Source organism: Acomys russatus, chromosome 15 (genome assembly GCF_903995435.1).
Source record: "Acomys russatus chromosome 15, mAcoRus1.1, whole genome shotgun sequence".
Classification (NCBI taxonomy): Eukaryota; Metazoa; Chordata; class Mammalia; order Rodentia; family Muridae; genus Acomys; species Acomys russatus.
The window spans coordinates 9,391,048-9,533,693 of NC_067151.1; the positions used below are offsets into that span (position 1 = coordinate 9,391,048).

General features: G+C 44.8%; 5 protein-coding genes, 1 non-coding gene and 3 pseudogenes across 7 annotated transcripts; 5 read left to right on the forward strand and 4 right to left on the reverse strand.

Annotated features, from left to right (window-relative positions):
- The first annotated feature begins 24,422 nt into the window (after positions 1-24,422).
- Positions 24,423-25,714, forward strand: LOC127199141 (igE-binding protein-like; annotated as a pseudogene).
- A 9,267-nt stretch (positions 25,715-34,981) lies between these two features.
- On the forward strand, positions 34,982-36,433 carry LOC127199609 (heat shock cognate 71 kDa protein-like; annotated as a pseudogene).
- Positions 36,434-43,120: 6,687 nt separating this feature from the next.
- Lrrc31 (leucine rich repeat containing 31) lies at positions 43,121-51,694 on the forward strand. Its single transcript, XM_051157749.1, is given in 9 exon segments — positions 43,121-43,160; positions 45,771-45,914; positions 48,910-48,974; positions 48,977-49,082; positions 49,246-49,290; positions 49,293-49,412; positions 50,857-50,969; positions 50,971-51,051; positions 51,659-51,694. Coding segments are annotated over 9 exon segments (750 nt in total).
- Positions 47,210-48,155, reverse strand: LOC127199142 (charged multivesicular body protein 3-like; annotated as a pseudogene).
- Positions 51,695-55,584: 3,890 nt separating the features above from the next.
- On the reverse strand, positions 55,585-67,160 carry Lrriq4 (leucine rich repeats and IQ motif containing 4). The gene is made up of 5 exons (XM_051157025.1): positions 66,139-67,160; positions 60,296-60,469; positions 58,679-58,817; positions 57,748-57,944; positions 55,585-55,792 (listed from the first exon to the last, which is right to left on the reverse strand). Exons 1-5 carry the CDS (start codon positions 67,156-67,158, stop codon positions 55,640-55,642), a joined length of 1,683 nt encoding a protein of 560 aa, XP_051012982.1. The 5' UTR covers positions 67,159-67,160; the 3' UTR covers positions 55,585-55,639.
- Positions 67,161-68,897: 1,737 nt separating this feature from the next.
- Positions 68,898-95,900, forward strand: Lrrc34 (leucine rich repeat containing 34). Its single transcript, XM_051157027.1, has 11 exons — positions 68,898-69,547; positions 72,270-72,390; positions 74,242-74,363; positions 74,463-74,527; positions 75,741-75,824; positions 83,733-83,861; positions 86,601-86,696; positions 89,571-89,725; positions 90,061-90,216; positions 91,387-91,513; positions 95,191-95,900. The coding sequence occupies exons 1-11, from the start codon at positions 69,505-69,507 to the stop codon at positions 95,392-95,394; spliced, it is 1,302 nt and encodes a 433-aa protein (XP_051012984.1). The 5' UTR covers positions 68,898-69,504; the 3' UTR covers positions 95,395-95,900.
- A 7,660-nt stretch (positions 95,901-103,560) lies between these two features.
- Mynn (myoneurin) lies at positions 103,561-120,612 on the reverse strand. Of its 2 annotated transcripts, XM_051157019.1 has the most exons (8): positions 120,525-120,612; positions 119,419-119,715; positions 116,267-117,063; positions 115,239-115,398; positions 108,525-108,703; positions 107,626-107,709; positions 106,501-106,587; positions 103,561-104,214 (listed from the first exon to the last, which is right to left on the reverse strand). In XM_051157019.1, the coding sequence occupies exons 2-8, from the start codon at positions 119,682-119,684 to the stop codon at positions 103,952-103,954; spliced, it is 1,836 nt and encodes a 611-aa protein (XP_051012976.1). In that variant the 5' UTR covers positions 119,685-119,715; positions 120,525-120,612; the 3' UTR covers positions 103,561-103,951. The 2 variants fall into 2 exon arrangements, with proteins under 2 accessions (XP_051012976.1, XP_051012977.1); XM_051157020.1 differs by lacking the exon at positions 107,626-107,709.
- A 1,321-nt stretch (positions 120,613-121,933) lies between these two features.
- Positions 121,934-122,006, reverse strand: Trnav-aac (transfer RNA valine (anticodon AAC)). Its single transcript has one exon. It is a non-coding gene; the product is annotated as a tRNA-Val (tRNA).
- Positions 122,007-124,086: 2,080 nt separating this feature from the next.
- Positions 124,087-126,407, forward strand: Actrt3 (actin related protein T3). The gene is made up of 2 exons (XM_051157024.1): positions 124,087-124,289; positions 125,359-126,407. The coding sequence occupies exons 1-2, from the start codon at positions 124,087-124,089 to the stop codon at positions 126,272-126,274; spliced, it is 1,119 nt and encodes a 372-aa protein (XP_051012981.1). The 3' UTR covers positions 126,275-126,407.
- Positions 126,408-142,646: the final 16,239 nt, after the last annotated feature.

Below are 142,646 nucleotides of genomic sequence, written 5' to 3' on the forward strand. Positions count from 1 at the left end.
AACCACTGGCATGGCTTTGGGGTGTAAGAAAGGATTATGTATTGGGTGCAGTATCCACTGTGTGCTCAGATTGCCCACATTGGTACATTTTGGTGAACCATACGGACAGGCTTTGGCTGGATAGTAGTTGTGATTTTGTTTGAATTTGTTTCAAGAACACATAGTATGATGTTAGGAGTAGGTGAAGATGTTTGAAGTTTGGCACTGTTAAATGGCCTGCTACCTGAATCTCCAACAAGGAATTACCGTTAAGAGTATTGTTTTAAATCCATAGAAAAATTTAAAAGGGAAATAAATCTCCCAGGTACGTATGCCCACCTCCTGTATAATTATCCCTGCTACCAACATCCCTACCAGAGTGGTACCTTGCTACCTATGCAGTGATGACCTTAGAGTCACACAATAGCCTCTGTCTCCAAGGGACATCCTAGGGTACCAGACACTTTGTAGTTACATAGCACTGCAGTGACAAAATGGATGTTGAGACAATTGCACAATAAAACTGTCTGGCAGAGAAAGGGAGAGCATGGCTTACATGTGCCACACACTGTAGTTTTAAAGACACTCATGAACATATTATCTGCATGGCCAAAGACTTTTGTTTTGTTTTTTTGAGACAGGGGTTCTCTGTGTTGCTCTGGCCATCCTGGACTCACTTTGTAGATCTGCCTGGCCTCAAACTCACAGCGATCCGCCTGCCTCTGCCTCCCGAGTGCTGGGATTAAAGGTATGTGGCACCACACCCTGTGACATTATATTTTGTAATTTAGTCCCAGGAGCTGGAGCTGAGCCATTTGTTGTGCTATCTGTTCCACTTCCTGTCAGACATGTTCAGAGCCTGGCAAGATGGCTCAGTGCTTAAAGGCCCTTGCTGCAAAGCCTGACCAGTTTGATTCCTGTGACCTACATGGTGGAAGAAAACTGACTCCAGCCATTAGTCCTTTGACCTCTATACACACACACACACACACACACACACACACACACACACACACACACACACACACCGAAAAACAGACATACATACAGAGACAGACAGACAGACACACACACACACAGAGACAGACAGACAGACAAACAGACACACACAGAGATAGACAGACAGACAGACAGACACACACACACACACACACAGAGGCACATGCACACACACTAAAATGTAATAATGTTTTCAGAAAAACATTAAATGGACTTATTTTTAGAGAGGAAGCTTTAGAGCCTCTGCTTTGTGGCTTCTCAGGAAACGGCCAGAGACCAGATGTCTGAAACAGTGCCTGGGAAGTGCTTCAGGAAAAGCAGCACTTGACAAGCCCAGAGCCCCCGCCTCCCGTCTGCCTCCTGTGAGCAACTCCTTCAGCTCCTGACCAAACATTTCAGCCACAGTTACATACAAATCTTCTCTTTGTGTTCCCTACCCTTCTAAGGAAAAAAAAAATGCAGCCAGGATTCACAAAAAACAACAAGGTATTTCCAGCTTTTAACTAAACAAAATGTCCCTTGGTTCACTAGAGACAAACTCTGATCAAAGTCACATGCTTTGTGTCACACCTTGTGGCCACAAACCCTGGCTCATGCTGTGGACAACAAAATGCTCCTCGGAGGGGAAAACAAGTTTCTCGGCTGGTCACTGCAATGAGCATAGGAGCGCTGTGGCTTCCTTCAGCTCTCAAAAGCCTCAAAGAGGCTCCTGGGTAACCAGGCCTCCAGCGTTTCTGCCAAAACCAGTTCATCAAAAGCACAAACAACTGCTAGGATGTCCACTCATGTCTTCTGTGAATTGTATGGTTCTTTCTGTATAGTGCAAAAATACGTGGTTTCTTTCTTTTTTATTTTAAAAAACAAGAGCTTTAAGTTTTTCAAATTGCTAGACCCTTCCCCTTCCTGCTTACGTCCTGTTGCCCTTTCAAAAAGCCATGAAGGTTAGGGCCAGGTCTACAAGGTGAGTCCTGAACAGCCAAGGCTACATAGAGGAACCAGAGGGAGAGAAATGCTGGTGCTTAGCTCACTTTCTCCTTGGAAAGCCCACGAAAGGCATGAGTGCTCCCTGGTAAAGGGTTGTCTCCTCAGTGGAGGAAACGAAAGCCAGCTGTGGATGAAGCTAATGACCTGATGACCTTTGCTATCTGTAGAGACATCCCTTACCCAAATCCCCCAGAAGGTTTTATCTTCAGACTCTCCCTCCCCAGACTTTTATCTTTAGCTTTGTTTCTCAGTCAATAGAATCAATCCTTGGGGAAGACGTCATGTGACGTACTTTATAGGCTGCTGACCTCTATGTTATCTTGGTTAGAGACCACACCTGATCCCCTAAGCTACTGGACCCATGTTCTTCGTAGAGGTCACATGTACTTTGGAAAGGAGTTTCCATGTAGCTATGCCTTAAGCTTTATTGTGCACCTGGAACTGGGATGGTTGTTACCTGGAAACTTCTTTCCAAAATTATACTGTACTTAAATATGTCTAAAACAAACTGCCTGGTGTCAGAAGGTTGAACCAGCCTGGCTAAGTCTAGCTGAGGCAAAGTTTCCTTCTTGCGGCTCAGCAGATCATTTTGCTGCCAGTTGTGACTCTTGCAGGGATCCCACATTCCCTCTTTAGTTCAGCCTTGTAGACACACCCAAAGATGTGTTTCCATGGCGATTCTAAACCCAGTCTTGTTAACAATGACGACTGGCCATCACATCCTGTCTCAGAAACAGTGGGAGTTTCTGTCATGCAGTGGGAGTTTTAGCCTTGGTAAAGGCTTCCTAAGACAGGGCCATCAATCAGGGAAAGAGCCGTTCGGCCTTCCAGCCTTGTTCCTGAGAGATAGTTCTTAGCTATATTGGTTGAAATTGGTAAGCTACTGCTGAGCAGTCGAAGGGTGGAGTGAGAGTAACTAAGAAGTGTAGCTGGGGTCTGACTTTCACACATACTCTGGTGCCTCATATTTGACCATGTCCCTTGGAGGGGGAGACCTGGTGGCACTCAGAGGAAGGATAGCAGGTTGCCAAGAAGAGACTTGATACCCTATGAGAATATGAAGGGGGAGGAAGTCCCCCTCAGTCACAGTCATAGGGGAGGGGAGTAAGGGGAAAATGGGAGTGAGGGAGGAATGGGAGGATACAAGGGATGGGATAACCATTGAGATGTAACAAGAATAAATTAATTTTTTAAAAAAGTAAAAAACAACAACAACAAAAAAAAGAAGCGTAGCTATGGAATAATGCGCTTTTATCTTCCAAATGCTGAAGAAACCAAGCAGACCCATTCTAGCCTTTGGAAGAAGTGTAAGGGCAAAATCAGTGCCATCTTCTATATGTAATGTATATTCTGCAATTAACGATGGTCTGTATGAGAGCTTGTCCTCCAGGTGACTCTTCTCCCTGCGTTCTGGGAATGACACCTGCCAGCAGTCCCCAGAAACTCCACTGGAGCGAATACATATAATTAGATCCCAGTGTTCCTCTGAGCCAAAAGACTTTCCCTTCCAGACTCAGCCTCCACCCAACCTGCCTAAAGATCAACATTCCTGTGACCCACAACTTCCCTGAAGATCCAGACTCCACCCAACCTGCCTAAGGGTAGACATTCCTGGGACCTACCACACCCTCTTCCCTCTATAAGCCCATTGCCCTTGAAGCTCGGGGTCACTCTCCCGTCCTGCTGCATCAGGAGGGATTGTGATCTGAAGCTCTGAACCTGTAATACAGGACCCTGTGTTTGTTGCACTGGTATCGAGTCCTGGTGGTCTTTTTGGGGGTCTCGCGATCTGGGTGATCTCAGTATCACACTGAGCGATCTCGGTATTACAGAAGCACCAGCAGGTTTTCATAAGCTGACATTGCCCAGAACACGTGAACATGAGTTTGGAAAGAGAAAATTCTTTGTTCATGAACGGAGGCAGCTAAGGTCAAAGGAGTTAACCCTACTCCTTCAGCAGACAAAGGGTCACCCAGATTTAATATAGAAACAGCAATAATGGTAGCTATTGCTTCTTAGACACTTAGTCTATTTTGCCCCTATGCCGAACCAGCCAGAAGTCTACTTTATATATCTGGAAGAGTACAGCGAGGCCTTTGCTTGGTTAGTCTCAGACTCCAAGACATCAGGGCTGCTACTGCTGTGAACATAATTCCCACCTGTCCAGAGAGCTACTAAGCACCTGTCCTACAGAGAAACGAAAACCCAACTACTACTGAGGCTATCAGTGTTGTCCCATTTGACAAGAGCCCCCCAGCTCCTCAGAAAAACAAAAACAAAAACAGGACAATGAACTTCAGTAATTACATGTTCTTCAAATATCAGGATCAAGAACCGCAGAGAAAAATGTGACAAACACAGGAGCAGTTTGAGCAGCTGGTTTACTTTGAAATAAGACTTACAGTGTGCCTTGAAGGAGAGGAGAAAAACGTAGCAGGCCTTGGGAGAAGAGTTCAAGAGCAATGCATGAATCCTCGCTGCCTTACCATTTCTATAGGTTTCAGGAATGTACCCAATGTTCCTGAGAGGAGCAAGCTACCGGGGAACAAAATGTCCTGTAAGACTTGCTCCAAAGGCTTGCGTGGAGAACGTCTTCAGCTTTTAGAGGATGCTTTGAAGGAAGAGAGAGCTGAGAGCACAAATATAGTGATATGATGGTAGCAGCCACAAACTAGGCCACCTAAAGCCAGGACAGGTGTCACTAATCCCAGCAGGGCTGAGGAAGCTCCAGAAGCCAAGCGGGTGGGTTATTTTTGGAGGCTACTGGCAAACAAGGAGACCTTGTAACCCAGGAACCTATCTGGAAAGTTCAGGCTAGTATGACTGCCCTGAATAGGGACAGAGAGATCAGTGTCATGGCTGAATTGTGCCCCTCCCCCATCTGTGTGCTGAAGTTCTAACACGAGTCATCTTAGCATGTAGCTTCTCTGGGAGATCGTGTGTTGATGACGTAATACGGTTAAGAATGTTGTGATGTTTATTTTTGTCAGCACCACCTGGAGTTGAGTCTCAATGAGACCTAGTCTACACTGGGTTTTTCTATAGGGCAAGTCTGTGGGGGATTGTCTTAATTAAAGTTAATGGCTGTGGAACAACGTAGCCCACTGCAGGTAGCACCATTCCCTAGACAGAGGTTCTGAACTACGTAAGACCAGAGAAATGGAGCTGAGCGCAAGCAAGCAAGCAAGCAAGCAAGCAAGCAAGCAAGCAAGCACATACGCATCCAGTCTCTTTGCTCTTGGCTGTGGATGAGATGTGACTAGATACTTCAAGTTTCTGCTGCCTTGACTTCCCTCAGTGATGGATTGTAACCTGGAATTATGAGACAAATAAAACCCTTTCTCCCCTCAGGTTGCCCTTTGTCGGGGTAGTTAATCACAGCATTATAAATTAGAGCTGGGTGTGGTGGCACACACCTTTAACTCCAGCACTCAGGGAGGCAGAGGTGGTAGGCAGATCTCTGTAAGTTCAAGTCTAGCCTGGTCTATAAAGTGAGTCCAGGACAGCCAAGGATATACAGAGAAACCTTGTCTTGAAAAACCAAAACCAAAAGCCAAACCAACCAACGAAACAAAAAACCCAAAGAAATTAAGCTCGGACAATAAGGTTATTGGAGTGAGCGGTAATGACTTCTATTTAAAAAAAGCTTGAAGGCTGGGTGTGGTGGCACATACAATGTAGTCCCAGCACTTGGGAAGGCAGAGGCAGGAGGATCTCTGTGAGTTTGAGGCCAACCTGATCTACAAAGCGAGTCCAGAACAGTCAAGGTACACAGGGAAACTCTGCCTCAAAAAACTAAATCAACCAAACAAACAAACATATAAAACTGCAGGGGTAGGGTGGGGCCAGGGGAGAGGGGTCTCTCCAAACACCTTGGCCAGCATTGGGTCCATGCATGTGAGACAAGAAGGAAATCTAATTCAAAACAACTCAGTAAGCTGGTGTTGGTTCAAACTTCTAGAGTCTGATACCAGCAGTTTATTCCAGGTGTATTTAAGCACAGTACAATCTGGGAAAGGGTCTCCTCGTGATAATTAATTCAGTGCCCTATGTACGACAAAGCTTAAGACACGATTACACTGAAACTCTTTGTAAAGCACGTGTGAGCTCTTCCATAAAGATGGATTCTATAGGTTGACTGAGAAACTATGCTCAAAATAAGGGCATGGGGAGAATGAGTGAGTCTGGGGCAGCCCGAGGTGGCCTGGCCATACAGATAGCTTGTTTTTTGAGACACGGTTTCTTTCTGTGTCCTTGGCTGTCTTGGACTCGCTTTTGTAGATGCACATTTATTTTTAAATAATGGGACCTGGGGAAGTGCTCTTCAGCACTGATGCCTGGCCTGGTCCCGCAGAAGCAAAGTGAAGTGGGTGAACCTCAGCAAGTGTCAGAGTATCATGCCCTCAGCCTGTACCGTTCCTGCACAGTATTTAACCGAACGCATCCAGCATGGTCTTGCTTTCCTTTCTAAAGTGGACGTCCTGGACAAGGCGGTCATCAAGACTATTGTTCCGTCTCTTATTTATTTATTTATTTATTTATTTATTTATTGTGTGTGTGTAAGTGTGGTTGTGCATGTCATAGGGCACATGTGGAGGTCAGAGGACAACTTTCAGGAGTCAGTTCTCACCTTCTACTGTGAGGTCTGGGGTCAGCTTAGGTCAACAGGCTGGCCCTGCCGGGGCTTTGCCTACCAAGGTCTTACCCAGCCATTCTCTCTTTTCTTGACATTTCCTCAGATATGAGACCACACGGTGGTTAATAGGTCCACTCGACCTAGTTTTGTTGCTGGATTCCACCAGAGCCTTCACTGTGCTATTTCTGAGGAATATATTCCCTGGCATGATTAAGAAGCTGGTTACTGGCTGTTAGCCATTAAGGTTTTTAAGAACTGATTTTTTTTCCCCATTGTGTTTGCCCATTGCTCATGACTCTGTATTACATAGTATGTTATCATACAAACACGCATGTACTATACACTGACCGGACCCCCTCCTCAGAGCCTCCTCTCCAGCCTGCCCCTTCCCCCCCATTACTCCTCTGTTTTCTTCTACTTTCTTGTCACGCATGCTGACATGATTTCATGTAGCTGTGTAAAATCTGAGACTCATAAATGAGATTAAAATATGCCACGATTTGTCATTTTTTGATTGGCTTAATTTATTGTCCCTAGTTGTATTCCTTTCCTACTGATGACATAACTGTTTTTGAATTTTGGCTGGGAAAATTCCCCCGTTGCTAGGTACCTAGGCTGGTCCCATGACTTGGTTACTGTGGGTGAGGCTGCAGCGAACATTGTTGTTCAAGTATCCCTGACTTATGTGCACTTTCAGTGATGGGCTACACACCCAGGTGCGGCCCAGCTATGGCACAGCCATGGGGTACACACCCAGGTGCGGCCCAGCTGTGGCACAGAGATGGGGTACACAGCCAGGTGTGGCCCAGCTGTGGCACAGTGATGGGGTACACAGCCAGGTGTGGCCCAGCTGTGGCACAGTGATGGGGTACACACCCAGGTGTGGCCCAGCTGTGGCACAATCATGAGGTACACAGCCAGGTGCTGCCCAGCTGTGGCACAGTGATGGGGTACACAGCCAGGTGCTGCCCAGCTGTGGCACAGTGATGGGGTACACACCCAGGTGCTGCCCGGCTGTGGCACAGCGATAGGGTACACACCCAGGTGCGGCCCAGCTGTGGCACAGAGATGGGGTACACAGCCAGGTGTGGCCCAGCTGTGGCACAGTGATGGGGTACACACCCAGGTGTGGCCCAGCTGTGGCACAATTATGAGGTACACAGCCAGGTGCTGCACAGCTGTGGCACAGCAATGGGGTACACAGCCAGGTGCTGCCCGGCTGTGGCACAGCGATAGGGTACACACCCAGGTGCTGCCCAGCCCTGACACAGTGATTGGATACACACCCAGGTGCAGCCCAACTGTGGCACAGCGATGGGGTACACACCCAGGTGCTGCCCAGCTGTGGCACAGCGATGGGCTACATACCCAGGTGTGGCCCAGCTGTGGCACAGCAATGGGGTACACACTCAGGTGCGGCCCAGCTGTGGCACAGCCATGGGGTACACACTCAGGTGCGGCCCGGCTGTGGCACAGCCATGGGGTACACACTCAGGTGCGGCCCGGCTGTGGCACAGCCATGGGGTACACACTCAGGTGCGGCCCGGCTGTGGCACAGTGATGGGGCACACACCCAGGTGCAACCCAGCTGTAATACAGCAATGGGGTACACAACCAGGTGCGGCCCAGCTGTGGCACATGTCATGTGCCAAAGGTTTTTGAGAACGCTCCATGCTAATTTCTGTGGTTGCCAGGCAAGTTTACACTCCCATCTGCAGTATATAAGTGTCCCTTTTTGTCACCCTCCATGCCAGCTTTTGCTGTTGTTTTCTTGGTGACTGCTGTTGTGATTGGGGTTAGGTGGAAATCAGTGTACTTTTTATTTGCATTCCTGTGAAGGGTAGTGGGTTGGACGTTTTTAGCTATTTGTATTTCACCCTGTGAGAACTGTCAATTGATTTAGTCCATTTATTGATTGTTTTTTTTTTTTTTTTTTTTTTTGTTTTTCGAGACAGGGTTTCTCTGTGTAGCCTTGGCCATCCTGGACTCACTTTGTAGACCAGGCTGGCTTCGAACTCACAGCGATCCGCCTGCCTCTGCCTCCCGAGTGCTAGGATTAAAGGCGTGCGCCACCACGCCCGGCCTATTGGTTTTTTTTTTTTTTTTTTTTTTTTTTTTTTTCCTTGCTGAAAACTCCACTTTTATTATGGATAATTTAATTAAAAGAGACAAATTCCAACAGTGAAGTCGAATGTACAAATTATGTTGCTACACCAATCGTAAACACCAACAGGCACACTCTTATAAATTAGACTTTGTCTCCTGACCCCATGGGATCATATGGAAGTAAATACCAGCCAGGATAATATTTCATGGAGTTCATGGAGGTACGTTAGAATGAATGAGTCAGTCTCTCTCTTGCTTTTGATTTTTGTTTGTTTGTTTTTTTGAGACAGAGTTTCTTTGTGTACCCCTGGCTGCCCTGGACTCGCTCTGTAGACCAGGCTGGCCTCGAACTCACAGAGATCCACCGACCTCTGCTTCCCCAGTGCTGGGATTACAGGAGTGTGCCACCATGCCTGGTTTTTTTGGTTTTTGTTTAATAACGTTGTTTTGTTTGGATGAGAATCCAAAAAAAAAAAAAAAAAAAAAGTCTAATTTGTGCTTGGTCTATGTTTCTTGGTTTTTCTTTTAAACTCTTGTTTTTCTTCCTCATTTTTCTTGAAATGCAGTTAAGAAAACAGCCATTTGAAGCTGTTTCACATTAGGTTTTCCTAATGAAGACTTTTTTTTTTTTTCTTTTCTCGAGACAGGGTTTCTCTGTGTAGCCTTGGCTGTACTGGACTCACTCTGTAGACCAGGCTGGCCTCTGCCTTCTGAGTCCTGGGATTAAAGGCGTGGGCCACCAAGCCCCGGCCCTAGTGAAGATTTTTAAAGTATTTTGTGGAGAAGGACACACAGATTCTTTGGAGATGGTCAGCTCATAGACCAGTAGACCGTAGTGACAATTATGGAATTTTGGTTTCTTTAAACAACACAGAAATATTATAAGAATGTGCTTTTATTTTAATCCCAGGTGTAGGGTTGTGGGGCTGCTTTGAACTGTCTGTAGTAGCTAACTGTGATTTGCCTCGTGCTCTAGCAGATGCGTGGGTTTGCCCATTGTAGATAATTTCTGTGATTGCATGATGTTTGGAATTCTGGGGACTTTTCAGATGATACATAAATGCGAGTGCCCTGAGAGGAGGCGTCGGTGGTTGTTGGTCATGTAGGGGGGTTGATTGCAGTTCGTTAGTAGCCATCGTCAAAGAAGAAACAAAAGGAAAGAAATTAGATTCAGGGATTTTCCTGATGCCTCTCCCCTTTGCCTGTTTTTCTCCTATCTAGTGTTAGGGGGTGAAATGGGGAGGGGAATAAAGGGTAGGAAATAGAAGAACCCACAAAGTAGCAAAGACCAGCTACAGTATACAAGTGTTTAATGAAAATTTCCTAAAAGAAAATATTTTTCCTTTTTGTACGGAGAATACAGTTCAGCAGTCGAATGTCTGCCTAGCCTGTGTGGGACTCTAAATTCAATATCCAATGTGTGAAATATGCACGCATATTTCACATAAACATATATTTAAAGAATGAATCTCTCACTTTGTTTACATATTTATAAGTCACAGGTCTACCCTGTGATTTAATATGCTGTACATATTCTGAACTATCTCCAAGCAAAAACTGTAAGTTACTAGGTCAAGATTAAATTATGTTCTAAAAATAGTAGTCTCTTCTGAGGACACTGGGGCAGCTCTCTCAGTTACTCAGTAGAGCAGAGAGAAAGACCTCAGCCATGGCAGACCTTCGCCTGGTAAGAAGCCAGTTGTCATAAAAGAGACCAGACTGTTGGCCTCCTGAGGAGCCTGGGGCTCACAGCCCTGTTTCCTGCCAAGAGTCAGCTGAAATCCCTAGAGCACCCTGCCCCCCACCAGCCTCTGTAAACATCCAGCAGTTTGGTGAGCAGGCCTGAGTTGCTCTTGTGAGTACCTATGAGGCTGGCTTCCCACCTACAGGATCAGAAAATGGCCTCTGTCTGAGAGGGTAGCATTTGAAATTGGACAAGTTTGACCTCGTTAAAAAGAATTAGAACAGCCAGACATGGTGGTACATGCCCCAAACAAGAGAGAGAGAGAGAGAAAGTCATCAAGCAAGAGCAGGTGATCCTTTCTATGTTGGAAATGGAGCTGAAGAATAAACAGATGTGGCCAGCAAGATGGCTCAATAAGTCAAAGCACTTGTCACCAAGCCTGATTAGCCTGAGTCTGATCCTCCAGGTCTGGTGGCAGGCAAGTGCCTTAACTTACTGACTCATCTTGCTTTCCAATGCTCCTAGATTTGGCTTCATCATCAGGAGCGGGTTCTTCTTTGCATTTCTGTGTTGACCAATTTAAACAGTAAAATGTAAGGGGCTGGAGAGATGACTCCATGGTTAGGAACACTGGCTGCTCTTCCAGAGGAGTTGGGCTCCATTCCTAGCAACTACATGGTAGCTCACACCCATTGGTAACTCCATTCCCAGGGGTTTTAATGCCCTCTTCTGGCATCTGTGGGCACTGCACACATGTGGTGCACAGACATAATGCAGGCAGAACATCCACGCACATAAAATGAAAACGAAGGAAAAATAAATAAAAATGAGGGGAAACATCAAATTGTTGTAATATTCATCTAAACTGCAAATGTTCGTGCATATCAATCTGAATCCTGTTTTAAAAGCAAGAGATATCAGAAAGTGTGCCTAGTTTGGAACCAGTGTGGCTCTGCCTGTTGTTTCTTATCTGTTCCTGTGTCTGACCTCACAGACTTTTGTCCTCTAAAAACATTCGAGACCCAAAGCAGTATTTGGCTTTTAAAATGGTGACTGCATTCTCTTCCTTCTTTTAGTAAAGGTATAAAAGTAAATTTGAGGCTGAGCACGGTGGTCTACGCCTTTGATGCTAGCCTTCTGGAGGCAGAGGAAGGTGGATCTCTGTGAGATCAAGGCCAGCCTGGTCTACAGAGTGAGTCCAGCACAGCCACAGTTACACAGGAAAACCCTGCCTTGAAAAAAGAAAGAAAGAAGCCGGGCGTGGTGGCGCACGCCTTTAATCCCAGCACTCGGGAGGCAGAGGCAGGCCGATCGCTGTGAGTTTGAGGCCAGCCTGGTCTACAAAGCGAGACCAGGACAGCCAAGGCTACATAGAGAAACCCTGTCTTGAAAAACCAAAAAAAAAAAAAAAAAAAAAAAAAAAAAAAAAAAAAAAAGAAAGAAAGAAAAAGAAAAAGAAAAAGAAAGAGAGAAAATTTGAACAAAAGAAAAAGTTCTCCCCTGACAATTTCTATTTCAACTTAAGCATATAAATTTTGCTTAGTTGAACTTTTGGGTATATAAGAACTTGGGGAGCCTTACAGAGTAGGAACCTTGTAAGGGGTAGTGGACAGTTTTAAGTGGTTCATCACCTGCAGTTTGTGCTGAAGCAATCTCTCCTTTGAGTTCTTCCATTGAGCTCCATATGCATGCTGTGGCCTGCTAGCCTGTGCTCATCTCCTCCACAAAAAAATCTAGGGTTTTCATGTGAGGGAAAACATACTGCATGTATCTTTCTGAGTCCAGTTTACCATGCTTATTCACAGCTTCATGCATTTTCCTGCGAACACCATGATTTCATTTTTCTTTGTGGATGAATAAAGCTATATTTCATGCATATCATGCTATCTATTTCATACATACCATGTTGATATTACCTCTGAAATTATTTTGTTTCCTGACCACTGATACTACCTATATTTAAAATGCATAGAGCCATGAATATAGGCAGTCTGGGGCAGGGTATACAACTTGTTTCCTCAGCTGTCAAGGTACTTCCTTGAGGGCAAGAGCCATGATTATCTATTGTCTGTCTGTCTGTCTGTCTGTCGATTTGTCTATCTATCTAGAAAGATAAGTTATTTATTAGAACGGCTTCCAGGCTGTGGTCTGGCTACTCCAACAAAGGCTTTCTAACAACAAAAGTTGCAGAAATCCAGTAGTTGTTCAGTCCATGAGGCTGGACGTCTCGGCTGGTCTTCATTGTACACCAGAGTCCTGAAGAAGCAGGCTCCAATGGCTGTGAGGGAATGCACTCGCTAACAAGAACAAAAGCAAGCAGGCAAAGGGCAAGCAAGCTTCCTCCTGCCACGCCCTTTATCTGGCCTGCCAGCAGCAGGTATGGCCCAGACCAGAGATGAGTCTTCCCAACTCAAAAGAACCGGATCAGAAGTGGCTTTTTCTACTTCAAAGGATTTAAATAAGAAAAAAAAAAAATTCCTCACAGATGTACTCAGATGTTTTAGTTAATTCCAAATGTAGTCAAGTCGACAACCAAGAATCGGCATCACACATATATTGAATAAACTGTGATTGGTTGCTGATGCAAGTTGTGTTCTGGCTCAGAGAACGGGAACATTGGTACAAACACGGGTCATGTGTGACAAAGGAACTAAATCCATTCTGGTGAAAGCAATGACTAGTTGACCAGCCTGCTTGCATAAGCGAATTCTGTTTTAGCCCCAAAGCTCATGCTCATAGAGATATATCCAGTAAAGCCCAGTGCTTAGAACTGCCAAGTTAAAAATGCCTGACAATACGTGCTAGGTGACAGCAATAGAGCAAAGGAAACCACGTGCTTGGTTCAGGAGGTAGGAGCTCAAGCCAGCAGTTACAGAATTACCGGGGCTTCTCTCCCTCCTGGGCAGGAGGAGGCTGCAACCCCCAACTTCTGTTGTATACTTCTGCCTATAGTTACCCATGTCCTACACCATCCTTATGAATTTGGTTGACCTTATGGTCTGCTTTGACCAGTGAAATGTTCATAGAAGTGACATATGTCATGCCCAGGCAGAAGCAATTAAGCTACCACAGGCCAGTTCTCCAAGCCTCAGTGGCCATGGGTGTTGCGTTAAAGGCAATGCGATTAGAGCAAACAGGAAGACTGTGTTCGTTCTAATTCTGCTCACTAAGGTGTCCGGCCTTGGGCAAAACACTGCTAGACACTGGCATTATGTCCCTCAGGCAAAGGCTCTTTTGTACAGATGTTCCTGTCTGGCAGGATAGAGAACACAGAGGTAATTGTTAAAGAAGATTCTAGGCTAAGGTTCTGAGGAGTGGAGGCTTGTGGTAAATGTGAGGCAAAAAAAGGGTGGGACAGGAGGAAATGGGAGAACTGTCCGTGCGGAACAGGAAAGGACAGGAGGGGGTGGTAGAATTGTCCATCAGGACGAGAAAGGAGCCTTGATGGCTCTTCCACCTCCTCCAGCCACTCTGACCACCTGGCATTCTAGGGCATTAGGTAAGGTTCTTCAGCGAAGGCCAGGATGCACTCTGGCTCGATTAAGTAGAAAAAATGATATGTCATGGGTCTCATGGGATAAGTATAGGCACTGTAACTGATGGCTTACAGAAAAATGGCTTCTCTGCCTTATTTCCAGAAAGAATTCCCAAAGCCTCCCTAGGTGACTGGGTTACCAAGAAAGTGATGGAGACATTATCTGTTTAAACCAGAATCAGCTGCCATGCCTTGGGGGGTAAAAGCCGAATGAGCTAGGAGATTGTTCTCCTCAGTTGCTAAGCCAAGGCTTGAACAAATACAAGAAATTAGCCCAAACCAAGCCACATCAGAACCTGGGAAATGTCTTTTTACTTGTTAGCTTCTGTAGCTGGGACAGCCTGAGGGGAGAGTTAAGATCAAGCACCCACGTGGAACAGGATGGAACAAGAGAGACTGAGGCTGGCTGGCAGTCTCCTCTCTTTGCAGTCTCCTTGCCTTTCTGTTGTCTTCCTCGTCTCAAGGATGAAATCACAGCAAAGGGCATGTTTCCCCAACATCACGTGCATTTGGTCAGATCCTGTGCATTTCTGTGTTTGTGTGCCTGGCTTTAGGAACAGTAGCAGCAGTAACAGTATAAAAGCTCCATTGCAAAGGTAAAACAAACCTTTTAAAAACCATAGTTCTAGGTCAAGTATGTTTACTTTGCTCCTTTAAAAATTCTTTAAGAATATCATATTTTTATGAATTATTTGAGAAGTTCATACATGCACGCAATGTTTTTTTGACTGTAGTTACCCCTCACTCTTCCTTTTAACTTCTCTCAGATCTACTCTGCCCTGTTCCAACTTCATGTTCTTTGAGGTTTTTTGTTTGTTTGTTTTTTAACCCATCAAGTCCAATTTGTTCTACTTATGGGCATGGAGTCATCACAGGAGTATGGCCTAGTTATTCGTAAAGGAAACTGATTTTCCTATTCCTAGAAGCCATCGATGGCCATTAACTCGCCAGCTAGGGTGTCAGGAGCCCCTTCCCCTCCATGCTAAAATGTCGGCTGCCTTGCTCTAGTGCAGGCAGCACAGCTGCAACGGGTCCATCTGGGCAGCAGTCTGTCTTCCAGAAGACACAGTTCTGAATCTTACAAAACGGTAAGTTCTCTTTCCTCGATAAGTGAAACGTCCAGTGCTGAGAATGGGTCACTTGAGTTGAGTTATTGGCCAAAGGGGTCCCCTGGAAATCCCCGAGCAACCTAGGCTATTGCCAAGGCATTGCTTGCTCTCTCTAGGCTGAATGGTAAGGCCTATTGCTAAAGGCGACGCTCACACATCTCACTGAACACAGAGAAGTTGAGCTGGTGACTAGCTACAGCCTTCATCCCTACTGATTACTGTTCGTGGTACTGGAAGGAATTCTCTGCACTACCAGAGGATAAAGGCAACCACCAGCCCTTCACCAAACTCCTCAGTCTATAATGGTGACCTGTCTGCAGGATATGCTGGTACAACAGAAGCACAAAGGTTGTGAGGGTAACCAAGCGCTCTTTGATTGGGTTTTAAGGCTAGCTCCATGAGAAGGAACTCGTGCCTGACACTTCTCAGGTGGCCAAAAGCCTGAGACTAGATGGGTCATGGCCTCGGACAAAACCAACTACTGCTGTTCTGCTAAAGGGACATAGCAACACAATGACTCCTAACGACATATTGCTCTACACATAGGGCAGTGCCTTGAGCAGACATCATCAGAGAAACTTCTTGTAGTATATGGCAACTAAGAACGACACTCAGAACTGGACAATATGCAGAGAGTGAGAGGCTTTGAAACCCTCACTCCTTAGTGGGGTGTCTTCAAACTCCCCTCAGGGACCAGGGAGCCATGTGGAAGAAACAGCCTGTACAAGCTCAAGTCAGACAGGGTTGCAGGGCTGAGAGGGGAAGGGACACAAGCTCCCATCCCTAACCAAGAAGCTGTCTCCAACTGACATCCGCTTGCAAAGGAAAAACCAGCTTTCTCTAGTGGCATCTAATGGAGTCTAACTGAGTGTATTAACTATACTTCAGGGTAGGCCCCATGTCCAGCAGTAGATGGCCAGCACAAAAAAAATTCAGTGGTATTTTTGTAAACTTTTGTCTCATATTGTTTTGTTTGGGTAGTTGTTTTTGTTGGTTTTGATTGGTTGTTTTGTTGCCCCCCTCCCCTCCCCCATCTTACTGGTCCTTTGCTCGTATACTATGGTTTCTGGTTTAGTGTTTTGTGGAGTTTCTTTCTGTGTTTGTGTGTCAATAACTCTTGTGCCTCGGTTCTTTTTCTTTAAATTCTGGTTTGTTTTGTTTATAAAGAGAAACAAATACGGTGTGGAGTTGGGTATGTGGTAAGGTGAGGAGGACTTTAGTGTGGGTAAACTTGAGGGGTGCAAAGAGCCCTGGTCACAGTCGACAGGAGATCAGTTTGAAAAGAAACAAACTAAGCCTTCCATGAAGGCCATGCCTCCTGTCCTACTGTCACCACCAACAAACCAAGGGCCTAACTCACACCTTCTGCTTACCCAGTAACAGAAACTCATTCCCTGGAAGAGTCTCTGGCCAGGCAGCGCGCCTGAAGTGAGGGGGCAGCCAAGGCACCAGAATGTGCTCTGCCCAGTGTCCACTCCTGATGGGTCCCTCTTGGGTCTTTAACGAAGTTGTTTCTGAGAGCTGGGAGCACTCCACACTCCTCGGGATGACTCCTGCAGCTGGGAGCACTCCACACTCCTCAGGATGACTCCTAGAGCTGGGAGGACTCCCCACTCCTTGGGATGCCTCCTGCAGCTCAGGGTTTCTCTGCTGTTTGGCACTTCTGGCAAAGGAAAATGAGGGCACCGGATGCCTGGAAGGTGTTGGAACCCTGTTGTTACTGTTAGTAACTCCAGGTTACTTTGTTTTCACCAAAACGCCTGGACCCTCAAACCTTGGCTCTTAGTCATCAAACACAGCACCTCGCCTTTCTCTAACCGCCCTTGTGGGTCACGGGGATGGAATCCAGGACTTCATGCACTCGGAGTACGTTACCTCCATGCTACATCTCTGGAGCTTCAGCAATCATCACGTCATATCCTGCCATGCTTTTCAGATGCTGAATGTAAGCTGAGCACCCCATACTCCACAAGAACAGACACAAAGGGGAAGGAGCAAAAACGGTTAGCACTAGCAGCTAGTTACAAAGACAGTGATTAGCGAGCTCCTGTGCAGAGGAGAGTCCGGCTCTTGAGGGGGGGGGGGGGGCACCTTGGTCACCTTAAGGAAAGAGGCATGTGTTTTGTCTCAAGGTTCCATCGTGTTGAGGAAGGCTGGCAATGAGGATGCGAGGTGCTGGTGTGAGTGGCCGTCCTCCAGGCCGCAACCGCCATCTTGGGGACTCAGCTGTGCCCTCTTACAAAAAGACTTCCCAAGCTGGGCTTGTTGGCTATTTGTATCTTTTTACGGTGGTGGTGGTGGGGGGGGGGGGGGTGGGGTGGGGCAAAAGAGGGGTCATAAGACCCTCACCTGAGTATCCAACCACCCCCTACCACCTGTTGGACATAACGCCGTATTAATCACGCGTAGCCTCGGGGAGAGACCAGGGTACACAGGCCAGGGAGGAAAAAGGAGGGGGGCTCCATCCAGGCCAATGAGGGAAACCCTCACCCTGCAGGACAAATGCAGGCTGCTGGGGACGAGCAGCCACTCACCCGCAGGTGACTCTCTCTGTGTGCTCTGTGAGGAAGCCCAATGGACTGCAGCTATATCATGGCTCAGATTGTTGTTGGGGCTTTAGCTGGAGGAAAGGAATTTTAACAACAGGTGCCTGTCATTTTGTCTTCAGTTAGGAAGGGAAAGGAATCAGGGGAAATGACTGCAAATATTTTAAAAATAACAGTAACAACAAAATCCCTCTTTTAGTTCTTCGAGGCCCCAGCCTATGGTACTGAAGACAGTGCCCCCACGCTCCATTTAAACCTCTCTAAACACTACCCCTGGCTGTGGAGAGTTGTTTCCCAGGTCACTCTACATCCCTTGGGTTCACAATGAACACTGACCATCATATGAGAGAGGCCTAGAGCTTACTTCTGTTCCCAGAAGCACTGTCAATGAGAAGAGCAAGAAAGCTAAGCGGGTGTTCCCCGAGGCTGTCATCAACGGTAGCACATAGGAAAGGCCAATTCGGTGTTTTCAGTTTTGTTTTTGTTTGTTTGTTTGTTTTTTAGGTTTTTTGAGACAGGGTTTCTCTGTGTAACAGTCCTGGCTTTCCTGGACTCACTTTTGTAGACCAGGCTGGCCTCGAACTCACAGAGATCCACTTGCCTATGCTTCCCAAGTGCTGTGATTAAAGTCATGCACTACCACGCCCAGCTCATTTTGGGTTAATATTTCACCCAGAACCATCCCTAGGTGCATATATAAAAATTAAAGATTAATGACATGGGGGCAGAAAGAACAGGGGGAAGGGGAGAGAGAGAGAGAGAGAGAGAGAGAGAGAGAGAGAGAGAGAGAGAAGAAAGAGAGAGTCACGTGGAGGGTCTGTCCTTTTATATGGCCCTGGGCAGGGCCACGCCCCCATGGCAGGTAAGCAGTGACATCACAGGTAGGCAGACTGAAGCAGAATCCTAACAGCTCTCCTCTCTGTCTCTCCTCTCTCTCTCCTCTCTCAGGTCTCGGGTGGCACTCAGAGGAAGGATAGCAGGCTACCAAGAAGAGACTTGATACCCTATGGATTTTTTTTTTTTTAATGCATGTAGTACTTCTGCCAAAACCACCATCCATGGATTTGCAGAATGCCTATTCACGGTCATGGTATTTCATACACTCTTGCTTCTGACAAAGGCATTCCCTTCACAGTCAGCAAACTGTGGCAGTGGGCCCACAATCATGGACTCAGTGAGGCTTACCATGTCCCTCATCCTCCTGAAGCATCTGGCCTGATAGAATGATGGAATGGCCTTTTGAAGACACAGTTTTAGCATCAATTAGGTAGCATCAGCCTGAAGGGCTGGGATAGGGTTTTCCAGAAGGCTGGTATATGCTTTGATCGGCATCCAATATATGGTGTGGTTTATCCCCTAGCCAGGGTCCATGGGTCCAGCATCCAAGGGGTGGAGAAGGGGATAGTTCCACTCACTCTCACCCCTAGTCATCCACAAGGAAGAATTTTTGGCTCCTGTTCTTCTGACCTTTTGTTCTGCTGGCCTAGAAGTTTTGGTAGAGGTGGGAGCGCTACTGCTAGGAGCCACAGCAAACATTCCATTGAACTGGAAGCTCAGACTTCTCCTTGGCCACTTTGGGCTTCTGTTGTCCTTAAGCCAATAGGCTAAGAAAAGGAATAACAGTGTTAGGAGGAATGGTTGATCTAGATTACCAAGGGAAAATTGTACTGCTTCTCTAGGATGGTGGTGTGTCCACAAAAGATTGTGTCTAGAGTGCAGGAGATCCTTGAGGAAGTCAGTGCTACCATGTCCTGTGATTAAAGTCAATGGAAAATTACAACAGCCTAATCCAGGCACAGTGACACAGAAGGGAAGGCATGGGTCACTTCTCTAGGAAAACAGCCAAGACCTGCTGAAGTGTTTGCTGAGGGTGGAGGAAATACTGCCAGAAGCCACGTAGGCAAGGCTTCAGCTAGCAAGTGAGCTTCCTGGAGGCACTCCACTGTTTTGTGTGGCCTGAGATAGCTGTTCCCTGGAAGGCATGGACCACAGGGGCTTTGTCCCAGGATGCTGATATGCCTTTCCATGCTTGCCTCTTATATATGACATGCTGTAATTGGGTGTGAGGGAACTCTCCCTGCCTACTCCTTCCTGGGTAATTACCCACTCTGGTTGGGCAGATTTCCTGCAAAATCAGTATAAAGATTTACTTCCATATAATGATATTGTTTGGATGATTTGATGGTTTTATAATTCCTGGTAATGATTTCATAAAATTCCTGATTTGTTTCAGGTAATTTTAAGCCCTCCTCCAGAACAGTGAAGGCTGCACCTTTGTGTGTTACAAGCACATACATTGCACTAGGAAGAAGAACAGGCTTGGGACACATTTATGATCAAGGAAAAACATTCATTCTAGGTTAGATCGAGGGATGAGGTCACAAATCTTGTTGTGCACCATGATTTTAAAAAAGGCCACTAACATATCTCCTTAGATCACGCTGACTGTGTCAAAGCTGGACTTTGACAAAATACAGAGTGGGTAGTAGAGGAGGGCAGTTATAAAGAGCAGCTAAGGCCATGTGACCAGTTACAGACACAAGTATTATAACTGACATGAGTGTTCCTGTCATGTTTTGTTAAGAATGTGTTTGTACAGATCACCTGTTTTCTTTCCTTGGTTTTCTTATCATGTAATTTAACATCAATTAGGAGATTATCAGTGGCTATCATTCTTGAGCTTGAAATATTAAAAGAATGCCCCTGAAGGGATGTCGCCACCTATTCTAAAATCTCTAATGTGTTTGAAGTCATACAGGGGATAGTTGTATCATGTTGGGCTTAATTATGGCCTGTTACATATATAACACATTTGCAATTGTATGTGGAATAGTTATGCCATGTTAGGTTTAACATGACCTGGCTATTGTTTTCATTTGGAAATTAAGCATGATCTAAGGAGATATGACTGTCAGGTTGACAAAAGGTGAACTTGTGGTGCCTATTCTCGGTTGTCAACTTGACTACATATGAAATTTACTAAAACTCATGTGTCTGGGTATACCTGTGACGGATTTTTTCTTTTCTTTTCTTTTTTTCAGATTTTTTTTTTCTAGTTAAATCATTTGAAGTGGGAAGAACCACTTTTTTTGTTTGTTTGTTTTGGGTTTATTTTTTTGATTTTTTTATTTGTTTTGTTTTGTTTTTTTCAAGACAGGGTTTCTCTGTGTAGCCCTGGATGTCCTGGACTCAATTTTTTGACTAGGCTGGCCTTGAACTCACAGAGATCCATTTGCCTTTGCCTGCTCGAGTGCTAGGATTAAAGGTGTGTGCCACTGCCCACCCTCACTGAAGACCCACTTTTAATGCAGAACTTGTGAGGTGGGAAGATACACCTTTAATCCAGCTATTTCATTTGGGATCCACCTTAATCTGGGCCATACCTTCTTCTGGCAGCCTATGTAAAGCCCTCACTCTGCCTGGCAAGTCCATTTCTTTAGCAACGCTAAAGCTTACTTCTTTGGGATACTAGTGTATACTGAGGAAGAGCTGAGACATCCTCATTGACTGAACAACTGCTAGACTCTTGGACCTTCTGTTGGTAGACAGCCATTGTTGGAGTAGCCAGATTAGAATGGACCAACACACACATAAACACACACACACACACACACACACACACACACACACACACACAAACACACACAGACACAATACGTTTTGTTCCTCTGGAAGACCTTGACTAATACAATTTAATCATAAACATATATTTTTGGTTTTTTCCCTGTAGTTAATAATTGCTTCACTTTTTAGCAAAAGCTTAATTGATATATAAACCATACAAAGTGCAATTTAATAACTTAATTTATATAATTCAATGCCTTTAAGTTTTAAATTTTTATTATTTATTTTAAGATTTATTTATTTATTATATGTACAGTGTTTTGCCCACATGTATGCCTGCATGGCAGAAAAGGACACCAGATCTCATTACAGATGGTTGTGAGCCACATAGCGGAAGAGCAACCAGTATTCTTAACCTCTGAGCCATCTAGCCAGCCCTAAAAACTTATTATTTTTATTTGTCTATACTCCCTCAGACCAGCTCCAGGAAAAGAGAAGAGAAAGTCTTGGTGGTTTGGGGTGGGGAGAATTGAGCAGGCAAGGAACAGCTGGTTAAGGGAAACCAACTGTTGGTTGAACAACTAGCTAGAAGAACTAATTGTCGAGAAGAGATTGAGGAATGAAGAAGAAAAAAATATTAGTCCAGTCATAAATTGTGATGCAAACTGAAAGGTCTTCTAGCCCAGGAGCACTTTATTTTTCTTCTGCGTTCCTTGTTTCCTTGGGCTAACTCCAGTACTTTATGTAAAATTAAAATCAGGTTTTTAAAAAAATTACAAATTACATCATGATTTTCTCATCTTTTATAATCAATGGAGCCTTTAAAAATCAACAAAGCAAGAAAACAATCTAACAAAGATATACAAACAGTTCTGTATAATCTACAATAAGGCACATAGCAAAAATCAATCAATTTCCAAGCAATGGTCAGCATGATCTGATTATTATTTCTTAAACAATATGTGGGAAAGTTTAATCATAAACGTCCCTGGGTGAAAGCCATTGTGTTTACATGATTGTCATAACAACATAGCTTGAAACTAAAGGTCATTACCACAGAAATAAACATGACTTACTTCCAGTCCCAAACCAACATGTGTGCTATCCAAGCCTAGGCTAACTGCCAAGGAGCCCTCTATTGTAAAATATCTGTAAGGCATGATATTCCAGTCCCACTTTCTATTGCTTTCAAAGTGGATTCTAAAAAAACAAGTTTTATATTTCTACACCTAACAATATCTAAGCAGGTACTGTTATGCCGAAGTTCTAATCTTCTTTTCTGTCAGTTTCTGCTTGGTTGTTCACAATAGTCAGAGCCAGGACGCTCTCATTGCCTCAAGCCTTTGGCCAGATGCCTTCTTTCAACATCCTCTGTGGGAAAAATTTTCAGTGTGAATTTCATTAGGACTGATAAATAGAGAAAAGGCAGTTTTAGGAGAAAAAAAGTAGATTTCAAAGTAGTTTTTAGGTAAAATTACACCTGGACCATTCTTCATGTTAAAGGGCAGTGGTGATCAGCTGGAGGCCTTTGGAACTTTGTCAAGCAAAGCCTCTATGACGTGTCCTCTTATCCATGACATTATATGTTTGGATATTTTGCCTGCACATGTGTGTGTGTGTGTGTGTGTTCTTCAGTTGTGTGCTTAGTGCCCACAAAAGCCAGAAGAGCATGTCAGTTCACTAGTCATCCCTATGTCACTCCACTCCCTCTCAAATTCACGACCTCTGCCTTTTCTCTATCAGTCCTGCAACTTGCTCTGTAGACTTGTCTGGCCTCAAACTCAAAAGTCCATCTGCCTCTGCCTCCTGAGTGCTAGAATTAAAGGTGTGTGGCACCACTATGGCCACCTCCCTGCTACAGCTAAGTATTTTTTTAAAAAAACATTTACTCAAAGTATTTTGTTCTTTTAAAAAAATTTTACTGTACATGAAAATGCTTTTTTAATTTCATCTTTGGTTTGTTCATTGCTAGTGTACAGAAATTCAGCTGATCCTTGCATACTGATCCTGCTTATTAATCCTAACGCATTGATTGTAACTTATTCCTTTATTTCAAAACTTGCTGTCTTCTGTACTTATTACAGTTTCATCCATGAGTTCTGGCAGAAACTCAGCACTCTTCAGTTCCTAACCCATCTTTCCCTTCCCTCAGGTTAGTGAGCTATCCCCCATAAGGGCTTCCTCTGTTTCTCACTGTGAATGGACTGGCTGCTCCTGTCCTTACTGCCTGCCACTCGGGGAGTTCCTCTTCATTCTTGCCAGGTTGAATACAATTACCTCTTCCTTCCCAACAACTTCTCCCCCCTGTGAGAGGCCACACTCACATTCGCCATTACAAGATGGCGCTGACATCCTGTGTCCCAAACTGGTAAACAAGTAATCTGCGCATGTGCGAAGGAACTTTCCACTTGTTGTGCTCTGCCTCTCCCGTGGCGTCATATCGCCTGATGAGTAACAGCCAATCAGGGACTGACACATCCTAAGCAGAGAACAGTTTCCTATATAAGGGATGGGTTTCTGCTGTTTGGGGTCTCCATTTTACTTGTCGTAAGCTTATGCTCTCCCTCTTAAGACACATTAAAGCTTTACTGCAGAAGGATCCTGTGTGTGCAGCGTCGTTCTTGCTGGCGAGACGGTAACGTGAGTCACATCTGGTGCCGAAACCCGGGAAATTGACCACACCATCGTCAGCACCTTCGGAGACCCCTTGACTTCAAGGAGGATTCAGAACTGCAGGGATAGGTAAGTTCGGAGAGGTATGCATATTTCTGAATTTCTTGGGCCGATTCTAGGAGTGATATTTTTTATTTTTTTACTTGTAAAAAATTGCCTAGAGGATGACAATTGCAAGAGGGCAGTAGAGGAAGGACAGGTCGCCCTAGAGGAAGTTCAGGATAGCATGTCAGAAACCGAACGTAGTGAGAGGTTGGGTGCGCACAAGAAAAGGGATACCCGTAAAAGGAAAGAAGCTAAGAACCCTCCTGTAAAAGGAGTGCAGTCCCCTGATTCCCCAGAAGGGACATCACAAGGACTTTACCCATTAAGGGAACTTGAGGCATTAAATATTGATAGCTCTGCAAGCTCTAGCCCCAATGCCTCTGACAATGAGGCTCTTGATTCAGAGGAAGAAGCAGAGTTAGAGGAGGAGGCAGACAAATATGAGGAGGAGAGATACTACCCAGACGAACGAGGAAATAATAAAAAACCCTCCCATAACTCCTCTCGTAGGGTAACACCCACCGCTCCTCCACCCTACGAACTGCGGTCTGGATTTTCCTTTTGGCCGGAAAAGATTCGTAAAAAATTATACATTTTTTTTTCCTGTTTTTGAAACAGAGAACGGGGGACGGGTACATGCCCCCGTCGAATATAACCTAATTAAAGAATTGGCTGAGTCTGTCCGCAAATACGAGGTTAATGCAAATTTTACCCTGGTAATGTTGGATAGAATTGGCACTGGCACCTTAACTCCTTCTGATTGGCAGATGGTAGCAAAAGCCGCACTTCCAGACATGGGTCAATACATGGAATGGAGGGCTCTCTGGTATGAGGCCGCTCAAACACAAGCCCAGGCCAATGCTCTTGCCCTTACTCCTGAACAGAGAAACTGGACCTTTGACTTGTTGACAGGTCAAGGTCAATTTACTGTGAATCAGACAAATTACCATTGGGGAGCCTATGCTCAAATTTCACAGACAGCTATTAAAGCCTGGAAAGCGCTTTCTAAAAAAGGGGAGGCTAATAGGCGCCTTACAAAAATTATTCAGGGCCCTGAGGAATCGTTTTCCGATTTTGTGGCCAGAATGACGGAAGCAGCAGGACGTATCTTTGGAGATGTTGAGCAGGTGGAACCTTTTATTGAACAGTTGATATTTGAACAAGCCACTCAAGAGTACAAAGCCGCCATAGCCCCTAGAAAAAATAAGGGCTTACAAGATTGGCTCAGAGTGTGTAGAGACCTCGGAGGACCGCTTACTAATGCGGGCCTAGCAGCTGCTATCCTCCAGTCTCAAAAATGCCCTGCTGGTAAAACCAACCAGAGGACTTGCTATAACTGTGGCAAGCCTGGACATTTTAAAAAGGACTGCAAAAACTCAAACAGAAGGGGAGAAACACCGACTCTCTGCAACCGTTGTGGCAAAGGATATCATAAGACTAGCCAATGCCGCTCGGTGAGAGATGTACAGGGGAGACTCCTCCCACCTATTAACAATCAAACTGTGGATAACAGCCAGGCTACCAACGCGCCAAAAAACGGGCCGTCGGGCCCTCGGTCCCAGGGCCCTCAAAGATATGGGAACCGGTTTGTCAAAGCCCAGGAGGACAACAGAGTGGACCTGCGTGCCGCCTCCGACTTCTTACTAATGCCACAAATGAATATCCAACCAGTTCCTACAGAGACCATTACACCTTTGCCTCAAGGAACTGTCGGCCCTCATACTGGGTCGAGGCATACTTACCTTACAAGGCTTAATAGTGTATCCTGGAATCGTAGATAATCAACACTCTACAGAGATTCAAATTTTATGTTCTAGTCCAAAAGGAGTTTTCTCAATTTCAAAAGGGGAATAGAGAGCGTTCTTCCCTCAGTACCAAGAGTGGCCATTTCCATGGCACTCTTTACCCTAAATTTTTTAAATCTAGATGATAAAGGCCATACTGCGGCAGAAAGACACTATTTAGAGCCCAGCAGGCCAAAAGAAATGGTCAAATGGAAGGATGTTCTGAGTAACAAATGGAAAGGACCGGATCCTATTCTTATAAGATCCAGGGGAGCTGTGTGCGTTTTTCCACAGGATGAAGACAATCCGTTTTGGGTACCAGAAAGACTTACCAGAAAAATCCAGACGGTTCCAGAAGATGCTGATACTCAGCCTGGTGATGACCCAAGTGATAATAACAAAGGGGGAACAACGCTGGGGGATCATGTCAACATTCCCACTCCCGATGCCGAATTGGACAACAGAATTCGAGCAAACATTAAGAGAATTAAGAACTGCCATCATTCAATTTAATTCCACACGCCTGGATCTGTTGCTTACAGAGGGACTTTCGTCATGGATATCTTCGGCTTTCTCCTTCTTTAAGGAATGGGTTGGGGTTGGATTATTTGGAGCTGCGATCTGCTGTGGGTTAGTGTTGACCCTATGGTTGGTCTGTAAACTCAGGGCTCAAACAAAAAGAGACAAGGTGGTTATTGCCCAAGCACTTGCAGCAATAGAAAGTGGGACCTCCCTGATATATGGCTATCCATGCTTAAGCAATAAGTCGCTGGCTGCTCAGCTCCTGCACCCTCAGAGTCTCAGCTCATTGCACGAGGTGGAGTGAGTAAGTTTCAGCAGCCCTGGAGAGTTGCATAGTGAGGCATTGCAGTAAAATGGCTCTGTGGCAATATGAGCTATTTACCTCTGTCTCCACTCTCTTTAATGGGTATCTTATTGCTTCCTAAATAAAGGAATAGGGGGAGACGGCGGCTTGGCGGGCAGCCTTTAAGTCCTAAATAAGGGCAATGAGTTTTCTCTCTCTCTTTCTTCTCTTTGCGTGGCCTTTGCACTCGACTGGGCCTCGTTGCCATTGCACGTCGAAAGGCACCCTATATCTACGTGCACCCAGTGGCCGTTGCACCCCGCGGGGAAAATTGCCCATTGCACGTGGGATGGCACTGAGTGGTACCTCTAAAATGGTCCTCAATTGGTTGGTCCAGAGTCATGCTCCAGCCTTGATCGGACCATTTCCTTTTCCTAAGCTCATTGCCCATACAACAAACTGTAGCGAGCTGCGAACCCGATGTGGCGCCAGTTTTCACCTTTTCTTTTAGTTAGGCCTTTAATTAAAAGAGAAGGGGGAGATGTGAGAGGCCGCACTCACATTCGCCATTACAAGATGGCGCTGACATCCTGTGTCCCAAACTGGTAAACAAGTAATCTGCGCATGTGCGAAGGAACTTTCCACTTGTTGTGCTCTGCCTCTCCTGTGGCGTCATATCACCTGATGAGTAACAGCCAATCAGGGACTGACACATCCTAAGCGGAGAACAGTTTCCTATATAAGGGATGGGTTTCTGCTGTTTGGGGTCTCCATTTTACTTGTCGTAAGCTTATGCTCTCCCTCTTAAGACACATTAAAGCTTTACTGCAGAAGGATCGTGTGTGTGCAGCGTCGTTCTTGCTGGTGAGACGGTAACGCGAGTCACACCCCCCCCCCTCGGTTTTTTGAGACAGGGCTTCTCTGTGTAGCCTTGACTATCCTGGACTCACTTTGTAGACCAGGCTGTCCTCGAACTCTCCTAAATCCTGGGATTAACGGCGTGTGCCACCACTGCCTGGCAACAACTTGTCTCTTAACCAATAGTGTGGCAAGACCTAAGCCCTGGAGGCAGTCCACTCTCTGAAATAAACATTGGCTGCTGTTGGAACATCTCCTGGCAGCCAGACTCCTTTCCCTTAGCAGTACTTACGCCTTTCGGCATCTCTCTCTCAGAATCATTACGCTTACTAAACATGTGTTGGTGTTAACAATTATGGATAAATTTTCTTAGTTATGCAATGTGCTAACTCAGTATGTGAATTATAAGCATTTTTGTTTGTTTCATTAATCTTTTTATGAGTTTCAGTGTTTGCTTTAGGTTTCTATTTTAAGGAATCCTATTATTAAAAAGGGTAGTTTCTCTCTGTCTTGCACTTGTATATTTCACTTTCTCACTATCCCTTTTTATATCTTCAGGGTAATATCCAAAAAATTGTTTGATACTTGTTTTCCACACCAGTAGAGTCTCCTCACCATGGTGATATGTTGGACTTATGGATTCACTTTTTAAAAAAAATACTTACTTAAGCCAGGCGTGGTGGCGCACACCTTTAATCCCAGCACTTGGGAGGCAGAGGCAGGCGGATCGTTGTGAGTTCGAGGCCAGCCTGGTCTACAAAGTGAGTCCAGGATGGCCAAGGCTACACAGAGAAACCCTGTCTCGAAAAACCAAAAAAAAAAAACTTACTTAAAAATGTTGTAGTGTGTGCATTTGTGTACGCACATGTACACTGCAGGCACAAGTGAATGCAAGTGTCTACAGAGGCCAGACACCTCTTTACGGCTGGGATTACAGTGGTTGTCAGCTGCCCAGTGTGGGTTGACCCTGAGTCTATAGTGACATATAGTATAGACATACTACAACACAGGGTCCTTTGCACCCCTCAAATTCATATGTATTGAAGTTCTGTCTCCAGTGCTACTGTAGTAGAGGTAGAGTATTTTGAAGCGACCGCTTGAGGCCTTGAGACAATAAAGGTAGGACCCTAATCTGATAGGACTGTGAAAAGGAGGGAGAAGCAGAGGTTACTCCATGGATGTAAGGACACAGGAGGAAGGCAGCCAACTGCACAGTAAAGGGAGAGACTCAGTAACCAACCGGGCAACGCCTTCATCATCGCTGTGTCTTCCTCGTCTATGAAAATGGTTTTGTTGTTGTTTCTTTAATACAGGTGTTCCGATGTAAACACACAAAGCTAAAGATTCAAAACTGGAATCCACCTATAAGAGAGAGTAGGGGCACTTGTCACGGTGGGGATGAATTATCTCATTCAGAACGGTTATTCCACTCCGCCCATTTGCCTGCATTTGCCTCATTCCATTTTCTTTGCAGCTGAATAAAATCCCATTGTATGAAACGAAACATCAGGAAAAGCAAGCGGCGGTTTTAAAAGTGAGCTAAGACACTGACTAGCAAGATTGCAAAAGGATTACAAATGGCTAAGAGGTATTCCTTAAAATGTTCAGCATTGTTAGCTATCAGGAAAAATGCATACTTTGAGCCGGGCATGGTGGCGCACGTCTTTAATCCCAGCACTTGAGAGGCAGAGGCAGGCAGATCTCTGTGTGTACAGTCTGGTCTACAGAGTGTACACACAGCCAATGCTAAACCATGCCTCAAAAAACAAAAACAAAAAACAACAAAGAAACAAGAAAAAGAACTTTGAGACTTCATTTACCCCAGTCAGAAAACAAATGACACAAATGCTGGCGTGGGTGTGTGGAAAGGGCAACCTTATTCACAGTTGGTGGAGTTCTCACAAAGCTAGAAATGGAGCTACCTTATGTATCCCAGGCTATACCACTCCTCAGCATATACCCAAGGGAGTCTATGTCCTGCCATAGAGATGCTTGTTCATCTATGTTCACCGCTGCTCCATTCATGAAAGCCAACACGTATGCCAAGTGATGGATGGAGAGAGAAAACACAGCCTAGTGGGTCACCGTGCCTCCTCTAAGTGTACAGCTCGTACAGCTCGGCGGTGTTAGATGTGGTCAGGCTGTGGTGCAGCAGATGGCCAGAGCCTTCTTCTTGTCCCATTTGGCAGACCCGAGCTCCACATCGACCTCATGCTCTTCATCACGTCCCTGCTACCGGGTTCCTGTCAAGCAGCCCCTCCTGTTTGCGCGAATTTGACCATTTTAGAAACTTGATGTAAGTGGTCACTTATAGCTTCTGTTTTACGGCGACTGGCTTACTTCCTGTTCACCATGGGTTTACATGCAACAAGGTCTCTTTTCCTTTTGATGGACTATGTTTTGAAGATGGAGAAAATGCATCTCTCTTTGATAAGCAACAATGAAAGCACAGTGTTCTACCTGCATGCATGCCCGCAGGCCAGAAGAGGGTATCATGTTGCATTACACAAGGTTGTGAACCACCATGTGGTTGCTGGGAATTGAACTCAGGACCTTTGGAAGAGCAGGCGGCACAAGCCCTGAGAAGCACTCACAAAAAACAAAGCAAAGCAAAGCAAAACAAACAAAAACCCAAAGTATGTTAAGTCCAAATATGGTGACAACAAAGAAAATTACTCCTAGCCTATTCAAAAGTAATAAATTAAAAAAAGCTTACGCAAGAGAAATATATCAATTTGAATTCTTCTTGGGATTTCATGGAAAATAATCTTAACCTACCAATAATGTATGAAATGTTAAAGGTAACTGCTGAATCCGTACTGTCAAGTCGAAAGTGAAAACGCGGCCCTTAGGTTTCTCAGACACATTTTGGAAGAAAAAAAACAAAAACAAAAACCCGTTTTCTGTGTGTGAGTCTAGCAACATCTTGCTCAAAAGACCGTGCAAAGAAACATGCACTTGCTTGCCCTTAGCTGTGCAGCTTCTTCTGTGGGCTCACGAGCCGCCGTCCTCCACTCCTCGCTGGCCTTCGAGCTGTTGGCTAATCTAGCTCTTCGGCCCTTTTATTTGCTCTTCCTTTCTCTGGGCTTCCCTGGCCCTTCACTCGCAGGCAGGTGAGCCTCCACCCTGCAGACAGCCTGGGTGGGGTCGTGGTTAGTCAAATGCCTGCGAGGACACACCATCTGACAAGGCTAGTTAACGGGCGGGGTTCCAGTTGATTAAATGTATACTGTGATATATCATCTGATGATTTTTTTTCTCCTGAAGACCTAGGGAGTTGGAGTCCATGTCTTTAGGAACAAACAAACAAACAAACAAACCAGCCCTGAAACCATTTTGTGCGCCAGCTCTCCAAATAACAGCCCTGCATAGGTCTTCTAAAGGTGAAAAGATAAGCCTAGAGGTAAGTCTTGCGTTGGCACTGGAAAAGCACTACAGGAAGATTGTGGATAGGGAGATGGTGGTAGTGGGGCTGCAGATTATGGCTAGGTTTAGGAACCCGTCTCTGTAAAAGTCCTTCTCTTGGGAGCTGGAGAAATGGCTCAGTTCTTCCAGAGGTCATGAGTTCAATTCCCAGCGACCATATGGTGGCTCATAAACATCTATAGTGGGATCTGATACCCTCCTCTGGCCTGCAGATGTACATGCAGGCAGAGCACTGTATACATAATAATAAATAAATCTTTTTTTAAAAAAAGTCCTCTTTTTTACCCAATCCATGAGACTCTGGTGAGCTGCGGGGGGGGGGGGGGGGGGGGGCGGTGGTGGAGTGCCGCAATTGTCTGGTTCTATTTCTGTTTCCGGCTATATCGGGGATAAAGGGTGCTCCAACGTAAAATGTAAGCAGAGCCAGGTGTGGTGATGCACATCTTTAATCACAGCATTCAGGAGACGGGCAAGTGATTAAAGGGGGAGAGGAGGGAAGAGGGAGGGAGGGAGGGAGGGAAGGAGGGAGAGAGATCAACGTTTTGAAGAAATAGAAACAAATACAAGCTTATTTAATTTAATTTTTTTCTTTTCAGGTTTATGTCTCAACTCCATATTCACCTGACATTTTTCTTTCCTTTCCCCCGCTTTACTGCTCTCTGTAGTTAACTCCTGACACTGCTGCTCTCCCTGTGCAGAAGTGGTCTCTAAGGAAGGCTAAATTCCCGGGGGCGGGGGGGGGCGGTGTCTCCCCTCCCTCATAGCCTGGCCCGATGATGGGAAGGGCTAGAGTCCACCAAAGAAGCGCTTCGTCACTGAACCTCTTTAGTCTAGAACAGTAATTGTCTAATGACATTTTAAAAAATACTCAACTACTGAATTAATTCATTAGTGCCAGCATGTTCTTAAAGAGGCGGTTGGTGCCGGAGAGGACCGGAGAAAGCAGGAATATGGCAAAGGGATACAAGGCGGTGAGGTCACCTCTGGGGCAGCTTTGCAAAAGGCCAGCCCTGTTTAGAGGGATGGGAAACCCTTCCGCACCAGTGGTTCTTTTTACGAGGAAACTGTAATCAGAACAGTCATTTAAAATGTTTTATTCCTTCTCAAGTCTCTGATGGGGTTGAAGGCCAGATAGTTTCGTCTTACAGTTAAGCTTAGTTGTTTAGGGGTTAAGATGTTTTTAGGTCTAGATAGATGTTTTAAATTGATAGAGATGAGATAGGATAGATATTGACCATCATTCAGAATTTTAGACTCACCAAGATAGGAAAGATGTTTTCCTCAAGATTGCCAAATACAAATAGTCAAAACACTATGAATGTAACATTTATATAATTCCTGATTGGTTTGTGGTTCTTGTTGCTATATGTAGTTTATTATATATGTAACAATATAAATGTGTATGTAAAAAGAGAAATATAATAAAATATATAATAAAATATATAATAAAAATATATAATAAAAAACTGCTAACATAAAATGTATTGACACACTTGATTCCCTAGCCAAAGTGTTCAATGATCTATGCGTCAGACAACACAGTGGGGCAGAGCCTCACACTCAAATCTGCTTTGATTTTGATACCCATCTGTTGGTTCCTGGATTCTGGATCAAATATCATTCCTATTTGTATATTAATTATTAACAACCATGAAAACAGAAGAGGTTGAGAGAAGGAAAATATGTTTTGTGGGTTGATGGTCTGGTTCTTCTCAGAAATCCTTGGAAACAGAAGCCTCCGGAAGCTGTCCTGTTGAGAAAGGCCACACTCAGCTTGACCGTTAGTGGAATGAGGAAGAAACACCTGTCAGGTGAGAAGCTAACCCCAGAGCTTATTTGCAACAAATTCCTCAGAGGCCCAAAACTCAGGTCTTCCAAGGCTGAAAGCAGAAAAGAGAAAATTTACCTTAATTAAAACTGACCCCCAGCCTAGGAACATGCCCCAGAAAGTGTCCAGCATGGACACTGGCTGGTTTGACTGCTGGTTGTTCAGTATTCTTATTTATTCTCCTGTGTATAACATATTGCCTGACTGTATGTGTGTGCACAGGAGCATACCTGGTGCCCACAGACAGAAGAGGTTCTCTGCAAGAGCAGCCAGTACTTTTAACCACTGAGCCATCTCTCCAGCTTCTGATATTTCTTATTTTTTTTTTTTTTAAGAATAATTTTCTTTGATAGAGATCTTGTGAGTTAAAATAACACTCACATTAGTTTCTGTGGTATGTACTTATTACTTGACTTAAACGCTTTAGTTTGCCTTTTACTTTTATATTATGAAAGATGGCATAACACTACAGAAGGTCCACAAAAGACCCCTAATTTCTTTTCATTAAGACACAAATGAGCAGAGCAGTGGTGGTGCACGCCTTTAATCCCAGCACTCAGGAGGCAGAGGCAGGTGGATCGCTGTGAGTTTGAGGCCAGCCAACAGAGTGAATTCCAGGACAGCCAGGGCTACACAGAGACACCCTGTCTTGAAAACACCCTCCTCTTCCTCCTTCTCAACAACAACCACAACAAAACACAAATGATAGGGGCGGTGGCAGTGCAGGACTTTAATTTCAGCACTTGTGAGGCAGAGGCAGGTGGATCTTTGAGTTCAAGACCAGTCTAGTTTACTTGCTGAGTTCCAGGACAGCCAGAGCTACACAGAGAAATTATGTCTTGAAAACGAGAGAGAGAGAGAGAGAGAGAGAGAGAGAGAGAGGGAAAGAGGGAGAGAGAGACAGAGAGAGAGAGAACGAGCACGCACACACACATACACACAAAGAGACAGAGAGACAGAGAGAGAGAGAGAGAGAGAGAGAGAGAGAGAGAAGAAGAAGAAGGAGGAGGAGGAGGAGGAGGAGGAGGAGGAGAAGGAGAAGAAGAGAGAAGAGAGAAATGTGCTTTTCCTTTTTAAAAGTTAATTTTATTACTTGGAGATGTATATAATGCATTCTGATTACCCTTATTTCTTTCTTTCACATCCTAAAGATAACTCCCTTCCCTTTCAGTCCCTGTCCTAGATTCATGACTTTTGATTTGGTTTGTGGCCCATTTAGTTTAGCCAGGTCTGTCTGTGTGACTTTGAGATCAGAAGTGTCCACTGGAGCCTGGTGAGGTCACCAGTGGATACACACAGGAAAGCAATAACTCACCCTCTTCCTGTATCTATTAATAGCAAATGGTTCAGCAGCGAGTGAGAGAGTCCCTCCACCCCTCCTTCATCTGCCCGCCCCATGCCTGGGTGGGCCCTGTTCTTACAGCCTGCCCAGAGTATGTGTCAACAGCTGCAGTAAGCACCTGGCTGATAGCTGTCTTTCCCCAGCTCTATCTTCTAGCTCCTACATATGTTCTTTTCACAGGTTGACTTTTTTGAGATAGGGTCTTAACAATGGAGCTCAGACTTACCCGAGACTCTTGTGTTTAAGTGATTGCTACAGGTACCCATCACTACAACTCTGATCTGATTTTTTTTTTCAGGCCTTTCCATTTTGCTGTGAAGGCATAAATTTATGCTCAGTCAGCCAGCAAACATTTCTTTTTAATTTTTAAAGGTTATTTTTGTGTGCAAGTCTTTTACTCTTGTGTATGTGTCTGTATGCTCACTGTGTATGTGGAACCCACGGAGGCTATAAAAGGTCATCGGATCCCCCAAAACTGGAGTTACACGTGGTTGTAAACCATCGTGAGGGTGCTGGGAACTGAACCTGGTCCTCTACAAGATTATCAGATGTCCCTAACCACTGAGCCATCAGCAAACGTTTATCAATTGCCTTCTCTGTAACAGTCATTATCCTGTTAGAAACAAAGATGCAAATGCAATGTTCATTATAGATGCGGCATAGGAAAAGAGCAGAGCAAGCCAAGGGAGGCTCAAAGTGAAAGCAACTCCAGATTGCTTGAGAATCCAGGACAGACATGCTAAGGCTGGGCACCAGGAGACACTTAGGAAACCAGTAGGAGAGGCAACTCCCACGGTTGTGCCCACCCAGATCCTCCCCTTGTTCCCAGGATTCTCCATCCTCCATTTGAGGTGTGTTTCGGTGACACCTTGGCCTGTCCTTCCCATTCCTTCTTTCAATGCATTTCAGCCCCTAGAACCAGGATTACAATAAGTGAGAATAAATGTCGCTATACCCCTCTCCGAAGCCATGCTGTATGTAGCTTTCAAACATTGTCAGGGCTCATTAAACATGGTGGCTGCTTCCGGGGATTTGTATGGTGTCACTGACAGCAGAGCTGGGCCCGGGTGTAAGGAGCATGTCTGAGGGACCCGCAGTTGCTGTTGATCATGGTGCCACATACTCCTGCGAGGGTGTCTTCCAGTCGCACCAGGTGTGTTTGTTTTTCACTGACCCAGAATGTTTAACTGGGGATGCCATGAAAACATAAGGTTTCAGTGAGCCCCGCCCACACAGTTTGTGATGCCACATGTCTGATGGGTTCGATGATGCTGTCTGTCGTTCAGTCTGATAGGAAGCCCTGGCTCTTTGTGATGGTGAATGATGCAAGTGGGCCCATGGTCCAAGTAGAAAACAAAGGGGAGACAATTGTGTCTACCCAGAGGAGGTGTCTGCTATGGTTCTAACAAAGACCATAAAGACAGAAGAAGTCACACAAACCTATCTTGGGAAGCCTGTGACCAGTGCTGTGATCACTACGCCAGCTCACTTCAGTGACTCTCAGTGACAGACAGAAGAAGCTGGAACTAGTGCTGGCCCCAGTGTACTTACAATGACCAGTGAGCCACCTGCTGCTGCTCTTGCTTACGGCATAGACAGGAAGGTGGGAGCTGAAAGGACTGTGCTGATGTTTCATTTGATGTGTCAGTCCTCAGTATTAAGGTGGGAACTTTTGAGGCCAAATCTACAGATGGAGGCATATTGGGTGGAGAAGACTTTGATAACTGAAAGGTCAACCATGTTATTGCTGAGTTTATTTTATTTTATTTTTAAAGATTTATTTATTATATATACAATGTTTTGTCTGAATGTACACTTGCAAGCAGGAAGAGGGCACCAGATTTTATTATAGATGGTTGTGAGCCACCATGTGGCTGCTGGGAATTGAACTCAGGACCTTTGGAAGAGCAGGCAGTACTCTTAACCTCTAAGCCATCTCTCCAGCCCCATATTGCTGAGTTTAAACAGAAGCACAAGAAAGAAATCAGTGAGACCAGAGAGCTGCCCATCACGGCACACTGCTTGTGCACGGGCTAAGTGCACCCTCTCCTCCAGCACCCAGGCCAGAATTGAGATCGATTCTGTCTGTGAGGGAACTGACTGTTTTTGTTTGGTTGGTTTTTCGAGACAGGGTCTCTCTGTGTTAGCCTTGGCTGTCCTGGACTCATTTTGTAGTCTAGGCTGGCCTCGAACTCATAGCGATCCGCCTGCCTCCCGAGTGCTGATATTAAAGGTGTGCGCCACCACACCCTGCTGGGAATGGACTTCTATACCTCCATTACCCACGCTGGATGAGAATCGAGTGCTGGCCTGTTCCATGGCACTGTGGACCCTGTAGAAAAGGCCTTAAAGATGCCAAACTAGACAAGTCACAGATGCATGATGTTGCCCTGGTAGATGGTTCTCCCAGAATCCCCAAGAGCCATAAGCTGCTGAGAAACTGTTTCCGTGGGAAAGAACCAAAAGCAAGCATTAACTTTGTGAAGTTGTTGCTTCTGGTGCAGCTGTCCAGGAGGCCAAAAAGATTTAAAAAATAAAGAATTTGCTTGAAATTAAAACAAAATGAAACAAACAAACAAAAAAGATTCGGTCTCAGGTAGTGCAGGCTGGCCTTGAACTTGTAATGTAGCTGCAGAAGACCTGCTCTTCCTCTCTCTGGCTCCCCAAGTCTGAGATTACAGGTACACACTGCCACACTCACCTTTTGTTTTCTTTGGGTGGGGTAGAGAAGAGAGATAATAGATATGCTCAAATCATTTTACACTTACATACAAGCATACACAAATAGAATAGTATAGCGTTTCTTGTGGCCACCTACCATTAGTAATTATCAGCTCAGGATAGTGGGTTTTGCTTTGTTTTGCTTTTGTTTTTGAGCTACCCTACTTCCATAGGATTGTTTGGTGTCAAATACCTAACACAATTGTCTTACCAGTATGTAAGTTACATGTACTTTAAACATTTCTTCTTCTTCTTCTTCTTCTTCTTCTTCTTCTTCTTCTTCTTCTTCTTCTTCTTCTTCTTTTCTTGGGTTTTCAAGACAAGGTTTCTCTGTGTAGCCTTGGCTGTCCTGGTCTTGCTTTGTAGACCAGGCTGGCCTCAAACTCACAGTGATCCCCCTGCCTCTGCCTCCTGAGTGCTGTGATTAAAGGTGTGCACCACCACGCCTGGCTAAACATGTTTCTTAAGAAAGAGACAGTGTGCTCCTTTGAAAGGGAGACTGCCTATCAGAAGCTCATTCATGTTGCTTCTCAAGTGTGTACTGAGTAGCAGAAACTGCGATCCGAGGTCATCACTGCAACACTGACCATCCAAGTCACACCCAGCTTCTTTGCAGAGCTCCTTGTCCCACCTGGCTCTCCTACCTGCCTCCTGAGCTCCGTTGCCCTCCTAGGTCCCTTGGTCCCTTGCTTGGCCAGCCGGCATACTTCCTCACTCCTTCCTGCTCCTTCTAGTTGCTCTCCTGCCAACCTTCCCTCACACTGCCTGCTTAAAATCCCTTGTTGAGTCTCTCTTGCCTTGGAGAGAAAGTCTACACTCCGAGATGTACACATCCCACAGAATCCCAGCTAACTCTTAGGACTTCTGCCCTTCCCTGGACCTCCCAACTCCCATGCATTCCTCCTGTACTCCCGACCGCTTAATTTACTTGTAATTTCCTGACTTGTCCTGTTCTCCCCAAGTAGCATGTACCCAGAAACACCCTTCTTTGTAACACTATCTTCCCTTCACTTTCTTTCATCACATCCACTCACCTAGCTGGTCACACTTATATTTTAAGATCAACCCCAACACTCTTGGGACCCACGAGATGGCTCAGCAGGCAAAGACTCTTGCTTTTGGTGACCTGGTGACCTGAATTTGATCCTCAGGGCCCACATGGTGGAAGGACAGAGGACTAACTCCCACACGTTGTCCTTTGATTTCTGCGTATGTGCTGTGGCGTGTAGAAGGTCCCCTTCCCCAAAATAAATAAATGCAATAAAACAAAACAAAAGCCTACTCTGTTCCCTGGAGCCATCCATGAACCATGCCAGAGTCCCCATCTCTGGATCTCTGGGGTGCTTGTTGTCAATAGGTGCCTTCTGCTTCCGGAAGTCCTTTCTTCTTCATTTGTCTCCTTCATGCAGCGGTGCTTTGAGCTCGGCTGCTTGTCATCTTGCTCCCTTGGACTGTATCTCCTGTTACCCACGGATGCCAGTGCTTCCCCGAAAGCCTCGGGCTTCCGAGTTGTGGGCAACAGAAGAAAACAACAATTAGGTTCAATGTTTAAGAGAATGACCAAGGGAGCACCGCTGAGCTCCCCAACTCACTCTGAGACCTTCCAGCTTTGCCCAGAGAGAAGCCACCAGAAAAGAGACTCCACTGAGCACAGGCCCCTCTGTTTTACACATGAGTGTGACATAAGAGATGCTTTGTAGAAAGGGGCAACAGACTAAGCCAAGTTGAACTGCCCACTGTGCTGAGGTGCCAAGGGCCGCTCATAAGGAGCCTCTTGTTTGTTTTTGATAAATACATAATACGCTGAGTTACTTGGCCACTAAGGACCTGTGAAGACAATATAAATTATTTTTTTTCACTGAACAAATATTTACCCAGTGTCTCTCAGATCCCCTAACCCTGGGGTTCCCCAGGAAGGTTTAATTGTTCTGGTCCAGGGAAACAGGTCAGGCATGAGACGCATCTGCTCCGTAGCTGAGAAAGCCAAGGCTGAGGGAAGCAAGGGAAGCTGTATCCATCTGACACACTTGGGATTTGAACCAGGTCTTCCAACAGTGCTGCCTCAGGGGCCTGTGGTGCCCATGTGTTTATTAGACTGAGAAGAAAAATTTAGACCTGTTAGTTCAGAGGTCACTGTTAATGACTTTTAAGAAACTATTTGGATACGTGATTGTGGCAACTGGAGGGTAAAGAGCAAACTGACGTTTGTGGTTCAGAGGTTGTCCTGGTAAACACAAATAATCCTTCCAGATACTTGACAGTAAAGGGAAAGATTGGCAGAACAGTAGCTTGAGGGGAAGGAAGGAAGGAAGAAGGAAGGAAAGGAAGGAACTAAAGGAAGGAGGAAAGGAAGGAAGGGAGGGAAGGAAGGAAGGAAGGAAGGGGAAGGAAGGAAGGGAAGGAAGGAAGGAAAGGAAGGAGGAAAGGAAGGAAGGAAGGAAGGAAGGAAGGAAGGAAAGAAAACTTTGGTAAGGTTGGAACTTATAAGTATGATTGTAAGTTGTACCCAAAATGAAACAGAACAACAACCCAAGCCCTTAAAAACTGGTGAGAGAAGGGCCGGAGTGCTGGCTTGGTTGTTCAGAGCATCTGTTGTTCTTGTAAAGGGCCTGAGTCTGATGACCATGCGTGCTGCCATGGGCACCAGGCAGGCATGTGGAACACAGACGCACATGCAGACAGGACACCTGTACATATCAAACAATAAAATCAAATAAATCTAAGAATAAAACCAGAAAGACACAGAAATCACACACACACATACATAGAGTGGGCATTCTGAATTCAAATGCTGGCTCTGCTTCTTGCTGTTGGGGTTATGAGTCCTCTAGGTCCCAAGTCTCTGAAATAGTTTAGTTGGGATTATAGGGGTTGACTTTGGATAAGATGCTCTGTGTTTGCTCGCACGATAGATACAGAGGTTCCTCCTTGTCCCCCTGGCCAACTCAAAATTAAAATTGTTTTACTAAGCAATCGTGAGGCATAGTAAAAAAAAAAAATTCCTTGTTTATCTAAAATCTGTACTGGCTGGGCTTGGTATTTGTGTTTTTCCTACAGCTTCCCGCTCTGCTAATCGTCTCCAAAATACCTTGGCTCCAATGAGCCATGATAAAATTTAACAGGCCACCAGGTAGACCTGAAATGATGTGTGGTGCTGCCCCCTACTGGTGGGCTATGGCAACACCACCCACCTTAATAGTGTGTCGTCTGTACAATGTGGGTTTTAAAAACAGGACCTCAGGTCATAGACACACAGCTAAGTGGAGTTTGGTTACCTGACTCCTTTAGTTTAAACTTACGATGACGTTAGTTCTCAGCAGCACCACATGCATTCCTCCTTAGCTATGTGTCTTTACAACTTCTGTGTTCTAAGTCAGTCTTGCTATGCAGTCCTGGCTGGCCTAGAACATGCTATAGTGTTCTCAGACTCAGTGTCTCAGACTCTTGGCAGTCCTCCAGGCTCATCCTTTCATGTGATGGGATTACAGATATGTGTCACCATACCTGGCTGGTCTTCTACTGTTTCGTTAGGGTGCGTAAAAATATCTCTACATTGAGGACTTACAAGTGTGTCGGATTTCAATATGCTATGCATATCTCTTTAAAACTGCACGCTTTCACTTAACAAAACCATGTTAAGACCACCACCAATACATACATGCTCTTTTGTTATGACAAAAGTATGTTGTGTGCCTTAACATGCAAATACATGAAGGATTGATGTGTAATTGGTGCTTAGTAAAGTCACATATATGTATGTGTGTGTGTTAATATATAGGCTATATGCATATACATTAGGTTTATTAGCATGGTGTTGTTAGGAAGAGCTTGGTGGCGTGATGCATAAATCATCCCTAATAGTGAGGAGGACACATGATGCTTTCTGAAGGCAACCCTGCTTGGCGAGTAGAGAAACTGCTGCAGCTCTCTCTGCACCCAGTTGTATGGTCTGTGTCTGGAAACTGACCTTTACATCTTTGCTCGCTCCCCAGTGCATCTGGAATTCCCTGATAGTGGGATCTGCTCCTGCCCTTCTTCCCCGGGTTGGTTTTGGGAATTAACATTGCACTGGCCAGAGAGACAAATGTTTTTCAAACAGCACATCTTTGAAATGCTAGACCAGCTGCGCGGTGCACAACCCAGTACCGTAGCTCAGAAGACCTGACTACCTCTGGCAGTGGCTTTGCGGCAGGGAGGGGGGCAGGGGATGGGGGGGTGCAAAGAGGGGACAGGACGGGACGGGAGGGGCGTTGCGGGGTTGGGGGGGGAGGACGGACACTGCAGTCAGCCAGCAAGCCTCCTGCGGACGTCCACCGCCCACCGGGTTTTCCATGGCTGCGATGTGCTTCTGTCCTGGTGAGACATGGGCCCCAGCGACCTGTCTCGCATTGCCTCTTGCCGCTGCTCTGCTCTGCCTTCCCACGCTTGCCACTGCTGTAGCCCTCACATGTATCTGGCTCGGTGGGATCGGATCTACGGGATCAGAAGTTCAAGGTCATCTTTGACAACTTAGGCTCCTAAGCTCACTGTTGTGAAACAGAACAAACACCAGGCATTCCAACAAGGATCACGTTATTGGGGTTGTTTCTTGTTTTACAGCAAGAGGCACTGGTTTCTTTGACCAAATAAAAACTTTCTGTGGTTGCTTCCCTAAAATAAAGAAAGAAAGAAAGAAAGAAATCTGTTTTTCCTAAAGCTTTACAGATTTGAGCTGAGCCTGTTTTCTTCCTCGGCAATTTTTACCTACCTAGTGACTGCATCTTGCTCTTTGAGACAAATCTGTTCCCGAAAATTCTGAAGTCAGCAGTCTAACCCATGAGACAGGGCCCTGCAAAGAGTTTAAAGGGGTATTGTCTCATCCAGAATCGTGGAACAGAGAGTGTAGCTTCTAGCAATCATTGATTATATCTTTTATTGACAAAAGTAACAATGTCTGTTGCTGTGGCTGCCTTGGGTGGTCAGGAGCCCTTCCTCCGCACATCCTGCTTGAATTCAGCCTCTCAGAGACCTTAAAGTGAGCCCCCGAGGAGACTGCATATGTCTGCCAACAGAGAGATACCACAACTGTATTCTAAATTAGGCATCCTCAACTTAGTCTTAATCTACACAGGGTGCAATGGGAAACAATTCTCTGGACAAAAAAAAAAAAAAAAACAAAAAAACAAAAAAAACATCCCAGATCAGTGTGACTTGCTCTTGTGAGCTCTTGGTTTACGCTTACACTTCACCGGTGTGTTCTGGCTGGACCTGCCACTGTGGAAGGGGCAGACTCCTGTGAACTGGCTCTTCTCGGAAGGGCAGCGCATTTGTCACTTTTCTATTGCTGTGATATAATGCTGTGACCAAAGCAGCTAATGGGTTTTTGTTTGTTTGTTTGTTTGTTTTTTAGGCTTATGGCTCCAAAGGCTTCAGGTCCGTAACTTTGGAATGGAGGTAGCAGACGTGGAGACTGGAGCAGCAGCTTGGAGTGCACATCTCCAGCCACAAACAGGAAATAGAGAGTGTGCATTGGAAACAGCTCACGGCGTTTGAAACCTCAAAGCCTTCTTTCACCAAGGACACACCTCCTAAGTCTTCCCAAACAGGTCTCCTAACAGGTAACCAAGGATTCAAATGCCAAAGACTTACAGACATCTCAGTCAAGCCACTGCAGCCACCAATCATGCTCATGAGGGCTCCGCCTTCATTAATTACCTGATAAAGATTCTGTCTTTCTCATTAAAAAATTTTTTAAATTATTTTATACATATAGGTGCTTTGCTCCTGTGTATATGTGCGTGCCATATGCCTGGTGCCATCAGTGCCAGAAGGAAGCATTGGATCACCTGGAATTGGAGCTACAGATGGTTGTGAGCCATTCTATGGGTGCTAGGAATTGAGTCTGGGTCCTCTGGAAGAGCAGCCAAAGCTCTTAACTAATGAACCATCTCTCCCACTCAAGATCCTGTCTCTTGGTACTATCACACATTGGGATTAGATTTTAATGCTTGCATGAGGGAGGAGAGGAAACACAGATATTTAGATATTAATTTTAATTAAAATCTATTACATTGCCAGGCATGGTTGCTCATGTTTTTAACTCCAGCATTTGGGAGGCAGAGGCAGGTAGATTGTTGTGAGTTCGAGGCCAGCCTGGTCTACAAAGCAAGTCCAGGACAGCCAAGATAACATAGAGAAACCCTGTCTCAAACAAACCAAGAAAAAAAAAAAGAAAGAAAGAAAGAAAGAAAGAAAGAAAAGAAAAGAAAGAAAAAAAAGGTATGCCATTTTGGGACAGGGACCTTAAAAATGCTTTTAATTTACATTAATGGTTTTATTTATTGTGTGTGTGCATATGCACGTGTGTGCCGTATCTCATGTGTATTGGTCAGAAGACACTTGAGAAAGTCAGTTCTCTCTACACAACACAGGAGGATCTCAGGGTGAAACTCAGATCTTTGGGCTGAGTAGGAAATTCATACTCTCTGAGCCATCCCACCAGCCTCAGGATGGCGTAATGGAGAGCTATAAGCCAAAGCCTAAGGGATCAGAACCATGTGAGCTTCTGGAGATGCAGCCAAACCTACAGAACTGGGCTATTTGAGCCTCAGGTCCTGTGTCCCAGCCAGTCCTCAGGGCACTCTGTCGGAAGCTGCCTCAGGTCTTGTGTCCCAGCCAAACCTCAGGACACTCTGTCGGAAGCTGCCTCAGGTCCTGTGTCCCAGCCAATCCTCAGGGCACTCTGTCAGAGGCTGGCTTTCCCACTGACCCATGCTTTGAGTGTGGTAGTCATATTTTCTTTATGACGTTGCCACCAGGAAGGGGGCTTGACTTCCTTTATACATTCAAACAAAAGTCGGAACGAAAGCACTCAGCAGCTGACTGAGGGTCTGGTGTCAGAAGAGCAGGTTGTTTCTTTTCCTGTATTTTTGCCGTTGTTTTTTTTCTTATGTGGTTTTGTTCTGTGTGGAGTCTGGTCACGGTGAACAGGGTGCAATGAGTGTAGTGCTTTGGCTGCTGCTAAAAGAAAGAGGCTCTTGCTGGAGATGCAGACTCTGACCTGAGACCACAGATGCCCAGTGTGCTGCCTCCCAGGCTGTCATCCTTTATGGTATAGACTTGGTATGGACGACTGCTGCAGCCTTCAAGCACGCCTTGTCTCCTCCACTTGGCCGTCTCCACCCTCGAGTCTTGTTGGTCCTCAAGCTAAAGACGCTATTTGAAAATTTTCCTGCAGAGGGTAACTGCTCTTTAGCAAGTATGATGAAGACTCCGAGAAGGCTGTACCCACAAAACCATCACTGTCCAATCATGCATTGAGAGGCCTGGTTATTTAAGTCTAGCCACAGGCTTCAGTTTCTGTTAGTTCAGAGCAGGCCTGGGCCTTCGTTCCCTGGAGGTGGGTTAAACAATCACTGGAAATGCTGCAAAGAATAGCCAGTCAACAGGAGACAGCCATGACCTGGCCAGAGGAAGAGAAGATTTAAAAATGGTCTTTACTACTTGGTTAAGAAAGATATACTGCCGGTCTGGAAATCTTCTGCCTTATGATGAACTCATGACCTGATCAGAGTTGCCCATGTTTACTAAATTTGCCCCAGCTTTCTAGTTTAAATGGTTACTAACTCCCCTTTGGAATGTAAATGCTTGTTTAAAAAAAAAAAAAGAGTATGAGCTCACGGGGTGGGGGGGCGGGGGTTGGTGTCACCATCGTGTCTGAGCGGTGACGACAGCATGCTGGATTTCTGCAGGGTAAACACTCTTTCTTGTTTGCAGGCTATCTGAGTCTGGGATCTTTTCTTCAGCACATTCTGGACCCTAACAGTATAAGATAGTACTGGGTGAGGTGGTGGGTGCATGCCTTTAATCCCCACACTCTGTGATGCATAGCATGTTACAGGTCAGCCAGGGTAGCATAGTGAGGTCCTGTCTCAAAATAAATAATAATCAATAACTATAAGATAGTGATGAGCATCAAAGAACTGCCTTATGGAGATGGCTTCAAATATGGCAAACCAGCCATTGGGCAAAATGTCCTCGGTTTGGCCATAGATAGAATTCTGCCCAAAAAAGGGCAAGCGTGGATGCAGGCAGAGTTGATGGCCAAACTCTGCCAAGACAAGGTAAGCAAGTCCTCAATAGTTCCTACCTCACAAATATGTCTGACAGATATATTGGGCCAGAAGGCTGAAGAAGATGCTCCAACATTACAGAGTTTTGGGTGACTGTTCAGCAAACTGTCTCTGTCAATTTCTCATTTTGGAAGCTGCTAACCTGCACTTACTCCTTACTCAGATAGTTAATTTTATTCCTTCTCGAGTCACTGATGGGGTTGAAGACCAGATAGTTTAGTTTTACAAGTAAGCTTAGTTGTTTAGGGGTTAAGATGTTTTTAGGTCTAGATAGATGTTTTAAGCTGATAGAGATGAGATACGATAGATATTGACTTACATTCAGAATTTTAGACTATCAAGATAGGAAAGATATTTTCTTCGAGGTTGCCAAATACAAAATAGTCAAAACACTATAATGTAACATTTATATAATTCCTGATTGTTTTGTGGTTCTTCTTGCTGTATGTAGTTTATTGTATATATGTATATGTATACATATATACATATATAAAACTATAAACATATATGTAAAAAAAAAGCTAGTGATGTCTGGATGATCAAGATAAGAAAGAAAATGTACAGACATTCCCGGTCAGCCTGGCCCTGGAACATTCTCCAGCTTTCAGTCCACTAGCATGGACATGGATGCATGTCAGAGGCACTGTAACCAAGAAAGAGCAGTTCAACAGTAACACCTGCAGTAGTGGCCACAGGAACAGAGTCGCCAGTTCTACCACAAGGTTCAACAATGACATAGAAAGTTCTGTAGAATCTTGTGAAGATATCACTGTGTTTACAGAGTACTTTTTTTTTTTTTCAGAAATAGAAAATAACCCAAGAAATAGGAAATGTAAATAAGGCGATTTCCTCACTTGCGAGCAAGAGACCCTGCTTTGTAAATGTCGACATGGCTGCCCCTGTGTTTTCATATCATTCAAAACTACAACCTGTGTGCTTAGATGCTGAGCTCTACTTACTGTAAGTCACAAATTACACAGGCAGACTTGCATTTTCTCCCGCCTGCTTTAGCTGCTTTTCTGCCTTTCCTCTCAGACTTGGAAGAACCAGATGTTTCCCGGAATGATTTTGTCAGTGCACCCTTCCACTCGCTCAATCAACAAACATATCTTGTCAGCAAGCTGAAAGTCCTGAGGCTGCGTAGAGGCAGAATTGCCACTGAGGACCTTCAGACACTGGGTATGGGGACTCCTCCTTAACATGTGACTTCTCTTTGCATGCCAACTTGAAAAATAAGTAAAGACAGGGCCTGGGGAGATGGCTCAGTTCACACAAAGCTTCCCTTGCAAACATGAGGACCCAAGTGTGAACTTCAGAACCCAGGAAAGCTGAATATGGCAGCACAGGCTAAGGATCCCAGTGCCATGGAGGCAGAGACAGGAAGATCCTGGAACGCTGGTCATCCAGCTCGGACCAGTGAGAGGCAAGCAAACAAACCGGAGGGGGACAGAGGCACCTGATGCATACACAACACCAGAGGCTGTTCTGCAGCTTCCTGTGTGTGTGTGCATGCCATGCAGATATTTACACAGATTAAAAACGTAACAATGAAAACAGAAGGGGGCTGGACAGATGGCTCAGAGGTTAAGAGCACTGGCTGCTCTTCCAAAGGTCCTGAGTTCGATTCCCAGCAACCACATGGTGGCTCGCAAACATTCATAATGAGATCTGGTGCCTTCTTCTGTTGTGCAGGTGTTATATGGAGGCAGAACACTGTAAACATAATAAATTAATAAATATTTTTTTAAAAATGAAAACAGAAAACATGACTTCACTTGAAGCACCTTTTCAACTTGACCCCTTAGGGGCAAACCACTCAGGGCTGTCTCAGCATGGATGGATGGTCAGGGGCATGCTGGGAAACATGAGGATTCCAATGAGACCTTGAGTGACTGCTGAAAAGCTCTGTGCCATGGACCCCAGCTTGCCCTGCGCTCTGTGGACAAGAACAGGGACAAAGCTGCCCAGAAAGCTGCCTGCATGCCTCCTAGAGGTGGCTCTTGCAAAGCCAGTTCACTCTGGGTCTCACGACCTCACCTATAAAACAGAAGATTTGGAGTACATAACAGTTAATGTGCTTTTAAATTCCAAAATGATACTTACCTCCATTATTTTTCTAGTCCACTATAAATTTTTTTTATCAAAATGAGTTTTTAAAGCTAAAAATTCACCTAACTGAAACCAAAGCCTCAATTAAGTTACACACCAAATAAAATAAAATAAAATAAAATGTGTGAAAACTCATATTGTGTACCCAAATGCTTTACTGAAATGTTCGCTGGTTTATTCACTCTTTTCTATTTTTTTTTTCAAGAGCTAAAGCAGAAGTTTATCGACATCCACTTATATAGTATTTTATACACACACACCAGCACAGAGTCCTCAGCAGTCCATCTGCTCTTCTCAGATTGTTTCATGAGAGAATGAGTTTCTTTGCCCTCCCCCATGGAAGACACTTCTGCTACTTACGCTCTTAAAAATAATGCATTGGATCACCCCACCTTCATAAAAACAATCCTTAAATCCTCTGCAGACAGTGAAGATAACCTAGCATAGACCCCTCTCCAAAATGCAATGCTTCACAACAGAGGTGTAGTGCAAGAGATACAGGAAAACGGTGACTCCCCAGAGGCTGTGCCCATACCTAAGGGAGGACACCAGAGAGCTGAGACCCCCACTGACTGGCCCTAGCTTCGGAGTGTGGCCAGCTGGGATTGCATGGCCTCCAGGTCTTCTTCATCCTCATCCTCCTCTCCCTCTTCTGAGGCAGCCATCGCTCCTGCAGGTTCAGGCTCAGGAAGGGTGCTTTGCCCAAGGCTCCTGCTGTGATTTCAAAGAGGATTCTGTCGATCTCCATTTCTGCTGCTTCTTCCATTTCTTCCTGATCATCCATGCTTTCAAATGTGTCCTCCAACGTCTTCTCTATGATTCCAGCCTTCATCATCTCTTTGGACAGCTCCTGCATGGTGGCCTGGATTTCTGGGATCTTCACAAGACTCTGCATAGCCTTCATCACTTCTGTGCTCTTGTGCAGGGAACCAGCTACTCTTAGGACCGCCAGCTGGTTCTTCATGCCCATGAGCACAGAGTTCATGTGTGCTTTGGATGCATAGAGCTTGCTCACAGACTTCCTTGACCTGATCATCTCCTTGGCCAGAACCACACAGACTTCCTTTTGGCCCTTCTTGGCTGCATCTTTCACAGACCGTTTTACTTTCTCTTCTTCTCTTTGGATATCTCTTATTTGCCTGTCAATGACTCTCATTTCCTTTCTGGTCTTCAATGACCATTCATTGACCAGCTCTTTGGGAGGTTTCTCCTGGGTTTTTCCGAACAGCCCCATCATGGACCGAACTCCTCTTTACCCCTTCCGACTTTCCCATTCCCTGCACCCAGGCAGGTCGCGGGCAGCCGCCTGGGCGGGGCTGAGAGGAAGGGAATCTGACTCTTTTCTATTTTAATGAATTATTGTGGTCATTCCCATATCTTCAAAGATTTGTGCTAATCAAATAAATGCCAAATATCTCTTCTCTGTTGGTCCCTTGAGAAGGTCTCAAGAGTCCTGCACCTCTTGCTGGTTGCTGTCCCACCTCTGTTGCTTTCCCTGTGAAAAGGTTTCAGACTAGAAAAGGCTGAATCCCACCCCCACTCTCCTCATGGCCCATGGCTGTGGCCATGGTTAGTGCCCAGCCAACTATTAGTGGTGACCGGCTATCACTGCTCCTTCAGTGGCAGCCATTTCAGTGGCTTGGTACAGTCTTGGTGTCAAAGCGAGCTTTACCACTGTGGCGGTCAGTTTCCTGCTTGCTTCTCTTCTACCTGAGCCCAATCTGATGCCAGGGAGCGAGGGTGGAGGAAGCAAACAGGATGCGACAGACACCGACCACCACAGAAGAGCCCAGCAGAGTCTGGGTGGATTATTTACAACTGCGGTTTTGCTCAGGGACAGGTCTTCCTGAGCTTTCAAAGGGCTGGGGCGCTGCCCCCTGCTCACAGAGGCACTTACTCTATAGTTAGGGATAGGAACTGGGCCTCTTTCTTCTCTTAGTTCCCATCAGCTAACACATTATCTGCGCTAGCTTCCATATTCCCTAAATACTGGCTGTTTTGATTGTGAGTGACATCTCTGCCTTTAAGAGGCAGCACACTGAGTTCTGGGGATGTTCTGTACCAGGAGACACTATTGAAAGGATATGTGAACTTGAAAAGCTGAGTTTATACTGGAACAGCAAAGTGGGGGGAGGGGGCAGTTGCCTCAGGTTCTCCTCACATTCCAAAAAGGGAGCAAGATTCGAACACCTGAACTTGCAGACTGTGCCCTTACATCACAGGATGGAGTGTTTGTGGGTAAGTGGGATTCAGAAGAGTTCTTCCCAGAAAAACATAGAGGATGCCTGTGATTGATTGGCCGCTGGGAACTGTCCCAGGGCACAGGGGGCTACAGTAGACCTCCTGCTAACCTCTGGCTTCCTCATGGACACTGTCTCTGTTTGCATTTATTCCTTTTCAGGCCACCTGCTACAGAAGCTGCCAAGCCTTGAAGTATTCGACCTGTCATTAACAGAGACATTGGCAGCAGTCTAGACATCGCAGCACAAGGATAAAAAAGTACTTCAGGCCTGAAGGTATTGCAGTTACATTCCTGTGGCCTATCCAAGAAGAGTGTTAGAATACTGGGTGAGTTAACAATGGTTATATTTAAGATTATGCATGTAAAGCATAAAATGTATCATATATTAAGGTTACTGAGATAGCTCACTGGGTAAAAGTACCCAAGCCTGATGACTACCCTGTGCCACAGGGTCATGGTGTGAGGAGAGAACCAACTTCTGATCTCCACACATCTACTATGGCCTTTACATACTCCCACTCACACACCCACTCACCCCCCACACTCATCTACACCCCACACCCACACACACCCATTCACACACACCCACTCACACACCCACATATACCCACTCAAACACACCCACTCACACACACCCGCTCACACCCATATACCCACTCACACACCCACTCACACATTCACACACACTAAGACACGCCCACACACACCCACACTCTCACACCCATACACCCACACTCACATACACACGCCCACTCACACACCCCACACAATAGAAATAAATGAGGTATTTTTAAATGTATCACAAAGCATAAACATATAGCATATGTTATTTAAAACCTGTTAGAACATATAAACTTAGTCTTTGTTTTTTTTTTTTCATTTATTTGCTTCAGAGCTGGGACTCGAACTCAAGGCCTTCATGCATGCTAGACTTATTTGTTTTTAAAATCTTTCACAGTGACCATATGCTTTATTACAAAAAGAAACAGAAAAACAAAACAAAACAAAAGAGCCCTCTAAAGTCAGATTTGGCAATATAGTCCTGAAATCCTAAAAGCTGAGGAAGGAAGGCCAGAAGGTGAAGGCCAACACAGGCAACCTAATGAAATAAAATAACAAATAAATAACTTTTAAAAAGTAGAAAGAGGAAAAGAGGATGGGGTATCTTGGTGGTGGGACTCTTACTTGCTCAGCCTGTGTAAGGCTCTAGGATCAATAGCACGGAACAGACAAGCTTTTAAATGGACTTGTTTTGAAAAGGCGAAATCTAGGGTACTGGCCGGACCCTGGACCCTGGGTAGGTTTACTGTCGCTGTGGAAGACGTCAGGGTTATTTTGTGCTCAGTGCTAGGGAAGTATTAATATTGGTAACGTAATAATAATGGCTCCCGTGACATCTATGGTGAAGACCTAGGTATAGAGTTGCCTTATTACAGGGAATGACACTGTTTCTCCCGGTGACTTTCAGAGCCTGCGGCATTCCCCTTACTGGCCGCCTGAGTAAATCTAGGTCAGTGCTCAAGTGTAGTTGGCAGCATAGGCAAATGCCCGCATAGACAAGCACTAGTGGCATCCAATCGAGAGACAGAGGGCTTGTGACGTCATTGTTTGGTCTGTTGAGGCTTAGTTGGTTGGGACTCTGCCCTTACCCCCTTTGGCTTCAGCAGGACAGCGTGTAACCCCCTCTCCTGCTTCCCGCTCCCTTCCATCGCCCCTTCCCACTGCCTCACAGTATGAATTTCGGGCCTGGGGTTGGGACCTGCTTTGCAGATGATGCCCTTGCAACCTTGGCTTTGCTGAGGACACTGGGTCGCTCCTGCAACAAGGACCTGGGTGGAGGCTCTGAGGATGCTCGGCGGGCCTTACTGACGCATCAGGAAGTCCAAGCCCCTCTACCAGTGCTCACTCACAGCAGATGATGTGATGTCATTGAGGAAGTATGCCCTGCGGGGGCCGAACCTGAGGGTATGCCTGGAAAGTTAGAGACTTGAGGCGTAGCTTAAATTCACTGGTCAAGTAATCAGAGTTCTGTGTGGGCACTGAGTGCCTAGAAAGTGTTAAGGAATCCAAATTTCGTACTTTAAGGAGAAAAATGTGAACTTCGCTTGCTTTTTAGAAGCAAGTATTGTGCCAGATCTTGAGACCTGCCCCCCCCCCCCCAAAGAACCAGAAAGACCCGAAACCGCTGTAATTGCAAGAGGAATCTTTAATGTTTCAGCTCAATCTGGATTGCACCGGACATCAAATCAATAGTACTGGGAAGCGACTTCTGGGGCATTGGGACCTTTTATACGTCCCTTTCCTCCTAATGTCCCTAAAGCAGGGGGAGTCCTAGTTTGGCAGTCATCTACTGGTTGAGTAAGGGGAGTCTACTGTCCAAAAGGTGACACCCCCCCACCCCCGTGGCTTAACTTTCTTTGTTCACCACTTTGCCGGGAAGTGTCTGTTTTTCTTAGTAACCCTATCTCCAGTGGGGCAGGTCAGTTGCTAGGTAATGCGGGCTCTGGTGGGGCTCTTCCTTGTAGCTCAAATCTCTTTACCTTTTCAAATCTCCTTTTTCTTATCTTTTAAGTCTGTTTCTTTAAAGAACTTTGTGACCCTCAGATAGGCGCCCCCGGGGCCATTTGGGGTTGGTTTTAATGGCCATTCGGTGGAATCCACTCCCTGGGTTACTCCCTGGGTCCCTCTAACTGCTTGTCTCTCGTATCAGGGGTTAGCCAATTTAAAAAAAAAAAATCTTTTAGGCCTCTCATTCTCTCAGTATCTTGGTGTCACAACTTCGATTACATGCAGGCATGTAGAAAGAAGACCTAAAAGAGGCTTTTAAATGACAAAGTGAGGTCAAGACACTCAGAAAGGCAGTTACTGAACAGGAGCCAGCGCTGGAAACACATCAGATAGACATTCCAACTTTAAATAATGACACTTATTTTCCTACTGTCAACAAAGCACCAGCAAGTGTCCTTCATAAGGGCTTGCCTAATAATATGCAAGCGATGGTAACTAAGGATACCACAGCTTTAAAAACAATTTGTGGGAAGAAACCAGTAAAATAAAAACTCAGGTCTAACAACCACCTTTGGGTCGGCCGAGTTATTCTCCAGGCTCTTGTCCCCTAATTGCCTGAAGACTTTGAAGAGGAAAAGCCCCCCTTTCACTCCCCGCAGAGCACATCCCCTTCCTCACTGGCAGACAGACCACTGCTGAGTTACCTGGTCACCAGATCGCTGTCACACCCACACACTCAATGTCACATCTCACATTGCTGTTCTCAGGGAACTAACCTGCTAGGGGAGTGTCACTGTTAGCCACTCGCGCGGCACAGGAGTAAGCCACTCGCGCGGCACAGGAGTAAGCCACTCGCGCGGCACAGGAGTAAGCCACTCGCGCGGCACAGGAGTAAGCCACTCGCGCGGCACAGGAGTAAGCCACTCGCGCGGCACAGGAGTAAGCCACTCGCGCGGCACAGGAGTAAGCCACTCGCGCGGCACAGGAGTAAGCCACTCGCGCGGCACAGGAGTAAGCCACTCGCGCGGCACAGGAGTAAGCCACTCGCGCGGCACAGGAGTAAGCCACTCGCGCGGCACAGGAGTAAGCCACTCGCGCGGCACAGGAGTAAGCCCTCCTTGTCCAGGACGTGCGAGAGTGTTGTAGGGGAACTGTTATTACTATTTAATGTTGACTCATATGACTATTAATGCAGCGGTTGTTCCTTAACCCCTATTATAAAAATAAAAGGCACAGGCACCTGTTAGATATTTAATAGCCTTAAGCCACTGGGGCTGGGCAGGTAAAACCCCCTAAACTACCTTGATACCTCCAGCCACACAACCCAAGTCATTTCATCCAAACATTCCTATCTGGGCTACTTCCCATCCACCATTACCATGAATACTTGCTCATCTTTTCATCTGGGCTGCCTCTCTCTGTCATACCAATCCTCAGAGCAAGCTCCTCCACATGACGCTTCTTTATGCTAACCCATGGTGACCTGATCCTTTCTCCTCTCTTTCCTCCTCCCTCTACTCTCCTTTCTCCTCCTCTTCTTCCTCCTCCCCCTTCTCCTCTCTCTCCACCCCGCACCCCCCCCCCAAGGCTGAGAACCTTAGCTCTGCCTACCTCTCTTCTGCCCAACCCAGGTGTAGGCGTTTTTATTGGCCAATCAGGGATAATTTAGAGGCAAGGTTACACAGCATCACTTAATGTACCTGAGCCTTAGCTCATAGAACAATAAATATCTGGGGGGGGGGGGGGAGGTGGGGTAAGGGGGATGGGGAGGGGGGGAGAGGACGACCACAAGCAATTAACAATTAAATAGAAAGCACCAGACCACCCAGCAGCAGTGCCCTGGAGGGAGCTAATGGTTATGTAAAAACTGTCCCTTGTTGCTGTGTTCTGCTGCTGCTGTTTGATTTAAAGAGTTGGGAGGGAGACGTTGCTGCGACGTGCATGGCTCTGGACTTGACCTGACTGGGGTGAGGGGGAGCAAAGGAACAACAGGACACAGGTGCAGAAAAGCTGAGACCAGGTAGGCTGGGAGCTTTGATGAGGACACACTGGCAGCCTGGAAACTTGATGCATTTATTGTGTACCACTCAATGAGGAGGGAGTTGCATATCAGATATCCTGTATATCAGATATTCACATTATGATTCATAAAGGTAGCACAATTATAGTCATGAAGTAGCAACAAAACAGTTTTATGGTTGGGCATCACCATAACATGAGGAACTGTGTGGAAGGGACCGCAGCATTAGGAATCCTGAGAACTGGTGCAGGATATTTGATCCCACTGTGAACTCCGAGATTGTGAACTGTAAAACCTGTTTCTTGTTTGGTGTGGCTCATCCCTAACACACACACCTTTAACCTAAGAGCTTTCTGTTTACTGTAAACAAGTACTTGTTGTTTTGGCTCAGCCCTAGCACACACCTTTAATCCAAGAGCTAAATAAAGTCAAGGAGGTGGAGCAAGAAACCAGCTGACAGGGACTAAACAGAAAGGAGGGACACTGAGAGGAGGGGATTTAAGACAGTGTGGAGAAGAAGGACCTTTTAGCTTTTGGCTACTGGCTCTTTGCCATGCCATGTCTGGCAGTAGCCTGGGCAGTCTCTGGGCATGGCTGTCATACTGCGTTTCTGGCCGCCAGGCTGCTGGGAGGGAAATGGATGTACTGTGAGCATTTCTCCTGCAGCCTGGTCCAGTTTCAGTCTTGTGCTGTAGGCAAACTCTCCCCTTCCCTGACCCCCACCACCCACCAGTCTTATGGTGGAGGTGAAAATGAGTTTTCCACTGGATGATACACTTAGCTCTTTTAAATGAGATTGCTAACATCAGACAGCGATGGAAACTCTGGAGTTCCAAAAGCCCATGGTGATACCACAGTGTTACAGCCCGTCAATGAAACTTCTGTATTAATGGCAGGGTTGTGGGCAAAAGCCTGAAACCAACAAGAAGGCAGGTCTGGTCTGTCTCAAGGCAAAATCAGTCAGAGAGCCATAGAGGAGAGCGCCCAATGTCCAGTTCTGGCCTTTGAATGTGTGATCGTGGGCCCATGCACCTGTACACTCATGTGCATGCTAAGAGGAATAAACTACTGATACATGCAACACGTTGTATGGACTAGAAGCACACTATGCTGGCTTTAAAAAGTCATCTCAGGGCTGGTGACGAAGTAGGGGTGCTTGTTATGAAGCCTGAATGTGTTCCCAAGACCTATGTAGGGATGGGGTGGGGGGGGGGGGGAGAGAGAGAGAGAGAGAGAGAGAGAGAGAGAGAGAGAGAGAAACTGTCCCAAAAGTTATCCTGTGACATCCATATGTGAGCTATGTCACACACACACACACACACACACACACACACACACACACACACAGAGTAAATAAACATAATGGAAATTTAAAGAAAATTGCACGTACATATTGTTTGATGGAAAATGGAGGGTAAGTTAGGCTTTGGTACGCAGGGGGAAGTGTGACCATGGAAGAAGGTCGCAGTGGAGACGTGCGAAGCGCGGCCTATGTCTGGACTGTAGTGGCCTTTGTACAAATGTGTGATGCAATTGCATCGAGTTACATGATGCACACGCAACTGATGGAATCCAGGCAAGTGCTGTTGATTGGAACAATGTCAGTTTTCTAGTTTCATTTTCATACTAGCATTATGTACGATGACGACACAGGTGAAAGGTGCTTGGACATGCTAGTATATTTCCATGCCTGTAAATCCATGACTCTCCCCGAATGTTTTTAAGTAGACAGAATAATGTAGGCACCCTCATTGGCTCATTACTCACTTCTGTGGTTGTCAATGACAACTGGTTCTGTCTCGCTTCACTCGACCCTGTCTCCTTGCCCCATAACAAGTTCTTCTGAGCTGTTTCTAGATATCAGATCATTCTGTGCACAAACATCTCAGTAAAATTAAGACTCTTTTATTATTACAAATAACCTTAATTCTGTGGATAATTTTAGTGTGGCCATTGTCTGGGTCCCTAGACGTGTTACCTTCCTGCTCGTTAGAGATCGTTATCTTCATTCATCCATTTACCTAATTATTTTTTCCTCCCCTTTTCAGGCTTCCCCTTTGCAGCCTTCTTCCCTTTCTTATCTTTTGGAGAGCCTTTTCCTTTTTTCCGGGCTTTTAGTAGCTCTTCGAAACGTCCAAATCCTTTCCTCACCAGGGTTCCACGCCACCACGCCTGAATCTGAAAACAAGATAGGCTCCGATGACGTCATGGTGTTAGCTGGAGTTGTGATTGATTGCTCTGGTCTGGCTGTGGGTAACTCCTCTCAAAACATGTCGAAGGGGTTGAGGGGATACAGTAGATAAGAATATTGCTGTGCAAGCATGAGAACCTGAGTTCAAATGCCCAACCCTGTACGTCCTATGCCTGTAACTCCAACACTGTATGGTGGAAACAGGCAAATCCCGAGAGCTCACAGGCTAGTTAGCCTAATTGAAATGGAGTCCTTCAGGTTGGCAGAGAGACCTTGTCTCAGAGTAATCAGGTAGAGGGAGCTCAGCTGGCGGAGGGCTGGCCCAAGCGTGCACGGCGTCCTAGGTCTGACCCCTAGCACCAGATAGATTGGTTTGGTGGTCCATGCCTAAAATCGCAACGCTTCGGAGGTGGAGGTAAGAGGATCAGAAGTTCAAGAATATCCTTGAGTCCCAGGTCATAGAATTTAATGTTCATAACTGAGAGAGGAACGTGTCTATATGGGTACAAGAAGTTTACAGAACTCTAAAGAGATTGAAACAGAAAAGAAAGTCCCCTCACCACGTAATAATCAAAACGCTAAACATATAGGACACACAAAAAAGGTGCTGCAAGGGGAAAAGGCCAAGTGACATGTAATGACAGACCTATTAGGGTTATATCCAACTTTTCAACGGCCCAGACAGATGTCCTCAAACTCCAAGAGACCACAGATGCCACCCAAGACTACTCTACTCAGCAAAAGCTTCAATCACCATAGATGGAGAAAGTGAGATAGTCCACAATAAAGTAAAATTTGATTAATATCTATCCACAAATCCAACCCTACAGAAGGTACTAGAAGGAGAACACCAGCAAAACCAAAAGAAGGCTCCCTCTCTCTCTCTCTCTTTTCAACAACAACAAAATAATAGAAATTAGCAATCATTAGTTATCAATATCTCTCAGATCAGTGCCTAAGCTGTCATCAGAGGAGTGTCATCCAGCAACTGATGGGAGCAGATGCAGAGACCCACACACAGCCAAACACTAGGCAGAGCCAGGGGACTCCACAGAAGAGGAGGAGGAAAGACTGTAGCAACCAGAGGTGTTGAACATACCACGAGAACATGGCCCATTGAACCAACTAAACAGGAATCCTAGGGGCTCAGAAACTGGAGGGACAAACCCAGACCCTGTATAGGTCTGAGCTAGGTCCTCTGCACATAGCTTTTGGTTGTGTAGCCTGGTGTTCTTGTGGGGCTCCCAACCATGGGACTAGGGGCTATCTCTGACTCCAAACAACAGGACTAGGGCTATCTCTGACTCTCACCAGTGGAATTAGGGGTTATCTCTGACTCCCAACAATGGGACTGGGGGCTATCTCTGACTCCAAACAACAGGACTAGGGCTATCTCTGACTCTCACCAGTGGAATTAGGGGTTATCTCTGACTCCTAACAATGAGACTGGGGGCTATCTCTGACTCCCAACAATGGGACTGTGGGGGCTGTCTCTGGCTCTACTGTCTGTGTAGGACCCTATTCCTCATACTGGGTTGCTTTGTCCAGCCTTGATATTAAGGCTTTGTGCCTAGTCTTTTCGTATCTTGTTAGGTCATGCTTGGTGGATATTCCTAGGAGGCCTGCTCTTTTTATTTGTATTTTTTAAAGGGAAATGGGGAAGAGTGGATCTGGGGGATAGGGGAGGGATTGGGAGAAGTGGAGGGAGGGGTAACTGTGGTTTGGATGTAATGGATGAGAGAAGAAATAAAAAAGGTGGGGGCCTGAAGGAGGAGGGACATGAGGTGAGAGGGGATGGGCTGGAGGTGGTCTGAGGGAGGGGAGAGGGCATAGGGGTGAGTATTATCAAGATGCATGGATATATATACACATATCTATATCTATATATATTTTTTTTGTCTAAGAATAAATTGTTTTAAAAAGGGATTTATGCTGAGTCTACCTTTGTGGCCATTATTTTCTTAGCTTTGTTTTCCTTCAGCCATTTCCATATGACTTCAATGCGTTGGGCACACACTTCCACTGGAGGCTCTTCCATGGGATTCTTCGTCAGTGTTAGGACCTTCAAGTTGGCCAGGTGGTCAAGGTTCTGTGGGAGGTGGGTGAGTAAGTTGTCTTCTAGCAGCAGCTCTCGCAGTTCTGGAAAGATGTTCATTGTAGTTGGTTAGTTTCGCTCAGGGTCTCGGCACCTAAACTCCTCCAGGTGAGATGAGCTGGTCACTGCCTGGAGAGGGAGGCAGGCACCAGAAGCCGTGGCTGCCTATCCTGTCAAATCGAACATCTCTCTGTGTCTGCTCTTCCACGGCCTGTGAGAACCTAGTCCCATCTTGCTAAGAGGGAGGGTGACTGGATAAACCAACTAAGGAATGGTCCAGTCAAACAATACTTGAGTGTTTAGGGACCAAATGGGATTATCTTTTCCAAGTCAATCATGTAGTTGAGAAACAAGACAAAACAAACAAAAAAAAAACTTTTGCTGATTTTTTTTTTCATCATTCTGGATCAATAATTTACCTTTTAGTCAAATGACTTAGTAACCTAGATAAACATTTACATTAGAACCCCAAGTCCAATGCTATCAAGTCATATGTGTTCAACTTCTGCCGATGGTGGGTGTATACTAACTTTCTTAGCAACTGCTATTTGCTTCCCTTTTTCATTCAAATTATAAACTACCTTCGCCAGACTCTTAGCTATATAAATACTGATCACCTGGTTTGCCCCATGTTGCTAGTGAGCCTATAAGTGGGTGATGGTAGAGGAGCCGGGTCTACCCACTCTGGAATCGGCCTTTCGAATGACAAGGAAGCAGTTCGTGGAAACACGGGCCCCTCCTTCCGCTGGCCTGTGGTGCTGGGAAGCTCCTTCCTTACCTAGAGCATGGCAAATGGATTCTGGGAGCTGCTTAAGAAGATTGTGGCGGCAGTCAAGAACTTCCAGGTTCGGCATTAACCCCAAGGAAGCCGGCAGCTGTTCCAGATGGTTGTTTTCTATGTATAGTTCTTTAAGATTCTGCAGTAAAGTGAGAGTGTGCAGTGAGGACATGTGGCGCTCCGCGCCACTGCGGTACCGAGTCGAGGGCGAGGGACTTCGGATTTAACTCATGCACACGCGCACGCGCACACGCACGCACACACACACTAACACACACACACACACACACACACTAACACAGCGGGTCCTTCGTGCTAAGAGAGCAGCAGCCGGGGCAGCGGTTTATTATTCTTTCTTCCCGGAGTTCCAAAGAGCCTTCTTACAGGCAGCAAAACAGGAATCCTCCTCCCAGGTGAAATCCCTCAAGAGGTGATTGCACACAGGAGGAAAAGTCTCGAGGAAGGGAGGGGGCGCGTTCTCAGAGCAGTAAATATGACTAGCTAACCAAGATAAACACAGACATGGAAGCTGCTAGAAACAGGACATGAAACAGCAAGACCAGCCCAGTCGGGCCTGGTTCCTACAAGGACACGCATCTTGATAAGTGAATTACAATACTCAGAGGGGTGTGTGTGTGTGTGTGTGTGTGTGTGTGTGTGTGTGTGTGTGTGTGTAGGAGGTAGAAGAGAGGTGGAAGATGGGGAGCGATGGGCTGTGAAATGCTGTCTTCCGGACATGACATAACTTATGAACTCATGGAAGCTGTGGTTATCTCACAAGACCCGCACAAGATCAAGTCACATGAAGGTCACACAGCATTTGAGCCAGCAGCAGTAATGGACGCAGTAGGAGTTTTAAAGAAAAGGAATGGATATGAAAGTTGGGGGGAATGCTGGCTAGTTTTATATCAACCTGCACAAGCTAGAGTTATCTAAAAGGAGAGGACCTCAACTGAGAAGCCGCCTCCCTACGTTTCAGCTGTAGGGCATTTCCTTAATAGTGATCGGGGGGGAGGGGCCAAGCCTCCTGTAGGTGGAGCTACCCCTGAGCTGGTGCTCCGGGGTTCTTCTATAAGAAAGCAGGCTGAGTAAGCCATGAGAAACGAGCCAGTGAGTAGCACCCCTCCATGGCCTCTGCATCAGCTCCTGCCTCCAGGCTTCTACCTAGCTTGACTTCCTTTGATGATGAACTGTTATATGGAACTGTGATGAAATAAATAAACCCTTTCCTCCCCACATTGCTTTTGGTCACGGTGTTTCATCAAAGCAGTAGTAACCCTAACTAAGACACAGGCAGATGTACCGCGGTTATCTCGGGGGAATAAGCGGGGAAGTTGGGGTGGATTGGATAAATATATGAAATTGTCCGAGAATAATAAAAAAAAATATCTCTTTAAAAAGACATATTGAATAACAAGCACAGTAGACTGCTCTGGGGACTTGTTTGGTCACAGTGACAGCCTCAAAATGTGAAACCCACTGTTTGGAACTGAAATCTATTACAGGTGCTTCCTTTACACACTATGGGAAACACGGCGCCATGTTCTCTCAGTATTATGCTGTCAGTGGATGGGGTGGGGGCAATGTGCTTCTCGGCTGTTCATTGGGAAGGCTTACCTGCAGTTTCCTGATGCTTTCTGGCACACTGGAAAGCTTGTGTCCCTGGTCTTGTCCAATGTATAATTTCTCCAGAGATGCTAAGGAAAGGATTTCCTCTGGGAAGGACGAAAAGTCATTTCCCGTGAGACCAAGTATCTTCAGTTTTGAAAGTGCGCATATAGTGGATGGTAACTGCAAGTATTCCAAAAGGCTAAAGGTAAGGTTAAGATTGTTTTTAGACACTCAAAAATAAGTTCCCTGGGTGGGCTGGTGACAGTGGGTTATTAATTAGTACTAACATTAGTGTCACCGAAGTTGTATGCAAACACCCAGTGCTAAATTTAACTGGCTCTCTGACAAGAATTTTAAATCCAAAAATAAGTTGAGCTTTTGTCTTTGAGAGAAGTTGTTAAACAAAAGAGCCGCTTAGTGTCTCCGAGCAACGGACAGCTTCTACATAAGCTTACACACGCACTAGTTAATTTACCACGTATGTTTGCAGACCAGCAGGCTAGAGTTCCACTTGTTCCCTGCTGAGGCAGGCAAGGATTTGCTTTGGCGTTCGGCACACCCCTCCTGCTAGTGACACTGTGCACACACTTCTCTCCCCCACGCAATGCATCTGGCAAGCTCACAGCCCCCGGAACTCCACCTGCCTCAGATGGCATGTGCTCCCTTCTCTGAATACTAGTATAAAGTGCCCTGTCCTGGAAACAATCAAATTCAGACAGTGTCTTTTCAAGCACATGCCAGCATAACTAGGTAGGATGAATAGAAGGGCCAATATAGCCTGAAGTAGATTTGGGGTGCATATGCAGGAAGGCAAAATTCTGTTCTCTAGTAACCTTTAGGGATAGTGCCGTACTTACCATCTTATGTCTGTGCACAATTAGATGTGGGCATGATTAAAGTAAGAGGCACTGGGGAAGGGAATGTGTGCAATAGAATACAAAACGGATGTGTGACCTGTTCTAGGAATCAAAGTGAGAGCCATCCAAAATACCCTTCCCTAGTAGCTAGCCCCTCCTTCTTTTGAACCCCACAGAATGAAGCCTAGAACAAATGAGTGGGCTCATAAGCACCCTTACTCATGTGGTCTGATACTGGTCTTGACAGTATCTGTCTATAATCTGTGCCATCACTTTGCTCCAATGATATCACTTTGCTGCTTCTTCTTCTTCTTCTTCTTCTTCTTCTTCTTCTTCTTCTTCTTCTTCTTCTTCTTCTCCTCCTCCTCCTCCTCCTCCTCCTCCTCCTCCTCCTCCTCCTTCTTCTTCTCCTTCTCCTTCTTCCTCTTCCTCCTCCTCCTTCTTTTTGGTTTCTCTGTGTAGCCTTGGCTGTTCTAGACTCACTTTGTAGACCAGGCTGGCCTCGAACTCACAGAGATCCGCCAGCCTCTGCTTCCCGAGTGCTGGGACTAAAGGCTTGCGCCACCACGCCCCAGCATACTTTGCTTCTTCTGTAAATTGGTGTGGGCTCTGATTTTCAATTATTTGGATGAGAAATCAAAGAAGCTGAGAACACAGGGCCAGCCTCTGGCCACTGGTAACACTGCCTCCCTCCGTTATTCACAATTTGGGATAATTTATGTTGCTTCATTGTAGATGAGCTACCTGTAGAATGCCAAATACTTGATACTGTTGGAAGAAAAAAATCACTATATTTTGTAACATTGTAATATTAATAATTGGAATATTGTAATAACAATAATTGTGATACATTTAGTTCTTGGAATTGATACATTTAGTGACACCTGCTTCTTTGCTCCCAGGGTCTTTCACCTGACAATCTTGAAACTGCTGCTGAACTCAGTTGGAAGCAAACATACATTCAGAGTGTTTCTAATTAGGAAGTTCCCTGTAGGTACTGGGATCCGTCTTGTCAAGTTTTGCATTCCTTTGAACACCAAGACTTTTGCAACGTGTTTGGTAGTTGAGTGGGTATTTTGCAGACTATCAGACTTTAGAAGGAAGCCTTATGAAGACTCTATGATCTAACCCTCTAAAACAGCGGTTGAATATGCTGCTAGCTGGCTCTGTAGCTCCCTCTTTTCCTCACCACCTCCCCGATAGGAAAGAACACCACCTTCAGTGGAAATCCCTTTTAAGCCACAGCCTGCATCACTGTGAGGGTCTCCTACCTTTCTCACTCTGGTCCTCTAGAATTTCATGGAAAAAACATTACTCTAACTTTTATAAACACCCTACTCACTGTTCAACAAAGACGTTTTCCTTTATTGTTAGAAAGAAAATCCTAGAAGTGTACTCAATAATTTCTTAACTTGCACACTCCTTTCTCTAACTTTATTCCTAAGCGTGACATCCTCCCTAATTCCTGTATCTCCCACATCCGCTTTGCCTTCCTTTCCACTTAGGTTAGACTGCAGAGCTGTTCAGGACCCTGCTATGCTCAGCACTGGGGAATGGTGGCCAGTCATAGTTGGAAAAGAAGGAAACATACCAGAAGAGGAAACTAGATTTCTGTGAAAGTTCTGCAGAACTGGAATACCTCAGAACATTTTTTAAAAAATATATAACATGTTTTGTTTTTCTAAAGATGCTACAAATGTCTCCATTTTTTATTTGTTTGTTTGTTTGTTTGTTTTTGTCTTTTTGAGAGAATCCATGTAGCCCAGGCTGGCCTAGAACTTGCTATGTAGCTGAGACTAACCTTCAACTTCTGATTCTCCTGTCGCTATTTCTCAGGCCTGATTTATTTGTTGACTTAAAAAAATCAAATCAAGAGCCGGGCATGGTGGCGCACACCTTTAATCCCAGCACTTGGGAGGCAGAGACAGGCAGATCACTGTGAGTTCGAGGCCAGCCTGGTCTACAAAGCGAGTCCAGGACAGCCAAGGCTAACATAGAGAGACCCTGTCTCAAAAAACCAAAAACCAAAAAAAGAAAAGAAAAGAAAACAACAACAACAACAACAAAAAACCAAATCAAGTTGATCTCCAGAGAAACAAAGTTTAAGTCTTAGCTATTTTGAAATTCTTCATGATCCACTTGGCTCAATACCAACCACCTGAATTCAATAAAATTGAAAACAACAGGAAAAGATTTTCCCTTCTAATCTGTCATTACAGCCTGGTAACTCTACTCTCACTGTTGTTTATGTAACACCCTAGTTTCATGTTCAAAGCAGCTTGGATGTTCACAAGTCTCCACGCCTCACGCAGGATTTTCAAGACCTCATATTTTATTTCATCATCTAATGTTAATACACAAGGGAAATAAATATAGACACACAGGGCCTGGTACAGTGGCTCGGGGGGTAAATGTATTTGGTGTTGGCCTGAGTTCCATTTCCAGAACCTACATAAAGGTTAAAGACAAAAACTGACTCCACAAAGTTGTCATCTGAGCACCAAATATGTGCTGTGTCACACATACCCAAAGTCACACATAATTATTTCATGAATCCACCCATGCACACACATGTATAAAAACTGAAAAATCTGGACACAGAGCATCAGCCTGGAGCAATTATTTATGACACTATAATTGATCACTTTGGGGTTGAATATCCTGTGATTTTTTTTTTTCTCTCTCTTTTAATAGTACTTTGCTATATAAGTAAAATTCATTTAGGTACCTACTGAAAGCTACGCCCACACTTAGCTAGACAGGGAGGGGCTGCTGGCTCCAGCTTTAGGAGCCAGGAACCAATCAGATGAGTCTTCGGGTAGGCAATGTAAGGTGCTATCCTTAAAAGCCACAGACCACCCAAGAGAGAAAACCTCGACTTGAAGTTACAGGATCAGACAAAGTTGAGGCGGTGGAGGGGGGACAACAGAGTAAAAAAATACAGTCAGAACAGCAGGAAACCCTGTAACTGTCCATAAGGATGTTCATGTTCAGCATGGTACTGTTTGCAGTCTACGAGTCTACACCCTGGCACAGTTTGGTGTGTGGGGTAGACTGGTGCTTCTTCTGTGAGCAAGCAGAAGTCATGCCAGTCTCTCAGGCTTGCCATCATTCACGACTCAGTTGCAATGAGGTCAGTGTGCTCCTAACCTTTCCATGATGGTTAAGTTTGATTTTTAACCAGACATGCCTGGAAGATGGAACGGCGATGACAGCGACCATCAGACTGGCCTGTGAACAGTCCATGGGCATTTCCTGACGTCTAATTGAGTTGGAAGACCAGTCCCATGGTGCAGTGCATCCCTGCACCGGTGAGCCTGGGCTGTTTAAGCGGCCCAGCGTGAGCCTGGGAGCAGTCTGTAAGGATCAGTCCCCATGGTGGCTGCCTCTGCTTGGTGGCTGCCTCTGCTTGTTTGACTTCCCTCAGTCATAGACATGACCGGAAGTCAAGAGGAAAGGAACCCTTTCCTTCTCAAGTTGCCTTTGGTCAGGGTATTCATCCTAGTGAAAGAGCGCAAACTAAAAAACCGTCCTACATACAGTTTGAGTTACTCCAACTGGCAAATGAGATGCTTTCTCCATTGACAGAACTTTCCCTTTGTCTTCTCTCTGTCTCTCTGTCTCTCGCTCCTGTGTATGTATTGGGGGGGTGGGGGTGGGGATGGGGGCAGGGAGGACACAAACAATGCATGTATATGGAGGTCATGTATTTTGGAAGGCGTGGCTCACCTTATACCTTGTTTTTGAGGCAGTCTTTCCTGTTGTGTGCTCCCAGCTAGATGGCCCACTTAGCTTCCAGGCAATTTTCCTGTCTCCACATTTCCTATTTTACTGTGTTTGTTTGTTGGTTTGTTTGTTTATGATCTGGTGATTGATAGAAACTTCCACATGCTCCACAAGCACTAAGCTTATTGTCTTTCTTGATCCCTCCTCCCAAAGGCAGCCACTCTTGGGAACTTGGTGGCTTTCCTTCCAATTCATGGTTTCTTATTGCTTCTTATGCTTTCATTGTAAGTATTCATTAAATTGGTGGTATATGTGCATGTGTGTTTATATGTATAATATTGTTTGTTACGTGTGTGTGCGCGCGCACGCGCGCCAAGCACACCTACAAGCCTATATGCAGCACAATGAGTGTGGAGGGAACAGAGCAACTTGCAAAGTCAGCTCTGTCCTACCACAAAGTGCCACCTTGCCTCCCGGGATCGAACTTAACGTTTCAAGGCTTGGCAGAAAACACTTTTACCCCATGGGTCATGTCACTGGCCTCTATATTTGTCATTTTGTGTGGCTCGACAATGAATATGCTGTTTTGTCGGGGTGGGGGGTGGCGGTGGGCGGGACTTTGTCATTGTTGGTTTGTGTTTGTTTGAGTTGTTTCTGCACAGCTTCAGTTAGCTTACGGTTCTGTGAGGATCCTGCAGCTCATCTGCTGTGGCTCGACTGACATTCTAATGGTCTGCCGCACTTCAGATACTCAACAGTGCTGTGATAAGCAGTTCCAAAGTGCCTCCCCGCAGCCATGGGGACAGCAACAAACCCAAACCTGTTTAGTCAGGGCCTCAGAAATGGAATGTTAAGGACATAGTTCCCCGCCTCCCCCTGGGGTGGTGGGAGCGAGGGCGAGAGCCTACTTCTTGTGAAAACTGTGGGGTGGCCTGTGTTAGGGGTGGAGACACTGGGGCCCAAATCCTGGCTTGGAATCTTGGCACTCTGGCTCTTAAGACAACTCAGTTCAGCTCTGTCTCAAATATCTTTGAAAACACCCCAATGGCTGCTGCTGCTGCCCATCTCCTAAGTGAACACTAGGTGGAGACGCTTACTACTTGGAAAGGAAGAATCCAAAGTGCCACCTTACCGTATTTGATAACCCTGGATTACCCTACCCCACCACCCCGCAGCCCTGGTAGCCAGTTCAATATACTGGCTGAACACAGTGCCACAAGCAAGGATGGGCGGAGGAGAATGACAATCGGGGAGGGGGACCAGTACCTGGCCTATTTTGTTATCATCCAGCGCCAGGATCTCCAGGTTCTTGAGCGCGCAGATCTGCGTGGGAAAGTGGTCCAGGTAGTTCTGACTGAGATCCAGAAAGCGCAGGTTGACGAGGCGCTTGAAGGAGCGCCGCAGCCCGCGCAGGCCGGTGTTGCGCATGTACAGCAGGTTCAGCGACAGCCACCGGCAGAGGAGGCGCGGCACCTTCTCCAGTCGGTTCCCGCTCAGGCCGATCTCCGTGAGCTCCTCGAGCTGCTCTAGGGTGGACGGGAGGGAGTGGAGAGAGTTGTGGGTCAAATCCAGCATCGACAGCTTCCTGCACTGGCTCAGACTCTCGGGTAGAAAGGGCAGGTTATTAGCCGCCACGTAGAACTTCTGCAGCTTTTCCAGGTGCCCGATTTCTTCCGGGATGCCCTTCAGCTTGTTATCGTCCAGGTCAATCACCTCCAAGTTGGTAAGGACACAGAGGTCGCGAGGGAAAACCGAGAACTGGTTCTGTTTCAGGTAGATCTCCCTGAGCTCCGTCTGGTTCACGATTTCCCTGGGCAGCGATTCCAGATAGTTCCCCGACAGGCCCAACAGCTCTAGGTGGTGAAGGCATTTACAGATCAACACGGGAAGCTCTTTCAGGCCCGTACGGTAGAGGCGCAGCTTCCGGAGGGTGCGGAGGCAGCTGAGTACCCGTAGTGAGGAGCTGAGCAGCGGGTTGCCGCTCAGGTCTAGCGACTCCAGGCTGCTCAGCGCCCCTAGCCCCGGGCACAAATTCTGCAGGTTGTTGTTGTGCAGGTAGAGGACCCTGATGTTCTTTAAATGCTGAATGTCCTGAGGAATTTCTGCAATGCGGTTATTTTCCAGATGCACTTCTTCTAATTCTTTTAATGCTAGAATCTCCGACGGGATGGTGTTCAAACTCTGGTTAGCCCCGTCAATGAAAAACGTTCTGTCAGTGACCTGGTGGGGGTCGTTTCTCTGAAGTACCTTGGGGAACTGGTCTGGTTTCAGTAGTTCCTTTGACATGATTTTCACGGGAAGTTCCGTCATCTGGAATAAGGTGACAAGGAAAATATCAGCTCTTCCCAACAACCAGACAGGGGTGAGGGGTGGGGGTGGGGTGAGGAGTGGGGGCTGAGGGGTGGGGCGGGGGGGAAAAACAACAACAAAGGGTTAAGTGACTGAATTTCTTCTGCAACACAAGATTTAATTTTGTAAAATTTTCATGTCAGGGTGAGAGTTAAAGTATAAGCACCCCTTTTTCTAGTAAGTTTTTGTGGGCACGTTAACACACAGATTGTCTAATTCCAGTTTTTAAACATTGTTGGGGGCTAGGTCCCAGCACCCAAATCTGGAGGCTCACAGCCTGTTGTTGCAGCTTGGGTGGTATCCCTTACCTTCTTCTGTCGCCTGTGAGCACCTCTACTCATATGTACATACCTTTTCCCACCCCCACCGCCATGCATAATTTTAAAAATTCAAAGCAGGGCATAATGGTACACTCCTTTAATCCCAACATTAGGGAATTGGAGACAAATGAATCTTTGTGAGTTCAAGGCAAATTTGGTCTATATAGTGAGTTCCAGGACAGCTAGAGCTACATAGTGAAACTGTGTCTCAAAACAAAAGAAAAACAAAACAAAACAAAAAAACAAACAAACTAACTTTTGTTTTGTTTTGTTTTCCAGACAGGGCTTCTCTGGGTGTAGCTTTGCCTGTTCTGGACTCTTTTTGTAGATCAGGCTAGCCTAGAACTCACAGAGGTCTGCCTGCCTCTGGCTCCTAAGTGCTGGGATTAAAGGTGTGCACCACCGCAGCCCAGCACAAATTAACTTCTAAGACACTGATTTTGACTTAGTTTCAAAAATTCTAGAAGGTTGCAAAAGATCATAGCTCTTGCCATCACCCCCAGAAAGCAATGAGAAAAATTCTATATTATCTATTTCCATAAAGTCACAAGACTTGTTATCTGTAAAAGCAGCCTAAAGGCTGAAAATTCTGGTAGCCAGCAACTGCTTTTTGTCTACAAGTGAAGACTGGTGGGAGGGCCCTTTCATGCCTGATGAGGCTGGGAGGCAGAGAAGCCAGCCTTCCACAGGTAAGCAAAAAGCTAACCAACCAACCAAGAACCAACTAAACAACCAAACAAACCATGTGTGCACAGGAGAACCAGCCAAAGAAAACAATTTTTAATAGTAACATGTGGGTCCAAGAGGGACAGCTCACCCAGTCAGGAGTCGGCTCAAGTGCAGAGTCAGTTCTCCCGCTAGCCAGTTCTCCGTTAGATATCTCCAAGAGGTCTTTGAGGAAGGGGCAGGCAGGACCAAGACGGACCCTGGCCTCTGCTGTGCTGCTGTTTTCTTGGCAGAGCACACCCTCACTCCCACCCACACCCCCAGGCAGCATCTCCAGCCTTTCTTCCCTTTCTTCTACCTTAATTCAAAAGGAACTGAGAAAGGGCAGAGAAGCTAGGCTTTCCTGGACACCCCAGAGATACATGCACACATTTTCTGCCCTCTATCACGCAAGCAACTCAATTCCTGTACCTACCCAGGTTCCACCTTGCCTGGGCTTTTCCTGGTGGTGGAGTCAGAGGGACGGGATTGCCTATGGGGAGAAGGAAAAGCACTCACGTTTTATTATTCACCCTTTACTTATTGCCTCTTCCAGGCTTCTGTTTCAGACCCCACTCCCAGGATAGGTTCTCCAAATTCACCCTCCCTTAGAGGGTCTGTGGCATCCTGCCCCACCCCTTCACAACCTTACTACAAAGATGCTAAGACTCCACAGGGCTATGACCTTGTCTGCGCCTTATTCTATGTATTGACTGTACCTGTGCCCCTGCAGCGCCCTGGGGCTATCTCAGACTAGTTAGGTAATCGGCTATTCAAGGAAGCTGCCAGAGGGCTCCACTCAATCACAAAACCCCTTCGCTACTACAGCCTTTCACACTTGGAAGTTCTACCATCAGATTCTAAACTTAGCTTTTGGCATACGGGGAGAAAGGTTGGGTCACCAGGGTTTACCCTGGTCCCTAAGCCCCGCAGGCGAGGCTCCCAATCCTTAAGGCTCCTTCTTCAGTGTCTGTATCTCAGAGTGGGTAGGCTTAAAGTGAGTAATCACTACTGCCTCGAGGTTACAGGGCGCCCCGCCCTGCCAGCCGTGGCCCCGCCTCTTCCCTCTTCCTCCCGCAGGAAGCGCCTGTGGTTGCCATGGGAGCGGGAGCGACTCCGTTGCTGGCCTGGTTGTGGTCTCAGCCCTGTGAGGACCCAGCTGGAGCAGTCTGGAGAGAAACCCCAGCGGCAGCCTTCCTCTTCAGCAGTTCGGGCCGGCAAGGCGAGCTGAGTAAGGGGCACCCGGTCCTGCGGCTCCATGCTAAGGGAAGGGCGGGCGAAGCTGCCTGCAGAGGCTCCAGGTATGGGGGCACCATTGACCACTGCTGGTCCACCTGGCTTTGTGAGGAGGATCTGGCAGGCTGGTGCCCACGACATTGCTCTAGGGTCTGAGGGAGTTGTGTGGGAGGCTGTTCTGTGCTCCTGAGTGTGTGGAAGGCCCAGTAAACCACCCCAGATAACAAGTCTCCTGAGACAGCTCTGAGTTTCCACTTCTAGACCACCTACACTTTATTTCCTTTTTACCTCTTCATCTATTTTTTTTTCATTTTAAAATAAGCATCTAGAAGAAGGAGTTTCATCGTGACATTTTCATTCATGTATCTCGTAGTTCCACATGCACTTTTGAGTACGTCTGCATCCATGTATTTAACAAATTAAACATAAGGCTAGAGGTGTACCCAGGGGCTGAGCATTTGCCTGGCATCCACCGAAGCTAAAGCTTCTGCCATCACTTTGGTTCGGGATGTTTGTTTTAAAGTATGTGTTGGAGAGCTGAAGAGACCACCCAGAGAGACGATGATGAAGGAGGAGGTGCCAACACTGTGACTCTGAGTCGGAGCCTGGTGGAGGAGCTGGACAGGGCTGTGGAGTGACCGGGTGCCTTTTGTCCTGCCCCCCTCCCCCCAGGTGAGAACAAGGCCACTTGTTTTCCAAGGGCCTGACTGCTGCCTTCTCAGGTCACTGGCCCTTTGAAGACACAGCTTAGAGACTCAAGTCCAGCCTTCGCTCTCTGCCCCTAGAAGGGCGACACCAGAAGCGCCTTTATGCCACCCCAGGGTGTTAGAAGCCTGAAGCAGCACAGTAGCCCAGTGGGAGGGAGCCCAGCTGCAGCTTCTGTTTAGTAACCCCACCTCACCCCCTACCCCCGCCCCTGGAGTGTCTGTGTTCCCAGGATGCTAGTAGTACTGGTCCACTTGTGCCAAACATCTCAGAAACAGAGCATTCTGATCCTGTCTCTCCCTCCATCTCAGCAACTCAATGTGCAGCTAAATGGTTTAAATATCCTGGGAAGAGAAGTGACCCAGATAGGCCTCTGTTTCACTTCATTTAGTTCAGCACTTCTCAAAAATATCTGACAAAAGAAACTCATTCTTTCTGCAGGTGCTTGGGGGAGGGGGGTGAGGAATCTTTGATTATCTTGGAAAATACCGTGATACATTATTTAAAAAGCCAAAAGTTTCCTAAAAGAGGTAACAGAACCCAGTACATATGCCCATGAGGAACCATCCTGATGTACTTTTTAGAGAGAGCTGCTCATGGTATAATGTTAGCTTAAAGGTGTAAAACTAGACTAAAGGTTCTAATTCTGTCTAACACACACACACACACACACACACACACAGAGAGAGAGAGAGAGAGAGAGAGAGAGAGAGAGAGAGACACTAAGGTAAATAAATATTTTAAAAATTATTTAAAAGGTTAATTTCTTTCCTATTTAAATATAGCAGATTTTCTGTCTTGTTCTGCACTTTGGATGGCAAACTCTTATGTAGAGATTTAGAGGAGAAGCCAGCTCCCAAGAATCCAGGCTGGTCAAAATGTGAGGCTGCAGGGTGTGTTTTTGAACTGGACACACACAGCAAGCAGAGTAGCAGAAAAAGACAGCAGCACGTGCTTCTTGCTAAAAATAAATCCGTAGCTTCCATTCCAGAAGACCAGGACTTCACAAGAATTGTTTGGGGTTTTTCAAGACAGGGTTTCTCTGTGTAGCCTTGGCTGTCCTGGACTCACTTTGTAAACCAGGCAGGTAAAGGGCTCGCAGCACAAGTGTGAGGGTCTGAGTTTGGACCCTTAGCTCTCACAAACAGCCAGATGTGGTGGTGTATGCCTGAAACCCTAACATGTGGGAGTGGAGACTGGTAGCTCCCGAGGGCTCTCTGGCCAGCTAGTCTAGCCTAAATAGAGAGCTGCTGGTTCACTGACCTGTAGATCCATTTAAAAAAAAAAAAAAAAAAAGGTGGAACACAGTAAAGAGCCCGGATGTCAACCTCTGGCTTCTACACGCACAAACACCTGCCTTCCCCACCACACACAAAAGAAGTAGAGGAGAAAATCTGCCTTAGAAAGAGGAGTGGAAGGCCTGCATGGCAGAAGCGCGTTCATGAGCCAGGTCTCCATCTTCTGTGAAGATGCTATGAGATTGGGATGGTGTCAAGGAATCCAACCCAAGTGGGTGACTGTTCAGTTCTTTCTGGAGCTGGATTGTTGGATAAAATTGTCTTCACTTGGAGCTATTATCAGAAACCCTGCCATGGGAACCCAAAAGGGCACATGGAGTCTTTAGAGTTCACTTGATTTTGCCCAGAGTAATTTCTCTAGATGCCTTTTCCTCAGCCAACGGGCCCAACACATGGTAGAGGTTAGTCGCCTTCTTGAGCCACAGTCTACCCACCCTCTCTGGGAATATTTACAGCTTGTTGGTACCCCCCACCCCACCCCGCCCTGCCCCACCCCACCCCGCCCTGCCCCACCCCACCCCGCCTTGCCCCACCCCACCCCACCCTGCCCCACCCTGCCCCACCTACCCCACCCTGCCCCGCCCCTCCCGCCCCGCCCCGCCCCACCCCCTGCCCTGCCCTGCCCCGCCTTGCCCCACCCCACCCCGCCCCACCCTCAGTTCTTTCTCCTTCCCTTCCTCACACTCACTATACATCATACTCATTTCTTTGAAAGCAGCTTAGTTGTTGTTGAAGCTTTGAGGATAATTTATATGTGATGATGGATGCATTCATGTTTCCAAAGCTCCAGAGTCTACGAGTAACCTCGAGGAACAGTATTCTAACCTTTGTTCAGAAAACATACGGAAAAGCAATCCTTTTATACTGGATATACTCAAAAGAGTGGATGAAGAAATCGAAAAGGGGTAAAGAAGATAAGTATTGGGCTGGAGCAAACGTCCTCACCAATTCTCATTTCTGTGAAGCCCTGGACCATTCAGCAGTTTCACCCTCACTTGAAAATGGCTTGGTAAAATGGATACAACTAATAGGTAGACAAGTGATGCTGCAGGGTCTTAGGTGTGGGTATGACACTGGAGAGAGAGTAGAGCAGGAACACTCAAGCCAGGGCCCCTGTAGGTATCTTAGTTCCTGAGAGCTGGGTGAATTCAGGCAAATCCTTTGTCCTGGTTGTTGTTGCTGGGGGAAGGCACCACAGCTGAGAAAATGTCCCCATCAGATTGCCTGCAGGTCGGTCAGGGGGCACATTGGATTGACTGACTGATGATGAGTGTAGAAGGGCCCAGGCCACTGTGGGTGGTGCCATCCCTGGGCAGCTGGTCCTGGGTGGTATAAGAAAGCAGGCTAAGGAAGCCACAGGGAGCCAGCCAGGAAGCGGAGCTCGTCCATGCCTTCTGCTTCCGTTCCTGCCTCCAGGTCTCTCTGTCTTAAGTTCCTGTCCTGACTTCTCTCAGTAGTGGAGTATGACCCAAGGGTTGTCAAATGAAAGAAACCCTTTCCTCCCCGAGGTGACCTGGTCGTAATGTCTTATCACAACAATAGAAAACTAAGGTGTCCTCAAAGTGTTCAGTGTTCTTAGGTCTAAAGTGGGTTTGATGGTTAGCTGTGTCAACTTGACACAACCTAGAATCACTTGGGTACAACGAGGAATTTTCTATATTTGGTTAGCCTGTGGAAGATTTTCTTATTTTATAATTTCTTTCTTTATTATAATTTATTCACATTACATCCTGATTGTGATCCTCTTGCTCCTCTCTTCCACCCTCCCTCCCTTTCCCACTCTATTCCCCACCCCTAGACCACAGACAGGTGGGGTCCTCCTCTCCCACTGTCAGACCACAGCTTACCAGGTCTCGTCTGTGTAGCCTGCATCCCCCTCCTCTGCGTTGGAGGATTTTCTTAATTAAGTTAATTGGTGTGGGTGGACCCAGCCCACCGAGGGCAGCATCATTTCTTAGAACAGGGGTCCTGAACTGGATAAAGCTGGAGAAATCAAGCTGAACACAAGCAAGTAATTGAATATCTATCTATTATCTATCATCTATCTATTTCTGTCCTCTCTTGACTGTGGGTTTGATGTAACCAGCTGCCTCCACTATGACTTCCCTCAAGGATAACTTAAAATCAAAACCTAAAGCCAACACTTTCTATCTTAAATTTCTTTTCTTTTCCTTTTTCCTTCCTTCCTTTCCTCCCCCTCCCCTCATCTCTCTTTTGTTCATTTGTCCATTTTTTTTGAGACAGGTTTGTATGTATAGCTCTGGCTGTTCTGGAACTCACACTGTAGACCAGGCTAGCCTCAAACTCACAGAGATCTGCTGATCTCTGCCTTCTGAGTCCTGGGATTAAACACATGCACCACCAGAGCCCAGCCTTTATTTGCTTATTTATTTATTTATTTTGGTCCAAATGTTTTATCACAACAGAAATAAAAGTAGGATGGTGGGGTGTATGAGAGAATTTAAATGGTGGCATAATTAGGTATGTTAAACTGGATGGCAAAGTCTCTGATATTACCATACACATGCAAAGATTTCAAGCTTTGCCAACATTGTTCTCCTCCTCACTTGATTTGTCTTTTGTTGTTTTCCCCAAGACAGGGTTTCTCTGTGTAGCCCTGGCTGTCCTGGACTCGCTTTGTAGACCAGGCTGGCCTCGAACTCACAGCGATCCACCTGCCTCTGCCTCTCGAGCACTGGGACTAAAGGCATGCGCCACCATGCCTGGCTTTATTTGTCTCTTTTTTATTTTGACAGATCAAAAGAAGGAATCACATTAAACATTGGCGGTAACAATCACTTAGTCCCAGTACAAAGAGTGTCAGGTGACGATTTTTGGCTTCTTTCCAAAGTTTTAAGGACCCAGTCGTGTATCAGTGGTACGTTTGCCTAAGAATAAACACCGCCTGCTTTTCGCTTTCCTGATTTCAAGTGCTCTTTGTACGGAGCATCAGTTTCTTTTCGCCTGTCTGTTTCAGGTGTGGATGTGAGGTATAACCTCATAAGGGATGTTGGTGCCTACTATGCTGCAAAGCTGCTGCAGGTATTTATTACGCTGCCACCAGAGTATTACACTGCCACCAAGTACCCATGTCCTTCGTTCTGCTGAGAGAAGAAACTAAGTAGATAAATGGCACACAGGCGAACACTAAGTGTGGAAAATGTGGTTCTCCTCTTCCTTGGGGGGCTGTTGGCCACCAGCCCATGGAGGCAAGAGGAACAGAAGAGATGCAGGGCCTAGCAGGCCGGAAGCACAACAACGGAGATCCAACACTCGGGGAACCACTTCAGGGAGGGCCTAGTTCAACTATAATCAGGGAGAACGAAGACTATATACATACCCCTGGGGAGTGGGTGGGGCTTCCAGATAGATGTCCATAATCGGTAGGAACCAGGCACTTTCAGGATGCTTGTTCTGCATTTGGCAGCACGCTCCTATCATATGAACAGGAACACAGCACCTAATTATCCTATAGGCACAGGGAGGGGAGAGCTAGCCAGGAGCATGCCAAGGGCCATATATCAAATGTGGTTAGGGGCATCTGTGTCTAAAGACACTCTCCAGATGGAGTCAGGCAGCGAGCCTGAGGCCCTGCTGGGGAGAGGGAGGCCTGCACCGAATGCCGAGCTCAGAGTGGCTACCCAGACCAGGAGGACTGCAACCCCAAACAGCAGTGTTCTTCCTATAGAAAACCAAGGGTCCTAAGTCTGGGCTAAATGTCTAACTCTTGAAATACTTGGAAGCCCACTTGTATTTGGTCTCGGGGGAGCTGATACCTACAGCTCCTGAGTTGTCTTTTGCAAACCTGGATGCCACGGTTAACTACTCAAAGATGTCCATGCGTACAATTGTTGATGAAACGGAACCGAGTCTTTTCCTTTCAGTGATATTTCAGTTGCAGTGTTTGAAAGAGAAAAAGGATAAATGGTGATTCCCTTTGTTGGAATTCTGTTAGATTTTATAGAGAGATAAACACTTTTTCTTTTAAAGAAAGATTTCATTTATTTATTGTATATGAGTGCTCTATTTGCATGTACACCTGTTATGCCAGAAAGAGGGCATCAGATCACATTATAGATGGTTGTGAGGTACCATGTGGTTGCCGGGAACTGAACTCAGGACCTCTGGAAGAGCAGACAGTGCTCCTAACCGCTGAGCCATCTCTCCGGCCGAGATAAACACTTTTCATTAAATAAGTTGTGTGTGTAGGTTGGTTGGTTTCCAGTAATATAAATGATTTCTTCTCTTCCTCTAGAAACAACAGAGCATCACTTACTTAAACCTTATGTTTAATGATATTGGACCCGAAGGTGGAGAGCTGATTGCTAAGGCACTACACGTAAGCAGTTAACTACCTCAAAGTAGTATTTCACTTGTGATTTTTAGCTTGTGGTTTGGTACAACCGAAGTTAACATGAGCTTATGTTAGTTCAATTCTGTATGGAGGTATTTGTGCAAAAGTGCAAGTGTGCAGGTGCTGGAAAGAGCACTGATCTTCCAGTGGGCCAGGTTGAGTTCCCAGCACCCACACAGCAGCTCCCAACTGTCTGTAACCCCAGTTCCTGAGGATCTGACACCCTATTCTTGTCTCATTGCACACCAGGCACGCAGCTGTTGCACAGCCATACACACAGGCAAAACCAGAAAAATAAAAACAAATAAAGCCTAAAAAAGAAAAAGAAAAAAGAACAGCAGAGACAGGGCTGCTGGGGAGGCTTCAGAGGAGAAAGAGTCCACCAGGAACTGGAGCTGTCTCCTGTGTGCTGAAATCTTGAGTGAGACTGAATTCAAAGGTTGGCTAAGTTGTTTGGTGGAAGCAATTTGAAGACAACAAAGCTCGCAGGCTGTGACATGGCTACTGCTCAGTCAGTGCCGTTAATCAGGTTCACAGCGAAAGAAAGCGGGAATTTATGACAGAGCAACAGTCTGGCAGGGAAAGGTAGTGGGCGTGGCTAGAGCATGGGCGCCTGCGCGTGCTGTTACTGCCGATATTACCTTGTAGTGCAAAAACCTCACACTTTGCATCAGACAATAGAAACGTTGCCTTGAATGCAAGACTGTCAGGTGGAGAGCTCCAGAGTGGTGCAGCAATGCAAATTCACCTCAGAATAAATTTCCGGTCGGAAAACGGGCATCTAAGGAAGTCTTCTTGCCAGCTTCAACTAAGGAAGGCACACGGAGGCTGCTGTGGTCCAAGCAGGCCAGCCTGTATCATGAGCTGGTAGCAGAACTCAGGGGCACCTTCCGTGGAAGTGCAGGTTTTGTAGGTGTGCAAGGTACAGGTTTGTGGAGACTTTTGTACCAAGGTTCCAGAATAAAGCTGAGGCCATACAAGGTGCAGGAGGGTCAGATCCTTGCATGGGGCCTGTGAGCTGTGCATAAAGGCATTGGGGGCGGTGTGTGTGTGTATGTGAGAAATCTAAGTGATAATGGAAAGCCAAGATATTGGAGTTACCAGAAACACGGGATGTTTATCAAGGGAAGCTGCAGGTAGCAAGCAAGACGAGCCAGCCCATGAAAGCGGCCATAATTGCCACAGGAAACAGAGCCCATAGGGCAGAGTGGCCTCTGAGTTGCTGACACAGGACATGCAGCTTCAGGTTTGATCTTGCTGGGGTCTGATTCTTCATTGTCCTCTCATTTATCTCTGTTGAAATGGGAACGCAGTTGTATACGGGAAGAATGTAATGGCATAGTCTGGTGCTTTGTATTTGATTGTACATTATTTTACCCCCGAGGCCTGCTTTCTGTCTTTTAGAAGCAGACACTCACGTACCCCCAAAATGACATTCGTAATTCTTGCCTCCAAATTACCCTTGATTGGCTGAATAAATGCCTACACACCTCTGGGCAGGGCAGAAGTGAGGTAGGCACGGCCAAACTTTGTGGGCTTGGAGGAGATGGATCCCAGGAGAGACAGGGAGACAGGTGGGGAGGCGAGGAGAGCCACCATGGGATAGTTAAACAGTCCTGTGGGCCAGGAGGCACAAGCTCTGAGCGTGGCATGGGCGGGGGTGGCCCAGATGGGAAGGTGGCACAAGTATCTATGGAGACATTAGGTGGGAAGTTGGCCAGATAGGAATGATTAAAACAAATGACATGGGATGTGGGGCTGAGAGGTAACAAGGTATCTTAGGGGGTAATATCTGCCCAGCCCCAGGTGAAATAAGGCTTAATTAAAATTCTATCAGGCATCTGTGTCTTTTATTGACATGGTAGCAGGATAGTAATGACTGCTGTAATTATAGGCCATTAATAAGAAACATTACTAGCCATTGTTAGTTTCTACAACAGAAGAGTAACTTTTCTCTCCTTGGAACCGCTAAGACTTAGGGGGAGCTTAGAAATAAGCTCAAGCATGTTGCTTATGAGAGGACCAGTGGTGGGATGTAGCTTATAAGCAATGTGCTTAGGTATCAAGTTGCCAAAGCGTTGATTTATTATAATGTTAATGTTCACTGTCAACTTGACTGGACTTGGGATCACATAGGAGATACCCCTGAGTGTGTTATACCCCTGAGTGTGTTCCTGAGGGCATTTTCAGAGGTTTAACCAAGGATCGAAAACGCATTGTAAATGTAGGTGGCACCATTCCATGGGAGATGGCATTTCGAGTGAATAAAAAGATGGAAAAGCAGAAAGCCTGATGATCACTAACACTCATCTCTCTCTCTGCTTCCTGGCTGTGGTGGCAATGGGACCAGCCATGTCACTCTCTTGCTCTGTATCTGCTTGTAAACTGTGTCTTCTGAACTGTGAGCTTAAACATACATTTTCTTCCTTAGAAACTTTAACAAACTTGATTGCAGCATAATTCACATATGCAAAATATATTCTCCCAAACTTGCAAGGGAGAGTTTCAAGATGTATCTAGAGAGATTGGGAGTGGTAGTCCATACCTTTAATTCTAGCGCTTAGGAGGCAGAGGCAGGTAGACTTCTGTGAGTCTGAGTCTTGTATGGTTTACATGAAGAGTTCCAGGCCAGCCCGGGTTATATAATGAGACCCTATCTATCAGTAAATTTATTTACCAAGTGGTAAACCATTGCCACCACCATTATTTTTATAATATTTTTATTTGTGTGTATATTTATGTGTGTGTGTTGGGGAATACTTACAGGCATGTGTGGGTTCATGAGCCTATGTGTTTCCATGTGAGGCCAGACCAGGAAGTCCAATGTTGCATATAGTTTATATTTTGTGGGCCTTTTAAAATTACCTACTCTAGCTCCCAAATAAACAACACAGAAACTTATTATATTTGCTTATAAGCTTTAAGCTCAACAACTGGGCAGATATCCATTTATACTAACCCTCTAAGCTGGCATTGCTGCTTCCCAGCCACGTACCCTGAGTTACTTGCCACATTTGTCCTGCTATGGCTGTTTCTGGTCCATCAGGTCACTTCCTCATGGTAACATCCTTTCTCTATTTTGGAAAGCGTCCCGTATTTGTGGACTAGAATAGTTGGCATGGGTGCCCACATCCATCCCCGTTTGATTCTCCACCCTTTGTGTGACTGGATTGTAGAACAAGCCTTTACCAAGCCAGCTTCCTCAGACCTCCGAGTAGTAGAGGCAGGCTCATCAGAAGGCTAAGGGAAAATGCCATTTGGGGGGCATAATTTAACAGCAGGGGATTGGCTTTTATGTGGTATTTAAAGGTACTAGGATTAGAATAGCTCAAAATCTGCCCAGCATAGTGCCTACAGCTTAATAATAAATCATATTATCTCTGTGTCAATCATCAAGGAGCTAGTTGGTTAAAGAAAACTGCTACTGTAATAATTTGCTGAATTCTTTTGTTTTGTTTTTCAAGACAGGGTCTCTCTGTGTAGCCTTGGTTGTCCTGGACTCTCTTTGTAGACCAAGCTGGCCTCGAGCTCACAATCCACCTGCCTCTGCCTCCTGAGTGCTGGGATTAAAGGCATGCACTACCACACCTGGCCCTAGAATAATTCTTTTTTCTACAGCCCAGCTAGGGAAAAGGGATCCAAAGGCAGGCATCAGAGTCAGTGACACAGCCGGGCGTGGTGGCGCACGCCTTTAATCCCAGCACCCGGGAGGCAGAGGCAGGCGGATCGCTGTGAGTTCGAGGCCAGCCTGGTCTACAAAGTGAGTCCAAGATGGCCAAGGCTACACAGAGAAACCTGTCTCGAAAAAAAAAAAAAAAAAAACCAAAACAACAACAACAACAAAAAAAAAAAACAAAAAAACAGAGTCAGTGACAGCCCCTACTCCCATTGCTAGGGGACCCACATAAAGACTGAGCTGCACATCTGCTACATATGTGCAGGGGCCTAGATCCAGTCTGTGCATGCTCTCTGGTTGGTGGTGCAGTCTCTGTGAGTCTCCATGGGCCCAGGTTAGTTTACTCTACAGGTCTTCTTGTGGTGTCCTTGTCCCCTCTTTCTCCCTCAATCCACCCTCCCACTCTTCCATGAGACTCCCCAATATAGGCCTATTGTTTGGCTGTGTGTCTCTGCATTGTTTCCATCAGCTGCTGGATGCTAGACTTCTATCTGCAAGCATTAACAGTGACAGGGGTTGGCTGTTTCCCACGGGGCGGGTCTGAAGTTGGGCCAGTCACTGGTTGGCCATTCCCTCAGTCTCTGCCCCATCTTTATCCCTGTACTTCCTGTAGGCAGGACAAATTTTGGTTTTGGTGGGCTGGTGTCCCCTGCCCTCTACTGGAAGTCCCACAGGAGGTGGTGACTTCAGGCTCCAAATCCCCAACTGCTAGGAGTCTCAGGTTGGTAAATACTGCATCCTTCTTTCCCTGAACTTATCAATTTGAACAGCTGTTTTGGGAGTGGACTATTTAGGACTTTCCATACACGGTATGAGGTCAGGTCAGATGTAAAAAAATTACCATTACAATTTTATTTCCTTATTTTTCCTTACAGGCACTTGATTTAATTTCAGTGGTTCACATGTACCTAGGAACATATTAATTTCTTCCAGATTTTCCAGTTTCTTGGAACATGTTTTCAAAGGCAGAACCTTGAATTTCGTGTTCTGCCCCGGCCTGTGGGGTTTGACTAAAACTCGGGAGGACGTTCACCTGTTGAAAATGCAAGACACAAAGAAGGAGAGCAAGTCTGATTGATCAAGCTCTCAAACTTTATTAGTCAGGCAGCAACTATTATAAGTCAGAAGGCAGGGGAGCATATTGCTATAGCAACCCAGCTGCAGGCTTTTCTCAAAACACAGGGAATTCCAGGCAGGGTCATAATGTCCTTCCTCACAGGCTATTTGGCTCCTTCTTTGTCTAGTCTAACTGCTAAACCATAACAGGGTTGCTCCATCTCTATCTGTCTTTAGTCTAACTGTTGACCCACAACAGGGTCAGCTAATTTCTGGTGAAAGGCAAGCTCTGGGAAAAACAGAGACTTAAAGGTGCAGGCTCTGACAAGATGGCTGAACATTGGCCATATGGCCTATTGTCCCCAACAGCGTTCTATTGTAATATACCTTTCCATCTCTAACTTGGTTGAATAGTCTTTCTTTTGTCTAGTTTGGCTAAGGGTTTGTTCCTCTTTTCAAAAAATCAACTTTTTGTTTAACTGAGTCTACGGATTATCCTTTCAGTGTCCATTTCAACACTTTTGCATTTGGGGTGTGTGTGTGTGTGTGTGTGCATGTGCGCATGTGCGTGTGTATGTTGTACACATGTATATATCCATCAGTATGGAGTCCCAGAACTTGACACGGGATGTCCTCCTCTATCACTTGCCACCTTATATCTTGAGTCAGGGTCTCCGAGCTTGGAGCTCACTTTAGCCACACTAGCTAGCCCGTGAGTCCCGGGAACTGCCTGTCTCACCCCTGCCCCCCCTAGAGTTGGGGTTCCATAAGCACCACTGTGCCTGTGTAATCAGGACTGTAACTGAGTTCCTCCAGCGTGTACAGCAAGCACTTTACCCACTGAGCCACCGCCCATCCCCTTGTTATTTTTCTTTCTCTTTTTTCTAACGTTTTATTTATTATGTATACAATATAATTCCTACATGTGTACCTGCAGGCCAGAGGAGGGCACAAGATTTCATTATAGATGGTTGTGAGCCACCACATGGTTACTGGGAGTTGAACTCAGGACCTTTGGGAAAACAGCCAGTGCTCCTAACCTCAGAGTCATCTCTCCAGCCCCCGTGTTACTGTTCTATGACCTTCTGGGGACACAGTTATCTAGTTGAGTCCTCTTATTGAAAAAACAATACATTATTTTGGGTATGTGTCTGCACACATGTATGTGCCACGGTGCGTGTGGAAGTCAGAAGATAACTTGGAGAGTCGGTCCTCTTCTTACACCGTGTGGGTCCTGGGGGACTTGTCTTAGCATTTCTGTTGCTGTAATGAAATGCCATGACCAAAATCAATGGGAGGAGGAAAGACAGCTTGTAGTCTATCATTGAGGGAAGTCAGGGAAAGAACTTAAGGTGATGATTTTTTTCAATGGGACGACCCACGGCCACACACTTCTTCGTCAGCCACCTTTGCTGTGTCCTAAAGGTTCCAACAGGTCATGGGCTGTTCACAGGATTCTAGGAATTCTAAGCATCTGAGCTCCTCGGTCACCCTCTGCCACTCACGACCTCTGCAGTCTTCATCTCCGTGCATTTGTATAGTTACTGTGCTTTGTCTTGCCAGGAATTCTATTTTTATTTCACTGTGGTCTGATAAGCTACAAGAAACTGTTTCAATTAAAAAAGAAAGAAAGAAAATGACTTTGGAACTAAAATGTGATTTATTTCCCCGATGCAGTCCTGTAGGCTGTGGAGAAGACTTGGCATTAGATGTCTGTGAGGCCTGTTTTTGCTTGCCTTCTGGGATGTTTTGTGCGCATTTTTTTTTTTTTTTTTGAGACAGGGTCTCATGTAACCCAGGCTGGCCTCAAACTCACTGTATAGCCAAGGATGACATGGACTGCCTGACCTTCCTCCTCTTCTGGAGAGCACTCACTTGGCTTGTTACTCCCATGTTGCTCTTTTAACTTTTTGTTTATCCTTTTCTCTGACCTACATTTGATGGGATATTGAAATTAGACATTATCATTGTATGGGGCTTTCCACTTTACGTCCAGTAGTGTTTATGAAATTCGGTACCTCAATGTTCAATGCAATATATTTGCGATCACTGTTTCTTCTTGGTGGAGTGTTCCCTTTGTTACGTAGTGGCCTGTCTTCTAAGTTTGGCTTGAGGACTACTGTTTCAGATGCCAGTATCTTACTCCTTACTTTCAGTGATCGCTTGCTTCTTAGATGGTGTTTGTTCATCACGTGCCTCTGCTAATAAGGTGTTGCTGCATCCAGGCAACAGTTGGCTTTTTGCTTTTAAGATTTATTTGTTTTAATTTTATGTTTATTTGACTTGCATTTGCCGCTCTTGCAGAGGACTTGGGTTCAGTTCCCAGCACCGGCGTAGCAGCTCCTAACTGGCTTTGACTCTAGTTCTAGGGCATCCAACACCATCTATGGTCTCCATGGAAACCAAGCATTTACATGGTACCTACATGCAGGCAAACACCCATACACATAAAAATAAATTTAAAACAATGTTAAGTGGGAGTTGGGGGTGTAGCTCAATGACAGAACATTTGTCCAGCACATGTGAGGCCCTGCTTTCACTGGCATGCATGGTCCATGTGGACGCACATACACACATGCACATGCACACACACTCACACAAGTACCGTGGGGTTTTGGGGGATGATGGAAAGTGTTTTGAAATGAGCTGAGTGAAATAAATGCAATTCCACAATTAGAATAGTCAGTTGTTGTTGTTGTTTTTGGTTTTTCGAGACAGGGTTTCTCTGTGTAGCCTTGACTGTCCTGGACTCACTTTGTAGACCAGGCTGGCCTTGAACTCACAGCGATCCGCCTGCCTCTGCCTTCCAAGTGCTGGGATTTAAGGCATGCACCACCACACCCAAATTAGAATATTCAGCTCTTGCCATGTAAATTTCATCTCAATAATACATTTGTCTTATTAAACAGATTTAAAGAAATTACTGTGAAAGCATATTACATTTCCTTTATTTCCTGGGTATTTGTTTCTTGGTCATTCTTTCTATTAATATTTTTGGTTATTATGAGAAGAAATTGGGTGTTGCTTTTACAGAATAGCCCACTCTTTCTCTGTAGAAGTGAGGCTGCAAATGGTGGCTCAACCTCCCATTCATCTACTTGAGAGAGAATTTGGGCTATTCAAGTTTAAGCAACTAAGTTTTAATCCTTTTTCTTTTCCAGAAAAACAAAACTCTCAAATACTTGCGAATGACTGGGAATAAGATTGGGAACACAGGCGGCATGTCTTTTGCTGCAATGCTGCAGATTAACTCATCTCTGGAGAAACTGGATCTGGGTGACTGTGACCTGGTGAGCGAGTTGGTTGAAAAAATATCACGTGGGCAGTGGGGTCCCCCAGGAAAGCAGCACAAGAGGACTGTTGAAGAAGCCAGGCCGATGGTGACGTTTGTTGTTCATTCGTGAGCAAAATGTCTTGCCATGTAGCCCAAGATAGCTTAAACTCACCAGTCTCCATTTTCCAAGCACCAGGAGTACAAGCAAATGCTGCCACCCTGAAAGATAATTTATCAATGGTTATTCTGCCCCTGCTGGAAGTGTGACTTTCTATGCACATAATAACATAGACTGTTAACAAAATCAGCCTATAGGGACCGTGGAGATGGCCCAGCAGTTAAAAGCCTTTGCTGCTCTTACAGAGGACCCTGGTTCCCTTCTCAAGCAGCAGCTCACAACCATAGGTAACTCCAGTTCTAGAGCATCTGGCGCCCTCTCCTGGCCTCATGGGCAGCACTTGGGCATCGGGCACAGACATACATGTAGGCAAGTCACCTGTACACATAAGTTTTTTAAAAGTCATACTACAATAAACCCAATATTAGATAACCAGCAGAAAAAGATATTTCTAAGCTCTATCAGTTCATCTAGACCTGTGCATGACGTCACAGAAAAAGATCATGCTTATTTGCACTAAGCAAACGCTGCTTCATCAGTACTGATAGAAATTCCTTCTGTGTAGCCTTATTATGCTGGTACTAAAATAGCTTTCTCCTGCTGCCTCCCACCCAGTCGATCACTTTCTGCCACCAAAAGATGTCTCCAGTTAGTTCATCTCTGAATGTTTCTGTGGCTGCTACTCCTGCACAAGCCCTCCTCATCTCAGACCTGGCTGACACAGCAGCGGCTGGACCAGTGGCCCGCTGGCTTCTGCTGGCTGCCCTCCACTTCCCACAGAGGAAGTAGTGACCCTTTAAAAGCATCGATCAGATTCATGGCCCCTTGGTGTCAAGCTTTCATGATTTGCATTTGTATCAAATTCCTCCTCTTCTCCACTTGCTTTGTAGACCAGGCTGGCCTCGAACTCACAGAGAGATCCGCCTGCCTCTGCCTCCCAAGTGCTGGGATTAAAGACATGGGCCACCACGCCTGGCAATGGAAAACATTTTTCAATGAGGTTGCTGTACCTCTAAAAGTTGCTCAGAGTCTTCATCCACCAGATAAGGAGAAATGCTGAATTTCACTTCCATGATCATGCCTTTAACTCCTGAGACCTTAGTATAACCTCGGATTAATGCCAGCCGAACGAATAGGACACAAAACCTGCAGTGGTTTGGAAAGGTGTTTTTAAAGGGTAAGGTGTAGGTACAGTAGCTCTGGGAAGCAGCGAGCCCATGTTTATTGCTGAAACACACCAATCACTTGCAAGATACGTGTAAAGGCTGCAACAGTAAATCTAAGATGGTCTCTGTCCTCATGGGGATTTGTAGTTTACTTGGGGAAATGTCGATCGACTGAGAAAGGTGCTTTAGACACAAACCAAAACTACTACTCTGATGCTGGGAAGGAGCTAATTTGGTGAGATGGATGCCTGAAACCCAAGGAGGTAATAATTAGGAGTCAGGCAGCTTGAGGGTTACAGCATGAATTCAAGAGCAGTTTGGACAACTTAGCAAGATTTTGTCTCAAAATAAGAGAAAATCTTAAAGGGCTAGGGACACAGCTGAGTGCCAGTCAATGCCTCGTATGCACAAGAGTCTAGGTTTAATCCTCAGTACTACAAAAAATAAAACCTAAGTTAACAGGATGGTATTAATTAGTCAGTAAAACAGTACTGAATGTCTTTCCTATGGCAAGTCCCAAGGGGGGTGAGTGTGCAAGTGGAGTTAGAGTGCCTTCAAGAACAGAAGTTCACCACAAGGTTGTATGGACAGATTGTGGGGTGGAGAAGAGGAGGAATTTGATACAAATGCAAATCATGAAAGCTTGACACCAAGGGGCCATGAATCTGATCGATGCTTTTAAAAGGTCACTACTTCCTCTATGGGAAGTGGAGGGCAGCCAGCAGAAGCCAGCGGGCCACTGGTCCAGCCGCTGCTGTGTCAGCCAGGTCTGAGATGAGGAGGGCTTGTGCAGGAGTAGCAGCCACAGAAACATTCAGAGATGAACTAACTGGAGACATCTTTTGGTGGCAGAAAGTGATCAACTGGGTGGGAGGCAGCACGAGAAAGCTATTTTAAGTACTAGCATAATAAGGTGTGTGTGTGTGTGTGTGTGTGTGTGTGTGTGTGTGTGTGGTCCATCACAAAGATGAGGATGGAAGAGACCTAAAGGGGATGTGGGAAATGTGTTTAATTACCCCAGTTGCACAGGCTGCTGCCCTTTTCTGAAAGGAAATGGAGGTGGAGTGGATCCGGAAGGGAACTTGGAGGAGTGGAGGGAGGGGTCATGGTGATTGGGATGTATTGTCTGAGAATTAAAAAAAAAAAAAAACATAATAGAATGGTTGCCCAAGGACATAGTATATGAGACTTTGCTGGAATCCACAGGTCTGTCTCTTCATTTGAGAAAGCCTAGGGGACTCAGGAGCAAGCCCAGAGTGACACCTAGGGAACAGGCTCTGAAACGTTAAGGCACTCCATATGCAAGCTGCAGACTCCAGGGCAGGGTAGAGGCATATAGGGAACAGCTCACTTCTGGGACGAGATGCTTTAACTTTTGTGCAGTTTTCGTAAGACCGCAGCTAACTACCTTGAACCTGCAATGTAAGACTGATACACTGTCAACTTCCATAATGGATGTATCTGTTTGTAGGGACTGCAGAGTGTGATAGCATTTTCCACAGTACTAACTCAAAACCAAGCAATCAAGGGGATCAACCTGAACCGACCTATACTGTACGGAGAACAGGTCTGTATTCAAAGTGACTAAGGCCCATGGCACTAAAACTAAGGTCCTACTGGAGTTTATTATGCAGTGGAATGGTCCTAATTATATGCAACTGTAGCACGTATGGTAAAGTGTTAAAGGAAAATTACAATTATGTTACTTCTTGGTGACTTGCATGCAGTTAGCTGCTGGTATTTCAGCAGCAAGTTTGTGAAAGTTAGGTCCTATGTAAACCTATGGCAAGACAGGTGAGAGAGTATGTGTGCTTCAAATTTCATAAGGCACGATACAGGCCAATGTCAGCTGTTATATTGGTATGGCTGGACAACTACGTCTTTGCATGCAGAGCAGTTTGGCAAGCCTGGACTTGATCCCTTCTATAGATTTAAGGCTCTTCTTGGAGGCACATGAAAATGTGGCTGCTTCTTTGCATCCATCATGTGGGTTTCTTCACCTTAAAAAAACCAAGAACTTGGGCTGGCAAGATGGCTCAGTGGGTAAGAAAGCTTCGCTGCCAAGCCTGATGGCCTCAGTTCAATTTCTGGGAGCACATGGTGGAAAAAGAAGCAATCTCCGTATGCTGTCCTCTGACCTCCTTGAGTGCACCACAACATGTGTGAACATGCATGTACTTACGCCCCATCCCCACCCACCCCGAGTAAAGTGTAAAAAAAAAATGTTATAAAGAATGAGAACTCGGCCAGGTGGTGGTAGCACATGCCTTGATCCCAGCACTTGGGAGCAGAGGCGGGAGGATCTCTGTGAGTTCGAGGCCAGCCTGATCTACAAAGCAAGTCCAGGGGGTGTGGAAAAAAGGAACTCAAGTACTCATTCTCTCATGGGCCTAAACTAGGAGAAAAGAAAAGAAAGGCCTAGAATATCTGGTTCAAACAATTGTCCATAATTTAAAATCATCTGGCACATTGTTCTTCCTTCATACAATTGAGAACAAATCAAATTTAAAGTGCTATTTTTCGTATCTGGAAATGCATTTTCTGCCTGTATAGAACTCTTTTTTTGAACTATGCCTATATTTGACCAAAACTTTTGGCATATTTGATCATATTGTTTTATATGTATTAATCTGATATGTCCAACAAATTAACCAGGGTCCTCAAATAAACATACTTTAAAAACAACAGCATTGCTGGGCAGTGGTGGCACATGTCTTTAATCCCAGCACTCAGGAGGCAGAGACAGGTGGATTGCTGTGAGTTCAAGGCCAGCCTGGTCTACAAAGTGAGTCCAGGACAGCCAAGGCTACACAAAGAAACCCTGTCTCGAAAAACCAACCAACCAACCAACCAATCAACCAAAAAAACCCCAATATTGGGCTCAGTGGTTAAGAGCACTGTCTGCTCTTCCAGAGGTCATGAGTTCAATTCCCAGCAAACACATGGTGGCTCACAACCATCTATAATGTAATCTGATGCCCTCTTCTGGACTGCAGGTGTATGTGCAGGCAGATCACTGTATATATTAATAATAAGTAAATACATACTTTTAAAAAACAACACTTAATGGGGCTGGAGAGATGGCTCTGTGGCTAAGACCACTGGCTATTTGTCCAGGGGACTCGGGTTTGGTTCCCAGCACCAATGGCAGCTCACAATGATGTGTAACTCCAGTTCTAGGGGATAACACATATACACATGAAATACATCAGTCTAAAAATAATTTAAAAAGATGAGCAAAATACTGCGATTTGTTCACAAGGTATGTTAAAGGGACTTCTTAACAAAAGTGCTTTGGCTCCCTTACCATTGTGATAAAAATGTAAGGCTCCTTGGTGTTCAAACTATCACTGAGGAAAAATGCATGTGCACACGCATAGCTTTTGCCTAGGAGCAGCTAGACATTAAAATTTAAAAACAAAAAGCAAAATATATTTGGGAACTTGAAGTTGCTATAAAAGGGAGAGAGTCAGGTAAAGCATAGCTGAGGGTTTCTAAATAGACTCCAGAGTAAGAGATGTGTGTCTTGTTTTAGGCCGTCGGGATGATCAGTGACAAAGACAGGACATACCGAGGGAGCAGACAAGATGTAACAAGTAGCTTTGCTAGTTTTCTTTTAAAAATAATGATGATTATTGTCATTGTAAACCAAATTATCTACCCTCTTTTTAAAAAGTCAGTTTCTGCTTTTTACAAGTTCCTGTTACCTATTTCTAAGGAGGTACATATTTCATTTGAAACTACACATAGCAGTACAGTGGCTGAGGCACCATCCCAGGCTACATGGTGGAATCTGACCTACTTCCTTGTGCTTCCCTTACACACACACACACACACACACACACACACACACACACACACACACGCCATGCTATGGTTTGGGGTAGTAATGATGCCAAATGCTAATATAGTAGACTCTAATAGGTTGTGGGGTCCATGGGTGTCTGAGTGTGTGTTCCTAGGAGGGTACATGCAGAGATCTGGAGAGGAATTCAGAGTCTTCTTAATTATTCTCTGCATCATTGCCTTCAGACAGGACCTCTCACTGAACATAAAGCTCACTGTTTGCGTTAAGGTGGCAGGACACGAGCTCCCAGGCTCTGTCGATCTTTACCAGCCAACAATGAGGTTCCAGGAATATATGGCTATGCTTGGCTTCTACATGGAGCCTGGGAATTTGAACTCCAGTTCTCATTAGCAAAAACTAAGAGTCTTAATCCAGTATTTCTAACAAGCTAATTTAAGGCTAGATGTGGTTGCACACACCTGTGGCACCAGCCCTCTGGAGGCTAGGGCAACCGAGCCAAGGTTGAGACCAGCCTGAGCTACATAATAAAACCCAGGAAACCAAGAAATATTCACCCAACTGTAAGAAAAAATATGTTCTTAAAACGGACATGTAATACTTCAAAATCAGAAACAAGATTTTATCTATGTTTAGGAAGAGTCTACAGTCCACACGGGCCACATGTTGAAAGAAAACCACTTCCTTGTTGAACTGCACATGTGTAAACATGATATAAAAAATTACGGTATGCAACAGCTATGCAACGCACTGTATCTCAACAGTAGCCTACGCTACCTTGATGTCAGCTGGTAAGTGCTAGCTTCCGTGATAATTGAGAGGATAGGCTACATAAATGTGCCCAGTATGTAAGAAACATTTGTTGGCATTTTTTTCAGTAACTGGAAATTCTAACTGTTGTTGAAGAAGTTTTGCCATAAGCTGTAGGATTAGGTTAGCTTGTACTGTAATATCTGTAATAACTTGACCGCTAGCCAGATGGGAAAATTAGTTCAAGGTGAATTTTCATTGTTGGAAGTTGCACAAACTAAAATAGAAAGCTTACTCTATGTTTTCAAACACCTTAGGAGTATACAAATAATACTTCGTGTTTGAAAAAAATCACAAAATATGCTTCCTTCCCCAGCAATAAAATAACTCGTGATGGAATGGTGTACCTGGCTGATGTCCTGAAAAGCAATACTACTGTGGAAGTAATAGATCTTTCTTTTAACAGAATAGAAACCACAGGTGCAAAGTACCTCAGCGAAACTTTGTCTTCCCACAACAGGAGTCTTAAAGCGTTAGTATGGTTTTTTATATTTAATCAAAATAAATAATTCTAAGTAGTATCTTAAAAATTGGGTGACTCGAATAGGATAATTGTGTATTCAAATTCACGAGAAAAATCTTTATTTCTCTTTTTACTTATACATGTATGTATTTTCTTGCTTGTTTGTACACGGACTGAGTGGGGTCACAGAAGCCAGAAAAGGGAATAAGCTCTCCCAGAACTGGAGTTAGAGATGGTGGTGAGCTGCCTGCGTGCATGCTGGGAACAGAACCTAGGTCCTCTGCAAGAACTGCGATTGCTCATAGCTGCTGAGCCATCTCACCAGCCCCCCAAACTCTCATTTATCCCAAACTCTAACATAAAATTCATAATCACTTAGCAAAATTACTTATATTTGTAATCTACTCAAACATTTGCCAAACAGGGGTTTGAGAGAGGGCTTAGTGATTCAGAGCACCGCTGCTCTTCCAGAAATTCTAAGTTCAGTTCCCAGCACCCACATGGTGGCTCACACACCATCTACAATGGGGTCAGATGCCCTCTTATGGTGTGGAGCCACATATGCAGACAAAGCACCCAAATTTAAAAAAAAAAATTATTTTCTTTGTATTTATTTATTTATTTGTTTGTTTATTTGAGACAGGGTTTCTCTGTGTGACTCTGAGTGTCTTGGAAAATACTCTATAGACCAGGCTGGCCTCGAACTCAGAGTTTCCTGCATCTGCCCCCCAAGTGCTGGGATTAAAGGTGTGTGCCACCACAGCCTGGCTTCATAAATAAATCTTAAAATAAAATAAAACATAAGAGAAAAGAAAAAGACACCTTTTTAGATACATAACAGATTCAATAAGCAAACAAGGTCATTGGATTAAAGAACATACACAGCTGATATGGGTCACCACATTGAAACATGTTAGTAAGGGAGCTGGAGAAATGGCTCAGAGATTGAAAACACTGGCTGCTCTTCAGAGGTCCTGAGTTCAATTTCCAGCAACCACATAGTGGCTCACAACCATCTATAACGAGATCTGGTGCCCTCTTCTGGCCTGCAGGTGTACATACATATAGACCATTCAAATACATTAAGTAAATAAATGTTAATAAAGTAGGTTTAATGAATGTTGATGCTGACTCAAGCATTCTTTGTGGGACTTCAGAATTCCTTCTTTTCCCCTGCAGATTGTCTGTAGTCAGCAACAAGATAGATGGAGAAGGGCTTGTTGCACTTTCACAATCCATGAAAATAAACCTCACATTATCTAATATCTACATTTGGGGCAACAAATTTGACGAGGCTACGTGTGTGGTAAGTGCTTTCGAGTCAGGCCTTGTTGGGCTCGTCTCAGATACTTGAGTTTCTTCTGTAAATGGTGTTGTACTGTACTTTGAGCAACTTTTAACTTAAACCCTAGAAAGTAGCTTCTAGGAAAGATATCAGATGCCACACACAAACAGTAAAGATCACTACATCAGTTTCCCAGTTACTCCAGATGAAAAAAAAATTCTTACAACTGATTTCATGTAGTAAAGTTACTATTGCGTCAGAGAGACTACACAAGCTGGCTAACACTTAGTGTTGTGCATGTAAATCCTACGTCCTCCATACTACTTTATGAGTGTTGAACCATCCATCCCGGCATCTCTGGGATGAAGTCTACTTGATCATGGTGGATGGTCTTTTTGATGTGTTCTTGAATTTAATTTGAAAACCTTATTGAGAATTTTTGCCATCTATGTTGATAAGAGAAATTGATCAGTAATTCTCTTCGTTGAGTTTTAATGTGGTTTAGGTACTAGGGTAATTGTTTCCTCATAAAAAGAATTAAGCAATGGCCAAGCATGGTGGTGCATTCCTTTAATTCCAGCACTCAGGAGGCAGAGGCAGAGGCAGGCAGATCTCTGTGAGTTCGAGGCCAGCCTGGCCTACCAGGACAACCAGAACTACAAAAGAAACTCTATATGGGGGCAGATTAAGCAATGATTCTTCTAGTTTATGGAATAGTTTGAATATGGCACTAATTTTTCTTCAAAAGTCTGGTAGAATTCTGTGCTGAACAGGAAGGTTTTTTTCTTTTCTGGTTGTTTTGAAGGAGAGATAAACATGGTTTTTGTTTAGATCACAAGTGGAGGATGAGAAAAGACTTGTGAGACAGCAGGTGATGTTTATCCCCTTAGAAGTCGGACCACCATGTGGGGCAGAGTGGTTATTAACAAGTTGAAAAATATCCTTGAACAAATTCTGAGAGGAGATATAAAAATGAACCAAAAACAAGAGGCAGGTCCTTTGGAGACTTGGGATAGTTTTGCCTGTTCATAGCTCCACTTCAAGCCGCCCCTAGAAAGAACTCCAGGAAAAGGCTTTGGGGTTCCGGGACTCTGGGCTCCGGCTGAGGTTCCGGGTTCTGGTTGCTCCAGGTTCCAGCAGAAGAAATCCTGCTGATTACACCAGGAGAATCGTTCCTCGGAACTGATATCCTTATGGTTTCATTATTGTATTCTTTAGTCTCCTTTTCCTATTGTTTAGGTTGGTCAGGTTATAAGTGAGGTATTCTCAGTAAGTTCATAATAAAATGTATTTGCTAAGAAAATTGAGCCTACAGTTTTTTGGGACGGAGTTTCTCTATGTAGCCTTGGTTGGTTGGTGTGGACTCACTTTGTAGACCAGGCTGGCCTCTAACTCAGAGATCTGCTTGCTTCTGCCTCCCAAGTGCTGGGGATACAGGCATTCACCACCACGCCTGGCATAGAAGACTTTAAAAGAATGATTTACTCACTATTTTCCATATATGGTTGTTTTGTCTACATGTATGCACACCAGAAGAGGGCAGTGGATACTAGGGGACTACAGTTACCAGCTGGTTGTAAGTTGTCACGCGGATGATGTGAACTGAACTCAGAACCAGTGCTCATCACTGTTTAGCCATCTCTCCAGGTCCTGCTTGGGAGACCTTTAATTACTGCTTTTATTTTACCAGGGCTATAGGGCTGATTAAATTGCCTATCTGATCTTGTTTTAACTTTGGTAGATGATATATATACCCAGAAATGTATCCACTTCTTTTAAATTTTCCACTTTGATACAGCACAGATTTAAAAGTATGTCCTTATGACTTTGTGGGTGTCCTTGGTGTCTATCCCCTTTTGTTAGATCTTCTCTCTCCACCTTTGAGTGAACTTGGATAAGGGTTCCTCACTCTTGTCTTCACTGAGTCTCTGTGTTGCTGGTGGCTGTTCCTATTTCACTGGTTTCAACACTGAGATTGACTATTTCCTGCCCCCTAGTCCTTCTGAATGTTATTTTTCCCCTTGTCCTAGAGCTTTCAGGTGTGCCATCTACATTACAAACACGTGGTCTCTCCATTTTTTTAACGTAAGCACTTAGTGCTATGAACTTACCTTTTAGAACCGTCCTCGTTGTGTTTGGGTATGTTGTGTTTTCATTTTGTTCAATTTCAAAAAGTTTTTAATTTCCTTTTTGACTTCTCTTGGCTTACTTTTCATTTGTAACAAGTTGTTCGGTTTACATGAGTCTGCAAACTTGCTGCTATTGTTAATACTTAGCTTTAATCTGTGGTCATCAGGCATGATACAGGGTATTATTTCAAATTTTCTTGTATCTGTTGAGACATGCTTTGTGTCCAAGTATGTGGTCAATTCTGGAAAGTTTCATGAGCTGCTGAAAATCATACTACTTTACAGACAAAGAACATAGTGACAAAAAGTTTTCATTTGAAAAGAAGGGAGAAAAAGCATAGGATTTGTAAAAGGACCAAAAATAAAATATATACTGCCCTAACAATTGCCCATAGTTTTCAGAGAAACACCCATGTCCTTTAGGGCACAGGCTATATACAGACTCTGGAACCAAAGATATGGGAGAGCTACAACAGAAAGCAAGCCAAAACTTGGAAATCCTCTCATGTAAAAATGTCTGCTTGGTTTCCTTCTATAATGGCAACTTTATTGACAAAGCAGCTCACAAGTGTATATAATATTGTTAACATACACACCAAGAAGTCATAGGGATACTCAAAGACAATTTTACATCCCCTGCCCCAAAAGTTCCATCTTGACTTCTGGGGATTCATCAACTAAATTCCATATGGAGCTGCTTATTTTCTTTCTTTCTTTCTTTCTTTCTTTCTTTCTTTCTTTCTTTCTTTCTTCCTTCCTTCCTTCCTTTCATTCGTTCATTCATTCACTCACTCACTTTGAGGTGTGAGACCCTACAGATCAGATTTGACAAAGGCAGAAACGTAGCTCAGCTGGTCTTGAACTCCACCGTCCTCTTGCCTCAGACTCTGCAGTGCTGAGAATTACAGACATGTGCCAACACATGGGTATTACAGGGAATCAACTCAGAGATTCACAAAAGGGCTTACATATGAAAAACATAACTTATATGTTAAAACTTAGAAATCAGTTTTATGGGCTGGAGAGATGGCTCAGAGGTTAAGAGCACTGCCTGCTTTTCCAAAGGTCCTGAGTTCAATTCCCAGCAACCACATGGTGGCTCACAACCATCTATAATGTTATCTGATGCCTTCTTATGGAGTGCAGGTGTACATGCAGGCAGAACACTGTGTACATAATAAATAAATATAAAAAAAATCAGTTTTATAATGTTATACTTTTATTATATATAACAAATAATACTACCTGGACTAATACTAAAATTCAGCAATGTTATTAAGAATATTTTAACTACAAAATAATAGTTAAATTGAATATTTATTTGTTTTTTTTTTTTTTTTTTTTTTTTTTTTGGTTTTTCGAGACAGGGTCTCTCTGTGTAGCCTTGGCCATCCTGGACTCACTTTGTAGACCAGGCTGGCCTCGAACTCACAGCGATTCGCCTGCCTCTGCCTCCCGAGTGCTGGGATTAAAGGCGTGCGCCACCACGCCCGGCGAATATTTATTTGTATAACCACTATAAACTGAATAAATATGTTCCCAATGACAGTTTTTTTCTAAAACTTCTAGGCATATTCAGACTTGATGAAAAGTGGCCGGCTACGGCCAGATAATACAGATGTGGAGCCGTACGAGGTGGATGGACGTGTGTACCTTGCCGAGGTCTCCAATGGCCTTAAGAGGCACTATTACTGGACGCCGAGGTGTGGAGATGCTTATGCCTACTCCTCTACCGCAGGCTTTGCGCTTGTTCCTGTTGGCCAATACCTATAAGAAACAAGCTTGAAAACAGTGTCACACATTTGTCTCGTCATTTTAGAGACTAAGATTATAGTCTACTTTTTCTTTTATAAACTAATACAAGTTATTCTTATCAAATTCGTGAAACTTTGTGTACTTGCCCCTTGTTGAGGAAAAACTGATTCTTTTAATATAGAGACTAAAATTTCAACCCTGAAGAAACCACGGAACTATAGTAGTTCTTTTTATAATGAAAAACAAATAAGACAAAAAACCAAAGACAGTAAAATAATAAGTAAAGGTCACTATAGACATCTTAAACAAATGTTATGGCAGAAATGAGGCAGCTGGATAACTTCCAGTGGATTTGAAGAGATTTCAAAGCTCAGAATTTCAAAAAGTATTCTCTGTAGATTTTTAGGCGTTACAGGTAAGTGTTAATAACAATTTCACAGAAACAAAAATAAAGTTTCCTTGCATAGGCAATGACTACCCTGGGTTTGTGTGTCCTGTGTCTTGCTCTTACTCCTCCAGTATTAACGCAGCTCACGCGTGTTATTCAGTGTAGCTGAAGTCCTTCTCCCAGCACATGTCTGCTTTCTCAGGCCGCAGTCTACTCCTTTGTGCTACAGCAGGGCCCACGTGTTCATATATCCTGCTGAGGGGACAGCAAGTGAGCTGGCTTGAGCCTGCAGGGGAAGCTATGTGATTGTCCATCCTGCGTTTGGACCTATACTGGGCTACTACCACTTGTGTCTCCATGGAGACACATGTCCACCCTTCACTGAGATGAGGCCAGTTTAGCAGACAACTACTAAATCCGACAAGGGCAGGAAAATTTGATGACACACTTTTACAGGTCACTATTTACTGCCTCAGAAGCCAGCAGAATGCACAGAGCCATTGAGTCTGATGCCATTATGTCATTTTGGCCCTTCATATATTTGGATGTCATCTGAGAAATAAAAGGTAGAAAGCATTCTTCCAAAAGATGAGCATGAGAATAGGCTAAGAAGCTAGTTTTCTCTAGACTCGCCTTAGGTAAGGACTGAGATATGTAAGTTCTGTAGGAGAACTCCACTTCCTCTGTGCATCTCACATTGTATACATTCACAGTATGTGACTTCTGTTTCTCTTGCAGCAACTACCTTTTAAGATCCTGCTTAAATATAGGTGATTATAGAGCCATGTGTGGGGGCACACACCTTTAATCTCAGCACTTGGAGGAGGAACAGGCAGGTGGATCACTGTGAGTTCGCGGCCAGCCTGGTCTACAAAGCAAGTCCAGGACAGCCAAGGCTACACAGAGAAACCCTGTCCCAACAAACAAACAAACAAAACAAATAAATATAGGTGATTATAATCGTGGATCATATGCTAATAATGCTTCAACTCTGAAAGCAAAGTCAATGGCATACTTTAAAAGTATCTGGTAATAAAGATGAAAACAGCAATGGCTGAGAAATGCTTAAAGAAATTCTCTCAACATCCTTAATCATCAAGGAAACACAAATTGAAACTACTTTGAGAGATTTTCTCTTCTACTAGTCAGAATAGGCAAGAGCAATAAAACAAATGTAGGATGGAGAACACTTACTCACCGCTGAGGGAAGTGCGCACTTCTGGAGCTACTATGAAAATCAGTGTGGCAGTTCGTCAGGAAGCGGGGGCTGTATGTACCTCAAGATATGGCTATCCCTCTTCAGGTGTCTGGCATATACCTAAAGGGCTCTCCATCCTACCACAGAAACACCTGCTCAACCACGTTCATTGCCGCTCTCTTCCTAACAGGCAGAAACTGGAAGGAGCCTTGATGTCCACCAATGAATGAATGGACAATGAAAGTATGGTATATTCGTCCAATGGATTATTATTGAGCTGTTCAACAAAATTATGAAATTCTTAGGTAAATCGACAGAACTAGGAAAAAACAATCCTGAGTGACATAACTTAAGACTTCCAAAAGACAAGTACGCTGTGCTTTATTTTACGTGTTATGATTGCTGTTCTCACTGGCCAACTTCACTACATCTGGAGTTAACTAAAGCTCAAGCAGCTGGGCACATGAGTGAAGGATTTTTCCCGACCGGCTCTTTTGCCATCAAAAGACCCACCTTAAATCCTGGCCACGCCTTTTGGTGGAGGCTTACATAAAGGGTGTGGAAGAAGGGGGCTTTTGTTTTCTGTCTGTCTGCTCTCATTCTTGCTGGCAACCTGATGCCTTCACTGGCATTAGAGCCTACTCTCCAGGATTTTGAGGCGGCGGCCATTGTTGAACTAGGCAGACCACAGCTTGTAAGCCACTTACATAAATTCCATATAGAATCATTCTATCACTTGTTTTTCTAGAGGACCCTGATACCTATGTGGATATGTTAGCTTTAAAGCCTTTGATATATATGCTCCAGTCCATAGAAGCAGAGAGAGGGTAGGTACCGAGTAAGGGACTAGGTGGGGAGGAGAGGGCCTCGCAAGGAAAGGGGAATAGAATATACTAAGAGGTGGGAGAAGACACAACTGGAGCAGAATTGCTAAATGGTTAGTTGTGAGGGAGAGGGGAGTAAGGAAGGGAAGATGGGAAGGAGCAGAGCCATTTGGAAACCCAGTACTGTAGAAGCTTCCTAAAATATATATACATATGAAATCTAAATGTAGTCATCCAACTGGGGGGTGGGGTATAATGCCCAATTAGACATCCCCCACTACCAAGTGAAACTTCCAGGAATTCAGCTGTTGGCCAAAGGGCCCTCTGGAACCCAAAACAATTCACGCCACTGTCAAGACTACTGATTGCTCTCCACAAACTGATGCTAAGGCCCTAACTGCTCAAGTCAGCACAGATCTCATGGGACACAAACCTAGCTGATGTCTGCTAGAGGCTTTGTCCCTACTGACTAGTGCTCACGGTACTAGAAGGCACAGCACACGAGGAGAAAGGTGACCACCAACTCAGCTGCAAAGCCTCTGATCTACACCAGTGACCTGCACGCAAAGTACGGTGGTGAAAAAGAGTGACACAAGCAGAATGGGGGGCTACCAGTCATTCTGTGATTGGAGTTAAGGCAGTTGTTCTCAACTTGGGGGGTGGGGGTCAAAAGACCTTTCCACAGGGGTCACGGAGACCATTGAAAAACACATTGTAATAAGTAACAGTAGCAAAATTAGTTATAAACTAGTAATGAAAATAAATTTATGGTTGGGAGTCACTCCGACATGAGGAACTGTACTAACGGGCCACGGCATTAGGAACTTTGTGAACCCGTGACTGAAGGCCTACTTTATAGGATGAAATTTATACCTGGTACTACTTAGTCAGCGGCCAAGAACTTGTGGCTAGATGGGCCATGGGCCTAGGGAAAAAGCCAAATATTATGATTCTGCTCAAGAAACAGAGCAATAAAATGACTCCTAACGACATTCTACTTCCCCTCATGTGTCAGTGTTTCACATGTCACTCAGTCATCATCAGAGAAGCTTCCTCTTGCAGCGGTCGGGAACTACCACAGGTACCTACAACTGGACAATATGAAGAAAGAGAGATTGGAGTGTTCAGTCCTAAATAGGATTTTTTTTTTTAATCAAACCCTCCCTTGAGGGCTCAGGGAGCTATGTGGAAGAGGATGTGGAAAGATTTTAAGAGCCAGAGGGGATGGGTAACTCCAAGGGAACAGTGTCCTCCAGACACAACAGGACTGTTGTAAGTAAGAACTCAGAGGCCGTGGTAGCACACACAACGCCTACATAAGTCAGACAGGGCCCCAGGGCTGAGAGAGGTAGGTAGAAATGAGCTCCTACCCCTCTCCAAGAAGCTATCTGATACCAACATCCACTTGTAAGGGGAAAACTAGTTTCTCAAATGGAGTAGCATTGGGTATATCAGCTGCACTTAAGAACAAGCCTTGTGCCCAGTAGTAAATGGTCAACACAAAAATGATGGTATTTTTGTAGACTGTCTCATATTGGTTTGTCTGGGTATCTTCTGTGTTACTGGTCTTTTGCTATAGATTTTGGTTTCAGTTTGGGAGTGTGGGAGTGTGTGTGTATGTGTTTAATTTACTTTGTTTGTTTTTTAAAGAGAGAAAGAGCCTGGAGTTGGGAACAGGTAGGGAGGTGTGGAGAATCTGGGAGGAGTTGGAGGAAAGAGAAAAACATAATCAGAATACAGTGCATGGGGAAAAAAACACCCCCCACCCCCACGTGTGCACACACACATGCATCCCCACGTGCACGCGTGTGCACACACCCAAACCCAAAGCCATGACAATTCTGACCTTTCTTATGCTCTATACTCTCTCATTTTCATGCTGTTCTATGGAACTGTCTCACTGTGTCTTTTTGTTTGTCTGAGATGTGATCCGCTGCAGCAGCTTTCTCCAGTACTCTTGCTTTCTTCACTGACTTCCGGGTCAATTCTGAAGGTCCTTTTCATCTACATGTCTTCCAACCATGGCTGCATTTCAGGGCTCAGGTTCTTGAGAATATGAGCGGCTATCTCCGTGAGAACTGCTGTTCTCTGTAAGCCAGCTGAGGTCGCTAGTATGGAATCATGTTACAAACATTGCTGTCTAATCTATGCCCTCCAGCATCAACTATGGTAGGATGTGACATCCCGAGCTATAGATGTGGCCTAGCTAAGTCACCCTGGCAAGGACTGCTTCAACTAAGTCAGTACGGATGTGTTAGACATTCCTGATGGCTAGGTCCCTCTCATTTGGTGCTTTTTGTACTCTGCCTAGCTCCTCTTCAGTCAGCCATGTATAAATTCCATCATCCTTCTTGTTTTTGTTTTTTGAGACAGGGTTTCACTGTGTAGCCTTGGCTGTTCTGGACTCACTTTGTAGACCAGGCTGGCCTCGAACTCACAGAAATCCACCTGCCTCTGCCTCCCGAGTGCTGGGATTAAAGGTGTGCGCCACCACACCCGGCTCCATCATTCATTTTATTTGTCTATCGAGGTGAACAATGGCTTGACTTTCTTGCCTGCTCACCCTTCTTTACTTGACTTCCTGTGCTACTCTACTCAGCATTTCAGTTTAGTTACTGCTATTGATTTGCGGGGGGTTACTTTTGTACATTTTCAGGAAGATTACTATGTTTATACGATAAATCCTTAAATGCAGCAAATCTTTGATCAATAAGTCAGGGGCAGGGGTTGAAGAGGGCAAAAGAACAGACAAGAGATGTATATAGAGTGTGGTAGTGCATAGCCATAATCCCAGGACACAGGAGTCTGAAGCAGGAAGATTACTGTCAATTCCAGGCTAATCTGGGCTATTTAATAAATTCAATCTCAACACAGTAAAACCTTGTCTCAAGACAAAAACAAAACAAAAACCCAAAGAAATTAATGCCCCAAGTAATTCAATTTCATTGTTATTCAAAATAGTGAGGAAAGATGCAAACTTAATCTTTTTATTTGGTATTTCTAGCCAAATAGTAGACTAAAAATCTCCAGGTAAAAGATATAAACAACTTCATTTTAAGTGCTTCTCAAAGACAGAGCACCAGGAAATGCTTAGATGACGGTTCTCAATGTTTGGTATACGGTGAAATCAGCCACAGGGCTTTTCTCTAAACCTCTGCCCAGTCCCTGCCCCCCTCAGTAGAGTAAATTGAAGAGGACATGGATGTTGTTATTCTTAAACTCCACCCTGACAGGAGTAAAGACACTACAACTCTTAGCCTAAGATATTTTTTAAATTAGTATATATAAGTTAACCTACTTTAACTACTCTGATATGTGCCATTTCTGTAGGACCAAAATGTACAGAAATAATAAACTACTTTTGCAATGAACATAGAACCCTCAGTCTTGAAAAGGCTTTCTAAACTGTCTACTGAAATGACCTACGGAATTAAACATGGATACTATTTAACAGCAAAATTTATTTAATAGATAATCTACAATTCCTTTTTTAAAAAGTTTAAAAGCTAACACCAAAGTAAAATAATACAAAATACAAAACAAAATTAGAAAATATTTTCTAAGATTTTCAGCATTATAAAGAAAGATTTTGACCTTCTGTAATATTTAAATAATTAAGAACCTTTCTGAAAACACTGCATCGTAGCAAAATAGTTAAAGAACTTAACTCAATGATTCTTTTAGTTAGACCAATTACCAGACACAGCTAAAGTACACACATATTAGAATAAGTAACAGAGCAGTGTGAAAAGAATGTAAGAAAGGACACTCAGTCTTTAAGCATTCTTCACACATAATTCTGAAAGAGCAAATGACTTAAACCCATATCAACTTAAAATAATTTTAGCTATGCAGAGAATACAAATTTTAAAAAGCTTACATATTCCATATTCCAATTATATGAAGTAACACTGAGAATAACAACTTGGAAGCTTTCAAAAGCTAAATACCAAGTTACGTACTGTGTTGTATGTCTGGAGGATGACAGACGGGGCCCTTGAGTGTGAAGCCACTTTAGGTTACACAGAAGTCCTAAGCCAGTCTGGGCTATGAAGTGAGACCACCTCAAAATTTAAAAAGATAAACAGTCATAGGGGAGGGGAATAATGGGAAAATGGGAGGGAGGGAAGAATGGGAGGATACAAGGGATGGGATAAACATTGAGATGTAACAAGAATAAATTAATTTAAAAAAAAAGATAAATAAATGACAAAAAAAAAAGAACTATCATTACATTTGAGGAAACTGGGCAATTTTTGGCCTCATATAGGTAAGACATCATTATAGCAGTTTTTGGAATTTAAAAAAAAATTTTCTTGCCTTAACTTTCCAGAGTGCTGTGATGGCAGGTATGTGCTACCATGCCCAGGTAATTACAGCACTTAACATGTTCAGAGTATATGCTTGGGTTAGTGAATTAAACATAACTTTGGCAAAGTTGTTTAAAAGAGTTGAGTCTTAATTTTCTTTAGATTTGTACATTCCAGTATATTTTTGTGATCTCAAACCAGAATAGATTCGCTATACATGTTATACTTTACAAATTTTATTCAAATTCATGATGTTCATTTAACATACACACAGAATTTTTAGCTAAATTATAAAATATGTTTATTATACAAAGGTGGTATTTCATATTCTCTCCAGTTAAGTCAGTTTTACTGGTGGTAATTTATAGTGAAAATGTTATGTGCTCTAAGAAATGGTGAGATATCTTCAGTCTGTCAGAATTGAGTGTTTTTATTACGTCTTCTCATTTCTATGACTTGGACCCAAACAGGAAAAATTATGATTGAAGAATTTAATATCAGTAAACACAACGAATTTATTTCAGTGTAGTTTAAATCATGACAACAAATAAGACAGAACTAATTCATGGAAGAAATGAGAAATAGTCACCATGATTTGTATCAGTGCTATGGGAACCGACTCTCTGAAACTGATAACTTAAAATGCAAAGTAAAATAAATTAATATGTGGGAATAGTGAGACGGGACGAGTGGCAGAAGTGTGGAGGACAGGGTGACACTGGGCTCTCTCCACCCACCTGGAGTGGAGAGGACCACTATAAAGCTACGCCAACAACCAAAAGTTGCAGTTTAATTTATAATATTAAAAACCTATACTTATGGAAAACTCAATATAAATGGTAAACAAACTGATAATCCAAAAGTGTAGCTTATAATTGAAGTTAGGATATTAATTCTATTTGTGTGTAAGTGTGTTGCCTCAAGCATGCTACTCAAGTTTCTTGATTTTTTTTTTTTAAATGTAATATATCAAATTTAGAAGCCAGGTGATTTCTAGTATGTATTTTATATCTAGAAAATTCTTTTTAGAACATTTATTTTAAAAAGTGCATAACTTATACAAGATAGGCTTATCAAAAATTTTCAAAATTTGTTATATATTCACTTCCAATAATCTACAAATCTAATAAAATATAAAACGAATCAAATTCCAAAATGTCTTTTGACTACTTAAAAACACCAAATATCTATTTAAAAAAATATAGTCTCAACTCAAAACAAAAATTGATCTGACTATTGGCTTTTTTTTTTCAGAATACTGAATTCATTCTAAATGAACAAAAATGTACATACATTTTTCTGGGTTTTAAGAGAAATACTTCTTTTGGCTTCATTAGAAAAGTTACCTCTAAAGGAATATATTAATAAATAGCACAAATCTTCCTCAGTATCTAAATTTTCCTAGACATAAATATGAGTTTATTCCCTCCAACAGTTCACATACTGTTCCACAGGTCCACACACAGAAACGCTTTCAAGTTGACATTACTGTAGGTTTTGCTTAAACGTGAGGAGAGAACAAGACAACAAAACCCCACAGGTCAGGTTCTACCTCAGGAACAAATTAAGTCTGAAATGCAAAACAAAAATGGAGTTAAGGCAGCTTTAACAGTGTGTAGAACTCACCCATCTAGATTAGTGCCACCACAGTGGAGTCGCTCCTTGAGAGGCTGACTGTTTACAATATAGCCAACAATCCAAACAAGCACTGGCAGATGCAGTTTCAGGTGCTTTTACTTCTGTGCATAAGAAATAATGGCTACACATCTCAAGTGACCGGGATACGAGTATGCACCTTACCAGAGATGGTCAAGTTTACTGCCAGGGATGTCTCAGCAATTCCATGTCTTCAGAGTCAATATAACTGTTGTAAAAAAATCAACTGTGGTTCCGAATATCCATTCACAGCTGACCTCAGCAGCGCATCTGATGTCGGAGAATGGCTGTCTGCGACAGGCAGGAGCATATGGTGGTCCTCACTTCCAAGCGGCAGCGCTAAGGGTAGAGCCATCTCAGCCGGCTTCACATCCAGCGTTTCTGGCAAGGGGCTTCTTTGTATGGAATCACGCTCGCTCACAGCATGGTCCTCTGCACTGCAGTCTGGGGCGTTATCTGCGCCTGAGATGACGCGGGGAGGTACACTGCCTTTAACAGTACAAACCAAACCATTGTCTAAGGCCGACTAAGCCTAAGACAGCTCCTGGAACTTTATTACACGCAGGCTCCACACCCAGGTGCAACCCGTTTCTCTCTCACCAATGTGCCTGATTAAGTTTGCATGTCTGGGCTCCAAGCACAGGGTCAAATACAAATTCCATTACATAAATAAGTTAATTCATTTATACACCTGGGTGAACTTTACTCATCTACCCTATAACATAGTTATCACATCTCACATTCCTCCCTGTGGCACATATTTCTCATTCATGCCTTGAATTCTTAACTAGACTATAAACTCCTTGAGGGAAAAGCTAGGTTAAACTTGTCTAATTCCTTCCCCGAACAGAAGGACAATAAAATAATTAAGTCTTTCTCTGTATGCTGGTTGTTCTAATGAGCAGTCCACTTGACCCTCTGGCTTCAGGTCTGCAGTAATCACCAGCCATTTATCTCTGAGGTGAGAAACTGCTCAGTTAGCCAATGACTGCACTAACTAAAGACACATTTTTGCTGCTGGCTGTAACATGTTGCTGCCATCCCACGCTGCTGGCATGTCAGCAGCTTCAGTAGAGAGCTGGCAGTGCATAGGCTGCTTACACTAAGCTGCAATTCTCTGGATCCTGCAGTTCAACCAGGCAAGAAACAAGCTATGCTGTCTTGTCTTAGTGACTCATCAAAATGTCCTCTACTGGTGGTGAACCCGTCCTGCCCATCTCCAACCCCTGAACTCTCCTCTCTTCAATTTCTGTAAACATAAGTGTGCTCCCTCCTGACAGACGTCTCCTTTTTAGATACTGTCATTATGCAGCACACGTTGGCTTTGAACTTGCAAGTATCCTCCTTTGCCTCAGCATCTGAGCGCTGCCACGTCCAGGTTAATGTGAGCACATGCTAATGCTTCGGAAGAGCATCTTCCGTAGCGCTTTTGCATTCATTATGTCAGGTCTCTGATGTTGTGAGCTCCTAGGGAGCCAGGGCCATAGCCCGCTCACAGCCGTATGCCCTGCATATGTACCCCAAGGTATTAAATGGACCGTTGAACAGGCCCATGCAGTTTTCAGATGTTTCTACCTAAATCATTACAATGATTAATTTTTAAACTACCAGGCTCCTATTTCCTCATACAATTTGATCTTCAAGATAACTCTGTTCTTCCTAACTTCCGTAGTCAATCTGAGTTACCCAGACTGCATTATGGAAAATAACGATATAGCTTGGTTCTATTTTCTTTCATTTTGAAACTACTCACAAGTCGTGGTTTTTGCTTTATTTGAGACAGAGCCTAACTAGGTAGCTCACCTTGAACCACAACTTTCCTTCCTCTGTCTCCTAAGTTTTAGGATTACAGGTGTGTGGTATGTGCCACCAAGTCAAATTTTTATTTTTTAATTTTTGAGACGGTTTCTCTGTACAGCCTTGGCTTCCTGGACTCACTCTGTAGATCAGGCTGGCCTCGAACTCACAGAGATCTGTCTGCCTCTGCCTCCCAAGTGCTGGGACTACTGGTAAGTCATATTTTTAAAGGAGGAAATAATTAAAGTAGTTTATTATTATTATTTTATATGTATAGGTGTTTTACTTGCATACGTGCCTGTTGCCTATGGGCCAAGAGGGAATTGGAGCCTTTGGAACTAGAGTTACAGACAGTTGTGAGCCGCCATGTGGATGCTGGGAGTCTAATGCGGGTCCTCTGTAAGGGCAGCCACTGCTTTTAAATGTGGAGCTATCTCTCCACCCCCTGGATATTTTTAATTTATTTAATTTAATTTTATTTTTTATGAAGTTGAGTATTTCAATATTTATAAAGCTAATTTTTTTTATATGTATATACCTAAGCTTTTGTTAGTGTTTTGTTTCTAAAATTTTCACTGTATTCATTTAGTTAGTCGTTTTGGGTCTGTGTACATGTGGGTCAGAGGACAAGTCTCAGGGAACTGTTCTCTCCTGCTAACTGTGGGATCTGGGAACAGACTTTAGGCTCTCAGGCTTGAGCACACAAGCTTCTAGCAGTGCTGCATTGGTTTGTTTTTTGAGATGGGCTTCACTCTGTGGCTCACACTAGCCTGCAGCTAGATCTGAGCTCTTTCTGTGTCAGCTTCCTGAGTACTGAGATTATAAGCACGCAGCACCATAGCGGCCTACGTCTACTTTCACATACAGATGTTGTTTACACTGCTGAAACGTGCAGCGCAGCACGAGAGGCCAGCAGCACAGAGCAGCAGCTGTTTAAGCACACACACTTACCAGAATGGACCTTTGATTTATGCTTCTTTAAATTTTTAATGTCTGTGTAAGAATTCCCACATAATTCACAGATAAATGGTCGTTCTCCTGAAAAACAAGGTGAGATATTTAAACACTCAGTATTTTAAAAATTGCTAGCTGACACAAAACTATCAAATGTTGATGAAATAAAGCAAAAATTATTTAAATGACTTAGTTATGACTATGAGACTAGAAACCCTATACACGTAGGTACACTTTGACTTTATAGGAAGTATCTTGAGGGACATTTAACCATTTTCATATTCTGAAATTCTAAAAAATCATCTATATATTGATTGACATCAGATACACAGTGGATGTCATTCGTGTGCTAAAACCTGCTTTAGAGCTGGGGCAAGTATAATTGTGAATTTTGTTCTCAAAACCTCACAAATGAGGAAATCCTCTAAGGAACATGACAATATCCTATAATATGGTTATTTTTAGGGGAATTCTGTTGAAGCTGCAGATATAGCTCAGCAGACTGAATGCCTACAGCTTAATGCTCTGAGTTTGTTCCTCAGCGCTATGGGTCAGGTGATGATTGAGTCAGGGAACACGAGGCTGCCACGCCCTCCTAGCACTCACATGGCTCTGACGAGAGGCATGAATACGGGCTGTGAAAAAAGTGACCAGTGTACTTAAATCCAGAATTTTCCTTTCTTTTAATTTTTAGTATTCAGCACTTTCTTCATACTGCTTACACGTTACATGTTTAACAAATATGCTGATAATAAAATCCATTCCCAAAACTTCAGACACGAATAGCACTTTATAATGCTGATGGTTCCTTGTTTGATGCATCTACTCAAATTTAACGTGAAAGCTTTTGTTTGGACATGATGGATACCTAGCATATTTCTTGGAAAATCTACACAATTCTTAACCAAATTTAAATTATACTTTAAACAACTAAAAAATAGTAATAATGAAAGAAAGAAATGAACAAACAAAAAACTGGTATTTATACATTAAAAACTTGTTACTGCTAAGTTATGACTAGACACTATATACCAGATACTCCACAATGGTTTCAAAGCCAAGGTTTACATACAAAGGAATTAAGAGAGAACAAAAAATGATGCGTTCTCCCTAAACACAGACCTGTATGGGATCGAAAGTGTTTGCTGAGCTCTCCTGAGGAAATAAAACTTTTCCCACAAATACCACATATGTATGGTTTTTCACCTGGATGGAAAATAAAAGATAGCGAAGTGGGGTACTATCCCAATATAATATTTATCAATGACAAGCGTCCCAAAGTAAGCGCTTAAGATTACCACTACATGAAAGCCTTTCTACATCATATTTTAGAGGCATTTTTCAGTACGTCAAAGTAATGAACTATTATTTTATTCTATCTAGCTAGCTTGATACTTTTCACATAGTAAAATATTCTTTCTGCAAATACCTCTTCTCTCCTATAAGAGATGATCTGGGTAAACAATTTGATTTTTATGATTGAGAACATGTTAAATTCAAGCCACATTTCAAATCTTGCTATCTACTTTATTAGTCAAAAAGAATAAAAACATTTAAGGAGAATTATAGCCAACAGCCCACCTTACAAAAGAAGAGACTCTAACCAGTACACTTTGTTTCGAAAGTAATAATTTGCATCAGACACATCTGTCCGAGTTGCAGATCTCAGAATATCTATACAAAATACGTTCCCTGCCTAACCCACCCTCCCACTTCACACCTTAACTCAAAGGAGACAAACTCTAAAATAGGCTAAAAAGGTTTTCTCTAGTCATAAAAGCATTCTTCAACTCAATTTATATATTTTTCAGAATTATCTTACTTTAGCAAGTATAAGCTAATGACCAAATTTTCACCTACCTTGCATTATTCTAGAAAATGTCAGGTTTTTAACATAATAGTTATGTGAGAGTCATGTAGAAAAGCAATGCAGATATCTAAGAAGTCTATAATCTACCTTTTGCAAAGGCCCCATTCCCATTTCTTTGATCTACAACAGTCTCTTTGGATTAAACTCTTACCTGTATGTTTCCGAGAATGAGTAATAAGAGAGCTAGACACAGCAAATGCCTTCCCACAGGTGTCGCACACATAAGGCTTTTCTCCAGTATGCCTGCGGACATGGTAGGTCAGTGTGCTGGCTTGGGCAAATCTCTGCCCACATCTATCACAAACATATGGCTTTTCTCCACTGTGCTTCCTATTAGCAAACATAAAGTAACAACAGTAAGTAAAGCAATCTGGAGGTCAATGTATACACAAAGTATTTCTTATATAATTTCCATGCAGCATTTTACCGCATTTCAAAAGGTTAAGACTGCACACTTGCCGGGCGTGGTGGCGCACGCCTTTAATCTCAGCACTTGGGAGGCAGAGGCTGGTGGATCACTGTGAGTTCGAGGCCAGCCTGGTCTACAAAGCAAGTCTAGGACAGCCAAGGCTACACAGAGAAACCCTGTCTCAAAAAACCAAACCAAACCAAAACAAAACAAAGACTGCACACTTAAGCCAGGTGTGGTGGCACCTGCCTTTAATCCCAGCACCTGGGAGGCAGAGACAGGCAGATCTCTGTGAGTTTGAGGCCAGGCTGGACTACAAAGTGAATCTAGGATAGCAAGGGCTGTTACACAGAGAAAACCTATCTCAAACAAACAAACAAACAACAAAAACTGCACACTTAGCTGGGCCATGGTGGCTTACAACCTTAATCCCAGTGTGGGAGGCAGAGGCAGGCAGATTTCTGCGTTTGTTTGAGGCTAGTCTGGTCTAAAGACAAGTTCCAGGACAGCCAAGGCTACACAGAGAAACCTTATCTTGAAAAAGAAAAAACAAACAAACAAACAAACAAAACTACACACATGGAAACTGAACAACTCTCTACTTAATGACAATTGGGTTAGGGAAGAAATAGAAAAAGAAATTAAGGACTTCCTAAAATTCAATAATAATGAAGGTACAACATATCCAAACTTATGGGACACATTGAAAGCAGTGCTAACAGGAAAGTTCATAGCACTAAGTGCCTTCATAAGAGATTGGAAACATCTCATATAGGTAATTTAATGACACATCTGGAAGTCCTAGACAAAAAAGAAGCAGAAACACCCAAGAGGAGTCGACAGCTGGAAATAAACTCAGGGCTGAAATAAGTTAGAAACAAAGAAAACAATTCAAAGAATCAACAAAACCAAGAGCTAGTTCTTTGAGAAAATCAACAAGATCTACAAACTGTTAGCCAAACTAAGAGGCAGAGAGACACTACCCAAATCAACAAAATCAGAAATGAAAAGGGGAGACATAACAACAGACACTGAAGAAATACGAAGAATCATTAGGTCCTACTTCAAAAAGCTTAATTTGAAAATCTAAAGGAAATGGTCAATTTTCTTGATGAATTCCACTTGCCAAAGTTGAATCAAGATCAGATAAACAAATTAAATAGTCCTATTTCTCTTACAGAAATGGAAGCAGTCATCAAAATTCTCCTAAGGGTGGGGGGAGGGGGGAAGCCCAGGGCCAGATGGTTTCAGAGAATTCTACCAGACCTTCAAAGAAGAGCTAATAATGATATTCTTCAAACTATTTCATAAAATAGAAACAGAAGGAACATTACCAAACTCATTCTATAAGGCCACAGTCACCTTGATACCTAAACCTCACAAAGACCCAATAAAGAAGGAACATTTCTCTTATGAACACTGATGCAAAAATACTCAATAAAATTCTCGCCAACTGAATCCAAGAACACATCAAAGATATCATTCACAATGACCAAATAGGCTTCATCCCACGCATCAGGGATGGTTCAATATACGGAAATCCATCAATGTAATCCACCATATAAACAAACCAAAAGAAAAAAAACACATGATCATCTCCTTACATGCTGAAAAAACATTTGACAAAATCCAACAGCAACTCATGTTTAAAGTCTTGGAGAGATCAGGGATTCAAGGCACATACCTAAACATAAGAAAGGCACCATACTGCAAACCAATGGCTAACATCAAATAAATGGAGAAACACTCAAGGAAATTCCACTAAAATCAGGGACTAGACAAGGCTTCCCACTCTCTCCATATCTCTTCAATACAGTACTTGAAATTCTAACTGGAGCAATAAGACAACAAAAAGAGATCAAAAGGATCCACACTGGAAAGGAGAAAGTCAAATTATCACAGATGATATGATAGTATACATAAGTGACCCCCAAAATTCCACCAGAGAACTCCTACAGTTGATAAACATCTTCAGCAAAAGGCCTGGATACAAAATCAACTAAAAAAGGTCAGTAGCCTTCCTTTATACAAATGACAATCATGCTGAGAAAGAAATTAGGGAAACTACACCCTTCACAATAGCCACAAGTAATATAAAGTATCTAGGTGTAACTCTAACCAAGCAAGTGAAAAACTTGTATGAAAAAAATCTCAAGTCTCTGAAGAAGGAAACTGAAGACATCATCAGAAGATTGAAAGATCTCCCATGTTTGTGGGCCATCTTACCAAACACAATTTACAGATTCAATGCAATCCCTATCAAAATACCTATACAATTTTTTAAAAATCTTGAAAGATCAATTCTCAACTTCATATGGAAAACCAAAAACCCCAGAAGAGCTCAAAGAATCCTGTACAACAAAAGATCCTCCAGAGGCGTCTCCATCCCTGATCTCAAGCTGTTCTATAGAGCCACAGTAATTAAAACAGCATGGTGCTGGCATAACAATAGGCTGGTTGCTCAATGGAATTGAATCAAAGACCCAAAAATAAACCCACACATCTATGGACACTTGATTTTTGACAAAGAAGCCAAATCCAAACAATGGAAAAAGTATAGCATCTTCAACAAATAGTGCTGGTCTAACTGGTTGTCTACATGTAGAAAAATGCAAGTAGATCCATATTTATGACCATAGGCAAAACTCAAGTCTGAGTGGATTAAAGACCTCAACATAAAACCAGACACACTAAATATGTTAGAAGAAAAAGTGGGGAAGAGCCTGGAACACATTGGCACAGGAGACAATTTCCTGAAGAGAGGCAGTGATCATATGGTGGGGGAGGAGGTCCCCTTCTATCACAGGCCTAGGGGAGGGGAATAGGATGAAAGAGGGAGGGAGGGAGGAACAGGAAGATAAAATTAAGGGGATAACAATTGAGATGTAATCTGAATAAATTATTTAAGTTAAAAAAAAATGGAAAAAACAAGACAAAAAAGTCCCCAAACCAAAAAACATTTGCCATCATCATTATACAGTTGTCTTAGGGTTTCTATTGCTGTGGTAATGATGATGACCAAAAGCAACCTGGGGAGGGAAGTTTGTTTCAGCTCACACTTGCACATCACAATCCATCACTGAGGGAAGTCAGGACAGGAATTTGAAGTGAGAACTGAAGCAGAAGCCATGCAGGACCGGCTGCTACTGACCGCTTGCTCAGGCTGCTTGCTTATACCTGGCCAGGGCAGCACGAACCACAGTGGGCTGGGACCGCTCACATTAGTCCTTAATAAAGACAATGCCCTACAGGCTTGCCTATAGACAAGGAGGCCTTTTCTCGACCAAGACCTCTTCTTAGATATGTCTAAGTTTGTGTCAAATTGATAAAAACCAACCAGCACAATAGTTACCATCAAACCTCAAATACAGCAACTATTGTTGTTGTTGTTGTTATTTTTTCTAGACAGTGTTTCTCTGTGTAGTCCTGGCTGTCCCAGAATAACTTTGTAGACCAGGCTGAACTCACATTCACAGTGATCTGCATGCCTCTGCCTCCCGAGTGCTGGGTTATAGGTGTACGCTACCAGGCCCGGCTACAGCAATTATTTTGCTAGTCCATCTTCTTTGTCAAAAGTTCTTCCTCAAACTACTAGTACCTTCTCATCCACTGTCACACCCAGCTAATAGATGTTTCATTTTTCACTGAGAAAAACTTAACTAGAAGAAAATTTGGGGCCAGTGAGTTGGTTCAGTACAGGTGCCTACTGACCCTGAGTTTGATCACTGGGTTTCATTTTGTGGAAGAAAAAACCCAACTCCCTTCAGTTGTCCTCTGGACGTCACAGGCACACCACTCATAGTGTAGGGCATACACAAAATAAACAAACATGTAGTTTAAAGAGAAAAAAGGTTCACATCATAGCATCCTACCTATAGTATCTGCACCATACACCTTGTTCTCTTTCTGTTTGGCTAAAAAACAAATCCCCTAATTCCAGGTGCTAATGGTCTGAATCTAGAATTCTCTCTACAGACCAAGTGCAGAAGGCTTGGTTCTCAGGCACAGGTCGTATTCAGTGGTGGAAGCTTTAGAAGGCAGGGCCTAGTTAGAAGCAGGTCACTGAAATTGTGCCTTCATCCCAGGCCCCTCTTCAGCCTCTGCTTTTTACTGCCACACGATGAGCAGTGGACTCCATCACGCTCCCTCGGCCATACTTCTCTGCCTCACCAAAGGCCCAGAAGCGCTGAGACCAAGAGACCATGGACTAAAGCCTCTGGATCTGCCAACATATGCCTTTCCTTCTTGGGGTGGCTGCCTCAGACACTGCCTCACACTGATGACTGGGTGTACATAAAAAAAGTACCAGTGATGGGTTCACTGCACCTATATCTCACAATGTGGCTCAGATGTTTGTGGAAGTGAGTTTAGGAGGACCTGGGCAAGTTTACAGATGCAGCTTAGAAGAGATCTATGAACATGCCCGCAGAGCTTAGAGGGCCACTCTGGTATAAACTCTCAGGACCATAATTCTCATAGAAATCTGGATAGTAGTCTGAAGTAGGAATGGTGGACACATGTCAAGAATTCCAACACTCAGCATCCTGAGATGCAAACTAAAAGGTCAGTCAGGGGTGGGAGTGGGGGTGGGGGGGTGATGGCGGAGGTAGAGCCACACACCTGTAATCCCAGCACTTGGAAGGCAGAGGCAGCTGAATCTCTTTGAGTTTGAGGCCAGCCTGGTCTACAAAGTGAGACCAGGAGAGCCAAGGTTACCCAGGGAAACTCTGTTTTGAAAAGTCAAAAACAAAAAGCAAAATAAAAAAAGTCTGAGGTCAGCTGGACTACAGTTTTTAGAAAGGGAAGAGGGGGAGGGAGAGGATCAGAAAAGAGAATGTGACAGTGAAGTCGGTGCTCCTGAGTTATAGAAGGAAATAATGCTCCTGGGAATGGAACTGGAGAACAATGTTGCACTCTACCAAGTAACTTGTTTACACTTTATCCAGCCCTGAGACTGGAGCTGGGGAAAAGACTTAACTATTGCAGTGGGGGGAAAAATCTCAAGGCTACATGGTATGTAGATGCCATGGGCAGTACTAGCTGCTTTTAGCTGGATTTGCAGTGAGCCAAAGCAAAGTGGAAATTTTTAAAAACTGGGAAGTTTGGCTAGAGAAGAAGTACCAGTTAAGGTGGACCAGGGAAGACATGTATGGTTGAGGAGCACATCAGCACAGTGCAAAGATGTCAATGGGCTGGAAAGGTGGGCTCCATGGGGGAGCACTTCTCTAACAGGCTGGAGGCCCTAACACCACTAAGCCAAACAAGAAATCACATCAGTGGTATATTCTTGCTATCCCAGCTTTGAGGAAGTAGGGGTAGGAGGATTTGGGAGTTTTGAGACCAGCCTGGGCTATACAGCAAGACCCTGTCTCCCCCACCCCACCCCACCCCACCCCAAAAGTAGAAAACTGGCTAAATCCTACTCATCAAAATCAGTGCCAGGGTATGAAAACATAAATTCATTTGCTTAAAGAAGAATGTCCTAGGCGCCCTGCTCACATACCTATGTCCACCTTCCCTGTCCATGGCCAGGCACACGGGCTCTCAGTTTACTGTAGCCACAGTCCATGGGCCATGGTTACTACTTCCCCTGGAGACCTCGGTGAGGCTATCTGTCACAGCACTCAAGAGTAAGAGGCAGAAGAGAAGTGTGGGGGGAAGGCTGGGGCAATATGCAACCCCAAGAGGTTCAAGACTCAGTTCTTTAACTAGGTCTCAACACCTAAAATATCACCTCCTCTAATTCCCTGGTGAAGGGATGATGAGGTAGCCGAGTGGTCAAGGTGATGGGCTGCTAGTCCTCTGCTTAGGTCAGAGCCACTTTCCCACACACTCACCTCTCTCAACACTGCTGCACTGGGGACTGTACTTTCCACAGCGAACATTTGAGAGGTATTTCAGATCCAAGATATTCTACCCCTGAGCCCAGACGTTCAAGCCCATCTCACAGGTACATTCAGAGTCTGCATAGATGCAGTACCTCTCAGAAGTCTGGTTCTAGGCCGGGCGGTGGTGGCACAGCCCTTTAAGCCCAGCACTTGGAAGGCAGAGGCAGGCAGATCTCTGAGTTCAAGGCCAGCATGGTCTACACAGCAAGTTCCAGGACAGCCAGGGCTACACAGAAATCCTATCTAAAAAAACCCAAATAAAAAAAAGTCCATGTCTAAAGTCTCAAAGATTTGGGGTAACTCTTATAAAAAATCAGAACAGCTTAAACAAATTCCACAGTTCAACTCCCATTCCAAAAGAGAGGAATGAGAAAGTGCAAGGAAGATGAAAACCTGGTAGGGGAAGCATAAAACCCTTTCACTCCATGGTCCGCACGCTGTCATGTGAGGCTGGCCCTGCTTGCTCTGTGAACTCATAGAAAGTGCACTGTTCATTAGACTATAATAAGTAACCAGCTGAAAGGCCACACAGCTCATTGTGCTTTCTTGTTTGCTTGCTTGTTTTTACCTTGCATGAATCTTGAGGTTGCTAGAAGTTGCAAATTGTAAATTGCACACATCACATTTATAGGGTTTCTCCTCACCATGATGCATGCGACTATGGAAGACCAGCTGGCACTTCTGAGCAAACCCTTTATCACACAGCTCACATTTGTATGGCCTTTCCCCTAAAAGAACAATAACATTTGTATTAGGAAGATACTGGGAGCAATAATGTTGTAGTAAGAAAAAAAAAATTTCCACTTTACTTGCTAAAGTCATAAACTCTTGAAGCCCTTAAGAGTGGCAATAGAAGCCGGTCATGGTGGTGCACCCCTGCAATCCCAACACTCAGGAAGGCAGAGGCAGATGTGAGTTCAAGGCCAGCCTGGTCAACAAAGGGAGTCCAGGAAAGCCAAGGCTACACAGAAAAACCCTGTCTCGAAAAAACCAAAAACCAAACACCAGTGAGGTGAGGTCTAGGAGCATGTAACAAGAAGTGTTGGTAACATGTGAAACTTGCATGAGTCTTAGTATTTGTCTCTGTTAGATGTTTAAAAAAAACTAGAACCATGCCAGGCCTAACTACTACGGAGGCTGAGGCAGGGGGACTGCAAATTCAAGGCCATTTTTGAGCAATTTTGCAAGATACTGTCTCAGAATAAAAAAGTCATATGGGGGAGGTGGGAGGGCTATAGCTTAGTGGTAGAATACTTGCACAGCATGCTCAAGGCCGTAGGTTCAATCCCCAGCAAATGGTTTAAGGCCCCAATGCAATACAACTTCAAAGAGCCTTTAAATACTTGGTTACAATCACAAAAATGTAGGAGTCTAATACTAAAACCTTTTATAGCTGAAAGATATTTTGTTGGTAAGCAATCAGTGCTGTGCGCTAATGTCATCTTTACAGGCTGGAAACAGAACCTAGCAGTACAGTGTATGCTCAGTTGAGGCCATGTTCAATCCCCAGAACCAAGAGAGAGTGGAAGACCAAACACCACAAAGCCATCCCAGCAAGAACACCCAACAACGCAGCTTCCCACAACCCAGTCTCACCTGTGTGAGTTCTGACGTGTGTTTTCAACTGGTTGCACTGGGTGAACGCCTTTCCACACAAGTGGCAGACGTAAGGTTTGACCCCTTTATGTATCCTCATGTGCCTTCTCAGGCTGCTGGCTTCGGAAAAGACCTTCCCACATGTGTTGCACACTGGCTTGGCCTTGGAATACCGAGGCTCCAGCTCCTCCCCAGCGCTCTCCAGCTCATACGCACTCTTCTTCACACTGGCTATATTAGACATGGAGTGTTCTTTCAGAGCACAGTGTGACTGTGGCTTTCCACGTTTCCGTTTGACTGTAACCGTTTGCACAATATCTTGTGCTGGAAAAGTATTTTCCACAACTGAGGTCAACTCGAGTTCTGAATTATCATTCCCTTGGATGACTTGTTCAACTACAGGTGAGGACAGCTTAGTTGTATCTAGCAGTAAGTCAACAGGTGCACTGTCTAAAATGTCACTGCCGTACTGCACCACTTTACTCTGCCCTGCTTTCTGGGAATTGAAAGCCTTTTTCTTCTTCTTACTTTGAGATGATTTCTTTGTCAATGCTTTTTGTTTAGGACTTGCCTGCACTAAGTCTGTGGAGACTTCTGATTTCTCCCGGTTGTTATAGTCTCGCAGAGTAAGAAGACAGGTCTGTTGATTCAATTCGATGTTTCCAGTAATACTAGATATTTCTGTAGAAGAGGGACTAGCAATAAAAGCAAAATCTTCCATCTTTATTTTACATTTAGTTACTACTTCTTCTACTTTGAGATAGTCAGCAGCCTGATGAATCTCTTTAACATTCCAACTGTAAGGAAACAAGGCTAAATGACAATATTCTAATCCAGGAAACACCTGAAACAGCTGTGCACATACTTGAACATCTCTTAAAGATCTATTGAAGCAGAATGCTGAAACAACTTAAACCAAATAACAAATTTATAAAATGCAATTCAAGCAAAATGTTTGAGCAGGGATCTTCAATTTTATAGATATAGCAAAGATGAAAAGAATGCCTACCTAGAGACGTGAATGGACCATTACGGAATAAAAAAAATGTTGTGTTTTCTGGCTGCTTAAAAAAACAAAAACAAGCCGGGCATGGTGGTGCACACCTTTAATCCCAGCACTCAAGAGACAGAGGCAGGCAGATCGCTGTGAGTTCGAGGCCAGTCTGGTCTACAAAGTGAAGCCAAGACAGCCAAGGCTACACAGAGTGACCTTGTCTCAAAAAACCAAAAAAAAAAAAAAAAAAAAAAAAGCTTATCAGTAGGTGGCAGAATTTCATTGTTTTTTTCCCCCATTCTAATTTTTGTCTAAGAAATGTACAACTAAAGAAGGCAGCAAGTGAAGAAGATAAAATATAAAGTAAACAAATGATTGCTACTCTCAATCTTTATAATAATACCAATATAGTTACTTCCACCTCACTTTTTTGAGGAGATTAAAGCTCAAAGAGGTCTTATCAAAGGAGACAAATGAAGTCAGGTATGGTGGCATATGCCTTTAATCCCAGCCCTGGAAGGCAGAGAGAGGCAAATGTGAGTTCAAGGTCTACAAAGTGAGTCCAGGACAGCCAGGGCTATAACACAGAGAAACCCAACCCCCCAAAAAACAAACAAACAAACAAAACAAGAGAGAGGACTGGACAGATGGCTCAGAGGATAAAAGAACTGGCTGCTCTTCCAAAGGTCCTGAGTTCAATTCCCAGCAACCACACGGTGGCTCACAACCATCTATACTGAAATCTGGTGCTCTCTTCTGGCGTGCAGGCATACATGCAGGCAAAACACTGTATACACAATAAATAAATAAAGTCTTAAAAAAAAAAAAAAAAAAAAAGAACAAAACAGAGAAATGATCAGGTAGCCAAAAAGATACAATGTCATTGTGTGTGTGTGTGTGTGTGTGTATCTGTGTGTGTGTATACATATACATACATACATATATATATACATATATATATGTATGTGTGTATACATATTTTTTTTTTGGTAGGTCTAGCTGTCATAGAACTCCCAAATTCTGGGATTAAAGGCATGCTACCAGACTGACCTGTAAATCTGTTCTATCAGCCAATACTCTAGCTGTATTCACGGTTCTATAAGAAATGAGTGAAAGAAGGCAAGCATAATTTGACCAGATTCTCTTTGCTTTTGCCCTATCTTTTCTCCTGCAACTGGGAGTATATTAATATTAAACAATGTATCTGTACTCTAAGACTGAAGACCCTACTTATTACTGAAGAAGCATAAGCATCTTCTGACGTAGAAGTATGTGGTGTTCGCGTGCACATGCGCACACAGAAGCATGGGTATTTGTGTGTGGACACTGCAGACGACTCTGTGTCTTCCGCTGTTGCTCTTCACACCTTATTATGAGAGACAGGACTTCTCAGTGAACTTGAAGCTCACAGGTTCTGCTAGGCTAGCTGGCTGACTAATGAGCTCCAGGGAGCCCCCTGTAGCCACCTTGGCAGCACTGGCACTACAAAGATGCTTCTATATGGGTGCTGGGATCCAAAATCAGGTCCTCATGTTTGCACAGCAGGCATGTGGCCAATGGCGGCACCTCTTGAGTCCAGGTGTGAGGTGACCTCTGGCTTGATTTAAGCTTTGAGTAGGTTAACACAGTACTGGAGTTACTGTTATTCCTAGTCCCAGGAAGTTCCTTTCCAGACCCAAGATCAGGAAGTCCTCCACACTGCTCTTTAATGTGAGCAATGGAAGGCACTAGGCCATGAGCCCAGAGAAGGTTCTGCCAACTCTCTACTCCAAATGCCTTATAAGAAGCAAGGGTCAGTGAGGGAGTGTGAGAGAAGATCTGAGGACCACAAAGACCAAAAGTGATGGCAAAGGAAAATTCACTTAGAAGTCATCATTTGCAAAACTGAAATAAAGAGCATTTTTTTTTCTTTTAGTGAATAAGTATGTCAGACAGAATTCTTGCTTTTAATGTGTTTTTTGTGCTTATCAAAAATCTTTTCATCCTAAAGAGAGCTACTGGAGCTACACTGTGCACACATATACATGTATAATTGTGTGTGTGTATGTATGTATAAATGTATATATATATAATATATGTGTGTGTGAACACTGAATCTACTTTCGCTCTAAAGACTATCTGACTAACTTTTATAACTGAATAAAAACGTGTACTTTACCTGTCGAGATTTAAAGTTCCCGTATATATAAACTCCAACAGTTTCTGAAATCCATCAGCTTTCACCTGACTCTGGTCAAGAAAAACATTGTTCTCGGAAGTGCTTCTGTAGATGGCACCAAAGTACTCGCTGAAGGATGCAAGCACATTCCTATGCGCCTTAAACTGGAACTCTCCGATGACTATGGTACAGTCACAAAGAAATCCTGCTTCCCGTTGTTTGTTCAGTCTCTCTAAAAGGTGCTCACAGTGGTGTGAATACTGCATCTTGATATCAGAATGGAATTTTACCCTGGATCTAAAAGACGAGAAGAAACAGTGAATCAATAACCGCAAAGCTTTCACCAAACATTCACCCAAGCGGAGGTAAGGGAGGGTGGAGGAGGGACTGAACGCTAAACAGGAACAACTGACCTCTTACTTTGTACCCCACCCACCCCACCCCACCCCACAGCCTCATCAAACACATGGGAGAGTAAATGTCTTTTTTTGTTTTCCTGCACTAGAACACTAATGCAATAAATGACGGCGAACCAAACCAAGTTCTTGAGTTGTGAAAGGGGCCTTTAAAATTCTAAGCTTTTATAGAGGACTCCTCAAACTTTCAAGCTCCGGTAGGCATAGCTAACCTGAAGGTGCTTAAACAACTAAACTAGGAAATGACTCCTTGAGACGGAGGGGGTTAAGGACACGATACGAGTTGTTTTTAATTGCTTTCTGATCACTGAAATCTGTAGTCTCGGACGGCGCGGGTCCAAGCGCTAGGCTAGTGCAAGGGGGCGGGAACGGCACCCGCGACAAGACAACGTGTTGTCAAAAGGTTCTGCCACTCCCCAGAGGAGGACACACCCCTTGCCTGCCCGCTGCAAGCCTGGCAGCGGCGTACGCTGACAGCCCCGGCCAGCCAGTCCTCCTCGGCCTCCGCTGCCTTGCCCTCCCAAGCTCGCACTTCCTCGGGTTCCCACGGCTGAGCCACCGCGGAGACTGCCCCTCCCAGGACACCGTGCTTCGCCCGAAGCGCGCTCGATCTCCGAGGCGCCAGGCCGCAGAAGACCCGGGGGATCCCACAACATGAGAGCTACAGGCCAGGCAGAGGGCGGCACTCACCGGCAGCCGCCCAAAGGAAACAGTTTCTTCACTCTCTCTCCGCCATCTTGAGAGGACGTCACTGCGACGCTCCGCCTCTCTCTCGTCCTCCTCCGCCGTTGCGTCACATCCGCACACACGCTAAGTCCCCTAGGGCCGGCGAGTTAGCTCTCAGAGCCCTGACTTCTCGGAATGCCCGGGTCTCCGGAACACACCTCAGTGTTCACTCACATCCTGCGCCAGCTGCTCACCTTGTCAGCCCGTAGCTGTTGGCCCAGATTCTGGACCGAGACCGGGCTCGAGTGCACAGCCGACCTCTCCGGGAACTGCGCTGCGCGCTGCATGCTGGGAGTTGTAGTTCTTTTCCTCCCCTGTCATCCTCTCTTCGTTAGCGCCCCTCCAGTGGAGACGACTGCGTTTTGCACCCTGGCTCTTGACCGTGGCGGGTGGGAGGGGTATGCTTGAGTCGAGACCAATCACTCTTTCCTCTTTTGCATCCCCGAAAGCTCTTGGGACCCCGAGAGTTCTGTTTGAGCCGGCCCACCGAAGCTCATCTTCCAGGATACCCTTAACCTGGTGACAGAAGGCTGAGCACGATAGCAAAGCAAACCAGCTGGGCACACTGGGCATGCGCAAATGAGAGGAAGGTGGGCTTTCTACCGGAAAAGGTTTTCCTGCGTCTGAACAATTTTAGCACAATTATTTACCTCGAATTCCGATTTTGTGCAATAAAGGGAAAAGAGCACAGTTATCGCTTCACTGTAGGAAAGTGCCAGAAAATTTTCATGTGTTCCTGTAGTTTCTTCCCTAGAACCTGTGGACATCAAGGGTCTTAAATAACACAACTTAAATGTTTGTTGTTGTTAAAAGTTATGTTTCTGGACCCTAAGGGATTTACTTGTGTGACTTTATTTTAAAAAGACAGCCTCAAAAAACTTTGATACTTTTTCCATACAGGAATCTTTTTGCTTTATAACACTTCTGTGAAGAATTTGTGAATAAAATCACAATCGTGTTTATAAGAAAACTGTATTTTTGAGTATTTCTTTTGAACTTCACCTTTTCTTCAAATTCTTTTAGGTAATGTGTTAATTTTGAGATATTGAGTGAACTTGACACATAGATTAAGAATAGAATTTAGCCTGGCATGAAAGGGAAAGTGCAATCTCGAGGGAGAAACCTGATGATACAGAAATGCTCCAGAGACAATAGAGCGGCTACCTACCTCATCAGCCCTTGTTTGGTGTTCTTGCTATAGAGTTTTCAACATTAAAATAGTTGTGTCAAAACTTGTTTCGGCTCTGTTGTTTTTATGTTTTACACGAGTACTTCTTCAGCTGGTTAAGTCTCTACTTACAGAATTTGTCTTTAAGGTTTTAAGAATCTGGCTTTCGAAAAGTAAATTCAGGATACAAAACAGAGCGCATACTTGTTTCCGCCCGGTTTCGAACCGGGGACCTTTCGCGTGTTAGGCGAACGTGATAACCACTACACTACGGAAACCCGGCTGCTCCAGGCGGCCGGAAAGGTTCTTTTTTTTTTTTTGGTTTTTCGAGACAGGGTTTCTCTGTGTAGCCCCGGAAAGGTTCTTGATAGGTTACATTCTCATAGGTGCCGCACAGCTATTTTAAGAGCAGTTATCTCTAATGGGTAGGGGAGTGAAAACAGACCCACAGTTACTAGAGCCGTACTAAAACAAGTTTGAACTTGTTTGCACATTTCCTGGAAAGCCCCACCGAATGCACGGCCAGAGACCAGGCACCGCGAGAGTTCCTGGCCCTTTTCCACGTTTTCTCAGTTCAAGCATGTTATGTTTTCCTCTGGTTGGGGAAGCCGCGGTAGGCTGTTGCTAGGGTCCTAGCGCCCAAAAAATGGCTCAGATCGCGCTTCAGCCAGCTTCTGGTGGGAGGATGGACATGTAAACACCCCCCCCCCCCCCCAGCTTCCGAATACCTACCCAAGGTTCTAATTTGTGTATCTGTTTTAAAGCCCCTAAGGAATGCGCGAAATCAGACACCAAGACGCTCGTTTTTGTACCTTTTTTTTTTTTTTTTTCCCGAGACAGAGTTTCTCTTTGTAGCCTTGGCTGTCCTGGACTCACTTTGTAGACCTGGCTGGCCTGGAACTCCAAGTAATCCTTCTGCCTCTGTCTCCCAAGTGCTGGTATTACAGGCGTGAGCCCTCGCGCCAAGCGCGATTCACTTTTTTTTTTTTCCCCTGAACTGAACTTTATAATTATCTGAGGAATTTCTTTTGTCAAGTGGCAGGCGTGTCCTTTACCTAAAAACACCCCTAGGAACTGACCATTACTTTCGGAGCCCGGCGGTGGTGGCGCATGCCTTTAATCCCAGCCTTTTCGAGGCAGAGGCAGGCGGATCGCTGTGAGTTTGAGGCCCAGCGTGGTCTACAGAGTGAGTCTAGGACAGCCAAGGCTACACAGAGAGACCCTGTCTCGAAAAACACAAAGAAGGAGGAGGAGCAGCAGGAGGAAAATTACTTTCAGAGGACCTATAGTGTAAAAAGATGACGAAAAACGAGGATGAAAGGAGCCAGGCGTGATGGCTCATGCCTTTTATCCCAGCATTTACGAGGCAGAGGCAGGCCGATCGCTGTGAGTTCGAGGCCAGCCTGGTCTACAAAGTGAGTTCCAGGACAGCCAAGGCTCCACAGAGAAACCCTGTCTCAAAAAACAAACAAACAAAAAGAGGATAAAAGGAAGGACTGAAAGAAGGCAGGAAGGGGAGGGGAGGGGGATAGGAGGAGGAAGGAGAGGGAACCAAGCACCCCAGAACTCCGAGCCTGAAGAGGGGAGTCCATATAAGTTCGTGGCCAGCTTGTGATACGATAAGGAAACCTCTTAGAAAACCAAAAAGGTTCTGCTCTTTTGTGTACATTTTTAGAAACTACAGGAAAGACATGACATTGTTTACTACACACTACGTAAACTCCTTCCACACCCCAGCATCCCCTGAAGTTGAGCGTCAACCTTTTTGCAACAATATTGCCAGGCCCATCCTGTTTCAACCGCCTCTGCCACGTACCCACTGGCCCTGGAATACTCATGTTAACTAGAGTTCAAAGGCTTTTTTGTTTTTTGTTTGCTTGTTTTGTTTTCTTTCTTTTTCTCTTCCTTCTTTCCTTCTTCTTATTATTATTATTAAATATTTTATTTAACTTTAGTTTATGTGCGTTGGTGTGAGGGTGTCAGATCTTGGAGTTAAAGACAGTTGTGAGCTGCCATGTGGGTACTGGGAATTGAACCTGGGTCCTTTGGAAGAGCAGGCAGTGCTCTTAACTACTGAGCCATCTCGCCAGTCCTTTTTATTAATTTTTTTTAAAAATGGCTTTTCAGAGTGTTTGAGGCCCGTGTACACTGTTAGGGAGGGGGAAGACCCGACTTTCTGGTGTTGACATTGTGAGCTTCCAGGGGCATTGCGAGGCTCGGTCCCGGGAGAAGCGTGCCTGTCACACGGGCAGCGGACGGCCAGGTCCTCTGTGACGTCCAGGCTCCGGTCCCCGCTGCTCTGCCGCCGCCGGGGAGCAGCGGCCCAGCGGATGCAGAGGCAGCAGAGGCTGCGGCGGCATGAGCGGCTACCAGCCTGCAGTGGTGATTGACAATGGCTCGGGAGTGATCAAGGCCGGGCTAGCTGGGACCCGGGAGCCCCAGTTCATCTACCCGAACATTGTGGGCCGGACCAAGGGCCGCGGCACCTCGGTGGACTGCAGCGAGCCGGAGCTGTGTGTGGGTGATCAAGCGCAGGAGCGCAGGAGCTTCCTGTCCATCAGGTACCGCGGGATGCTGCAGTCTGGGTGCACGTGGAAGAGGGAGAAGAATCCACAGCTAAAGCCACCCTGAAGGGACCAGGGAGAGTAGCCGGACAGCCTCCGCCAAGCCATCCCTCACAAAAACCTCTGTTCTCTGTACACAAATATATTCAAATGTTTTTAGTGACCGTTTGTGCTATACATGCTTTTATAAAAATGTGACTTTAACGTATAGCTTTTGCCGTTTGGCGTGGTCTCTTTAATTACAACAGTAACAGAACGTGGGAATTTTCAACTTTTTGAAGTTGCGTATCTCCAAAGAGGAGAAAAATGCCCAAGCAAAACGATTTCAGAGAAAGGTCACTGACCAGAAAGCAATGATACTCGCTTTAGATGAATAAAAGCTGAAAAGGGTAAATAATTTTGGTTTGTTTTTTTTTGTTTTTTGTTTTTTTGTGTTTTTTTTGGAGACAGGGTTTCTCTGTGTAGCGTTGGCTGTCCTAGACTCCCTCAAACTCACAGAGATCCGCCTCCCTCTGCCTCCCAAGCGCTGGGATTAAAGGGGTGCGCCACTACCACCCAACAAGGGTAAATATTAAAGGCTTATGTCTAAGAATGGTGCACTGCACCTTTAATCAGGCAGAGGAAGGGGAGTCTGTAAATTCCAGGCCAACTTGGTTCATAGACTGAATTAGTTGGTTTTTGTACAGGGTTTCTCTGTGTAGCCCTCTGTCCTAGAACTTGCTCTGTAGACCAGGCTGGCCTTGAACTCAAGATCCGCCTGCCTCTGCCTTCTGAATGCTAATAATGCTAATAATAATAATGCTAATAATAATAATAAGTTATTATAATTATTAATTGTTGTTTTGTTTTGTTTTTCGAGACAAGGTTTCTCTGTGTAGCCTTGGCTATCCTGGACTCACTTTGTAGACCAGACTGGCCTCGAACTTGCAGCGATCCGCCTACCTCTGCCTGCACAGGTGTGCACCCTCGAACGCGGCTAATACTATTTTTTAAAACCAAATCTCAAAAACACCACCAACAACCACAAAAGCACAAGAGTTACTTTTTTTTTTTTTTTTTTCTCCAGCTATCCAGTGGATCGGGGGCTCATTTCCTCCTGGGGAGACATGGAGATCATGTGGAAGCATATTTATGATTATAACCTAAACATGAAGGCAAGTGATGGCCCAGTCTTGGTTACCGAACCTGCGCTGAACCCGTTGGCAAACCGGCAGCGCACCTCCGAAGTGTTCTTTGAGAACCTGGGAGTCCCCGCCTTCTACATGTCTGTGCAGGCTGTGCTGGCTCTCTTCGCTGCTGGCTTCACGACTGGCCTGGTGCTGAACGCAGGTGCTGGGGTCACTCAGTGCGTGCCCATCTTTGATGGCCACTGCCTGTCTCACGGTGTCAAACAGCTCCACGTGGCAGGGTTTGACCTCACCAGCTACCTCATGATGCTGCTGAAGGACGACGGTGTCATGCTGCTCAGAACCGGGGACAGAAAGATCGTCGCAGACATTAAGGAGAACGCTTGTTACGTGGCCATGAATTATGAGGACGAAATGGCCAGAGAGCCTAGCCTGGAGAGGATGTACACCCTGCCCGACGGGAAGACTGTCAAACTCCGTAAGCAGCTATTTCGCTGCCCAGAGGCCCTCTTCTCTCCGTGGCTCGTGAATAGCAACAGCCCTGGCATCGATAAGATGTGCTTCGACAGCATAATCAAGTGTGATACTGACCTCAGGAACCCCTTTTTCTCCAACATCCTCCTCTCCGGAGGATCAACCTCTTTCCCCGGTTTAGATAAGCGACTCATTAAGGATGTGGCAAAGATGGCGCCGGCCAATACCCCTGTGCAGGTTATAGCGCCCCCGGAAAGGAAGACATCAGTGTGGATGGGGGGCTCTATTCTCGCGTCCTTGTCTGCCTTCCAGGACATGTGGATCACGGCCGCAGAATTCGAAGAAGTTGGACCCAATATAGTACACCAAAGATGCTTCTGAGACGCAGCCAGAATGATGAGTAAAGTGTCCTGAGTACACACAGCAAAACACTCCGGATGTTCTGGTTCTGGGAGCACAAAACCTTTCTGTTACGGGGATGGCCACTTCTCTTTGTAAAAACGTTTCGGTAACTCTGTGGATTGAACCTGAAGTGTCTCACATGCTATGCATGCCACCACTGAGCTATATTCCCAGCCCCCACTTTTTTTTTTTACTTTATATTTTGAGACAAAATCTGCTAAATTGTCTAGGCTGTACTTAAAACTTGTCATCCAGGTAGCTGGGATTATAGGCTTGCAACTCTGGCTCTCTTGACTTTTTTTTTTTTTTTTCTCCCTCTCATTTTTCGAGACAGGGTCTCTCTGTTAGCCTTGGCTGTCCTGCACTCGCTTTGTAGACCAGGCTGGCCTCGAACTCACAGCGCTCTGCCTGCCTCTGCCTCCCCAGTGCTGGGATTAAAGGCGTGTGCCACCACCGCCTGACTTTTTGTAACAGGCCAGGAAACAATGTGATAGTAACAGTCAGGGTTGTATGGGATGAGGTGCAGTACAGAGACAGCCGAAATAGTTGCTCCATGGGGAACAGGTTTTATGGCGAATAATATAGAGAAAATATCCTGAGGCGTTTGGAAGAATCGGAAGCAGAGACAAAGTAGACTAGGTGTGGGGAGGGCCAGCCTGCAAGACAGAGGGTGAGAGAGCAGGGGTGGACAAATCTTGTGGATTTGAAGTGTCAGGTCCGAAAAGAAGCTTCTGAGGAATGGCTGACTATGGTCCCGAATAGCATACCAAAGCACATGCTGGTCTCCAGGCTCACCCAGGACCTGTGGCTCCTCTCAGCTCTTCTCTACACCGGACTCTCCATAAACTTCTCCAGGCATGGGCCTCCCTTCCCCCTTCCTGTGTGACCCTGCCATTTCGTCCATGAGGTCTCTTGGTCTTCCATTCTAGCCCCACTCCCACCCTCCTGCCCTTTTCTCTCCATCCTCCCTCTAGCTCCACCCCCATCCTCCCCTCATGGCTGGGTTCACTCTGTGGGGTGCACTGCTTTCTCTCCCTGCTCAGGACCCTTCCAGATAACCTCTGTCTGGACTCTCCTTAATATCTACAATTAAAAACTTCCCTTCAACCATAACCTGGGAGCAGTCATGTGCTCACTTTCCATAATAAGGTGGACTAGTAGCTGGGGACAGCGACCCTTTCTGGGGACAGAAACCCCATTTCACAAGTACCTGAAAAATGCTGGCTGTTACCTAATCACAGCAGTCCTTCTATCATCCACCTTGAGCTCATTTCTGGATCCTGGGACCTCCTGAGCCCTAAACAAGTGCTAATTGCTCATATAAATAAATCAAATGCTTTTACCGGAAACAGTATTCCTGATGTTTCCCTTGGAAAAAGAGCAATGTACAGTGTTCCATTTATTTATTTTTGACAGACTATCTTGGTATGTGAGTTCTTGCTGGGTCCTCTAGTCCAAGCTACTCTTTTTTTTTTTTTTTTTTTTTTTGGTTTTTCGAGACAGGGTTTCTCTGTGTAGCCTTGGCCATCCTGGACTCACTTTGTAGACCAGGCTGGCCTCGAACTCACAGCGATCCACCTGCCTCTGCCTCCCGAGTGCTGGGATTAAAGGCGTGCGCCACCACGCCCGGCTCTCCAAGCTACTGTTGAACTTGCAGTCATTTCTCTTGCCTATACTTCCTGCGTGTTGACGCCACAAGTGTATACACTGCACTCAGCTTAAAATATTCTGTGTCAAATGAATACGGTTTCCAGGTTATTGAACTTTAAGGAAGAAGGTTGCTGCAGGGCAGAATGACTCCATGACTGGTGTGTTGTCAACGACAATCCTGTGAGCTCAGAGCAAGAGGGTGGAAAAGGAGGGCAGATATTCTAACAACAAGGAACTGTGGAAACAGTAGAGAATATTTGCTAGAGTGGATCCAGGGGCAGGACCAGGAAGGCAAATTAAGTGGCCAAAGATGGCCACTCAGACACAGTTTACAGCCAATTGAAAGTCTTGATTTCAGCTAACTCGTACTGCCTTCAGGTAATTTGGGTCCAAAGTGTAGAACTGAGTGCTGGAGCATGGGGGGGGAGGGGTGGGTTTGAAAGCAAAAAAACATGTCCTGACATGTCCCTCGGAAGCTGCAGGGGAAGTTTTGGGTAAGCAAACAATTTAACAGAAGCTAAGATAAGCAGTTAGGTGTGGGAGGGGGAAATTTGCACAAGCAGACAGTGTAACGGAAGCTAAGTTAGCTAGGGCATCTTGACCTTGGTTTCCTACAATACATTTGGATAATTTGCCATGGCATTCTTCATCAAGCAGATCAAATTCTAGTTAAATCTGAAATGGCTTCAGCAGGAATAAAAGAGGAAGAAACCTCTGCCCTGTCTTGCCCTATCACAGTGTTTACAGTTAACCGCCCTCAAGGCGGAGGGGGCAACAAAGATTTAACTGCAGGAGACCTGGGATTTTATTAAGATGACTTAAGTATTAATTTGGAGAATAAAATTGAACTGGGAAGGTTCTAGAGATTCAGTGGTCAATTAGAAAGTTATTGGTTCAGATACAAAGGTAGCCATAGTGGTCTACTCAAGACTATAAACAGTGGGCATTGAAAAAGGGGACTACAAAGACTGGCAAGGCTTGTTGCCTAGCTAGGTAGGCAGGAAGTGCTGGAAGTTCGGGCCTGAGAAGATCTGGGTAGCTGAGACGATGTAGAAATTCCGATGTGCGCATCCAGTGCAGCGAGCGCTAAAGCAGGAGTTAGCTGTCCTCAATCACGCCTTAGGAGGATCACTAGAGTCTAGATGTTCAGGGCTAACCTGGACAGGGTATTCCCTGGGTCCTAGAACCCTGACTAGGGTCAGCAAGGGAATGGAGAAAAAACAGACACACAGGAGTACAGAAAAGCTGGCTGGGTAGAGGTGTGTGGGCACGCTGATGGAATGGTACTGACTAGCAGGCATCTCAGAGCCTCCTCAGCATGTTTCCTCGGTACAGCATACAGGGAAGGGTTACTGAGACTCCATGGTAGGAAGTCTCTGTAGGGAAGTAGCCTCTGACAATAAAAATCCAGGAGCAGGAAGAAGCTGCAGTTGTTAAAGGATATCAGTTCCAAGGAAGGAGTCTCCTGCCGTAGTCAGCAAACTCGCAACTCAACCAAGGTGGCTGCTGGAAACTGGAACAGCAGCTGAGGCCCAGAGCCTCAGCCGGAGCCCAAAACCTTGAAGCCTTCCCTGGAGCAGTTCTCTCTAGGAGCATCCATGCCTCTGTCTCTCTGTCTCTCTCTCTTTCTCCTCTCCTCTCAAAGTGCAGGGATGAACAGCCAAAACAATCCCAAGTCTTCTCTCTCAAGCCTCTTGTTTAGGACTCATATGTATCTATATTCTCAGATCTCTACCAGGATGTTTTTAGGTGGCAACATCCAAGCTCCCCCCACAAAGCGGGTTGACTTCTAAGTGGAAAAACATCCTGCTCTCTCACAAGCCTGTTCCCCATCCCACACTTGGGATCAACACAAAAACATGTTTCTCTCTCTTACAAAGTGGCTTTGCCAACTTGCCATGGGTCTGAGGCCTTGGTTTTTCTCATGGCTGTGTCCCGTCAATAAAACACATTCCTTCAACTTCACTCAGTCTAACTCGATTCCCTACAACATACTGAAGCTGGACAGTGGTGGCGCACGCCTTTAATCCCAGCACTCAGGAGGCAGAGGCAGGCTGATCGCTGTGAGTTCGAGGCCAGCCTGGTCTACAAAGTGAGTCCAGGACAGCCAAGGCTCCACAGAGAGACCCTGTCTCGAAAAACTAAAAAACAAAACAAAACAAACCCTATTAGTCTAATAAGAAACAGCATTCAACACTAAATTTCGATTCTTAGTAGAATTAACTAGCGTACTTAAATATAAAATGGTCAGAGGGGTCCAATACAAGTCCATGGCAGAAGATTCGGCTTTGGGGCCAGGCTTAAAGGATGGTTAGAGTTTAGCTTTATTAGAAGCTGGGTGTGGTGGCTTATCTAGCTTCTTACAATCTCAAGGGAAGCAGAAGTAGGAGGGTTGCAGCAAATTCAAGGTCAGTCTAGCCTGCTTAGCGAGTCCTGAGCCAGCCACGTCGACATAGACTGACTGCATGAGTGAGTGCCTCTCCAGTGTGTTTAGGTGCTGTAGCAAGCACATGCAAGGTTGTCACAGTGACCTGGCAAAGAGGGGTATGTAGACAGAGACACAAAACTGGGTTCACTTCAAGATTCCCCCCCGCCACCCCCAGCTCATGGTATACTGTTTTTTTAGCTGATAGTGAGAGCACAGCAAATAGTACCTGAGCAGACAGTATCTTTTACTCTCTGTGTGTGAGTCTTCCCTTCTGCACTTTCCTGACCTTGTTTGTGGTCTTGGCTGGCCCAGAGGACATCCCTTCTAGGCTTTGTCTATGCATGCAGTTTTCTGTAGTCCTTGGGCCACGGTTTGGGTTTGAGAAAGGAACTGCAGAACTGGACTCTGTGTAGGGTTAGGCTATGTACCAACTGCAAACTGTTCTAAAGTTTCGAAGCTACACGTCCTCAACGATAAGGTTGGACTGGTCAGGGCCATTGCGAAGTTCAGTTGGGATAAGCATACTTAAAGGCACACAGAAAAATACAACAAAATGGGGCTTTGTTTATAAAATTAATTTACAGAGGCAGGCAGCTACAGAGAGCATACTGCCCTTCTGAGTTGCCTGCTAGTCTGTGCCATTCTATGAGAGTGGGCACACCTTTGTCCACCCAGCGTTTCTGTATGCCTGTCTGTGTGTCTGTCCTTTCTCCATTCCCTTACCAAACCTAGTCAGGGTCCCAGGACCCACGCCTTGAGGGATCAGTAGCATATTGTCTAGTTGAAATGACAACTCTGTAGCATTGAAATGGCATCTTTGTCTTAGCTGGAACATTGTATTGGACTTTGGCCGCTCCCCTGCTTTATGCAGAGTTTTCCTCCTTGGTTCATTTTTAACATTTTGCTCATTGACTTATTAGGAGGACTCTATTCTGGCCTTCTACCATGGGGCCTCCAGAGATAGAACTCAGCTGGCCAGGCTCGGTATGAAGTGCTGTTAATCATGATCCATCACCGGGTTCCCTGTTTTTGTCTTCCGAGACAGGTTTCACAAATGTGGTCCAGACCTCTCGATGGCTTTGAATCCAACAGCTATGTGCCCCTGTGCCAGTTTATGCAAGTTTGCTCTTAGAAAGGGCTGTGAAAGCTGGGCGAAGTGACCTATGCTTGTAATCCTGGCACTCTGAGAAGCAGAGGCAGGCGGATCTCTGTGAGTTTCAGGCCACCCTGGTCCACAGAGTCCAGGACAGCTACGGCTACACAGAGAGACCCTGTCTTGAAAAAAACAAGGCGAAACAAAAGAAGAAGAAAGGGAGAGGAGGAGAAGAGGAAGAGGAAGAAGAGGCTGTGAGCGGTTGCTTTCCATCTCTTTAGCCTTGCATGCTTTCTGTGGTGCTCTCCCCGTAGATAGGTAGACACTGGCATGGAGTTGATCAGAAGTCCTTCCTGCCCCATAGAGAAGTGTAGGAAAAAAAGAACTGAGGTGTGAAAAGGATGGGCAGGTACAAGAAGCAAGTAATTAGACCTGACAAAACAAAAAAGGAGGATATTTTTATTTTTATTATTTTATTTTATTTATTTTTGTATCTTTGAACCGCTGCCGGCTTGCCTCAGCTTCCCCAATGCTGAGATTATAAACTTGTGCCATCTACCGTTGAAATTATTTTCTTTTGTTGTTTTTCTTTCTGGTCATACATAGACCAGGCTGGCTTTGAACTCACAGTGATCCATCTGCTCTGTCTCTCAAATTCTGGGATTAAAGATTTGTGCAAGGCACCATGCCTTGCTGGGGTGGGGGTGGGACAGGACAGGATTTTTTTTTCTTTTGTAATGAAAACCAATGTGAAAAGGAGTTGTGGGCGGGTTGTTGCCCCCTCCCTCCACTGAAGTCTCACCTGGCTACAGGAGGTGAGGACTTCTAGGTCCCCTGCTGCTACAAGTCTCACCCAGGGTCTGACCCCCCCCTCCTCACTGATTTCCATTCCCTCCCCCATCCCTCCCCACACCTGATCCCCATTCCCCCTCCCACCATCTACTTCAGATGCCTATTTTATTTCCTCTTCTGAGTGAGATTCAAGCATCCTCGCTTGGCTTCTTTGGCTCTGTGGCTACAGCACGGTTATCCTGCACTATATGGCTAATACCCACTTATAAGTGTGACTTTCTGCGTCAGGGTTACCTCACTCAGGATGGTCTCTGCTAGGTCTATTCATTTGCCTGCAAACTGCATGATGTCTCTGTTTTAAATTACTGAGTAGTATTTCCACTGTATTGGAGCAGAGATTGAAGAAATGGCAAACCAATGACTGCCCCAACTTGAGACCTGCCCTATGGGAGACAGCTAACGCCTGACACTACTAATGACACTCTGCTATGCTTGCAGACAGGAGCCTAGCACGACTGTTTACGGAGAAGGCTTCATCCGGCAGCTGATGGAAACAGATGCAGAGCCCCACAGCCAAACGATAGGCAGAGCTTGGGGGGGAGTTTTGTCGAAAAGTGGGAGGGGGTGCCTTTTGCCCCGCTGTGACTTGAGGTGCCAGAGTGGTTTGGTACCTCTTGAGGGCCTCCCCTTCTCTGAGGGAAGGGGGAAACAGCGGGGATGGGGTGGTGGTGGGGATTGAGACGTGAGGGTAGGGCTGAGAGGAGGGAGGGGGCTGGGATCGGGCTGTAAAATGATTAAATAAATAAATAGTGGGGGAGGGGAGAAGAAAAAAAGAAAGAAAGAAAGAAAACCAAGGCGCTTTGAAATGTCCCTAGTTTCGCCTCTAATATATTTGAGAAGCCAAGTCTCAGAGATGTCCGTGTGTGTGTGTGTGTGTCGCTACGCTCACAGCCGAAAATAACATTTTTTGTGAGAGAACATCTACAGCAGGAGGAGTGGGGTGGGGAAAGGGAGGAGGGAAGGAAGGAAGGAAGGCGGGAAAAAAGGGAGGGGGATAGGAGGGCGGGGAGGGCAAGCCCGGGAGTGCACGAGCAAGAGCTGCCAATCAGCGCGCGCCGACTCGGGTATTTAAGCGCGAGCGCGGCGCGGCTTTCCCCAACTAACCCTGAGTTGTAACGGCCGTGGATTCTGTTCTTCCCGCTCGCGCCCGCTGTTTTCCTTGCTGACTTCCAGCGGGCCGGGAAGTCCGGGCCCTCGGCAAGCCACCGCGCGCTTTGATCCACAAAACAATAACAACAACAACAACAACAAAAAAAAAAACGTCAGCGCAGGCGCATTAGCCTGGAACCCTCCGGCGCCGCGCGCCCAGCCCCGCACCCGCCTGGAGGCCGCGGTCGGCCTGGGGTCTTAGGCTCCGCTGCCGCCGCGAAGAGCTCGGCTCTGTCAGCCGCGGGGCGCCGGGGCTGGGCCAAGTCCGGGCGAGTGTCGCAGGGACAGGAACGGAGCTGGTTCCCGGGTTTTTCTCGGTGGCTTCCCTGAGCTGTGGGAAGTGCACCCGGAACTCGGTTCCCACAACCCCCACCCGCTGCTGCACGGAGGCGGGTGGGTGGGGGGGAAGTGGGGGAAGGGGGCGGCGGTCTCCAGAACCTCAGGGCTGGGGCCAAGGTGTGTGCAGGTGGTGGCCCCAGTGGGCCCAGATGAAGGGGCATTGAGTCAAATTTGCAAATCAAATAGTGGAGTTTTTGCCTTTTTTTTTTTTTTTTTTTTGAGACAGGGTTTCTCTGTGTATCCTTGGCTGCCCTGGAGCTTGCTCTGTAGACCAGGCTGGCCTCAAACTCACAGAGAGCCAGCCGCCCGCCTCCCGAGTGCTGGAATTAAAGGCTCGCTCCACACCACTGCCGCCAAATGATGTTTTGTTTCTTTTTCCTTCACTCCCTACCTATTACATTGATGTTTCTGCCCTGCAGATGTTACTGGAGTTTGGCCCTGATTGCTTTGTTCCACCTCCTCAGCCCCTGGGTTCCTGGCGTGGACCATCATACCGGGTTTGTGTGCTGGCTGGACTTGGCACCCAGAGCTTCAGGCTCTGTAGGCAAGCTCTCTTACCAACTGAGTGGTTTTCCTATCCTATGGGGGTATTTTTCTTTCTTTCTACCTCCCTCCCTCTCCCCTTAATTATTTTTTTTTCCTGAGATAGGGTTTCTCTGTGTAATAAATAGCTCTGGCTGTCTTGGACTCGCTTTGTAGACCAGGCTGGCCTCGAACTCAGAGATCAGCGCCTGCCCCTGCCTCTTGAGCTCTGGGATTAAAGGTGTGTGCCACCGAGCCAGCGGGATATTTTTTTTTCTTTTATGTGTGATGTTGAATGTTTTGTAAACAATTAGAAAATCTAGTAGGTTTCTAAATGAAATTGTTAACTTTGATTTGTCTTTGGAAGCTGGGAAAGAAGCTTAGAGAGAGATGCCCATGCCCTCTTCCCCTACCTCTCTCTTCACATATGGAGTCTGGTTTATTTTCAAAAAAAGAAAATGAGATGGGCACTTGGGAGGCAGAGCCAGGTGTGTCTCAGTTTCTGTACAGCTAAGGCTATACAAAGAAATCCTGTCTTAAAACAAAACAAACAAACAAAAAAACAAAACCACCACAACAAAAAGGGATGGTGGTGGCACATACCTTTAATCCTGGCATTTGGGAGGCAGAGACAGGTGTATCTCTTGAGTTTCAGTATAGCTAAGGCTGCACAAGGAAACCCTGTCTCAAAAAACAACAACAACCCCACAGCAAAAAAAAAAAAAAAAAAAAAAAATAGTGGCAGATACCTTTAATCCTAGCATTTGGGAAGCAGAAACGGAGATCTCCGTGAGTTCGAGGCCAGCCCATTCTACAGATTGAATTCCAGGACAGCCAAGGCTACCCAGAGAAATCTTGGCTTGGCAAACTGAGGAGGAGGAGGAGCAGCTCCATGTTTGAACATTTGATTCCAGTGCAGCACCTTGACTACTTTTCTAGCCAGGGTCTCTGTGTAAAAGCACTGCAGAGATCAAGTGACTTTGGTCTATAATTTTGTAAGGTTTATGCACATAGCAGCTCACTCACCTGGAACAGGCTCCTTGGCAGCGCAGCTAACATATTTCTTAGCATTAGTGTTAAAAAAAAAAAAAAAAAAGAACACAGGGACACAGGCACATGTACGTACAAAACTTGGGCTGGGGAGATGGTTCAGTGAGCAAAATACTTGCTATTTGAGTATGAGGGCCTAAGTGAGTTCTAGTCCCCCGGACCCACATGAGGGACGTGGTAGTGCACACCCGTGTCCCAGCATGTGCAGGGAAAGCTATTACAGGGTTGTCACACGTGAGGCTGGACATGACAGTGCACACCCGTGTCCCACCAGGGTGCGGTACATGCTCTTAGGAGGCGACAAATGGAAAGCTTGCAGACCAGCTGGTCTGGCATAAGCAACAAGGGTCAGTAAGGACTCTGACCTAAGGTAGACACCCGTACTCACACCCTCCCATTCATACACATACAAAAATGAACAACTTTTTAGGATTTAAAATTTTGGTTCTTAATGATCTGTGAGAGTCTGCCAGCATTTGTAGAGAAGACCACTGGGTGTGTGTGCTTCTGTGTCTCGTGCAGCCTGGCCGGAAGAACGACGGGGATTCCAGGCCACCAAGCCAGAATGGCTGCTTGGAGAACAGCCGGCAGACTGCGCTGAACAGCAGAAGCTCCCAGTAGTCGGGCAAGCTCCAGCGGTGGCCACGGCGGTCCTACAATGATGGCCTGGCTTGAAATCAAGTCTTGGGGTCCAGTGACGAATTTTTGGGGGGAGAAAGGGATACCTTCCCTCCTATGTTCCAGCTCTGAATAAACAGGGGAGTTAAAAACCTTGGGCAGTGGGAGGGGCTTTGATGATGACTGTGTTTGATTGGCTGGGGCTAGGATGCTGGCGGGCGATGCTCTATTTGCATGGGCAGAGGTAACCGGTGACTAATCCCTTGTGGCCACCCTGGGGTTGTGTCACGCCCCGCCCCCTAAGGCAGGCACAGAAACAAGGAGAGGGCTTTGTCCCACACCTGTTCTCAGGATGAGATTTTTAAATCTCAATTTTGAGATTTCTGGGGTTTGAACACCGCTCCATTTCTGTCCCATCCAAGTTCCCCTGGTGGCATGGTCCACAAGCCCCACAATTCCTCTTTGTTTTATAGAGGAGCAGTGTCATCACAGTCACTGTCTCCTATGTTGGGAACACTTTGGTATTGAACCAGAACCCCCGACTGTCAGTGAGCTTAGCAGTATTGCTCATCTGCTGTTTTAGATATTGGATGAGGCAGGGTGCAGGTATCAAAATAAAACAGCATTGTCAGACAACTAATAAAGGGTAGGGGTCAGGAACATAAGGGACTATTGAACCAATTTAACTGCTTAGTGGGGTGACATCTATTTGTTTGTTTGTTTGTTTGTTTATGAGTTTTCGAGACAGGGTTTCTCTGTTTAGCTCTGGCTGTCCTGGACTTGCTTTGTAGGCCAGGCTGGCCATGAAGTCACAGAGATCCACCTGTCTCTGCCTCCCCACCTTCTGGCATTACAGGAGTGCGCCCCTCATGCCTCTCTCTGGGTTGACATCTCAAGGGCAGGTTTGTACAACGTTTTTGAAGGCATTAACAATGGTTTCAAATAACATTGGATACATTTACACAGACAAAGCATTTTCCTCAGTAGTGTATAATACCGCACCCCATCACCACCCCAGCACCCCAATGTGTAGCAGTCAAAGTCTCCTGTTTTGGAGCAGGACCCACAGTAAGATAGTTCATCAGTGGCTGGAGGAATTCAAAGCTTGTCAGCTGTGGATGTCGTTGGCCGTTGTGCTGGGCTTCGTACTTGTTCAGCAAACACTCCCAAAAGAGCTCTATCCCCCGCCGCCCGCCTCCCGGTCCGGTCCGGAGTCTGGCCTCTGTCTGCTAAGTCCTTTTAACATTAGCCCCAAACAGGGGCCGAATTCTTGGACTACAGATAAAGATGCCTTTTGTTCTTGCTCCATCTAGTGGTACTTTGGAGTCTCCACATTTAGAAAATTCCTACTGAGGAATTTCGAGGGAAGGATACTCACAGACTAAGAAAGGCTTTCTTTAAAGGAGGAGGATTCTAGTGCTAATGGAGGCAGAGACAGGCGGATGCTCTGAGTTGGACGCCAAGCTGATCTACAGATGGAGTCCAGGAAGTCAAGGCTAGACAGAGAAACTTTCTTTCAAAACACAAAAAGAAAAAGAAAATAATGGTTTATTTAAAACATTTTAAGTTGTTGTTTGAGGTAGTTTTAGTATGTGCCCCCTAGGCTTATTTTGCCTTGTGATCTTGCTTCAGCCTCAAGATTCCTGGATTGTAGGAATGCGCCACCATGCACAAAAAATTAAAATTTGAGATGAACCTACTATTGTCTAGTTCTTAGCTTTGAAAACCCCACTTTAGTTAATGTCTTACAAGCATTCCAAAGAAAAATTACAAACATTTTGGTAATGTTACTACATAACATTGGAGTAAGAAAGGACCATTGAATTCATCCAACAATTTATATGAAAACTGTTTGTAGATGATAAATAATTATGGCAAATGTTACCTGTGTTAGGGTTCTGTAGAAGAATAGAACTGATAGAATGAGTCTATCTATCTATCTATCTATCTATCTATCTATCTATTATCTACCTGTCATCTGTTATCTATCAATTGTCTATCTGTCATCTATCAATCTATCATCTATCTATCTATCTATCTATCTATCATCTATCTCTATGAAAAGGAGCTTATTAGAATGGCTTACAGGCTGTGGTCCAACGATGTCTGTCTATCAAGGGAAGGCACAAGAACCAGTAGTTGAGTCCACAAGGCTGGATGTATCAACTGGCCTTCAGTGTCTGCTGGAATCCTGAAGAAGTAGGCTCCGCACCGGTGAAGGGCTTGCCAGGGAGAGTGAGAGTAAGCTGGCAAAGAGAGCAAGCTCCCTTCTTCATGTCCTTCATATAGGCTGCAGCAAATGTGGCCCAGATTAAAGGTGCATCTTCCCACTTCAAAAGATCTAGATTAAAAGTGAGCTGGGTATGGTGGCGCATGCCTTTAATCCTAGCACTTGGAGGCAGAGGCAGGCGGATCACTGTGAGTTCGAGGCCAGCCTGGTCTACAAAGTGAGTCCAGGACAGCCAAAGCTACACAGAGAAACCCTGTCTCAAAAAAAAAAAAAAAAAAAAAAAGTGAGTCTCCTCACTTCAAATGACTTAAGAAAGAATCCTTCTCAGGCTTTTAGTTAATTCCATCTATAGTCAGGCTGACAGCCATCCATTACCTATTGATCTATTGTAGATTATAATAATGCACAAATGTTGTCATCCACTTTTCCTCCTCTTTTTCAGTAACATTGCCTTTCAAAGTCTAGACCAGCTCTTGGTTCATTATGTTGAGTGCTAAGCTGTGTTATTTAGCCAGGGAAAGACAGCAGGCATTAATTTCACTATGGTCCAGAGTAACAACCTCATGGCTACCTGTGTGCATCCTTGGTTTGTTTCCTGTATCTGACCCCATCCCAAACTTCCCTTGACATGTGTTGTTGTTGTTTTTTTTTTTTTTTAATGATGGAAAGCCCAATGTGTGTTTCATTATTTTATAAAGAGGCCACTCTTGTTGTTTGTAGTTTTTGTGCAATATGGTCTGTCAACAATGAAATAGCAAATAATGACCCATTGTTCCTAGAAGAAATACTGCGTCAGGCTCCTGGGAGCCTTTGTCACTGGATCAATACATCACTCTTTTGTTTTAAATACATTACTGTTTCTGTTTTAAAACACCTTCTTAAATGTATATTGTTAATTCAGTAGCTCCAAGTATCAAGTCCAACAACACTAACCTGTTCCTGAAGAATACTCTTTTCTTATGCTCAGGAATAAACATTAGGTGACACTGGCGCTCTGCCTGGGAGTCACTTTAAAAGTAAAACCCCTAACAAAAAATGTGTGTGTGAGGCGGGGGGAGTACAAAAAGATGTGAAAACACCACTTAACAGGGCACAGAAAGGCAAAATTGCCTTGTCTATCCTTAGTTGGCAGTCTATCTGGCTAATCAAAGTTTTCACCACCTGGTGTATGTTTAAATGATCATGACAGTACCACAGGTTATTGAATTTCGAGGTTAGAAAAAGTTTCAGTGGTTAGATGTGATACACACTTAAAATCCCAGTACTCAGGAGGCTGAGGCAAAAGAATTAAAGCTAACCTGAGCTACCTAAGACTCCTCTTAAACATTGCTTTAATGGGTAGTTTAGTTACTCTACAAATACTAAGAATTAGCTTTAAGAGTCCTGGGGATTAAAACTAGAGCTTTGTATATCCTAGGTAAGTACTCTATCAACGGAGACAGCCCAGCCTTTGGAGATCACATTCAGAGTGGGGCTGCTCAGCTATGTAAACTTCCCTTGAAAGGTTCTCACATGGATACCCAAAGGTGTGTGTCTCCTTGGTAAAACCAAATACAGTCAAACTGATGATTATGAAGAAGATTAATTATTGCACAGTAAAAATAGAACAGAAACAACAAACTGCACCATAGTAAACCACTAACACTGTAGTATCTCTTTTTTTGAGTTTGTAAAATGGTAAGTAGATTCTCCTATGATATACCTCAACCACAGTCCCCCCTTCACTCCTCCTAGCTCCCTGTAACGTCCCCTAAACCCAGTCCTCCTCCGAGAGACAACAACCAAACATGACAAACAAGACACAGTAAGACAAGGAAAAGCCAGGCTGGACAAGACAACCCAACAGGAGGAAAAGAATCTCAAGAGCAGGAAAAGCAGCCGGGCAGTGGTGGCGCACGCCTTTAATCCCAGCACTCGGGAGGCAGAGGCAGGCAGATCGCTGTGAGTTCGAGGCCAGCCTGGTCTACAAAGTGAGTCCAGGACAGTCAAGGCTACACAGAGAAACCCTGTCTCAAAAAACCATAAAAAAAAAAAAAAAAAAAAAAAAAAGAATTGTGTTAGAATTTTGATGGGGTCTGCATTGAATCTGTAGATTGCTTTTGGTAAGATGGCTCTTTTTACTATGTTACTCCTCCCAACCCACAAGCATGGGAGATCTTTCCATCTTCTCATATCTTCAAGTTCTTTCTTCAGAGAGTTGAAGTTTTTATCATACAGATATTTCACTTGCTTGTTTAGAGATGCTCCAAGATGCTTTGTATTATTTGTGGCTGTTGTGAAGGGTGTACTTTCCCTAATTTCTTTCTCAGTCCATTTGTCATTGCATATAGAGGGGCCACTGATTTTTTTGTGGGGGGCGGTTAATCTTGTATCTGACCACTTTGCTGAAAGTGTTTCTCAGCTGTAGGAGTTTCCTGGTGGAATTTTAGGGGTCACTTATGTATACTGTCATATCCTCTGCAAACAGCAATACTTTGATATTGTTTTTCCTTTCTAATTTGCATCACCTTGATCTCCTCCTGTTGTTTCATTCCTCCAGCTAGAACTTCAAGTACTATATTTGAATAACTATGGAGGGAGTGGGCAGCCTTGTCTTGTTCGTGATTTTAGTGGAGTGCTTTGAGTTTCTTTCCATTTGTCTGTAGGCTTGCTGCAAATGGCCTTTGTTGCCGGGCGGTGGTGGCGCACGCCCTTGATCCCAGCACTCGGGAGGCAGAGGCAGGTGGATCTCTGTGTTTGAGGCCAGCTGGTCTACAAAGCAAGTCCAGGACAGTCAAGGCTACACAGACAAACCATGTCTTGGAAAACCAAACCAAAAAAAAAACCCAAAAAAAAAACAAAAACAAAAAAAACAAATGGTCTTTGTTTTGTCTAGGTATGTCCTTTGTTTCCCTAACCTCTGCGGGACTTTTATCATGAAGGGGTGAAAGACTTTTCTCTTCCCTTTTAGCTTGTTTATATGGTGGATTGCATTGATTGACTTTGTTATCTCGAACCATCCCTGCATCTCTGAGATGAGGCCTATTTGATTATGATAGATGATACTGAGTATCTTAGCATCTATATGAATGAAGGAAATTGGTCTGTAATTCTTCCCTTGTTGAGTCTATGTGGTTTGGGTAGCAGGATAACTGTGGCCTCATAAAGTGAATTTGGTAATGTTCCACCTGTTTCTATTTTGTGGAGTAATTTGAGGAATACTGGAGGATGGGCCTTCTGGCCCAGTATATCTGACAAACATTATTTGTGAAGCAGGAATTTTGAAGGGTTTGCCTATCTTGTCTTTGTAAAGCTTGGCAGTTGACTTTCTTGTGTCCACTTTATCCAATTTGGACAGTATTCTATCTGCAGTTGCAGCACAGGTAGTTGTTGCTTCATGGTAGCCTTCTAATTGGAAGCAAACCCTATAAAGGGATTCTTCCATGCTCATCATCCTTTTCCAAGTCAAGTGGGGGTGCTACTAGGAGCTGACATGTCTCATTGCCCAAAAAGCTTTAAAATAATAAAACATATTTAAATGGCATTCCTGTGGGTCGCTGAGGTTTTTGAAGATCATCTATCTATCTATGGCACACCTGAATAGATAAATGTTGCTTGTTTCTACTTACTATCTGTTCAACCTAGGAAGCATATTTCCTAGACTGGTATCTGACATGACCGCGAGTTTGCTTGACTAGCTATTAGCTTGCAATTACTTAATTATCTTAAACAGTTTGTAATAGCAGCTTTAAAAGACTGGAACTAAACTTGTGTTTATAAATGAGCTGAAAATGTCTACTACTTTTTACACAGTAGCTGATACATTGTATGTATCAAAATTCAAAGTCAACAAAGGACCATTTATCTATCTCTGAGATATTTCTTATCTCCCTTATGTTCTATGAGAGCTTATTTATTTATTTATTTATTTTTTGAGACAGGGTGTCTCTGTGTAGCCTTGGCTTTCCTGGACTCACTTTGTAGACTAGGCTGGCCTTGAACTCACAGCTAGCCACCTGCTTCTGTGTCCCAAGTGCAAGGATCACAGGTGTGCAAAACCCTGCCTGGCTATGAGCACCTCTTTTAAATTCTTGTTAGATCTCTCCATAATTGCTTGGCACATAGGATTTTAAGTTATATTTGTAACATTTTCTATGCCATAATATAAAAAAAAAAAAAAAAAACCAAAAACAAAACAACCCCCCCCCCCAAACCTGTTGTATTCTAGTGGATACACATGCAGAAACACCATCAGCTCTAATCTGCAAAGGCACCTCCAAGATAGTCACCATCTCTAATAAGTGTGTAGTATCAGAATCCTTCTTTTCAGAATTCAAGGCAGAAGCCCACTGGAATTCTGAATATGCACCAACATGTGTATATATCTTAATTATCCAAACTCTACAAAATGACACATATGATATTACTTAGAGCACTGTCA

Excerpts from the sequence above, each read along its gene's own strand:
- Lrriq4 (XM_051157025.1), bottom strand. The coding sequence starts at position 67,158 with ATGTCAAAGGAACTACTGAAACCAGACCAGTTCCCCAAGGTACTTCAG. Across the intron at positions 57,945-58,678 it reads ATCCATTTGCCATGCTCTAG|AACTGCGAGAGCTGCTGCTA; the intron begins GTAAGGAAGGAG and ends ACATCTTTCCAG. Across the intron at positions 55,793-57,747 it reads AGAAAATAATGGCCACAAAG|ATTCAGGCGTGGTGGCGTGG; the intron begins GTAGACTCAGCA and ends TCTTGTTTTCAG.
- Mynn (XM_051157019.1), bottom strand. The coding sequence starts at position 119,684 with ATGCAGTATTCACACCACTGTGAGCACCTTTTAGAGAGACTGAACAAA. Across the intron at positions 115,399-116,266 it reads ACACGTCAGAACTCACACAG|GGGAAAGGCCATACAAATGT; the intron begins GTGAGACTGGGT and ends TTGTTCTTTTAG. Across the intron at positions 108,704-115,238 it reads AACCTCAAGATTCATGCAAG|GAAGCACAGTGGAGAAAAGC; the intron begins GTAAAAACAAGC and ends GTTTGCTAATAG.
- Lrrc34 (XM_051157027.1), top strand. The coding sequence starts at position 69,505 with ATGCTAAGGGAAGGGCGGGCGAAGCTGCCTGCAGAGGCTCCAG. Across the intron at positions 72,391-74,241 it reads GATGAAGAAATCGAAAAGGG|ATCAAAAGAAGGAATCACAT; the intron begins GTAAAGAAGATA and ends TTATTTTGACAG. Across the intron at positions 90,217-91,386 it reads CACAACAGGAGTCTTAAAGC|ATTGTCTGTAGTCAGCAACA; the intron begins GTTAGTATGGTT and ends TTTCCCCTGCAG.
- Actrt3 (XM_051157024.1), top strand. The coding sequence starts at position 124,087 with ATGAGCGGCTACCAGCCTGCAGTGGTGATTGACAATGGCTCGGGAGTG. Across the intron at positions 124,290-125,358 it reads AGGAGCTTCCTGTCCATCAG|CTATCCAGTGGATCGGGGGC; the intron begins GTACCGCGGGAT and ends TTTTTTCTCCAG.